The 143,426-nt window shown below is 46.1% G+C and overlaps 6 protein-coding genes across 15 annotated transcripts in view; 4 read left to right on the forward strand and 2 right to left on the reverse strand.

Moving 5' to 3' along the window:
- Nucleotides 1-6,723: 6,723 nt before the first annotated feature.
- On the reverse strand, nt 6,724-15,934 carry LOC140071222 (serine protease inhibitor Kazal-type 1-like). Of its 3 annotated transcripts, XM_072118658.1 has the most exons (5): nt 15,670-15,759; nt 11,896-11,995; nt 11,264-11,304; nt 9,452-9,561; nt 6,724-6,892 (listed from the first exon to the last, which is right to left on the reverse strand). In XM_072118658.1, the coding sequence occupies exons 2-5, from the start codon at nt 11,939-11,941 to the stop codon at nt 6,742-6,744; spliced, it is 348 nt and encodes a 115-aa protein (XP_071974759.1). In that variant the 5' UTR covers nt 11,942-11,995; nt 15,670-15,759; the 3' UTR covers nt 6,724-6,741. The 3 variants fall into 3 exon arrangements, 2 of the variants coding, with proteins under 2 accessions (XP_071974759.1, XP_071974758.1); XM_072118657.1 differs by lacking the exon at nt 11,896-11,995 and having other exon boundaries at nt 15,670-15,934; XR_011849096.1 differs by lacking the exons at nt 6,724-6,892; nt 9,452-9,561; nt 11,264-11,304; nt 11,896-11,995 and adding an exon at nt 15,347-15,590 and having other exon boundaries at nt 15,670-15,761.
- Nucleotides 15,935-23,771: 7,837 nt separating this feature from the next.
- LOC140070266 (uncharacterized) lies at nt 23,772-64,773 on the forward strand. Its single transcript, XM_072116618.1, has 13 exons — nt 23,772-24,008; nt 25,064-25,263; nt 28,057-28,194; nt 31,095-31,233; nt 33,297-33,636; nt 47,251-47,392; nt 53,055-53,210; nt 55,917-55,969; nt 56,669-56,844; nt 59,486-59,880; nt 61,899-61,995; nt 64,104-64,290; nt 64,530-64,773. The coding sequence occupies exons 1-13, from the start codon at nt 23,772-23,774 to the stop codon at nt 64,679-64,681; spliced, it is 2,412 nt and encodes an 803-aa protein (XP_071972719.1). The 3' UTR covers nt 64,682-64,773.
- A 1,001-nt stretch (nt 64,774-65,774) lies between these two features.
- Nucleotides 65,775-91,099, forward strand: LOC140069051 (ZP domain-containing protein-like). Its single transcript, XM_072114383.1, has 13 exons — nt 65,775-65,829; nt 73,907-74,106; nt 77,093-77,230; nt 77,931-78,060; nt 81,784-82,372; nt 83,570-83,711; nt 83,978-84,133; nt 84,410-84,462; nt 84,802-84,977; nt 87,044-87,438; nt 88,374-88,470; nt 89,587-89,773; nt 90,737-91,099. The coding sequence occupies exons 5-13, from the start codon at nt 81,835-81,837 to the stop codon at nt 90,886-90,888; spliced, it is 1,896 nt and encodes a 631-aa protein (XP_071970484.1). The 5' UTR covers nt 65,775-65,829; nt 73,907-74,106; nt 77,093-77,230; nt 77,931-78,060; nt 81,784-81,834; the 3' UTR covers nt 90,889-91,099.
- An 8,356-nt stretch (nt 91,100-99,455) lies between these two features.
- Nucleotides 99,456-121,774, forward strand: NUP160 (nucleoporin 160). Of its 2 annotated transcripts, none has more exons than XM_072118659.1 (36): nt 99,456-99,649; nt 101,934-102,042; nt 102,147-102,357; nt 102,903-103,125; nt 103,209-103,284; nt 104,350-104,464; nt 104,551-104,709; nt 105,614-105,691; nt 105,813-105,916; nt 106,360-106,444; nt 106,622-106,690; nt 108,482-108,565; nt 108,902-109,072; nt 109,601-109,700; nt 110,165-110,330; nt 111,119-111,246; nt 111,335-111,495; nt 111,732-111,865; nt 112,487-112,560; nt 112,639-112,795; nt 113,482-113,551; nt 114,311-114,409; nt 114,982-115,101; nt 115,389-115,484; nt 115,564-115,658; nt 116,047-116,143; nt 116,285-116,390; nt 116,662-116,822; nt 117,904-117,964; nt 118,051-118,161; nt 118,273-118,396; nt 118,482-118,583; nt 119,459-119,600; nt 120,224-120,349; nt 120,556-120,660; nt 121,608-121,774. In XM_072118659.1, exons 1-36 carry the CDS (start codon nt 99,553-99,555, stop codon nt 121,695-121,697), a joined length of 4,206 nt encoding a protein of 1,401 aa, XP_071974760.1. In that variant the 5' UTR covers nt 99,456-99,552; the 3' UTR covers nt 121,698-121,774. The 2 variants fall into 2 exon arrangements, with proteins under 2 accessions (XP_071974760.1, XP_071974762.1); XM_072118661.1 differs by having other exon boundaries at nt 99,586-99,668.
- A 6,894-nt stretch (nt 121,775-128,668) lies between these two features.
- Nucleotides 128,669-141,133, forward strand: FNBP4 (formin binding protein 4). 2 transcript variants are annotated; one of them, XM_072118662.1, is made up of 17 exons: nt 128,669-128,870; nt 130,732-130,818; nt 130,989-131,119; nt 131,354-131,531; nt 132,236-132,383; nt 132,460-132,595; nt 132,984-133,307; nt 134,211-134,433; nt 134,716-134,831; nt 135,244-135,348; nt 135,631-135,764; nt 136,677-136,858; nt 136,950-137,245; nt 137,343-137,460; nt 137,547-137,803; nt 138,640-138,797; nt 139,434-141,133. In XM_072118662.1, the coding sequence occupies exons 1-17, from the start codon at nt 128,762-128,764 to the stop codon at nt 139,528-139,530; spliced, it is 2,799 nt and encodes a 932-aa protein (XP_071974763.1). In that variant the 5' UTR covers nt 128,669-128,761; the 3' UTR covers nt 139,531-141,133. The 2 variants fall into 2 exon arrangements, with proteins under 2 accessions (XP_071974763.1, XP_071974764.1); XM_072118663.1 differs by having other exon boundaries at nt 128,670-128,870; nt 134,244-134,433.
- Nucleotides 141,134-143,326: 2,193 nt separating this feature from the next.
- AGBL2 (AGBL carboxypeptidase 2) overlaps nt 143,327-143,426 on the reverse strand; it is a 23,647-nt gene continuing 23,547 nt past the window's right edge. For all 6 annotated transcript variants that reach the window (XM_072118669.1, XM_072118667.1, XM_072118668.1 and 3 more), the window contains exon 22: nt 143,327-143,426. This exon is cut by the window's right edge. The gene's annotated coding sequence lies outside the window, so the exon portion shown is untranslated.

The following is a 143,426-nucleotide window of genomic DNA, read 5'->3' on the forward strand; positions in this document are numbered from 1 at the left end:
GTATAGGTGTATATACTGTATTTATACATGCATATATTTATATAAGCATATATGTGTGTACATTTAAATATATATATATATATATATATATATATATATATATATATATTACTGGGAATATGGTATGTATATGCTCTATATACTTTATGTGTGTGTATATGTTGTATGTGTGTGTATATACTTTATGAGTTTATATATACTCTGTGTATTAGTGTATAAATGTATATGAGTGCATAAATGTGTGCATAAGTGTATACTTGTGTGTATATATGGGTGCAAGTATACGAGTGTAGAACTTTATTTGTGTGTATATAAGTATATAAAGATGTGTATATATCAGTGTGTAATTGTATAAACATGTCTGTATAAGGGAACATGTATGGGGGACGTATATCTGGCCGCAAATTTGCTACCTGATATACTTCCCTCATAGGCATCTATAGTGCTTTGGTATGGTGAGCACAACGAGCACTCACTGTTTCGTGCTGTGGCCGCAAGAGAGATAGAGCGTGCTGTATCTATGGCCATAAGAACGACCACATAGCTCTATTCTCTATGGAGACGGGAGGGGTGAGCTGCGATCTTCTCTCCAGAACGCCCGACGTGTGCCTGCCAGGCTATAGTCAGCGGTGTTACTGAGGGCGAGGCGGCTGTATGTAGCTGTGTTACTGGGGACGAGGCGGCTGTATGTAGCTGTGTTACTGGGGACGAGGCGGCTGTATGTAGCTGTGTTACTGGGGACGAGGCGGCTGTATGTAGCTGTGTTACTGGGGACGAGGCGGCTGTATGTAGCGGTGTTACTGGGGGTGAGGCGGCTGTGTATAGCTGTGTTACTGGGGGCGAGGCGGCTGTATGTAGCTGTATTACTGGGGACGAGGCGGCTGTATGTAGCTGTGTTACTGGGGACGAGGCGGCTGTATGTAGCGGTGTTACTGAGGGCGAGGCGGCTGTATGTAGCTGTGTTACTGAGGATGAGGCGGCTGTATGTAGCTGTGTTACTGGGGATGAGGCGGCTGTATGTAGCGGTGTTACTGGGGATGAGGCTGCTGTATGTAGCGGTGTTACTGGGGATGAGACGGCTGTATGTAGCTGTGTTACTGAGGATGAGGCGCCTGTATGTAGCTGTGTTACTGGGGATGAGGCTGCTGTATGTAGCGGTGTTACTGGGGATGAGACGGCTGTATGTAGCTGTGTTACTGGGGATGAGGCGGCTGTATGTAGCTGTGTTACTGGGGGTGAGGCGGCTGTATGTAGCTGTGTTACTGAGGATGAGGCGGCTGTATGTAGCTGTGTTACTGGGGATGAGGCTGCTGTATGTAGCGGTGTTACTGGGGGTGATGCGGCTGTATGTAGCTCTGTTACTGTGGATGAGGCGGCTGTATGTAGCTGTGTTCCTGGGGATGAGGCGGCTGTATGTAGCGGTGTTACTGTGGATGAGGCGGCTGTATGTAGCTGTGTTCCTGGGGATGAGGCGGCTGTATGTAGCGGTGTTACTGGGGATGAGGCGGCTGTATGTAGCGGTGTTACTGGGGATGAGACGGCTATATGTAGCTGTGTTACTGGGGATGAGACGGCTGTATGGAGCTGTGTTACTGGGAGTGAGGCGGCTGTATGTAGCTGTGTTACTGGGGGCGAGGCAGCTGTATGTTGCGGTGTTACTGGGGGCGAGGCAGCTGTATGTAGCTGTGTTACTGGGGATGAGGCGGCTGTATGTAGCTGTGTTACTGGGGATGAGACGGCTGTATGTAGCTGTGTTACTGGGGATGAGGCGGCTGTATGTAGCTGTGTTACTGGGGGGGAGGCGGCTGTATGTAGCTGTGTTACTGGGGATGAGGCGGCTGTATGTAGCTGTGTTACTGGGGATGAGGTGGCTGTATGTAGCTGTGTTACTGGGGATGAGACGGCTGTATGTAGCTGTGTTACTGGGGGTGAGGCGGCTGTATGTAGCTGTGTTACTGGGGGTGAGGCGGCTGTATGTAGCTGTGTTACTGGGGGTGAGGCGGCTGTATGTAGCTGTGTTACTGGGGGTGAGGCGGCTGTATGTAGCTGTGTTACTGGGGGTGAGGCGGCTGTATGTAGCTGTGTTACTGGGGGCGAGGCGGCTGTATGTAGCTGTGTTACTGGGGATGAGACGGCTGTATGTAGCTGTGTTACTGGGGGTGAGGCGGCTGTATGTAGCTGTGTTACTGGGGGTGAGGCGGCTGTATGTAGCTGTGTTACTGGGGGTGAGGCGGCTGTATGTAGCTGTGTTACTGGGGATGAGACGGCTGTATGTAGCTGTGTTACTGGGGGTGAGGCGGCTGTATGTAGCTGTGTTACTGGGGGTGAGGCGGCTGTATGTAGCTGTGTTACTGGGGGTGAGGCGGCTGTATGTAGCTGTGTTACTGGGGGTGAGGCGGCTGTATGTAGCTGTGTTACTGGGGGTGAGGCGGCTGTATGTAGCTGTGTTACTGGGGGTGAGGCGGCTGTATGTAGCTGTGTTACTGGGGATGAGGCGGCTGTATGTAGCTGTGTTACTGGGGATGAGGCGGCTGTATGTAGCGGTGTTACTGGGGATGAGGCGGCTGTATGTTGCGGTGTTACTGGCGGCGAGGCAGCTGTATGTAGCGGTGTTAATGGGGATGAGGCAGCTGTATGTAGCTGTGTTACTGGGGATGAGGCGGCTGTATGTAGCGGTGTTACTGGGGATGAGGCGGCTGTATGTAGCGGTGTTACTGGGGATGAGGCGGCTGTATGTAGCTGTGTTACTGGGGATGAGGCGGCTGTATGTAGCGGTGTTACTGGGGATGAGGCGGCTGTATGTAGTGGTGTTACTGGGGATGAGGCGGCTGTATGTAGCGGTGTTACTGGGGATGAGACGGCTGTATGTAGCTGTGTTACTGGGGATGAGGCGGCTGTATGTAGCGGTGTTACTGGGGATGAGGCGGCTGTATGTAGCGGTGTTACTGGGGATGAGACGGCTGTATGTAGCTGTGTAACTGGGGTGAGGCGTCTGTATGTAGCGGTGTTACTGGGGTGAGGCGTCTGTATGTAGCGGTGTTACTGGGGATGAGGCGGCTGTATGTAGCGGTGTTACTGGGGATGAGGCGGCTGTATGTAGCGGTGTTACTGGGGATGAGACGGCTGTATGTAGCTGTGTTATTGGGGTGAGGCGGCTGTATGTAGCGGTGTTACTGGGGATGAGGCGGCTGTATGTAGCGGTGTTACTGGGGATGAGGCGGCTGTATGTAGCTGTGTTACTGCTAGGATAGTGGAAAGGAAGCAGGAAGACATGTGTGTACGCTACACTCAGTGGGGGCCTCCACAAGATTTTGCGCCCAGGGGCCCCCACCAACCTTAATCCGGCCCTGCCTGCTGCTACTAACAACACACACAAAGTATATGATTACACATCTCTACAGGGACAATACCTGACACTGAATGTAGCTTTATGCTACTTCTCTATTTGTTCAGATTGACCGATGTGTACATTATTGAAGACAGGGGTCCCCTACACAGACTATGACCAGCAGCGATGTACAGGGAAGACCATATGTGGCCCCTTTATTTGGATCTGTTGGGGTCCTGGAGGTCCGACCCTCACTGATCACTAACTAATGTACTGTATATCCTGGTGATTATGTCATTACCTCATATGATGGTGACACCTTTCACCCATCTATAAGTCACTGACCATGCACATACTTCATATTAGTAAGCGCAGTGCTCCACCTACTGGAGGATAAAGGGAGAGCGGGAGATTGAGACATGTGGTGATTATGTCAGTGCACGGTGAATGGTGATGGTTATTTTAGTTGCACTTTATAGTATTACACAACGGGGCTTATTTACTAAGGGTCCGCGGATCGCATTTCTGTCGGACTTACCAACGTCTTCGGGATTTGCACCACTTTGACAGGTATTTAGAAGGGGTTTGTGACACACGGCTGTGCTGGCTTTCATGCGACAGAAATCGGGGGCGGGCCTTCGGACAATCTGACTGATTTGGACTAAGCGCGGGATTTAAGATTCAATTTGTGTCCCACCCAATGCAACAGGAAGAAGAAGGTGAACTCCAGTGGACCTGAGTGGGGAAACGACACATGCAGGATATCGGGTGCACAATCTTAGCGAATCGCAGCAGAGTGTATTCCGGTCGGACCATGCACATCGGGGAACGCACCAATGGGGCAGATTTACTTACCCGGTCCATTTGCGACCCAGCGGCGCGTTCTGTGTGGAGGATTCGGGTCTTCCGGCGATTCGCTAAGGTAGTTCCACCGACGTCCACCAGGTGTCGCTGCTGCGCTGAATTACATCGGAATGCACTGAACTTCACCAAGCCAGGCCGAGTGCAGGTAAGCGCGTGTCCAGTGACACTTTTTTTTTTTTTTAAATGCGGTGGTTTTTCCGAATCCGTCGGGTTTTCATACTGCCATGCCCCCCCGATTTCCGTTGCGTGCATGCCGGCGCCGATGCGCCACAATCCGATCGTGTGCGCCAAAATCCCGGGGCAATACAGGGAAAATCGGCGCAAAACAGGAAAATTTGCGTAATCCGCCGGAAAAACGCGATTCGGGCCCTTAGTAAATGACCCCAATATATCAGTAATACATAACCTTTATCTGCCATATTGGTGGTACAAGTAAATCTAGTTCATGTACACCTTATAGTTCAGATTTGAGGCCTGAGTGCTGAGGTCCAGGGTCTGATGAGTCTAAGATTTTGAGGTCTGGGCTCATATGCGTCTTGGATTTTGTGCTCAAGTGAATCTTGGGAGTTAAGGTCTGGGGTTTGAGAAGTTTTTTGTGTTGAGGTTTGGGGTCTGAAGAGCAGGGACGTAACTACAGCGGTAGCAGCCATAGCAGCCGCTATGGGGCCCGCAGTGTCAGGGGGCTCCATCATCCGACTTGACACAATACAGAATGGAGGGTGTGCACAATGGGGTCTGATGAGTCTAAGATTTTGAGGCCTGGGTTCTTATGTGTCTTGGAGCTTGAGATCTGTTTTCTGGCAAGTCATGGGTTCAGTTGGGTCTGACAAGTTTTCGGTGTAGAGGCTTGGGGTCTGATGAGTCTTGGGCTCTGAGGTCCTGTTTGTGCTGAGGTTTGGGAGCTGGAGTCTGATGAGTGTTCGGTCTTGTTTAATCTTGGTATTTGAGGACTGTTTTTGGTGTGGAGTTTTGGAGGCTGATGAGTCTTGGGTTTGGGGGCTGATGAGTGTGGGATCTGTGGTCTGTGGTCTTAAGTGCCTTGGTTAAGGGTCTACTGGGTCTCTAGGGTGTCAACATCTGAAGATCTGAAAGTCTTGAGTTTTGGGGTCTGTACAAGTTTGGGATTAGAGGTCTGGGTTGTGAGAAACTTGAGCTCTGAGTTCTGCTGACTCCTGAGTGTTGAGGTCTATGGTGTAATGAATCCTTGGGGTTGGGGTTGTTGAGGTCTGATGGACAGGGTTGGCTCCAGGTTTCAATAGGCCCCCGAGCGACAGAGCCTCAATGGGCCCCTTTGAGGTGAAATCACGTGGCAGCATTGAAAATTAAATTATCATCCCAAAAAGCCCCCTCATGGATAAATTATATAAGCCCCCTCACACCCTATGGATTTATTAGATATAGACCCTCTCACCTCCATGGATTCCTTACGTACAGCCTTATGTGGGCCCCACCAGCAGCTCTGGACCCCTGACACTTGCGCGGATACGCCAAGTGCTGGCGCCAGCCCTGCTGAGTTAGGGATCTGCGGTTTGGGTTGTGATAAGCCTTGTGTGTTGGGGTCTGATGAGTCTTACAAGGTGAGCTCTTGGGTCTCATGATTCTTATGTCTTGAGTGTTGGGGTCATCTGGTGAGACTATAGTTTTGAGGTCTTAGATTAATGAGTCATGGAAGTTAACGCTTGGGATCTAGAGTCATGGGTGCTGAGGTTTGGGTTCTGATAAGTCTGGTGTTCAGGTTCTTATTAGTCTTCGTTCCCAGGTCATAGTTGCGAGGTCTGATGAATCTTGGGTTGCAGGGCCTGATAAGTCCCTTTATTATTTGATTATTGTTGTATCCTGCTCTGCATATGAAAATCTACCATCAAAATCCATCATGATAAACCAGGGACACTTACTCATAGATCCAGGCACCGGGACTGTGATATCTTCTTATATTTCTTATCCATGGCCTCATTCCTTCTACAATCAACTTTTATAATTATGCTAATTAGTTAGGAGACTCTGAGGGGTGTTAACAGAGCCCCTAAACCTTCACAGGTTGTTACACTGCTCCCTCAGAACTTCCCCCTTCCTCTGCCAGATGCACAGGTTTCAGCAGTGGGAAAGAGGAAATGATCCTGCACAGGGTAACAGTCTGTGAATCTTCAGCATGGAGGGGTTATAGTAACGCTTCACGCACTTTCTTATCTCATTAGCATAATTGAACAAGTGGATTTTCGAAGGAAGGTGGCCATGGATAACAAATAAAAGATTACCGCAGTCCTGGTGCCTGGATCTATGAGTAAGTGTCCCTGGTTTATGGATATGGTGGATTTTGATGGTAGATTTCCATATAAACATATCAGTTTATAAGAGATACACTGGAGGACTCATAACTAATACCTTTATTTTACAGATTTAAACCAAGGAACATTTGTCATTATGATTTGTATTTTTGGATATTTGGATTTTGCTTTCAAAAGTAATAATCAATGATTTTCTATTTTATTTTTAATAAAGTTTATTGAAATGGACTTTGGATTTTGGATTTGGTTGATAGCTCCATGTGGTCAATGCCCTTCCGGTACTGGTTGCCCTTGGTGTCCCGCCTTCAACTCATGTGGTGGCATCATGTGCTGCTGCTTCCCCATCATCCTCCTGTGCTGAGCAGATAGGGGGCAGTGTCCTTCGTCCTTAATCAGGACCTTATTTGTCCTCTCTCTGAAATATACACAAGAATTACATATATACATACATTATGATTAGAGATGAGCGAGTATACTCGTCCGAGCTTGATGCTCGTTCGAGTATTAAGGTACTCGAAACGGCTCGTTGCTCGGACGAGTATTTCCCCTGCTCGAGATCGAGCATTTAATTAAAAAAACACAGTGAAGAACAATGAAGAATAGAATAAAAACAGTGAACACAGTGAACACAGGATCATTTAAGTGAAAAACACAGTAAAGAACACAGTGAAGAATAGATTACAGATGTTCGGCACATCTGCTTACTTGTCGGAAGATACGCGCGGAACGGTGCGAACAAAATAGCATGTGAAGAACAATATATATGTGTGAAGAACACATTGAAGAACACGGTGAGCAGGACAGAGACACCGGGGAGCAGCACAGAGACACCGGGGAGCAGCACAGAGACATCGGGCAGCGACACGGAGCGGCACGGAGACATCGGGGCACGGAGACATCGGGGCACGGAGACATCGGGGCACGGAGACATCGGGGCACGGAGACATCGGGGCACGGAGACATGGGGGCACGGAGACATGGGGGCACGGAGACATGGGGGCACGGAGACATGGGGGCACGGAGACATGGGGGCACGGAGACATGGGGGCACGGAGACATGGGGGCACGGAGACATGGGGGCACGGAGACATGGGGGCACGGAGACATGGGGGCACGGAGACATGGGGGCACGGAGACATGGGGGCACGGAGACATCGGGGCACGGAGACATCGGGGCACGGAGACATCGGGGCACGGAGACATCGGGGCACGGTGACATCGGGGCACGGAGACATCGGGGCACGGAGACATAGGGGCACGGTGACATCGGGGCACGGAGACATCGGGCAGCGGCACGGAGACATCGGGCAGCGGCACGGAGACATCGGGGAGACTTCAGTGGAAGAAGAGCAGCGGATCCCGGGACAGCGTATCTCCCGACAAGTAAGCAGATGTGCTGAACATCTGCAATCTATTCTTCACTGTGTTTTTCACTTAAATGATCCTGTGTTCACTGTTTTTATTCTATTCTTCACTGTTCTTCACATCTGATAACTTGTCGGGAGATAATATACGCGCGGAACAGTGAAGAATAGATTGCACATGTTTGCATACATCTGCTAACTTATCAGAAGACATTCTTTTTCAATTAATTAACACATTTTATTCCCGAACCATGGTCCCTTTGAAAAATGCTCGAGTCTCCCATTGACTTCAATGGGGCTCGTTATTCGAGACGAGCACTCGAGCATCAGGAAAAGTTCGTCTCGAATAACGAGCACCCGAGCATTTTAGTGCTCGCTCATCTCTAATTATGATACATCGGGGCTTATTTACTAAGGGTCCCCGGATGCACTTTCATCGTACTTTCCGACTTTTTGGGGTTTTGCACGGCTGTGACAGGTATTTAACAGGGGTTTGCGCTGGGATTGTGTCGCACGTGATCGGATCTTGGCAAAGCTGCGCGGCTTTCATGCGCCAGAAATCGTGGGGCGGGCCGTCGGACGATCCAACTGATTCGGACTGAGCGCGGGATTTAACTTTCAAATAGTAACGCAACCAATGCACTTACATGCACCAGGAAGAAAAGGTGAACTCCGGCGGACCTGAGCGGGGAAGCGACACATGCAGGATATCGGGCGCACGATCTTAGTGAATCGCGGCACAGTGCATTATATTCGGACAATGCACTTTCTGTGAACTCTTCCAGACAGGTAAGTAAATATGCCACATCATGGGGCACATTTACTTACCCGTCGGGAGGAGTTCCCCGAAAATGTATTGTCCGTATATAATACACTTTGCCGCGATTCACTAAGATTGTGCGCCCGATATCCGTCATGTGTCGCTTCCCCGCTCAGGTCCGCCGGAGTTCACCTTCTTCTTCCTGGTGCATGTAAGTGCATTGTCTTGCGACTCAATTTTAATCTTAAATTCCGTGCTCAGTCCGAAACGGTCCGCCCCCCGATTTCTGTCTCATGAAAGCCGACGCTGCTGCGCCGAAATCCAATCGCGTACGACACAATCCCCTTCTAAATACCTGTCACAGTGCCGCAAATCCCGAAAATTTCCAAAATCCGACGAAAGTGCGTTCCACACCCCTGATTAAATAAGCCCTCATGTCTTGACAATAGAGCATAGTGTGGAAGTGCCCCACTTGGCCAGCAGGTGGCAGCGCAGTAATACTCTCTGTATAATTTTATAATAGAGCAGCGTTATAAATGGATTAAACCTAATAATCATCTCCAGGTATTGCTAGAAGATATACTAGTGTCTTATATGTGGAATTTTTATACAACTATATTAATATTAAAATTATTTTATTATTAGTTATATACCACCATATAAAACACGAGATTAATTTATGCAATTTCTATAACAATCATGTGAAACATAACCTAAAATTGTTCAATTATTGTGTTTATTCAGCTGCTTTCTTCGGGGGATCAGAGTGAGCCTGTGCGCACACTATCTTACCAGCCAAGGCTTCCTATAAGTAAGCTGCCCATGTAGTGATGGATTCAGTATCATTTACCTATTCTCCACGCAGAGCTGACACTCGTTTCCATAGGTGTATCCATCCGTGCCGCAGACCGGCTTATTCTCATACGGACATGGAGCGTCCTCATACCTGGAACACAAAGGCTTTGGGGGTGTTTTATAGGGAACTTTATGTCTAATATACCTTTATACTGGACATATAACATACAACCAGTGCCGGACCTTAAAGGGAACCTGTCACAAGGATTTACCACACTATGCTATTAGTCCCCTCAGGTTGGGTATGAACCGACATTTCTAGAATTCCATTTTTTGTGTGAAATCTCACCCATTTACCTATGAAGAAAATCTCCCCCAAAGTCATGCAAATATGACTCTTCTCACCTAATTTTTACATGAGATGAGTCAAGTTTAGTGGTTGCAGGGGCAATTTTCCTTCACAAGCCTGTCTTCTGTTGTATACTACATAGAAACATGCAGCGGGTTCCATAATAAAGATAAGGATCTCTCCTTCCAGATCAGATCAGGCTTGTGGTTTTGCGAGTTACAGAACCAGAGATACAGGCCGCTAAATATATAGTTGGAAATGCGTCTTGCAGATAAAGATCCAGTTCCTGACTATTTTTTACCTGCCTGTATGTCCAGTTCTGTAGCTCACGGAATCATAAGCTTAATGAGATCTGAAAGATGAGATTTTTATCTTTAATATGACATAAAAAGTACGTTTCTAGGTACTAAAGAACCAAATATAGAGGAGTCTGAAGTGACACTTCCCCTGAAATGACTAAACTTGACTCATCTCATGTGTAAATGGGATGAGAAGAGTCATGTTTGCCTGACTTTGGGGGAGATTTTTTTATAGGTAAACGGGGGAGATTTGACATAAAAGAGGGAATTCTAGAAAGGATATTTCATCTCCTACCTGAGGGGGCAATTAATGGGGTAAAATCTGGTAAAATTGAAGTTCCCTTCAAAGAGGCTCTTTCACCACCTTTACCAACCCCACAGGTTTTGTTTTACTTATTCCGGCATAGTTGGAACCTTTCCCTAGTAATCAATGTCATTATTTTCAGAACTCTATTGTCATATGGGCGGAGCCAGGCTGCCCGCTCCAGCTGAGGACCACCCATCTGACAATAGAGAGTCAAATTAGAATACTGTTAGTACCCAATATGCTAATTAGGGCATTAGTCACCATTTTTCGTATTTCTACTGTCAGATGGGTGGAGCTGGGCTAAAGGAGATAGTCTAGCTCCACCCAACTGACAGTAGAGATCCGAAAATGATGACTTAGGTCACTTGAGGCCTAGAGAGAAAGGTCCACCTTCAGGGTATTCAGCGGGTGACACCTATTAAATGAAGCGTTTGAGTTGACGGATGTCATGAAAGGTCTTTTTTTTTTAGGAAATCCACTTCTAAGTCTATCACATTCTGTCACTTTTCAAATCATATAACAGGATATTATACTTAAAGGTTATGTCCAACTTTGAATCTAAATGTTCTATCCCATCAAGAATTAAAAAGCAGAGAACTTTGTGCATGCTCTGCAGCACTACAACACAATTCAGACCTATGTGTTTCCATAGTAACAGACTACAAACCACCGCTGTGTAGTCAGATCTTACAGTTACTTGTTACTTTTATGCATCGGTCCCCAATTATTTTTTTTTATAACTTGTATATTTGGTAGGTTACAAATGGAATGGAGTAATAGATGACTGAAAAGATTAGGCTACTAGGACTCAGGGTTACTGTGGCTATAGAGACACACAGGTCTTCATCGGAGCTGTATACATAAAAGGTGTTAGCTTTTTAATCGGGGATCGCTCAAAGGGGTTTAACTTACCTCTCTTGGCTTCTTCACATTTGCTTCTGCTAAGACTATGCCTGCGAGAGAGGAGACTTGCCTTCAGATATGGTACACACATTTAAAGGGGAACTCCATACAACATTTAATACTCTCATGATGCTTTATTTTGGAAGAGTATACACTATTCAATCAAAGGGATTACCACGATGCATCATCTATCACAATTTACTCCTTCTGGTATTAGCCTCAAAACTGGTCCTCTGTATCCCCCTATATCTACTCCCTTGGTTATGAGTAGTACTACAGGCGGTCCCCGGGTTACATACAAGATATGGTCCATAGGTTTGTTCTCAAGTTGAATTTGTATGTAAGTCGAAAGTGTACATTTTATAATTGTAGATCAAGATAAAAAAAAAAAAATTTTTGCCCCAGTGACAATTGGAGTTTCAAAATTTTTTGCTGTAATTGGACCAATGATTATCAATAAAGCTTCATTACAGACACCTTACAGCTGATCATTGCAGTCTGGGACTATAGTAACATCCAGAGAGCTTCACCAGAGGTCAGAGGGGTCTGTCTGTAACTAGGGGTTGTCTGTAAGTCGGGTGTCCTTAAGTAGGGGACTGCCTGTAGTTAACTATATAATCATATCAGAATATACTTCTTACCTGAGACCAGGCTGAAGATCAGAGCATTGAGCAGGAGGGAGTACATTATGCTTCAGTGCTAGGGCCGGCACTACGTGTCTTGTATATGTACGGCTCTTATCTATAGCAGAAGTCCACACACACGTCACCTCTGAGATTTATTACTGTCGTCACATTAAGGTGAGGTTGTAAATTATACTGTATGATGCCTGGCATAAGTCATAAGGAAAGCAAATCCATAGTGTTATTACAGGGCAGACACAAGATCACAGGTCTGCTATATGTTATCATCATATCTTAAAGGGATTGTCCAGTCACTACAAATTAGCCACAGGATAGGAGCTAACTTTTGGATTGGTGGGGTCTTGCTGATGTTCATTAAAAAAAAAACAAAAGTAAGGACCCACATGCGCGCTGCTGCTTCATTCACGGTCTATGGGAGGGACAGGGATAGTCGGGTACAGCGCACGACTATATCCATCAGCACCATATGCAACTGGCTGCTTGGTTCATCTGGGATATAACGGGGGTGCAATGGTCCCCTGCTCTCGTGATCCATGGGTGTCGCATCACTGAAACCCCCACCAATGAGCAACCTGTGAATAGGGGCTAACTTTTTGTAACTGGACAACACCTTTAAGGTTGCAGTCCAATGTGTGTAGATGTGGAGTAACACCATGTCCCAGGCCATTATGTGATTTGTAATCTTAATTTTCCATCAGTTCTTAAGATGTCACTCAGATTCTCAGTTCTTTCTGAGCTTCTGGATGGAGACCTAGCTGCTGTGACTCACTGCTCCCCCTTCCCCTCTCCATAAACCACTATGGTAGATGGAGTCCTAGCTGCTGTGATTCACTGATCCCCCTTCCCTCTCCATAGAATGCAATGGAAGATGGAGACCTACCTGCTGTGAGTCATTGCTCCTCCTCCTCCCTCCATAGACTGCTATGGTAGATGGAGTCCCAGCTGCTGTGACTAACTGCTCCCCTCTCCATAGACTGCTATGGTAGATGGAGTCCCAGCTGCTGTGACTAACTGCTCCCCTCTCCATAGACTGCTATGGTAGATGGAGTCCTAGCTGCTGTGACTACCTGCTCCTCCTCCTCTCTCCATAGACTGCTGTGGTAGACAGAGTCCTAGCTGCTGTGAATCACTGCTCCCCTCCCCATAGACTGCTATGGTAGATGGAGTCCTAGCTGCTGTGACTCACTGCCCTCCTCCCCTCTCCATAGACTGCTGTGGTAGACGGAGTCCAAGCTGCTGTGACTCACTGCTCCCTTCCCCTCTCCATAGACTGCTGTGGTAAACGGAGTCCTAGCTGCTGTGACTACCTGCTCCCCCTCCCCTCTCCATAAAGCTTATATATAATCTGACACTTACGTAATCTTCTGTCCGTCTTTCTAGGAAAACAGAATTCAGGAGAAGTTTTTGAATTTTGAAGTGAAATTCAGATAAGGAAGGAATGAGGATGATAAGAGTCAAAGTAAGTGGAGAAGGAAGCACTTTCCTTTGATAACTTATGCTACAAAGTTTCTTGTGTTCACGTGTCCTAAAAAAGTAGGCGACCATACAGGGTTAAAGCTGAAATAAAGTGCAAAATATTTCATTAACACCTGCCATTGAGGGTGGGGGGTGTTTGGTTTCTATGATCTCTCTCACATACTTCTGTTACTAGAGAAGAAGTTAGAGGTCAATCATCATTGGGCTGCCACTGTCATTGCAATCACATTGGTGGGGGATACCAGTATTAAAACTTAAATCCCCATGCCAAATAATGGGCTCCACCAGGTGTCACTGTGGAAAATGAAATGCAGTGCCAGTTATATATATAAGAGATCTTTCTTTAGATACCATGCTAACCTATAACTTGTATCCTACTGGCTCATTGTCATTCACACTGGGTGGGGTGGATGTAATAAACCATTGCCAGTTTTGGGTACTATATAGAAGGAGAAATGGCCTTGCAGCCATGAATCAGAGTTGTGGTCTTGCAGCCATGAAGAAGAGTTGTTGTTTTGCAGCCACGGAGCAGAACTGTGGTTTTGCATCGATTAAGCAGAGCTGTTGTCTTGCAGCTATGAAGCAGAGTTGTGGTCTTGCAGTCATAAAGCAGAGTTGTGGTCCTGCAGCTACAGTATAAAGCAAATTTGTAATCGTGCAGCGATGAAGTAGAGTTGTGGCCATGCAGCGATAAAGCAGAGTTGAGGATTTTTAAGAAAAAAGTAGTTCTGTGGGTGTAATGAAGCAGAGGTGAGGTATGACCGTGGACTTGTTGTAAAGCAAAGTAAAGTAAGTTGGGCCATTGGTATAGCATTCTGATAATGCTGTGGATCTCAAAGACCCATCAGAAAATACCCCTATTGGAGGCAATCACTTGTTTAATGGGTTTTATTGTCATGTGTGTTAGCAGTGATGGCAACAGAGGTGACCATGTGATTACTAGTTGTGTGGAAAGTTATTGTATTGCCGGATGGTGGGCTGAAGGATCATTTTCAATAGTAGGTCCAAAGAGCCCCCTTCAATACTCACTGCCCAATACACACAACAATCTATGTATATGGGGAAAACCAGACGGTGTTTTTTTTCCTCCTGGTTTCCAGTTAAGTTCATGGACTTTGCCTGTAAAGTGCTTTGTGTTATTTCTATACCATCCGTCTTAATAAAAGGGATAATGGAACCTTCACAATTAGAATTTTGCTTCCTCATTTTTGAGTTTATGCTACATGGTCTAAAAATAAAAATGCTGTCGATATACGTTTAACTGACATCACAGGAAATGAATCAGGAATTTTTTTATATACCAGTATTTTTTTTAGTATTATTTAGTATTAATAATAATTCTTTAGTTATATAACGCACACAGATTATGCAGAAATCCTGTTAAATTGGTCCCTATCCCCCATGGGGCTCACAATCTAAACAACCTAACAGTATGTTTTTGGAGTGTGGGAGGAAACCGGAGGACCCGGAGGAAACCCACGCAAACACAGAAAGAACATACAAACTCTTTGCAGATGTTGACCTGGGTGGGATTCGAACCCAGGACCCCAGCGCTGCAAGGCAGAAGTGCTACTCACTCAGCCACCGTGCTAAATGTATTCATTTAGTCCTATTCAAGTAAATGGGGCTGAGATGCAGTACCAGTCACCGCCACTAGAGAATGAATGGAGCTGTACATGGTGAGCAGTGAAGAGACTGCAGAACCTATTCTAGCATTGGGGTCTCTCCAAATATCCGATCGGTATGCATGTGCCAGGTGTTGGGACAAAGTACAATGTCATACCTGGTTCTACTGCTTTGTTATTAAGAAATTAGATTTTTTGGTAAAAATGACATCATAGTTTTATTCTACGACAATGAATCGATTTTTATATTTAATTTGTGCATTATACTAGAAAAAAAATTTCAATTCTTTACACTACCAAATTCTAATCTCTGTAACTTTTGTAAAAGAACAAGTAAGAAATGACAATTTGTTTGAGCCTCCTTTATTTTACGACGCTGCCTCCTTATGGGGGTCTGATTGGGCCTTCAGAAGTTCAATAAAAGATGGCCGCCATTGTCCTCTTCTATAGCTGTCGTTATGTCGGTAACTGAGAACCTCCATTAGTCTTTGGTTGGATGCGTCTGCATGAGTTGTAGTGCCCTGAGGTCACTTGTTATGGCATCAATACAATCAGACAAGGCCACGTTCACCACTGGTGGCGCTCTCGTAGCTGTATCAAGATATATATTACTTAGTTATATGGAAAGTCACAAGTCACGAGTCTGTTGCGTGGTAACATGGATACTGACCTCCTCTTGGACGATGCCTTCTTCTACAATGTCTACACAGTCTACGTGACTTCTTCTTCCGCTTGTGTCTTCTTCTCCTTCGATGTTTTTTGGTTTGCCATGTCATGATGTTTTCAGGCCACCAAGTTCTTTAGCTGTCATACATTACGGACCAGAAGTGGTCACTGATGTGGTCTTATAAACTGGGCTAAATAAGAAGTTTCAATGGGTGCCTATTGTCTTCTTAGGTTGGAGACCATCATCTCAGGGTGCAGAGCCTACGGTGGTCCAAACTGTACTTGACTGGCAGTTGTTGAGACATCATTGTCACCTGCCACTTCAACAGTTGTATATCTCTTCTTTCTAACAAGAAGCCTGGGACCCCCAATGAACATGAGAATGGGGTCTACAACCAATGGAGCACTTTCCATGCCTAATTCTCACTTTTGGTGGACTCTTTGGACAGCTATTTCCCGCACATAAGGTACAAGAAGTACTAGGCTGGAGACAGGGCCGCATCTGCCATGAGGCGAGATGAAAATCTCGCTTCAGGCGTCAGAATGCGGGTCCCTGTAAAGGGCGGCGAAATTCGCCGCTCTAAAGTGGGCGATTCGGGCGTCCATTAACGCCCGAATCGCCCACCAGCTAAATAAATCGTGCCTGTCTCTTAAAGACACAGGCGCGATTTATATGCGGAGCGACGCAGCGCCTTTCCGCCAGCTGCGTCGCTCCGTTCTAAGCAGTGACACAGGCGTCACGACCTCACGCCGCCTGTGTCGCTGTGCGGAGCCGGGGCTCACAGGAGAGCCGCGTGAACACCGGAGCCGCGCCGAGGGAGCAGCTGCCTGCAGGTGAGTATGATTTTTATTATTTTTCATGTATTTAATTAATTGTGGCTAATAATTAATACTGCGGGGGGGGGGGGGGGGCGCTATATATATCATATGGGGCCAGAATTATTTTAAACTGGGGGGGGGGGGGAACGATCATGGAATGCTATGTATTTTATTTGGGGCTATAATTATTTTATACTGGGGGGGATGCAATATATATTTATATTATTTGGGGCTATACCGTAATTATTTTATACTGGGGGGAATGCTATATATATATTATTTGGGGCTATGATTGTTTTATACTGGGGGGATGCTATAGATATTATATGGGGCCAGAATTATTTTATACTAGGGGGGGGGGGGGGTTCTGTATATTTTATTTGGGGATTTGGGGCTATAATTATTTTATACTGGGGGGGGGGGACGCTATATATATTATTTGGGGCTATGCTTATTTTATACTGGGGGGGATGCTATAGATATTATTTGGGGCTATATTTATTTTATACTGGGGGGGATGCTATAGATATTATTTGGGGCTATAATTATTTTATACTGGGGGGATGCTATAGATATTATTTGGGGCTATAATTATTTTATACTGGGGGGGGGGATGCTATAGATATTATTTGGGGCTATAATTATTTTATACTGGGGGGGGGATGCTATAGATATTATTTGGGGCTATAATTATTTTATACTGGGGGGATGCTATAGATATTATTTGGGGCTATAATTATTTTATACTGGGGGGGATGCTATAGATATTATTTGGGGCTATAACTATTTTATACTGGGGGGGGGGGGTGCTATAGATATTATTTGGGGCTATAATTATTTTATACTGGGGGGGATTCAGTATATATTATATGGGGCCAGAATCATTTTATACTGGGGGGTGCTGTATATATTATATATACAGTATATTACTAAGTATATTACTAAGCTGGGGGGGGGGGGCTGTATATCGGGTACAGTATATTACTAAGCTGCGGGGGCTGTATATGGGATACAGTATATTACTAAGCTGTGGGGCTGTATATGGGATACAGTATATTACTAAGCTGGGGCTGTATATGGGGTACAGTATATTACTAAGCTGGAGGCTGTATATGGGATACAGTATATTACTAAGCTGGGGGATGTATATGGGATACAGTATATTACTAAGCTGGGGCTGTATATCGGGTACAGTATATTACTTAGCTGTGGGGCTGTATATGGGATACAGTATATTACTAAGCTGTGGGGCTGTATATGGGATACAGTATATTACTAAGCTGCAGGGGCTGTATATGGGATACAGTATATTACTAAGCTGCAGGGGCTGTATATGGGATACAGTATATTACTAAGCTGCAGGGGCTGTATATGGGATACAGTATATTACTAAGCTGGGGGGATGTATATGGGATACAGTATATTACTAAGCTGGGGGGCTGTATATGGGATACAGTATATTACTAAGCTGGGGGGATATATATGGGATACAGTATATTACTAAGCTGGGAGGAGGCTGTATATGGGATACAGTATATTACTAAGCTGGGGAGCTGTATATGGGATACAGTATATTACTAAGCTGGGGGATGTATATGGGATACAGTATATTACTAAGCTGGGGCTGTATATGGGATACAGTATATTACTAAGCTGGGGGATGTATATGGGATACAGTATATTACTAAGCTGGGGGATGTATATGGGATACAGTATATTACTAAGCTGGGGCTGTATATGGGATACAGTATATTACTAAGCTGGGGGATGTATATGGGATACAGTATATTACTAAGCTGGGGCTGTATATGGGATACAGTATATTACTAAGCTGGGGGGATGTATATGGGATACAGTATATTACTAAGCTGCAGGGGCTGTATATGGGATACAGTATATTACTAAGCTGGGGGGCTGTATATGGGATACAGTATATTACTAAGCTGGGGGGCTGTATATGGGATACAGTATATTACTAAGCTGGGGGATGTATATGGGGAACAGTATATTACTAAGCTGCAGGGGCTGTATATGGGATACAGTATATTACTAAGCTGCAGGGGCTGTATATGGGATACAGTATATTACTAAGCTGGGGGGCTGTATATGGGATACAGTATATTACTAAGCTGCAGGGGCTGTATATGGGATACAGTATATTACTAAGCTGCAGGGGCTGTATATGGGATACAGTATATTACTAAGCTGGGGGGCTGTATATGGGATTCAGTATATTACTAAGCTGGGGGGCTGTATATGGGATACAGTATATTACTAATCTGGGGGGCTGTATATGGGATACAGTATATTACTAAGCTGGGGGGCTGTATATGGGGTACAGTATATTACTAAGCTGGGGGGCTGTATATGGGATACAGTATATTACTAAGCTGGGGGGATGTATATGGGATACAGTATATTACTAAGCTGGGGGGCTGTATATGGGATACAGTATATTACTAAGCTGGGGGGGCTGTATATCGGGTACAGTATATTACTAAGCTGGGGGGCTGTATATGGGGTACAGTATATTACTAAGCTGGGGGGATGTATATGGGATACAGTATATTACTAAGCTGGGGGGCTGTATATGGGATACAGTATATTACTAAGCTGGGGAGCTGTATATGGGATACAGTATATTACTAAGCTGGGGAGCTGTATATGGGATACAGTATATTACTAAGCTGGGGGCTGTATATGGGATACAGTATATTACTAAGCTGGGGAGCTGTATATGGGGTACAGTATATTACTAAGCTGGGGAGCTGTATATGGGATACAGTATATTACTAAGCTGGGGAGCTGTATATGGGATACAGTATATTACTAAGCTGGGGGGCTGTATATGGGATACAGTATATTACTAAGCTGGGGGCTGTATATGGGATACAGTATATTACTAAGCTGGGGGGCTGTATATGGGATACAGTATATTACTAAGCTGGGGAGCTGTATATGGGATACAGTATATTACTAAGCTGGGGGGCTGTATATGGGATACAGTATATTACTGAGCTGGGGGGATGTATATGGGATACAGTATATTACTAAGCTGGGGGGCTGTATATGGGATACAGTATATTACTAAGCTGCAGGGGCTGTATATGGGATACAGTATATTACTAAGCTGGGGGGATGTATATGGGATACAGTATATTACTAAGCTGCAGGGGCTGTATATGGGATACAGTATATTACTAAGCTGGGGGGCTGTATATGGGATACAGTATATTACTAAGCTGGGGGCTGTATATGGGATACAGTATATTACTAAGCTGGGGGATGTATATGGGATACAGTATATTACTAAGCTGGGGGGCTGTATATGGGGTACAGTATATTACTAAGCTGGGGGGATGTATATGGGATACAGTATATTACTAAGCTGGGGGATGTATATGGGATACAGTATATTACTAAGCTGGGGGCTGTATATGGGGTACAGTATATTACTAAGCTGGGGGGATGTATATGGGATACAGTATATTACTAAGCTGGGGGGCTGTATATGGGATACAGTATATTACTAAGCTGGGGGGCTGTATATGGGATACAGTATATTACTTAGCTGGGGGGCTGTATATGGGGTACAGTATATTACTAAGCTGGGAGGGTGTATATGGGATACAGTATATTACTAAGCTGCAGGGGCTGTATATGGGATACAGTATATTACTAAGCTGCAGGGGCTGTATATGGGATACAGTATATTACTAAGCTGGGAGGGCTGTATATGGGATACAGTATATTACTAAGCTGGGGGATGTATATGGGATACAGTATATTACTAAGCTGGGGGATGTATATGGGATACAGTATATTACTAAGCTGGGAGGGTGTATATGGGATACAGTATATTACTAAGCTGGGGGGCTGTATATGGGGTACAGTATATTACTAAGCTGGGGGATGTATATGGGATACAGTATATTACTAAGCTGGGGGGCTGTATATGGGATACAGTATATTACTAAGCTGGGGGGCTGTATATGGGATACAGTATATTACTAAGCTGGGGGGCTGTATATGGGATACAGTATATTACTAAGCTGCAGGGGCTGTATATGGGGTACAGTATATTACTAAGCTGGGGGGCTGTATATGGGGTACAGTATATTACTAAGCTGCAGGGGCTGTATATGGGATACAGTATATTACTAAGCTGGGGGGCTGTATATGGGATACAGTATATTACTAAGCTGCAGGGGCTGTATATGGGATACAGTATATTACTAAGCTGCAGGGGCTGTATATGGGATACAGTATATTACTAAGCTGCAGGGGCTGTATATGGGATACAGTATATTACTAAGCTGGGGGATGTATATGGGATACAGTATATTACTAAGCTGGGAGGATGTATATGGGATACAGTATATTACTAAGCTGGGGGGCTGTATATGGGATACAGTATATTACTAAGCTGCAGGGGCTGTATATGGGATACAGTATATTACTAAGCTGGGGGGCTGTATATGGGATACAGTATATTACTAAGCTGGGAGGCTGTATATGGGATTCAGTATATTACTAAGCTGCAGGGGCTGTATATGGGATACAGTATATTACTAAGCTGGGGGATGTATATGGGATACAGTATATTACTAAGCTGCAGGGGCTGTATATGGGATACAGTATATTACTTAGCTGCAGGGGCTGTATATGGGATACAGTATATTACTGAGCTGGGGGGATGTATATGGGATACAGTATATTACTAAGCTGGGGGGCTGTATATGGGATACAGTATATTACTAAGCTGGGAGGCTGTATATGGGATTCAGTATATTACTAAGCTGGGGGCTGTATATGGGATACAGTTTATTACTAAGCTGGGGGGCTGTATATGGGATACAGTATATTACTAAGCTGGGAGGCTGTATATGGGATTCAGTATATTACTAAGCTGGGGGCTGTATATGGGATACAGTATATTACTAAGCTGCAGGGGCTGTATATGGGATACAGTATATTACTAAGCTGGGGGCTGTATATGGGATACAGTATATTACTAAGCTGGGGGGCTGTATATGGGATACAGTATATTACTAAGCTGGGGGGCTGTATATGGGATACAGTATATTACTAAGCTGGGGGGCTGTATATGGGATACAGTATATTACTAAGCTGGGGGGCTGTATATGGGATACAGTATATTACTAAGCTGGGGGGCTGTATATGGGATACAGTATATTACTAAGCTGGGGGGCTGTATATGGGATACAGTATATTACTAAGCTGGGGGGCTGTATATGGGATACAGTATATTACTAAGCTGGGGGGCTGTATATGGGATACAGTATATTACTAAGCTGGGGGGCTGTATATGGGATACAGTATATTACTAAGCTGGGGGGTGTATATGGGATACAGTATATTACTAAGCTGGGGGGCTGTATATCGGGTACAGTATATTACTTAGCTGCAGGGGCTGTATATGGGATACAGTATATTACTAAGCTGGGAGGCTGTATATGGGATACAGTATATTACTAAGCTGGGAGGGGACTGTATATGTGGGGCAAGATTTTATCCCTATATAATGAAGGGATGTGTTATATGTGGGGTAGCGTGCGGTCAGTTGTGTTATGAGGGGTATATATTATTTAGGAGCGCAGTGTTGTTTTCCAGGTGACTTTATACTGTAAGTGACTGTGGTATTTTTAGGGACGCCGGGTGGAGATGCTGCACGGAGCTGAAGATATCCGGCTGTGAATTCACCTGTGATACGTCATGGATTGGAGAACCCGGAATAAAGTCCTCCTGATGGAAGAGATTGTCATCTATAAGGTACTAGATGCCACTAATGACTCTCAGATCCTGTAGTCAGTCACACAGGGGGTCATTTACTAAGGGCCCGATTCGCGTTTTCCCGACGTGTTACCCGAATATTTCCGATTTGCGCCGCTTGTACATGAATTGCCCCGGGTTTTTGGCGCACGCGATCAGATTGTGGCGCATCGGGGCCGGCATGCGCGCGACAGAAATCGGGGGGGCGTGGCCGAACGAAAACCCGACGTATTCGGAAAAACCGCCGCATTTAAAAACCGAAAATGTGTCGCTTGGGGAGCGCTCACCTTCACCTTCTATGGGATGGTGCATTCCGGGGCGTTAAGATTATTTTCGGCGCTGCAGCGCCACCTGGTGGACGGCGGAGGAACTACCTTCTTAAATCCCAGCCGGACCCGAATCCTGTGCAGAGAACGCGCCGCTGGATCGCGAATGGGCCGGGTAAGTAAATGTGCCCCACAGTGTCAGGGAGCTGTCTGTAGGGTTGTTACTTGTTAGTAAAGTTTAAGGATTTACTTAACAGGGAGTGGGGGGGGGGGGCAGCATTTTAATATTCGCCTCAGGCAGCAAATATGCTAGAATCGGCCCTGGCTGGAGACATCTCAGATGGGTTCAGTGCAGCTCAGTGGACTCTTCTCTAGATAAGAATAGGTGTTTAGGACATAGACGATCTAGGACGATTTGGGACACTAAACCATCTTAGCATAAGAACAAATGGGTTTTTAGTGACCCAAATGGCCATGACAGGTTTACTTTAACCATGGTGGTCCTGTGCAGGTGCTTAGGAGGTTCTAGTATCTACAGGAAGTCGGGAGATTCACCCATTACCTATGGATCAAAGCCACTTAAAAAGAACTCGCAACAACAACCCTACTGGTACATATAGGGGCAGATTTACTTACCCGGTTCCGTCGCGATCCCGCGGCGCGTTGTCCGACGAGGATTCGGGTTCCGCGCAATCCACTAACATCGTGTGTCCGAGTTCCTTCCTGTGTCGCTTCGGCGCTGAGGTCCGCCGGAGTTCACCTGCTTCTCCCCTGTGCATCTTGCGACACAAATCCTTTTTTAAATTCCGCGGTTTGTCCGAATCCGTCGGGTCGTCCGACGGCCACGCCCCCGATTTCTGTCGTGTGCAAGCCGGCGCCGATGCGCCAAAATCCCTGGGCAATTTGGCTCAAAATATCCGGGAAACCCGACGAAAGTGCGGCGTTCGGACCCTTAGTAAATGAGCCCCATAGTCTCACTATCCTCTCAGTCTATACATTACATGTACAGACCTTTCACGTCCATTACTTTCTGAGGACAAGATGTAATACTACATTTCCCCTATATAGATATAGGACGGAGTATCCTCAGGGATCACAGCTCATTAGAACATAGTGGCTATTACCCTTTAAGTAGATTTGGGTGGCTTGTATGGCTATGATAACAAATTGGTCCTAACGACTTCCTCATTTATTGACATAAATACGGGACACATTCATCTTCGAGATAATGTCCTGCCATCTCATGCTGGAGATTTCCCGTTTTTTACACTTTATCTTGGACATGATCAAAATATATAAAGTCAGCGACTATGACGCCTCATACAGATGTAAGAAGAGCGCTACGATGGCCGGACTCCAGATCTTCATTGTGTGGGCGTCTATCCTCACCCTCGTGTCCGGGTCCCACATGCAGGGTGGGACCGTGTCTTTCAGGGCAACTAAGCATAATGGAGGCGGATGGATGGTAGGACATGGTTTTTACCAAAAAAAAATATTTTTTACAGAATTTTAAAGGGCTAGTCAATGATTTTTTATTAATTGGTGGGAATCTGACAATCACAAGACCCAATCATTGAAGAGGTCTGAGGTCTGTGACCTCTTCTTGGCCAATGAGTGTTAATCCTAAAATGTTGTGGGTATAACAGGCATCAGACAGGTATGGGAATATAGGGGCAGATTTACTTACCCGGTCCATTCGCGATCCATCGGCGCGTTCTCTGCGGTGGATTCGAGTCTTCCGGCGATTCACTAAGGCAGTTCCGCTGACATCCACCAGGTGTCGCTGCTGCGCTGAAGTCTAACGAGGTCCACCGGAGTTCAGGATCCGTTGCTGGGTGCAGGTAAGCGCGTGTCCAGCGACACTTTTTTTAAAAAATGCAGCGGTTTTTCCGAATCCGTCGGGTTTTTGTTCGGCCACGCCCCCCCGATTTCCGTCATGCGCACGCCGGCGCCGATGCGCCACAATCCGATCACGTGCGCCAAAAACCCGGGGCAATACAGGGAAAATTGGTACCCTGTATTAGTTCTGGTTCAAGAGGAAGTTTATCGATAGGAGTTTGGGGAGTGTCGTACCCTCGCTAATCTGGTATTAATGACCTAGAAGGCATCAATATCTCTGATTGTTAAAGTAAAATGTAATGATGTTTCTAAACTGGACCATTTTTGTGGTGTGCATACCTACATATGGACATAGCCCACACATGGATGCTCCGTAGTAACTGCATCATTTTCACCCCGAACTTTCTAATTTACTGAAATTTGTATTGTCTCCAATAGTTTGATTGATTATAAAGGGGATTCCCAAGTTACTGATATAGATGATGTATTAATAAAATGAGTCATAAATATTAGATTGGTGGGGGCGCAGCAGAGGTGTAACTTGAAACTGTATGATCCTAGTGCCCCAAGCGATAATGTAGTATGTGTAGAACTGGGAGCACAACTGCAGTACCCGTGGCGGCCACTACAGGCTCTGTCCTTTCTAATCTATGGATAAGTCACCCCTTTAATATTTTCCAGGTTGATTTCAAATATAAATCTGCTTACATCAATGGATACAGTTATCTTTTTTACTGGGACTGTTTATTTGGGGACTGCGGTTATGAGGTGAATCATTGGATCGGACCTGTGGAAAATAGGACCATGTACCCGAGTCGCTGGTACCAGTATGAAGGTCATGTCACCAGACGTGTGCACAATGATAAACCCTTCCAACTCTGGTAAGATAGCAATCATTCAATAACAACGTAACGCTAGATAGGCAGGATAACAGCAAGTACAGTAGCATTCACAGCAAGCAGTTATATTCTGTTTCTATAAATGTGGAAGTTACATTGAATGGATCATAACTCAACTGCGCTGCTGGAGACTAGAAAGGCAGGAATACAATTACATTGGCAGACACAGTGGGGGAGATATCTGTCAGGGGGAGAGGGAGCCCCTGCTTCTGCGGCCTACATTAACGGGGGGAGCTGCTGCTGAGGGGTAGAATAACAGGCGGAGCTGCTGCTGAGGGGTAGAATAACAGGCGGAGCTGCTGCTGAGGGGTAGAATAACAGGCGGAGCTGCTGCTGAGGGGTAGAATAACAGGCGGAGCTGCTGCTGAGGGGTAGAATAACAGGCGGAGCTGCTGCTGAGGGGTAGAATAACAGGCGGAGCTGCTGCTGAGGGGTAGAATAACAGGCGGAGCTGCTGCTGAGGGGTAGAATAACAGGCGGAGCTGCTGCTGAGGGGTAGAATAACAGGCGGAGCTGCTGCTGAGGGGTAGAATAACAGGCGGAGCTGCTGCTGAGGGGTAGAATAACAGGCGGAGCTGCTGCTGAGGGGTAGAATAACAGGGGGATCTGCTGCTGAGGGGTAGAATAACAGGGGGATCTGCTGCTGAGGGGTAGAATAACAGGGGGAGCTGCTGCTGAGGGGTAGAATAACAGGGGGAGCTGCTGCTGAGGGGTAGAATAACAGGGGGAGCTGCTGCTGAGGGGTAGAATAACAGGGGAAGCTGCTGCTGAGGGGTAGAATAACAGGGGAAGCTGCTGCTGAGGGGTAGAATAACAGGGGAAGCTGCTGCTGAGGGGTAGAATAACAGGCGGAGCTGCTGCTGAGGGGTAGAATAACAGGCGGAGCTGCTGCTGAGGGGTAGAATAACAGGGGGAGCTGCTGCTGAGGGGTAGAATAACAGGGGGAGCTGCTGCTGAGGGGTAGAATAACAGGCGGAGCTGCTGCTGAGGGGTAGAATAACAGGCGGAGCTGCTGCTGAGGGGTAGAATAACAGGCGGAACTGCTGCTGAGGGGTAGAGTAATAGGCGGAGCTGCTGCTGAGGGGTAGAATAACAGGCGGAGCTGCTGCTGAGGGGTAGAATAACAGGCGGAGCTGCTGCTGAGGGGTAGAATAACAGGCGGAGCTGCTGCTGAGGGGTAGAATAATAGGCGGAGCTGCTGCTGAGGGGTAGAATAACAGGCGGAGCTGCTGCTGAGGGGTAGAATAACAGGCGGAGCTGCTGCTAAGGGGTAAAATAACAGGGGGAGCTGCTGCTGAGGGGTAGAATAACAGGGGGAGCTGCTGCTGAGGGGTAGAATAACGGGGAGCTGCTGCTGAGGGGTAGAATAACAGGGGAAGCTGCTGCTGAGGGGTAGAATAACAGGGGGAGCTGCTGCTGAGGGGTAGAATAACAGGCGGAGCTGCTGCTGAGGGGTAAAATAACAGGCGGAGCTGCTGCTAAGGGGTAGAATAACAGGGGGAGCTGCTGCTGAGGGGTAGAATAACGGGGAGCTGCTGCTGAGGGGTAGAATAACAGGGGAAGCTGCTGCTGAGGGGTAGAATAACAGGGGGAGCTGCTGCTGAGGGGTAGAATAACAGGCGGAGCTGCTGCTGAGGGGTAGAATAACAGGCGGAGCTGCTGCTAAGGGGTAGAATAACAGGGGGAGCTGCTGCTGAGGGGTAGAATAACGGGGAGCTGCTGCTGAGGGGTAGAATAACAGGGGAAGCTGCTGCTGAGGGGTAGAATAACAGGGGGAGCTGCTGCTGAGGGGTAGAATAACAGGCGGAGCTGCTGCTGAGGGGTAGAATAACAGGCGGAGCTGCTGCTAAGGGGTAGAATAACAGGCGGAGCTGCTGCTGAGGGGTAGAATAACAGGGGGAGATGCTCCTGAGGGGTAGAATAACAGGGGGAGCTGCTGCTGAGGGGTAGAATAACAGGGGAAGCTGCTGCTGAGGGGTAGAATAACAGGGGGAGCTTCTGGTGAGGGGTAGAATAACAGGGGAAGCTAGGGGGGGTACAATAATAGGGGGAGCTGCTACAGAGGGCAGAAAAACAGGGGGAGCTGCTGGGGTTCGGCACAGTAAAGGGGCAACAATGTGAGAGGGTGTGGGAGCTGCTGGTGGGACACAATGTGAGGGGGTTCTGCTGAAGGGCACAATAAGAGGGGCTACAGTGTGAGAGGAAGCTGGGGGGACACAATGTGAGGGTGTTCTGCTGAAGGGCACAATAAGAGGGGCTTCAGTATGAGAGGAAGCTGGGGGGACACAGTGGGAGGGGAATCTGGTGAAGGGCACAATAAGAGGGGCTACAGTGTGAGAGGAAGCTGGGGGACACAATGTGAGGGGGTTCTGCTGGGGAGCACAATAAGAGGGGCTACAGTGTGAGAGGAAGCTGAGGGGACACAATGTGAGGGGGTTCTGCTGGGGAGCACAATAAGAGGGGCTACAGTGTGAGAGGGACCTTAGGGGGGCACAATTTGAGGGGGAGATGGAGGGCAATAAGGGGGAAATAATACTGTGTACTGCAGGCGATGCATGGTGACATCATACGTGCGCCTGTGCCAGGTCATCTTCACGTCACCAGGCGTCGCCTACGTCACATCTGAGATCACACAGACTGCGCGCTAGCGGTTTGTGTCATAGATTAAGAGCAAAAGCTGTGATTTGTGAGAATGTGGATGAACACGCTTATAGATCTGACTTTCCTTTGAATACGTTTCCACCATATGCTCATTTATACTTTTTGTCTCAACAGGGAAGACAGTTGTTGTTGGGTCAACAATTATCATTACGAATCCGGGTGGATACTGACGGCCGCTGTGGATTTAGGAATCAGATCCGATACTCATCTGCCCAACAGCTCCCCTGTGACCACCATCATTCCAGTTCTAAGGTAAAGGTGCCCTCTCTCCGGATAACTTGAGTCTGTGACATCAGACTTCATATTTGTTTACTCTATTTGCATATAGCGATTCAGTTTATGTTTTAGATGTTTTGTTTTACCTGTTGAGCTGGGACATCCAGCTCCTCCTGATCTTTGTTAAAAAATTGTAAAAAAAAATGTTTCCCTGTGGAAACCAATAAAAAACCAAAAAAAAAAAACCTAAGTTAATTTACTCTTTTTAGGATGGGTTCACGTAAATTTTTCTATACATTGTAATGTTACATTCACACAACGTTGTACCGTGATATATGGCGCACGGTGCCGTATTCCGGGGAAAGATTGGACATGCTCTCTATCCTCTCTATCTCTATATATGGACGCAGCACTGTACTAATACTCTCATCCAGTATATTTATGAGAACATCACTGCATTACTACTAGTACGCTGCATTTATATGGGCACAGCACTGTACTACTACTCCAATTTTGTAAATATAAAGGCACAGCATTGCATTACTACTACTATCCTGCATTTCTATGGGCACAACACTGTACTCCTCCCATCCTGTATATATGGACACATCATTGCATTACTACTGGTACCCTTCATTTATATGGGCACAGCAATGCACTACTACTCCCATCCTCTCCCTATATATATATTTATATAATTATAGGCAAAGCATTGCACTACTACTCCCATGCTCTATATATATATGGGCACATCACGGTACTACTTCTCCCATCCTCTCTCTATATATATGGGCATAGCACTGCACTACTACTCCTATTTTCTATATATATCACTGAGAAGCTCAGTACTACTACTCCTATCCTGTATACATGGGCACAGCACAGTACTACTACTCCTATCCTGTATATATGAGCACAGCACAGTATTACTACTCCTATCCTGTATATATGGGCACAGCACAGTACTACTACTCCTATCCTGTATATATGAGCACAGCTCAGTACTACTACTCCTAACCTGTATATATGAGCACAGCTCAGTACTACTACTCCTATCCTGTATATATGGGCACAGCACAGTACTACTACTCCTATTTTGTATATATGGGCACAGCACAGTACTACTACTCCTATCCTGTATATATGGGCACAGCACAGTACTACTACTACTATCCAGTATATATGGGCACAGCACAGTACTACTACTCCTATACTGTATAAATGAGCATAGATAAGTACTATTACTCCTATCCTGTATATATGGGCACAGATCAGTACTACTACTCCTATCCTGTATATATGGGCACTGCACAGTACTACTACTCCTATCCTGTATATATGGGCACAGCACTGTACTATTACTCCTATCCTGTATATATGGGCACTGCACAGTACTACTACTCCTATCCTGTATATATGGGCACAGCACAGTACTACTACTCCTATTTTGTATATATGGGCACAGCACAGTACTACTACTCCTATCCTGTATATATGGGCACAGCACAGTACTACTACTACTATCCAGTATATATGGGCACAGCACAGTACTACTACTCCTATACTGTATAAATGAGCATAGATAAGTACTATTACTCCTATCCTGTATATATGGGCACAGCACTGTACTATTACTCCTATCCTGTATATATGGGCACAGCACAGTACTACTACTACTATCCAGTATATATGGGCACAGCACAGTACTACTACTCCTATACTGTATAAATGAGCATAGATAAGTACTATTACTCCTATCCTGTATATATGGGCACAGATCAGTACTACTACTCCTATCCTGTATATATGGGCACTGCACAGTACTACTACTCCTATCCTGTATATATGGGCACAGCACAGTACTACTACTCCTATCCTGTATATATGAGCACAGGACAGTACTACTACTCCTATCCTGTATATATGAGCACAGCTCAGTACTACTCCTCCTAACCTGTATATATGAGCACAGCTCAGTACTACTACTCCTATCCTGTATATATGGACACAGCTCAGTACTACTAATCCTATCCTGTATATATGAGCATAGCACAGTAATACTACTCCGATTCTGTATATTTCTGGGGACAGCACAGTACTACTACTATCATCCTGTATATATGGGCTGTAGGTACACAGCATGCACTATGAAGCTGGAGTAGTACATACTGGCTTCACTACACAGGCGCTGTAGGTACACAGCATGTACTATGAAGCTGGAGTAGTACACCCTGGTATCACTGCACAAGTGCTGAAGGTACGCACTATGTACTATGAAGCCGGAGTAGTACAGCCTGGTATCACTACACAAGCCCTGTAGGTACACAGCATGTACTAGTCCATGGCCTAGACTCGGATAGAGGCCTGCCTCTCTATTGCATGTGAAGAATAGAGTTTGTGGGGCATATTGCTAGCTTTTGCGATTATTTTCCCCAATCCGCCACCTTCACGCCAGTGGGGCGTGAAGGGGGGGGGCGCGGCCGGACGGGAGTGGGCCGGCGCGGGGCGTTACTGTCCCCGCGCCTGCGCACTCACTGCTGCCAGCGACTTTTCATACATGAAAAGTCGCCGGCTGCGGCTTTTTCTACGCCAGGCCCTGCCTGGCGTAGGTTAAACGCTGTGCTGCTGGCAGCCCGATACATCAAGAGGCAGATGCCTCTTGATGTATCGGGCTGCGAATTTGCAGCGGCGGGGTGATCATACGCTGGCGCCAGCGTATGATAAATATCCCCCTGTGAGCACCAGTATCTACCACTATATGGTCACTGGAAGGTGGAATACTTGTACTGTACACCTGGGTTGACCCAATGAGTCAGCTATGCTCCCCCTATGCTGAACCCCTAGCTATGCCTCTGCGCTGAGCGTATACCAGAAGCGTGATGTGAACACAGCCTTATACTAGTTTCTACATAAACTATTTTTGTAATGTTTTTCAGGATTCCTCAGAATTGTGAAACCACCATAAATTTATTAGGCTACGATCCTGACGGAGACCACGTGTCCTGCAGATTTGGATATTATGGATATCATTACGGCGAATGCGCAATGTGTAACTGGACCTTCCACTTGGATCATGTAAGATGAAACATTTGGTGAAGAACTTTCTAGCGGGAATCAAAGTAGTGTAAAAGTCTTGCGTTTTGTAGAAAACCCAAAACTAAGGATAAGGATTCCTGTTAATTAGCCAAGGGGGCGGTAACCTTTTATTCTAATCCAGAATGCATGAAGATAAAACAAAAAGAAAAAAAAGTTACCACCCCTTTGGCTAGTATCAATGAATTTACATATAAGCGTCTGGATGGTTTTAAAAAATAAATAATGGGGCAGATTGATTGTGTGTGGCCAGGAATTGGGGGGTTTTTTCCCTCCTGTCCCACGCCTGCTCCTGAACTCGTCTACAATTGCCTGACAGCGCAGCCACCCGCCGGATTTATAAATCCTGCATGCCGGCGATGGGGGGATGCTTACTTGCTCTACCGTATGATTATGGTCCCCCAAGGTACATTACAAAGCATTGTATCACTAAGGTGTATCATTTACCATTGTAGGTTATGACTGGTCCCAAGAAATCCTGGAAAACCCTGTGGGGTCCAAAACAGAGTCGGCAAAGATAAAACAAAGCACACTTACCCTGCTCTGTGTCAGGCTCAGTGGTAGTGGATCCTCTGTACCACTGCAGACGATGACGTAAGCCAACAACTAGGACCGGAGTCTAAGTGGCACTCGGTTATCACCAGAGCCCGCCGCAAATTGGGTTGGACTTGCTGCGACGTGGTACCACCAGGTCGTTCCACAGGCACAACTTTGTCCGCAGTGGCGGCCAAGGCGAAGTGCAGAATCATCAGGCAAACTCGTGGTCAGGGACAGGCAGGAGGTTGAGACAGGCAGTATGGAATCAGGGTCAGGGACGTAGTGGAAGGTCAGGACAGGGAGCACGGGATCGGAGTCAGGAACGGAATCAAGGTCACAACGGGAAATCACTATAAACGCAGTGGACATAAGAACAAGCTTTCTCAATGTCAACATTGCACAAAGATCCGGCAGGGAAGACAGGAAGGGGCTGAGAATTTATCAGAATTGGCAGCCGGCCAGTGCCAATTTTCGGCTCGCTGGCCCTTTAAATCTCTGGAAGCCGCCATGCGCACCCTAGGAGGCGTGGACGCGTGTGCCGGACTGCTGGAGCCAGCATTGGAACGAGGAGAGGTAAACACCGTGGCGGGGTGTCCAGTGACACATCTAGGTGCAAGGATGCGCCTGCGACCCGGGTCGTGGATGAGGTTACATGTCCCCCGTAGGTCCAACTTGTTGAAAAACTTGCCACCACGTAGACGATCAAACAGTTCCCTGATCAGAGGTAGTGGGAAGCGTTTTTTCACCGTGGCCTTATTGAGTAATCAATGCACGGACGGAGAGAAACATCCTTCTTGGCCACAAAGAAGAATCCCACACCGGCAGGGGACGAAGACTCCTGTTTGTCCCTGACTATGATTCTGCCTAATGTATGTGTACCTCGCCTTGGCTGCCACCGCAGACCAGCCGTATCCAACCTGCTTTGCGGTGGGCTCTGGTTAAAACCGGGTGCCACTTAGATTCCGGTCCCAGGTGTCGGCTTACGCCATCGTCCGCTGTGTTCCAGTGGGTGAGTTAACCAATCGTGACCGGTCCATTAAAGGGGCTGGCCACTTTACCGCATGTTTTTTGTAATGTTTGTAAGTGGGGGGGGGGGGGGGGGGCAGGATATTAGGTAATTTACCAATATGCATCTTTTAATAGTTTTGCTCTGCTTTCTTGTTATATAAAGTGAGGTCTCCTGTCTTTTACCTCATCACTTACTTCATAGCGCCAGAATTTTTCCATGTGATTGCTTACTGATCGCATGTGTTTCATTGGGCCGATGCCTTCCCAGTACACAAGTCTTGCGTTTCTAAACACTGCGCTAGTGGTCTGCGTGTCCGCAAAAATGAATGTGATTACCTTTGTAAAATTCAGTTTTTAAGGAAAGCAATCATTGTAAATCACATAAAGGAGGTGTGGCCAAGGGCGTGGTTAATTTCCCTCTTTTTAGTTTTGAAAAGTTGGGAGGTATGCTAATCTGATGCTCATACTAGTATAAGACTTGTATGTAATCTTCATTCTAGAGACAATGCTCCGTACGCTATCCTGGACGGTACAACATTGGATCCTATGTGATGGAACTGATCCTTGAAGACTTTCCAAGGGACTACATGTACCTCTCATACAATGATGGCACAAAAACGTACAAAACCCCTCGCAAGAGTAGTGAACTGCCAAAGGATTCCCAAAATGTTTTCTGGTACGGCACCACAGTATCAGAAAAGGGTGAGAGATCTGAAGGATCAGGTTCAGAATTCATCACAAGTATTGCCACAGAAGAGTATACCCCGGAAGGCTCTGGAGATGCCTCTCCGTACCCTCAGGATTCCCTGAGCCGAATTTCTCTACAGTTTATAGTAGAAGGTAAGAATAATGGATGGGTTCTGTGTAGAGATGAGCGAACATACTCGTCCGAGCTTGATGCTCGTTCGAGCATTAGCGTACTCGAAACTGCTCGTTACTCGGACGAATACTTCGCCCGCTCGAGAAAATGGCATCTCCCGCCGTTTTGCTTTTTGGCGGCCAGAAACAGAGCCAATCACAAGCCAGGAGACTCTGCACTCCACCCAGCATGACGTGGTACCCTTACACGTCGATAGCAGTGGTTGGCTGGCCAGATCAGGTGACCCTGGGATAGACTAGCCGCTGCCCGCGCTGCTCGGATCATTCTGTGTCTGGATGCCGCTAGGGAGAGAGCTGCTGCTGGTCAGGGAAAGCGTTAGGCTGTTCTATTAGAATAGTGTTAGGCAGGAGTGATTCTACAAGAACCCAACAGCCCTTCTTAGGGCTACAATAACGTTATACATTTTTTTTATTTGCAGCTAGTACCATATTGTGAGGAATTTGCAGGGGGACTTGGGACCGTTGTGTTTAGCTCTTAGTGACACACATATCCACCTCAAACACCAAAGTGGGACAATTTATTAGGGGTTTGAGTAGAATTAGGCAGAGTCTGCTGATTTATTTTTTTTTTTTAGCTGTATTTCATTTTATAGCTCAAACTCATCTTGCAAAGCAGTGTGGACTGCCCAAATAAAATTAAAACCATAAACCACCGGGAGCACGGGCCCCTTTAACCTTAAACCAATATCCGCCGATAAATAAACACACAGAGACTTGTATTAAAGTTAAACATATGTGGGTTGACATGAGGGTCGGCCACAGCTTTATATATTAATGTAATAAACATCTCGATTTTTTTTATATTATTTTTTTGTATTATTTAAAACATAAATTGAACAGGTAACAAATTTAAATAACAAACAAAGAGCAACAAAACCCCTCCCACCTGTATGCCTGCCAGCCAATGGGCATGTAGGCCAAATAACCCAACTAACCGCCAGCTGTGACAAAAGCAACGCCGAAAGTACCTGAAACAAAGGGAGGGCGGGTGGGAAACGCAATCCGGAAAGAGGGTGAGTGACGTCTGCAGCCCCTATTTAAGCTATGCTCACTTCCTGTACCACCCATGACACAAGCCCGCCCCTAGTCACGTAGCCCCCACCTCCCTGGCATACGCAGGGAGACAGAAAGGAAAGGGAAAAACCACTTCAGTTAAAGAGGGCCTATTCCTGTACATAGAACCCCGCTAACTAAGACCCCTTTGTGCAGTCATTAGCCCAACGGCTATATGCCTCCGGGCTTGCAACTATTGTAGGCCTACAATAGCGTTATATTTTCCTTTTTTTTATTTGCTTGTGGCTGGGCTTGCTGGCACTAGTAGTGCAGCTAGTACCATATTGTGAGGAATTTGCAGGGGGACTTGCTACCGTTGTGTTTAGCTCTTAGTGACACACATATCCACCTCAAACACCAAAGTGGGAAAATTTATTAGGGGTTTGAGTAGAATTAGGCAGAGTCTGCTGATTTATTTTTAGCTGTATTTCATTTTATAGCTCAAACTCATCTTGCAAAGCAGTGTGCTCTCATTGTAGGCTACAAAATAGCCATAGGAGAACCCCAACGGCTTACTTAGGCCTACAATAGCGTTATATTTTCCTTTTTTTTGTTTGCTTGTGGCTGGGCTTGCTGGCACTAGAAGTGCAGCTAGAACCATACTGTGAGGAATTTGCTGGGAGACCTGCGTCCGTTGTGTGTTAGCTCTTAGTGACACGCATATCCACCTCCAACACCGAAGTGGGACAATTTATTAGGGGTTTGATTTCAATTAGGCACAGTCTGCCATTTACTTTTTATTTTACGTTTATTTTTTCATAACTCAGCGTCATCTCATCAGTGTGCTTTCATAGTTGGCTAGAAAATAGCCAAAGGAGAATCCAAACGGCTTACTTACGCCTACAATAGCGTTATATATATTTTATTTCTGGTTGATCTGCTGGTGGCTGTCCTTGCTGCAGTGCATCTACTAGCCAATTGTGAGGAATTTGCAGTGAGACTTGCGACCGTTGTGTTTAGCGCTTAGTGACGCACATATCCATCGCAAAGACCGAAGTGGGACAATTTATTAGGGGTTGGATTGAAATTAGGCACAGTCTGCCATTTCCTTTTTATTTTACGTTTATTTTTTCATAACTCAGCGTCATCTCATCTGGCATAGCAGTGTGCTTTCATAGTTGGCTAGAAAATAGCCATAGCAATAGGATAGCATCGTTTGGTTTTAAAAACTAAAAAACACAAAAAAACACAAAAAAACACAAAAAAAAAGTAAAAAAAAAATTAAAGTTATAACTTTCATTTTCAAAATGTTTAACCCGAGGGCTAGGGGTAGAGGAAGAGGGCGGGGACGTGGGCGTCCAACTACTGCAGGGGTCAGAGGCCGTGGTCCTGGGCGGGGTGAGACACGGTCCTGGGCAGGGGAACGCCGCAGAGCTACACTCCCTAGGTTCATGTCTGAAGTTACTGGGACTCGTGGTAGAGCACTGTTGAGGCCAGAACAGTGCGAACAGGTGATGTCGTGGATTGCCGACAATGCTTCGAGCAATTTGTCCACCAGTCAGTCTTCCACGCAGTCCACCCATGTCACCGAAATCGGCACTCCTCCAGCTCCTGCACCTCAGCCTCCTCCCCCCCAGTCTGCCCCCTCCCAGGAAAATTTGGCATTTGAACCGGCATACTCTGAGGAACTGTTTTCTGGACCCTTCCCACAGTCACAAACCACTTGTCCGGTTGCTGCTGAGCTCTTTTCGGATGCCCAGGTTTTACACCGGTCGCAGTCTGTGGGTGATGATGACCTTCTTGACGTAGTGGAAGAAGTGTGTAAAGAGGTGTCCGACGATTGTCAGAGACACGGTTGTCAGACAGTGGTGAAGTTGTTGTCAGGGCAGGAAGTCCGAGGGGGGAGCAGACTGAGGGATCGGAGGATGATGAGGTGACAGACCCAAGCTGGGTTGAGAGGCCGGGTGAACACAGTGCTTCTGAGACGGAGGAGAGTCCTCGACCAGAACAGGTTGGAAGAGGCAGTGGTGGGGCCAGACGGAGAGGCAGGGCCAGAGCTGGTGCATCAGCGCCAAATGTTGCCCGTAGTCAAGCTCCCGTGGCGAGGGCTAGATTTTCAGAAGTCTGGAGGTTCTTTAAGGAAACACCGGATGACCGACGGACTGTGGTGTGCAACCTTTGCCAAACCAGGATCAGCAGGGGTTCCACCACTACTAGCTTAACTACCACCAGTATGCGCAGGCATATGAATGCTAAACACCCCACTCAGTGGCACCAAGCCCGTTCACCTCCGGCCGTGCACACCACTGCTCCTTCCCCTGTGTCAGCTGATAGTCAGCCCCCTGCCCAGGACCCTGGCCCAAAAACCCCATCGTCGCCTCCACGATCCTCCACAGCATCCACCAGCGTTCAGCTCTCCATACCCCCGACACTGGAGCGGAAAAGGAAATATAGTGCAACCCACCCGCACGCCCAAGCCCTCAATGTCCACATCTCCAGATTGCTTAGCCTGGAGATGCTGCCCTATAGGCTAGTAGAGACCGAGGCCTTTCGCAACCTCATGGCGGCGGCCGCCCCTCGGTATTTGGTCCCCAGCCGCCACTACTTTTCCCGATGTGCCGTCCCAGCCCTGCACCAGCACGTGTCAGAGAACATCATCCGTGCCCTGACCAACGCCGTTTCTGACAAGGTCCACCTGACCACGGACACGTGGACGAGTGCTGCCGGGCAGGGCCACTATATATCGCTGACGGCACATTGGGTTAACTTGGTGGAGGCTGGGACCGAGTCTGACCCTGGGGCTGGTCATATACTGCCGACGCCAAGGATTGCGGGGCCTACCTCGGTCCAGGTCTTTCAGGCCTACTATGCCTCCTCCCACCCCTCCTCCACCTCCTCCTCCTCCTCCGAATTACCATCCGTGGGCATGGCGCCATCAGTCGGTAGCTCTAGGCACAGCAGCAGTGCCATCGCTAAGCGACAGCAGGCGGTGCTCAAACTGCTGAGCCTAGGCGATAAAAGGCACACCGCCCAAGAGCTATTACAGGGCATTCCACATCAAACTTGTTAACTTTGTCGCCACCCTGCTGTGTAATCCACAAAATTTACTGGCAAACTTTTATCATTTACCAATATTATTTCAGCGCTTCTTGCGCATCTGTTTACATTCCCCTCACCCGGCATATCCCAAACTTATAAGAACGCTACTACACTTGATCTTATACAAAAGGTTCTTAGAAGTGCTGTTTGGGGAGTAGCCTAGAGACAGGGGCTTGGATTGGCGAAAGCTCGCCTGGCTGCGGAGCACCAGCTCCATCTCAAGATCCAACTAACATAGTTTTAACTGCAGCACCTTTAATTTACTACTAGTTCACTGCCTCCATACATGGTCCCCTTATCAAACGAGCTGTGTCAGGCAGAATTTTCAGGTGTTTCACCAGATACATAGTGGAACGCGGCCCATCTGTCGCCGCCATGCTGGAGACCTGAAGTTGCAATCATAGCAGCGCAATATGGATGCCCCATACTGTCGCTCTTAATCATGGAACCATTTCCGTAAAAACAATTAAAAATAGAACCACTATGCTATTCCATTATTCCTAGGTGAAATATTCAAACGACCCCGCCTGCTTTGAAAATTATAATTTTTTCAAAGTAAACGCTTCTGGCCCCCAGGCCCATTTTGGGTGGGGAGGAGCCCAGAGACAGGGGCTTGGACAGGCGAAAGCTCGCCTGGCAGCGGACCGCCAGCTCCATCCCAAGATTAGGCAGCCTCAGAGGCATCCATGCATGCTGCCCCTGCTGTTTCCCGTCCATTTCGCCTCCACAGCGTCCACCAATGTCTCCATGCGCAACTTTCAACTGTCTATACCCCAGACGCTGGAGCACGAGAGGATATGCAGCACATCATCCCCTTATCAAACGAGCTGTGTCAGGCAGAATTTTCAGGTGTTTCACCAGATACATAGTGGAACTCGGCGCGTCTGTCGCCGCCATGCTGGAGACCTGCAGTTGCAATCATAGAAGCGCAATATGGATGACCCATACTGTCGCTCTTAATCATGGAAGTCGTCTCCATGGCTGCCTCCAAATGTCGTCCCCTTATCAAACGAGCTGTGTCAGGCTCATTTTTCGGGTGTTTCACCAGATACGTTATGGAACTTGGTCACTATGTCGCCACCATGCTGTGTTATCGACTAAATATACCGTCAACCTTTTGTTCACAGAGGAAATAATTTCAGCGCTTCTTGCTCACCTCTTTTGGTTCCTCTATGCCACCCATTGGTTTGAAGCCTGAGTCCATTTAGGGTATGTCGCCATGACACTCTCTAGCCTGCTGCCGCTGCCTCTGCATGCCGTCCCCTATAGTGTCAGGGTCAATTATTGGATGTTTTACATGCTATCTAGCTTCATTCTGTCACTCTGTCATGGCCATGCTGTTGCCCATAATTTTGGCATAATGGTGCGATTAAGCAGCCTCAGAGGCATTCATGCATGCTGCCCCTGCTGTTTCCTGTCCATTTCCGTGGTGTTTCCATCCTTTTCTGAGGTTTCCAGGTGTTTGGCCAAGCTTCCCTGTGCAGAGCCTTGGTCCCCTTGAAAAATGCTCGAGTCTCCCATTGACTTCAATGGGGCTCGTTATTCGAGACGAGCACTCGAGCATCGGGAAAAGTTCGTCTCGAATAACGAGTACCCGAGCATTTTAGCGCTCGCTCATCTCTAGTTCTGTGTTATGGGGTTATTATACACCCTAATAAATTTCTATGGGACTACACATTGATGCAACACCCCTGCCAACGTATAGCCAAGGGAGTAGTTGCGAATAATGCCCTCAACCTGTCAGGATCCATCTAGTGAGTCTTATCGATTCACCCAAGGGATAATGCAGGGAGATCCCAGGTCATTTGCAGCTGTAGTCTCTGCCTGGACAGGCAATAGTTAAGTGGGTGTAAGATGTTATCGAATTATGTGGCTGTATTGTAAACTGGAGTGTGATTGGAGAAGTGCTACCACCTGACCAGGGGGAGTATAAAACCCATGTGCAGGGGGAGCACAGGCCTCTTTGCCACCAGTTCTGCTCTCATGCTCTTAGCACATGGTCTTCAGTGCTACCACAAAAACCAACCCCAGGACCAGAGTCAGGAGACTCTAATCCAGAGCTGCAGCTTCCACAGTTTGGACACAGCTCCATCTCCATCATCCCACCCTGCATCTACTACCAGGCTGGTGCACTATTCCTGAGGACCACTCTCCATGACCACTCCAGTACCAAAAACAGAATCTGCTGTTAGACCGTTTAGGCCCGTTGCCTGCTACCCGTGAGTTGATTTGCACAACGTTGCCTCTGTCTGATCCCTGGATACGGCTGTTACCCCCACGGGCTTCCCCATCCATCACCCAGGGACTCCTACTGCAGACATTAAGGGGTTTCCCCAGGGAGATTCAGTACATCAGCCTCTCTCTCCTTATTTCTTGCACACACCACCTGCTGGGGACAGGCTGTAGGCCCGTCCTCCGGTCTCCATACCAAGCACTGTGACACTAGCGTGCCTAGGCTGCAACCGCCAGCAACTCCGGTATTCTGGGCCCTGGGCCCCAAGAAAAGGCTAGGCCCCGATGGGGGGGTGTTGCATTGGCATCTTAGGGGTGTTCTCTACTAGAAGCGTTTCTTTTAGGGGAAAGTACTATTGGGAGCACCTTATAGTGGAATATAACTGTCTTAGGCTACATTTACACGAACGTATGCCCACCATGATCCCTCCCTCCTCTATAGAAATGCATGGCGTACGGGCCGCACACATGGGAAAAGATAGGACATGTCCTTTTTCCCCTGTACGGAGCGACATGGTGCCGCACATGAGTGGCACTGTATCGCTCCATGCGGCCATTGCCGCCTATGGTGGACGTATGTATGGCCGCAAGATTGCGGCCATACGTACATCCCCCATACGGTTGTGTGTATGCAACCTTAGGAGGATCCCTAAAATAGATCTTTAGGGACTTTCGTTCCAAAGGGAGAGTTTTAAAGAAGACCTGTCACCAGAATTTTATCAGACTGGTTAACAATGCCTGCTGATAAATGGTTACAAGTCCTCCCCAAATCAGCTACAATTAGCTGCCAGTGAGGCTCTGTACCTTAACCCCTAGGGGACTCAGCCTATTTTGGCCTAAAGGACGCGGCCCCATTTTTCAAATCTGGCCTGTGTCACTATAAGTGGTTATAGCGTGGGAACGCTATGAGATATCCAGGGGATTTTGAGATTGTTTTCTCGTGACACATTGTACTTCAAATTAGTTTAAAAATTTGGATGAAATCTTTTGCGTTTAGTTATGAAAAAAATCAAAATTTGGCAAAAATTTTGAAAAATTCTTTATTTTCAACGTTCTAAATTCTCTACTTTTGATGCAGATAGTCATAGCACCCAAATAAATTCATAACTTACATTTCCCAAATGTCTGCTTTATGTTGGCATGGTTTTTTAAGATTACACATATTTTACTAGAATGTTCTGAGGCTCAGAATTTAGGTATCATTTTTCACATTTTTTGTAAAATCGCCAAAACCCATACTTAGATGGACCTGCTCAACTTCTAATTGACACTGAGAGGCCTAAATAATAGCGAGACTCATAAATTACCCCATTGTGGAAACTACACCCCTCAACGTATGAAAAACTACTTTTAAGAAGTTTGTTAACCCTTTACGTGTTTTATAGGGGTTAAAACAAAACGGAGGTGGAGTCTGCAAATTGTAATATTTTTTCACAATACACTCATTTTGGGTGAAAAATTAAACATTTAAAATGGATTAAATGAAAAAAGGCTCCACAAAGTTTGATACCCAATTTCTCCCGAGTACACGGATACCCCATATGTGCTGGTAACCTGCTGTATGGGCGCACGGCCGGGCATAGAAGGGAAGATGGCGCCATCCAGATCAGATTTGCTATGTCACATTGTACAGGCTATAATTTTTTTCTTTTTTTTATTGAGGATCTATAGGGGCTTATTTCTTTTGCCACATGAGATGCACTTTTCTAATACATAATTTTGGGGCATCTATAGCTAATTGGTGAGATTTAATTAACTCTTTGTTGGTGGAGGAAATGAAAATCATCAATTTTTAGGAAAATTTTTATGTGTTTTTTTTTTTGGCCGTTAACCATACCATAAAAATAGTATATTATTTTTATTCTATGGGTCGCCACGATTATGAAAATACTTCATTTATATATATTTTTAATTTTTTACCATTTTTACTGAATAAAAAGTAATTTGGCAAAATTGTTGTTAATTTTAGCATCACCGTCTTTCATATGTATAACTTTTTTATTTTTCACCTCACAAATCTGTTTAAGGGCTTATTTTATGCGAGAATGATTGCTCTTTTTAGTGGTCTTATTTTAGATTGCGTAACTTTTTAAAATCACTTTTTTTAGAGCATTTTTAAAGGGCATTAATAAAAAATCATCTTTTTCAGAGAGAGTTTTTTAGGTTGTTTTTTACGGGGTTCACTTTGCGGATCTAATAACGATTCTGTTTTATTATGCAGATTGTTACGGACGCAGGGATACCAAATATGTGGGGGTTTTGTGTATTTTATTCAATTGTACTGAATAAAAACTAATTTGGAGAAAATCTTATTCATTTTAGCATCACCATCTTTTTATATGCATAACTTTTTTCTTTTTTGGCTGACAAATCTTGTTAGGGGCTTATTTTTTGCGAGAACAGTTGTTCTTTTTAGTGGGCTTATTTTAGAGTGCATAAAATTTTTTAAATCACTTTTTAGAGCATTTTTTATAGGGTGTTAATTAAAAATTATCTTTTTTCGGAACGTTTTTTGCGTTTTTTTCCTCCGGCGTTTACCGTGCGGGTCCAGTAACAATTCTGTTTTATTATGCAGATTGTTACGGATGCGGCAATACCAAATATGCAGGGTTTTTTTGTGCTCAGACAGTTTGCAGTCAGACCCGGAAGGGGTCTGGCTGCCATGGAGACCGGGCAGCTCCGGGGCACATGCCAGTCCTCGGAGCTGCCCGGAAGAGGATCGGATCCCCCGGTAAGCGGCACGGGGGATCCGATCCACAGCAGGAACACCCTTACACGCCGCGGTCAAGCATGACCGCGGCGTGTAAGGGGTTAACACCCGCGATCGGAGTCGGCTCCGATCGCGGGTGTTACAGCGCGGTGTCAGCTGTGATAGACAGCTGACAGCCGCTGCTTCTGGTACCGGCTCCGTTCGTGAGCCGGTCCCAGAAGCTGGACGTTATACTACGTCCCGGTGCGCTAAGCATCTAGCCCCGGGGGCGTAGTATAACGTCGTGGTGCGCCTAGGGGTTAAAGGACACCTGTCATCAGGTCTGTGTCACTATTTCTGTCACTACTATCTGTTGGAGCAGCTCACAAGGATCCCATCCCAGCCTTTATCTAGTTATTTCATACATTAATCATTATAAAATCATCTTTTCTTTATTATGTAAATGAGGCTGGTCACATGGTCAGAGGCAGTGATGTCACCGCTGTTACCCCTCCCCTCTCCTCCCCCTGCTCATGTCTGTGTGTAACGTATAGTAAAGCATGGCTAGTGTGTGTGCTGCATCTGCTGACATGCTGCATCCTCCTAATACACAGAGACACAGACATCAACTACACAAGTACCTGACATGTTCTGCTGTAACATGGCTGCCTGGAGCTGCTGTATCTCTCCTATACACACACACAGGCTGCAGGGGGCGTGGCCACCAGCACCAGGAAGCACATCATTATACAGCCTCACATCATTATACAGGCTGTCAGTCAAGCACTGGGGGTGTGGCTGTGCCTACCACTCATGAATAAGGTGGACAGCTTGAATATGCTAATGACTCATTGGACATTTCACAGGTCATTTGCATACAGCTTTAGGACCTCATTGCTTAGGTTTACAGGCATGTAGAGGGACAATGAAGGGATAGAGGCAATGCTCTCTAATGGCAGTTTATGAAAATATATTTAGTTATAGGGGGGTTATTTTGCATGACGGGTTCTCTTTAATTATAGCTGTTTTTCTAATATGAAAATTTGTTTTTATGACTCATGTCTGCTGGCTTTGACTCTTCTCTCTCCTGGGCTGCCAGTGAACCACGCCCCCTTATTTTGACTGAGCTTTGCCTTGTGTTACATTCATGTCATGTGACCAGAGTGACATCATCTCAGGTCCTTTAGCCTCCAAATATTAGCAAACTCTACCCGTACTGTATGTATTTGATGACATGAAATCACAGCAGCCTCCATGGAGGATGGAGAGCAGTATAAGCCCATGAAGGCTGCTGTGATTTCATTTCATCAGATACATACATGGTGTACATTTTGCAAATGTAAAGGGTACAGGACCTTTGATGACATCACTCTGGTCACATGACATGAACTGCTGAATAGTAAGGAGGTATAAGGCACGGGGGGGGGGGGGGATTAGATAGTAGAGGCCCCGTCTGATAAGAGGTGTCAGTAAACCTGATTTTTGGGGATGTAAAGGAAACAATTTGTAGCTAAGAGAAGGGTGTCAGTTAGTTATTAGGGCTCTATGGGAACCTGTCACTAGCTGTATATGTGCAAATGTGGTGACAGGTTCCCTTTAAATGTGATGTGTCACAAAATGACACCTATTGACCTAACAATGAATAGATGATAAGTGGCAGATCACTGGGAGCCCAGTACGGACTCACATTTTAGTGGAGTGCCCCATATGTATTTTAGACCTGCACTCAGGGCCGGCTCCAGGTTTTAGTGGGCCCCTGGGCGGCAGAGCCTTAGTGGGCCCCTCCGTGGGCCGCCCTCCAGTGGCCATACTTCCCCCCCCTCCCCACACACTGACCACCCCCCCTCCCCTGCGGACACACTGACCACCCCCCCTCCCCTGCGGACACACTGACCACCCCCCCCCCTCCCCTGCGGACACACTGACTCCCCCAACCTCCCCCTGCGGACAAACTGACCCCCTCACCCCCCCCCCCCCCTGCGGACACACTGAACCCCCCCTCCCCCCGCAGACACACTGATCCCCCCGCTGACACACTGACCCCCCTTCTCCCCCTGTATACACAGTGACCCCATCCCTCCCCCCGCGGACACACTGACCCCCCCTCTCCCCCTGTATACACACTAACCCCATCCCTCCCCCCGCGGACACACTGACCCCCCCTCCCCCTCTATACACACTGACCCCCCCTCTCCCCCTGTATACACACTGACCCCATCCCTCCCCCATCCCCCTGCGGACACACTGAAACCCCCCCTCCGGGAAAGAAGTATTTTACCTTTCCTGGTTCCCCCGGCGCAGCACCTGCAGCTGTCTTCGGCCTGGGCCTCCCGTACGCGCCGGCTCTGAAGCCGGCACACGTGATCCGATGACGTCATCATGTGCGCCGGCTTCAGAGCAGTCGCATACCCTGCGGAGCGCTGCATCGTGGGAACCGGGACAGGTGAGTTTTAGATTCTGCCTCTATGCTGCGCTCCCGACCTGCGCAGCATAGAGGCAGAAAAATGATCGATCCGGATGGTGATCAATTGTACCAGTGTCTCATAGAGACACTGGTACAATTGATCCGGGGGCCCGAGTGGGCCCCTCCAGTACCCCGGGGCCCCGGCACTTGCCGGGTTGGCCGGGTGCTGGCGCCGGGCCTGCCTGCACTATATTCAATTCTTAGGACTTCCAGTAAGTACCATAGAAGTAAATGGATTTAGGTTTACTTTAGTCGCCTATTATGACAGCTGGGGGTCTTGGGTGTCAAGACCTATAGGGGCACATTTACTAAGGGTCCTATGATATATGTGGAGGTACAGTGTGGTCAGTTGTGGTGTGAGGGGTATATATGATATATGTGGGAGCACAGTGTGGTCAGTTGTGGTGTGAGGGATATATATAATATATGTGGGGGCACAGTGTGGACAGTTGTGGTGTGAGGGATATATATGATATATATGGGGGTACAGTGTGGTCTGTTGTGGTGTGAGGGGTATATATGATATATGTGGGGGCACAGTGTGAACAGTTGTGTGAGGGGTATATATGATATTTGTGGGGGCACAATGTGGACAGTTGTGGGAAGGGTATATATGATATATGTGGGGGCACAGTGTGGTCAGTTGTGGTGTGAGGGTATATATGATATATGTGGGGGCACAGTGTGGACAGTTGTGGTGCGAGGGGTATATATGATATATGTGGGGGGCACAGTGTGGTCAGTTGTGGTCAAAGGTATATATGATATATGTGGGGGCACAGTGTGAACAGTTGTGTGAGGGGTATATATGATATTTGTGGGGGCACAATGTGGACAGTTGTGGTGGGAGGGGTATATATGATATATGTGGGGGCACAGTGTGGTCAGTTGTGGTGAAAGGTATATATGATATATGTGGGGGCACAGTGTGGTCAGTTGTGGTGTGAGGGATATATATGATATATGTGGGGGCGCAGTGTGGTCAGTTGTGGTGTGAGGAGTATATATGATATATGTGGGGGCGCAGTGTGGTCAGTTGTGGTGTCTTTTCTTCATTTTCAGTATTGTGATATTTTCTTTATGCTGTGGTAATGCTGTAGTTCACGGTGTGGAGGGGATCATTTGGGCATTATGGTCATATTATATGGTAACACTATGGTGGTATCATTATTATTTAGTTGGTCATGTGCCAAAATTGGAATTGGTGTGCTAAGACCATGAATTTATAAACCTATCCAAAACTAAAGATACCATCTCTAGCGCTGGGGCTGATGTTTTGAACAGTATAAGATGTGGTATCTTTTTACATATATTGTTGTGGGAGGGCTGCTGAGTTGGGGGGGGGGGGGGGGCAATCCTAAGTAAGGTGCTCCGTACCGCTGGGACCATTAATCTGGCCCTGCTTGAAGTAATTAATAAACCAGCCAAACAACATAGTAGAACATTAGTTTACATAGACACATAATAAATACATCTATGATCTATGTCTAGTGTAGCTGGTTCAGAAACCTTAAAGGAAATCTACCATCAGATTTATTTGTGGTACGTGATTAGTACTCACCTCCCCTTCCCACCCCCTGTGCTGGAATATTATTTTCTTCTTACCTGGAACTACTGCATTTGTAAGAAATTCTCTTTTGTATGATATTCAAATTAGGCAGATGGGCTCTGCAGAGCCCCTCTCGGCACTGCCAGGATTTCATTAGTTCTTGCACCGGGCCTGTAGAGTTTGTCACTGGCTTTCTTGCAAGCTCTGTAGTCGGGACAACATATGACCCGGACCATGAATAAATTAAATCCTGGCGAAACCGAGATGGGCTCTCCAGAGCCCATCTGCCTAATTTGAATATCATACAAAAGAGACTTTCTCAAACATGCTGTCATTCCATGTAAGAAGAAAATAAAATTCCAGCACAGGGGGATGGGAAGGGGAGGTGAGTAATAATCATCTACCATGAGTAAATCTGATGGTAGATGTCCTTTAAAAACAAACATGTTCCCTTTAAAAAGAAACTCCCCCCCCCCCCCCCATCATTAAATGTCAATTCCTGTTATTTATTCACTTTTTGGCCACAAAATTTATTTTTATCGCTTCTAGTTACCAGTCCTGCTCCCTCCTGTACTTTCGGAGATTACAGACCGAAATTTGTTTCGCCTACTCCACGTCACGGGGAGAAACTTCTGACCAATGTGGGAAGTGTATTCCAGCTCCATCTGTCAGCGCAGTCAACCTATGAAACGTAAGACCAGGGGTGTAACTTGAGGTGGTGCAGAGGGTGCGGTCGCAACCGGGCCCAAGAGGCTTAGGGAGCCCTTATGGTGTCACTTTCCCATTTGGGAAGACTAGTGCTATATACCATACATTATAGGCGGGGGCCTGGCACAGACTTCGCACCAGGGCCCATCAGCTTTAATTTATGCCACATAGTAATATGGGTTGTTTTTGCTTAGGAAAACATGGCTACTTTTTTTACTTTAAACGGCGTCACACCTATCCATTTGTTGAGACTGGTACTGTAGCTATATATATATATATATATATATATACATATACATATACACACACACAGTATACCGGTAATATATATATATATATATATATATATATATATAGTGGGGATTTGGCCCAGTAGAGACCGTGGTAGCGGGGTGCTGGGATGCAGTTCAAGACAGCGACACCAAGGTTTAGTCCAAAACAGGTCTCGCCTGCGTTTATTGCAGCAGCAAAACAAAACAGCCTTTACACCCAGGCATTAAATAAACAAAAATCCTACCCGTCAGGGTGCTAACTATACACGTATTCCACTAACTCACCACTATACAAAATCACTTGGCTGCTCCAGGCACAGAGGTCAGGGCTGTGTGCTCTCCAGCCTCCTTTCAGAGAGAGACAACATTCTGAGCTCTGCTGAGCGGCTTTATGCAGGCTGATTGGGCTGTTCCCACCACCTGTGTCCAAGGTGCTGGACAACACAACCTCAGCACTAAGGCCTTGCATAATAGCAAAACCTAGGGGAAACATACCGCCCATCCACAGTTAACCCCTTCAGTGTCTCACATACCCTCCCCCTCTGTTTGACCCTGTGGGGGCGAACACTTTTGGCCATCAGACAGTGGGTACGAGACAGGGCATCGGCATTCCCATGCAGCTTTCCTGCTCGATGTTCCACCGTGAATTTGAAATTCTGCAGCATTAGGAACCACCTTGTGACCACCTTGTGACCCTGGCGTTCCTCTCTTTAGCCTGACTCATCCAGGTGAGGGGAGAGTGATCGGTCACTAGTGTAAACTGTCGCCCTATCAAGTAATACCTCAGAGCCCATTTGATCGCCAAGCACTCCCTCTCAACTATGCTATAGTTCTTCTCAGGGGGTGTGAGCTTTCGGCTCAGGAATGTCACGGGATGTTCCTCACCCTCCACTACTTGGGACAGGACAGCCCCTAAGCCCACGTCAGAAGCGTCAGTCTGCACAATAAAGGTCTTGGTGAAGTTAGGGGTGATCAGTACCGGTCCCTCGCACAAAACCGTCTTAAGTCGCTGAAACGCCCCCTCAGCCTCTTCACTCCACTTTACCATCACCGCCCTGCTACCCTTGGTCAGGTCAGTCAGGGGTGCCGCTATGGTAGCAAAATCGGGAATAAACCGGCGATAATAGCCCACTATGCCTAGGAAAGCCCTCACTTGCTTCTTGCTCATAGGTCGTGGCCACTGCTGTATCGCCTCCACTTTATTTACTTGGGGTTTGATGACACCTCGCCCAATACGGTACCCCAGGTAACGGGCCTCTTCCAGACCCAGCACACATTTTTGGGGGTTCGCTGTCAACCCTGCTGCCCTCAGGGAGTCTGCCACTGCTTGCACCTTGGCCAGGTGACTCTCCCAATTGTTACTATAGACTATGATGTCATCCAGGTAGGCCGAGGCATATCTCCGGTGAGGTTTTAGCACGAGATCCATTAACCTCTGGAATGTGGCGGGAGCCCCATGTAGCCCAAAGGGGAGTACCACGTACTGAAAAAGCCCATCAGGAGTAACAAAAGCGGTCTTCTCTTTGGCCCTGTCAGTAAGGGGTACCTGCCAATACCCTTTCGTCAGGTCAAGGGTGGAGAAGAATCTAGCCTGTCCAAGTCGTTCTATCAACTCGTCAACTCTAGGCATAGGATAAGAATCAAATTTGGACATCTCGTTCAACTTCCTAAAGTCATTGCAGAACCGTAGGGAACCATCAGGTTTGGGAATCAACACAATAGGACTCGACCAGTCACTTTTAGACTCCTCGATAACCCCCAGGTCTAACATCTGCCTGACTTCTTCGGATATGGCAAGCCGGCGCGCTTCAGGGACCCGGAAGGGTTTTTGGTGTACCCGGATGTGGGGTTCGGTTATGATGTCATGCTTGATGACTGAAGTACGTCCCGGTAACTTAGAGAACACATCCACATTTCGGAGCACAAACTCCTTCGCTTCCTGAATCTGGGCCCTGGAGAGGGACTCCGAGATCCGTACTTCAGGCACCTTGGCATCGGGTACACCTACCTCCGGTGTCACCTTCTTGGGGACAGGCGCTTTTTCTACTCCCACGGCCATCAGGGACTCTCTTTCCCTCCATGGCTTTAGGAGGTTCACGTGGTATATCTGTTCGGGTTTCCTCCTCCCCGGCTGAGATACCTTGTAGGTTACCTCCCCCACTTTCTCCATGACCTCATATGGTCCTTGCCATTTTGCCAAGAACTTGCTCTCCACGGTGGGCACCAGAACTAGCACTCTGTCGCCTGGGTTAAAGGTCCTGAGTCTGGCTGACCTATTGTAGACCCTAGACTGGGCCTCTTGTGCCCTTGTTATGTGCTCCTTTACAAGGGGCATTACCGCCGCTATGCGGTCCTGCATAAGGGAGACATGTTCTATCACAGTACGGTGGGGGGTCCTTTCCTGTTCCCAGGTCTCCTTGGCTACATCCAAAAGCCCACGTGGGGAACGGCCATATAACAGCTCAAAGGGTGAGAAACCCGTGGAGGACTGGGGAACTTCACGTATGGCAAACATCAAATAGGGCAACAAACAATCCCAGTCCTTCCCATCCTTGCTGACCACCCTCTTTAGCATCCCCTTCAAGGTTTTGTTAAACCTCTCGACCAGGCCATCTGTCTGAGGATGATACACAGAGGTGCGGAGCTGTTTGACCTGCAGTAACTTACACATCTCCTTCATTACCCTAGACATGAATGGGGTACCCTGGTCAGTCAAGATTTCCTTGGGGAGGCCTGTGCGTGAGAATACCTGGAACAGCTCCCTAGCAATATTTTTGGAGGAGGTGTTCCTTAATGGAATCGCCTCGGGATACCGCGTAGCGTAGTCCAGGATAACCAGGATGTATTGGTGCCCCCTTGAGGATTTGACTATGGGGCCAACCAGATCCATTGCAATCCGTTCAAATGGCACCTCTATGATTGGTAGCAGGACCAAAGGACTCCTGAAGTGGGACACCGGGGCAGTAAGTTGACACTCAGGGCAAGAGCTACAATACCGGTTTACCTCCTCCCACACCCCGGGCCAGAAAAATCTCTGCAGGATCCTCTCTCGGGTCTTCTCAGCACCTAAGTGCCCTCCCAGCACATGTTTGTGTGCCAACTCTAGCACCAGCCTACGGTGAGATTGGGGTACTACAAGTTGCTCAACCTCCTCACCCCGTATCTGGTCGACCCTGTACAACAGTTCCCCAACAATCACCATTCGGGGGTATATTTTGTCAGCCCCTGGTATTTGGAGTACCCCATTTATCACCTTAACATTCTCCCGTGCTTTAAACAAGGTAGGGTCCTGTAGCTGTGCAGCCCCAAAATTTTCCCAGGAAATCTCAAGGTCCGGCATGTCGACCACCTCCTCGTGGCCCTCAACCTCACCAGCTAGGACCTCTAGGGGAGAGAACTCATCACATGGGGTCACCCCTACTGCTGGTGTGGGTACATTGGCCTCAAAGGGTTCAGGGGCCAAGGCCGGACATACCTGATGTCCACTATCTGCAACAGCACCTGAGGTGGGTCTTCGTCTCCAGAGGTCCCAAAACACCGGTAAGTCTCTGCCGATAATAGCCTCATGAAACAGGGTCCCCACCACCCCCACTTCATGGGTAATAGTACCACAAGGGGTATGTAGGTTTATGACAGCAGTGGGATATTCGCGAGTGTCCCCATGTATACACAACACTCCCACTTTCCGCCCGCTGTACAGTCCAGGATCAACCAAAGTTCCCCGCACCAGGGTGACCAGACTCCCTGAGTCTAGCAAGGCTTCCACCCTGTGACCACCGATTGTGACCATACACACTTGGGGTTCTGCATCCATGACCGACTCGGCTGCCAGAACCGGCCGGGCAAACAGTGACATTCGCCGGGTCTGGTTGCAGTCCATTGGCTCCACGGACAGGGGACAGTTGGCAGCAATATGGCCTATTTCATGGCATCGCCAGCACTGGATACGGCTATGACCTCTGTCGCGAGCCTCACTGGGTTTCTGTGTATCCAAGCCCCCCAGTGGACCCCCTCCCAACCTGACCTGTTTCCCTTTTCCTGCAGTAGCAGTCTTACCAGATGGTTTAGTGGTCTTGTCACTGGCACTGCTTCGTGCGGGAGCAGTAAGTAGAAGATCCTCCGTAGCCCGATATCTCTCTACTAGGGACACGAGTTCCTCAGCATTTGTGGGACCGGCCTGTCCAACCCATCGCTGGAGCCGAGAGGGCAGAGAATGGGTGAACTTGTCAAGAACCACTCTCTCTACCATCTGTGCTGGGGTGCAGTCCTCTGGTTGTAGCCACTTCCGGACAAGATGGATCAGGTCATGCATTTGGGAGCATGGGGGTAGTTTTTCTGAGTATGCCCACTGGTGGACCCGGCTGGAACGAACTTGAATGGTGACCCCAAGACGAGCCAGAATCTCCGCCTTTAGCTGGGGGTACTCACGGGCCTCCGTTTCACTCAGGTCGTAGTAGGCCTTCTGTGATTCACCTGTGCGGAATGCTGGACAACCGGGTACCCTTGCAAACCAGTATGGGACCCCTCAGTAGTCGTTGCTTGCGGTGCCGCCATAACGCCAGAAAACTTTTCCATCATCAGCTGGAACATGGCTCGGGACTCTTCCTGCTGCTGGCGGGACCTCTCCTCCTGCTGCTGGAGCATGGCTTGCTGCAGCTGCCGATTAGCCTGGGACTCTTCCTGCTGCTGCTGCCGATTAGCTCTGGACTCCTCTTGCAGGTATTTAATAAAGTCCTCCATCTTGGCTTTATCCTGCAATTTGCCTGCTGCTTTCACCCAGGCCATGCAATGTTGCAGGAGGTAGCGAGCCTTTCAGGTGTGTGTCTTTTGAACTGCCCGCATCCTCCACCATATGTGGGGATTTGGCCCAGTAGAGACCGTGGTAGCGGGGTGCTGGGATGCAGTTCAAGACAGCGACACCAAGGTTTAGTCCAAAACAGGTCTCGCCTGCGTTTATTGCAGCAGCAAAACAAAACAGCCTTTACACTCAGGCATTAAATAAACAAAAAATCCTACCCGTCAGGGTGCTAACTATACACGTATTCCACTAACTCACCACTATACAAAATCACTTGGCTGCTCCAGGCACAGAGGTCAGGGCTGTGTGCTCTCCAGCCTCCTTTCAGAGAGAGACAACACTCTGAGCTCTGCTGAGCGGCTTTATTGGCCTGATTGGGCTATTCCCACCACCTGTGTCCAAGGTGCTGGACAACACAACCTCAGCACTAAGGCCTTGCATAATAGCAAAACCTAGGGGAAACATACCTCCCATCCACAGTTAACCCCTTCAGTGTCTCACAATATATATATATATATATATATATATTTATATAGCATCAATTATGACAATTATATGTACTTTTTTTTTTGTAGTATTTCAGATTTCAAAGTCAGCGGCCCACCTGGCATCGCCAAATCCTTACCCAGATCTCGTTCCACTACAAGGAGCACGGTGGCAGAATGGAGACCATCCGAAAGTAATGTAGGAGAGCACGTACCCTTCTGTTTTATAGCAGACACTTCCAATGGGTCAGTACAGTGTGTCACATCACTTTATTGTAGGATCTGCTTATACATTGTATATCTGTACAGAATATGACAGTATATTTTTTTAGGTTGCATTCACATTCACATGTAAAACTCTATGGGGCAAATTTACTTACCCGGCCCATTTGCGATCCAGTGGCGCGTTCTCTGCACTGGATTCGGGTCCGGCCAGGATTTATTAAGGTAGTTCCTCTGCCGTCCACCAGGTGGCGCTGCTGCGCTGAAGAGCATCGGAACGCACTGGAATACACCGAGCCGGGCTGAGTGAAGGTAAGTGCAAGCTCCGCAACAGATTTTTTTTTTTTTAAATGAGGCGGTTTTTCCGAATCCGTCGGGTTTTCGTTCGGCCACGCCCCCCGATTTCCGTCGCGTGCATGCCAGCGCCAATGCGCCACAATCCGATCGCGTGCGCCAAAATCCCGGGGCAATTCAGGGGAAATCAGTGCAAATCGTAAATATTCGGGTAACACGTCGGGAAAACGCGAATCGGGCCCTTAGTAAATTACCCCCTATGTTTTGCCGCATGTGTGACACCATAACGCCACCGGTTCGCCATAGCTGTCTGTGGTAGATGTCCCCATGACGGTCATGTGAATGCGGCCTTACCATTTAGTTCATGTACAGAAGTGGTCAGAGGCAAAAATACTAGTTGTAAATATTGTTTATCCATGTGTAATGTCATATTATCAGTGTTAGCATAGAATTATCTGCCATGATGTTCTGTGATAAAAGGGTTTGGGTTATTTTTACTCAGTTCCTAGGAGTTCCCTTGGTTCTCTCCAGCCCCTTAGGGCTCATGCACACGACCGTCAGGGGGACATATGTACAAGCTTGCGGCCGTACATACGTCCCCTCATAGAAGGCTATGGCGCATGGGCTCGGTACGGTGAGCGCAACCGTTCTAGCCTGCTCTATCTTTGGCCATATCGATGGCCGTGTGGCTAGTATTTCCTATGGAGAGGGGCGGCGGCGAGCCGTGCCTCCTCCTCTGCCGCGTGTACCCGCCGGGGTGACAAAGTAACTACATAAAATACAAAACAAAATATATAGAGAACACAACTACACACTAACCTCCTTTCCTGCCCCCTCCTGGACCCCCAGTAATGTGTGTGTATATACAATATATTCTTACACTACAGCAGCTCCTGGATATATCCTGAAGCAGGAGTCACATCCAGTACCTGACCATATACATGTACATATAGAGACATCTATATATCTACTCCTCCAATACACGTGCAGGGTCTGCTATATTATAATAAGTACTATATTATAATTACTCTTATGTACATTCACAGAAAGTGCACACAATGGGGGTCATTTACTAAGGGCCCAAATCGCATTTTTCCGGCGGGTTACCCGAATTTTTCCATTTTGCGCCGATTTTCCCTGAATTGCCCTGGGTTTTTGGCGCACGCGTACGAAAACCCGACGGATTCGGAAAAACCGCCGCATTTAAGAAAAAAAAAGTGTCGCTTGACAAGCACTTACCTGCACCTGGCCTGGCTTGGTGAAGTTCAGTGCACTCCGACGGAATTCAGCACAGCAGCGACACCTGGTGGACATCGGGGGAACTACCTTAGTGAGTCGCCAGAAGACCCGAATCCTCCATACAGAACACACCGCTGGATCCCGAATGGACCGGGTAAGTAAATCTGCCCCAATATAACCTGGTTTCTTCGGTGCCTATCCAGGAGGAGTCAGGAAACAGAGCAAGATTCTTGGTTTCACCATCCCAAATATCCCTCCATTACTCAGCCCTAACACCAGTCCGGATAGACCCCAATGTGTGCAGATAGAGAATCTTACCCCTGGTTCATGGTGGCTTCTTCCTGTTGAAGGCCTTTGTGATACTAATGACCAAATGGCCTCAGTACACACTGACATCTCAGCACAGAATATCAGGACTGTAGGGACCTGTAGACCAGCACCATAAAAACCGAGGCTCTTGACTCGGGGATTTGCCATGCCCCAAAATAAATCTTTATTGAACGACAGGGACCATTAAATTGTTGTGGGTATGTGGGTAGGCCACAGCATTTATTTTTTGGAAAAAACCTTAGTTAACAAATAACAAAACATTTAAAGTGCAAAACAGTTGAAAACAAGAAAAAATAATTCTTCATAGAAAAAACCTTCGCCCGAAATGTCGGCTGCTGGACGGCAGACGTCATGTGGGGGCCTTCCTTCTGCCTACGGGCATGTGAAACTCCGCCAATGCTGTGACATCTGAAAAGACAGAGAAAACAGCCAGAAACCGGAATGCTGAGAAAGCCTGAAAAGAAATATATCCTGAGGGCAGGGTGGGTGGGTGACTTCTCGCCGCTTGGTCCAGGCAGAAGGAAAGAGGACCCCCCCCCCCCCCACACACATGCCCCCAATGCTTTTAAAACCATGGGGCGGGCTCTGCAAGCCGGCCCCCCACCTCCTTTAGTTACTGCCCAAAAAAGAGAGACCAATCGCCTCCTTCTGCATCCATTAAAATTAAATAAAATCCCACTACAGTCCCCCGCCCCTTCTCTATTTGATTTGGGGCTAGTGATGACTGCTGTCAGTGTATACTGTATCCATTTACCCTGTATGTAATATATATATATAATTATAGAGCAGAGGGTCCAGTTAGGAGCAATGTTCCCCTGTAACATTCTGATCACAACTTATTTGTATCTGTTTACCTTATTATTATAGGTACCAGTCTGAAATGCGTTGTATCATCGTAGTGGTGGGGCCCAAAAGTTTAGGTACGTTCCACTACATATTTAGATCTCACTTTAGATATCACCAAGTACATTCAGTTTTGTTCTCCCTCTAAGCCCCTTCTCTAATATACTCAGTTTTGTGCTCAGAAATCTTCTTCATTTTCATGGACAGTGAATGAGAGTCCCGCAGATACCGGAGCGCTGTGCTCAGCAGTTTCCAGCACTCTCATGGCACTCCCACACATAGTTGACTTGCCTCATAAGTGAGAATGAGATACTCATTATCCAGGTCACTAGAGGGTCCCAGGAGTCAGACTCTCCCTGATCAGATTGTTATCCCCTATACCAGTGGTGGCGAACTTATGGCACTGATGCCAGAGATGGCACTCAGAGACCTCTCTGAGTGCACACGGGCTGTCTCACAGGCACAGAGTTTGCCAGACATGGCATCTTCCTGCAGTTTCCAAGTCCAAGTAGTGCCCTGCTATTGTAAAGTGACCCATCCTGTGTTTCTTGGTCCTGTCCGAAGAGTGAAAAGGTGTGGACAGGGTTGGATTGGAGCTCCAAATTTCTGGTAGCAATAAGTTTGTTACAGCCTAAATTGCTGTGTTGGCACTTTGGGAAAAGCTAGTGGTTTCTAAAAGTTTCGCCATCACTGCCCTATACCATGGATAGGGAATAACACGCAATCTTGGTACAACCCCTTTAAGACTACTTATATTTTGGACCTTGTGTTTCTAGATAACACTGAGTTGATATGCCACGAGAACACCATGACATTAATCGCCGCCAAGTCAGCGGATCACGAACTTTACGACAACCAGTTCCGCCTCAATGACCCCAAATGTCTGGTCAGTTCCAACAGCACCCACCTCATCGCCAGCGTGGCCTACAACACCTGTGGGACAGAGATTGAGGTAACATCCAAAATAGTTTTATAACTGACAGGAAAATATTTGAAGGAGATGTCCATATCCTGTCTGTTTTAGGTCCAAATTTGGTTCTGATAAATTTTTCAGGATACCGTATATACTCGAGTATAAGCCGACCCGAGTATAAGCCGAGACCCCTAATTTTACCACCAAAAACCGGGAAAACCTATTGACTCGAGTATAAGCCGAGGGTGTAGTATACAGCCAGCTAGCCCCCTGTAGTGTACAACCCTGTAGTATACAGCCTGTCCCAAGTAGTATACAATCAGCCTGCCCCCATGAAGTATACAGCCTGCCCCCATGTATTATACAGCCTGCCCCAAGAAGTATACAGCCTGCCCCAAGAAGTATACAGCCTGCCCTCATGTATTATACAGCCTGCCCTCATGTATTATACAGCCTGCCCCATGTATTATACAGCCTGCCCCCATGTATTATACAGCCTGCCCCCATGTATTATACAGCCTGCCCCCATGTATTATACAGCCTGCCCCAAGAAGTATACAGCCTGCCCCAAGAAGTATACAGCCTGCCCTCATGTATTATACAGCCTGCCCCATGTATTATACAGCCTGCCCCATGTATTATACAACCTGCCCCCATGTATTATACAACCTGCCCCCATGTATTATACAGCCTGCCCCCATGTATTATACAGCCTGCCCCCATGTATTATACAGCCTGCCCCAAGAAGTATACAGCCTGCCCCAAGAAGTATACAGCCTGCCCCAAAAAGTATACAGCCTGCCCCATGTATTATACAGCCTGCCCTCAGTATGCCTAGCGAATAATAAAAAAATAAACTTAATACTCACCCTCCGACGATACTCACCTTTGATCCTTAGTGGCGGCTCCCGGTCCTCGGCGGCGGCGGCTCCCGGTCCTCGGCGGCGCCTTCTCTTTTCTTTCTTCACTAGCCGGCAGTCGCGTCCATGCGACCTGCCGGCGGGCGCACAGTGCGATGCGACGGTGTCGCCACTGATGACGTCATCAGCGGCGACACCGCTGCATCATATTGTGCGCCCGCCGGCAGATCGCATGGACGCGACTGCCGGCAAGTAAAGATAGAAGAGAGAAGTGGGACCGCCGCAGAGGATCGGGAGCTGCCGCCGAGGACCAGGAGCCACCGCCAAGGACCAGGAGCCCGCGCCGAGGTTCCGAGAGTCGGAGGGTGAGTATTAATTTTTTTTTTTTATTATTGACTCGTGTATAAGCCGAGATGAGGTTTTTCAGCACATTTTTTGTGGTGAAAAACTCGGCTTATACACGAGTATATACAGTAAATATTTTTTGTATGTTTAGGAACATTTTTATGACAGTCAGAGATATGTTTTTATATGTTTTATATATTTTATATGTTTTATAGGTTTCCCAAATTTCCTGCTTAAACCTAGAAATCAAAAATACCTAGTCACCACCAGAGGCAGTTTTTGATCTTACTGCATACTGGTTGTACATTGAACTGAAAGGAATTGTGTAATTTAGGATATTTAGCCACTAGTAGGATAGGAGATGGCTGGGGGTCTATCTTTTTTAGACCTAAGTGATCAGCAGAATAAGGGACATCAAGTTCCTCCAAACTTTCCCTTTATAGATAGGATTTCTGGATTGGTTTATCCCGACTAATCAGACTCTTATCCCCTTATATAAAATTGGTGAGCATAGTAAAACTCTAATTCTACTAACCCTAACCCATAACCACAAACCCTAATAATCCTAAACTGTAAACCCTAACCCTACTAATCCTAACCCTAGTAACCCTAACCCTACTAATCCTAACCCATAAACCTTAATCCTGCTTACCCATAAACCCTAACCCTATAAAGCCTAACCCTACTAATCCTAACCCATAAGCCTTAATCCTGCTAACCCATAAACCCTAACCCTATAAAGCCTAACCTTACTAATCCTAACCCATAAACCTTAACCCTACTAATCCTAACCCTACTAACCCTAACCCATAAACCCTAATCCTACTTATCCTAACCCTTAAACCCTAACCCTACTAATCCTAACCCATAAACCGTAATCCTACTATTCCTAACCCATAAACCTTAACCCTACTAATCCTAACCCATAAACCGTAACCCTACTAATCCTAACCCTACAAACCCTAACTTTACTAAACCTAACCCATAAACCCTAATCCTACTAACTCTAACCCATAAACTTAACCCTACTAATCCTAACCCTACTAACCCTAACCCATAAACCCTAATCCTACTATTCCTAACCCATAAACCTCAACCCTACTAATCCTAACCCTACTAAACCCTAACTTTACTAAACCTAACACTTAAACCCTAACCCTACTAATCCTAACCCATAAACCCTAACCCTACTAACCCTAACCCATAAACCCTAATCCTACTAACTGTAACCCATAAACCCTAACCCTACTAATCCTAACCCATAAACCTCAACCCTACTAATCCTAACCCATAAACCCTAACCCTGCTAACCCTAACCCATAAACCCTAACCCTGCTAACCCTAACCCATAAACCCTAATCCTACTAACTCTAACCCATAAACCGTAACCCTTTAACTTTGATTATAATTAGATATGGATTAGAACATTCCATCCTGGAGGAGACATTTCATATAACCCTTCATTTGTCTTCCAGGAAACAGAAGACGAAATCGTCTTTAAAAACCAAGCTTCATCCTTCCACAACGAATTAACTGTCATTACCCGGAAACATGGGGTGTCCATCCCCTTTAACTGCTCCTTTCCCAAAAAGAGCCGAGTATCCGCTTCATTTCGCGCCCACAAGTCGGATTACGTGTTCACAGAGGCCGGATTCGGTAACTTCACCTACACTTTCCAGTTCTACACAGACGATCGCTTTGTAGAGGTGGAGACCCAGTATCCTCTGCAGGTGGAGCTGCGGGAGTTAATCTATATGGAGATCCAGGTTTCGTCTTCCATCCCTAACGTCCAGCTATTCGTGGAGTCTTGTAAAGCTACGCCGCATGACAACCCTGATGATCCCATATTTTATGACATCAAAAGAAACGGGTAAATTGACTTTTTTTGCCGTTATTGATGCAGTACCAGACAACGCCACAAGGAGCGCTGTTTAAATTCTGCACTGAAGGAACTCAATGACAGGGTCAATCAAACATTGAAGACCCCATTACGACAACCCTTGTGTAGAGACTCTATTGGGGCATCTGGACGGGACAGGGAAGGGTCTTCATTTCAGGAACCTCAAACATCAATTGCATATAGTGAATATCACTTTAACAGCCAATTGCCTCTATTTTAGAGGTAATAAGTCCCACTGTACTAGGTCAGAGACACAGGGCACTGGTATAGGGGCACTGTAGTAGGATGACTGTGTCATAGGGGGCGCTGTTGTACTCTTGCTCACTATATCAGGTCACATACACAGGGGTTACCTCTATTATAGGGGCACTGTAGTAGGATGACTGTGTCATAGGGGGCGCTGTTGTAATCTGGATCACTATATCAGGTCACATACACAGGGTTGCCTCTATTATGGGGGCACTGTAGTAGGATGACTGTGTTATAGGGGGCGCTGTTGTAATCTGGCTCACTATATCAGGTCACATACACAGGGGTTGCCTCTATTATAGGGGCACTGTAGTAGGATGACTGTGTCATAGGGGGCGCTGTTGTAATCTGGCTCACTATATCAGGTCACATACACAGGGGTTGCCTCTATTATAGGGGCACTGTAGTAGGATGACTGTGTCATAGGGGGCGCTGTTGTAATCTGGCTCACTATATCAGGTCACATACACAGGGGTTGCCTCTATTATAGGGGCACTGTAGTAGGATGACTGTGTCATAGGGGGCGCTGTTGTACTCTTGCTCAATGTATCAGGTCACATACACAGGGGTTACCTCTATTATAGGGGCACTGTAGTAGGATGACTGTGTTATAGGGGGCGCTGTTGTAATCTGGCTCACTATATCAGGTCACATACACAGGGGTTGCCTCTATTATAGGAGCACTGTAGTAGGATGACTGTGTCATAGGGGGCGCTGTTGTAATCTGGCTCACTATATCAGGTCACATACACAGGGGTTGCCTCTATTATAGGGGCACTGTAGTAGGATGACTGTGTTATAGGGGGCGCTGTTGTAATCTGGCTCACTATATCAGGTCACATACACAGGGGTTGCCTCTATTATAGGAGCACTGTAGTAGGATGACTGTGTCATAGGGGGCGCTGTTGTAATCTGGCTCACTATATCAGGTCACATACACAGGGGTTGCCTCTATTATAGGGGCACTGTAGTAGGATGACTGTGTCATAGGGGGCGCTGTTGTAATCTGGCTCACTATATCAGGTCACATACACAGGGGTTGCCTCTATTATAGGGGCACTGTAGTAGGGTGACTGTGTCATAGGGGGCGCTGTTGTAATCTGGCTCACTATATCAGGTCACATACACAGGGTTGCCTCTATTATGGGGGCACTGTAGTAGGATGACTGTGTTATAGGGGGCGCTGTTGTAATCTGGCTCACTATATCAGGTCACATACACAGGGGTTGCCTCTATTATAGGGGCACTGTAGTGGGATGACTGTGTCATAGGGGGCGCTGTTGTAATCTGGCTCACTATATCAGGTCACATACACAGGGGTTGCCTCTATTATAGGGGCACTGTAGTAGGATGACTGTGTCATAGGGGGCGCTGTTGTAATCTGGCTCACTATATCAGGTCACATACACAGGGGTTGCCTCTATTATAGGGGCACTGTAGTGGGATGACTGTGTCATAGGGGGCGCTGTTGCTCAATGTATCAGGTCACATACACAGGGGTTGCCTCTATTATAGGGGCACTGTAGTAGGATGACTGTGTCATAGGGGGCGCTGTTGTAATCTGGCTCACTATATCAGGTCACATACACAGGGGTTGCCTCTATTATAGGGGCACTGTAGTAGGATGACTGTGTCATAGGGGGCGCTGTTGTACTCTTGCTCAATGTATCAGGTCACACAGTGCTTTGTTCTATAATGGAGGAAATGTGATGAAGGTTCTAATATTTGTCATATTTCAGATGTATAATAGATGAAACCTTTGTGGAATATTCTCTGACAAGGACACGATACAGATTTGCAATGGAGGCTTTCGCATTTATCGGAGACTATAGTGAAGTAAGTGAATTATGAATATTGGGTTAGTTCCTAGCTGTAAACTATAACATTTTTCTCAGTGTTTCACATCTTTACTTCTTGATATCATTTGTTCAGCGAAGCTTAAAGGAAAATACCATCAAAATCCATCAAAATCCATCCAGATACACCAGTGACACAACATAGATCCAGGCACCGGGACTGTAGTAATCGTCTTATACTTGTTATCCATCGCCTCCTTGCTTCTTAAATCAACTTTTAAAATTATGCTAAGAGTTTTTTGGCGCAGCTGCGCTGGTCTCCATGAGACGGAAATCGGGGGGGGGGGCGTCGGACGATCCGACAGATTCGGACTGAGCGCGGGATTTAACTTTCAAATTGTGCCGCAAGCCCATGCACTTACATGCACCAGGAAGAAGAAGGTGAACTCCGGCAGACCTGAGCGGAGAAGCCACACATGCAGGATATCAGGCGCACGATCTTAGTGAATCGCGGCACAGGGCATTATCGCCAGACAATGCACTTTCGGTGAACTCCGGCAACAGGGTTAATAAATTTGCCCCTATGAGTTAGATAAGAATAAGATAAAGAATAATGAATTAATGGGGTTGTCTGTGAGTTAGAAAACATAACGAGGGGGCCAGGGGAGGGGGTTGCATGAAAAAATAAATACGTACTTACCTCTGTCGGTGCACGGACACGGAAGCTCCGCTCTGACTATATCCAGCCAGCCGGACACGCGCACCGGTCACCTTATCCCAGTGCCTGGTACAGCGCTTGTACGAGATAGGGAACAGGGGGCGCCATTTTATAGTCAGCAGAGAGTTAAAGGGGTTTTCCCACGAAGGCAAGTTAGGCCTTATCCCTAAATTGCTCAGCAATTTTCGTCAGCTCCATAGAGATTAATGGAGCAGAACGGTCATGGGTGGCCGTCGTGGAGTGACGAGGGGTTGGTCGGACCCCTCGTTTTCTACATCTGCACCTAGACTTTCACTGATCAGCAAGTTAGACCCTATCCCGTGGATAGGGCCTAACTTGTTTTCGTGGGAAAACCCCTTTAAGGTTCGTCCCTAAGTATAACTTAATTCTCCATGACATCCAGATTATAAAACAGTGTAAAATGGTTATTAAAGGGCTATTCTCAGCTGACGTGGGTATACACATGTGAACAGGAGTGATACTATCGCTATACTATTTCTGTAATTCCTATATATGTGTCAGGATCAGTGGATCCTCTGGACCACCGCGGGAGATGTAACTAGCCAACACCCGGAACCAGAGCCTAGCGGCACCTGGTTTTCACCAGAGCCCGCCGCAAAGCGGGTTGGACTTGCTGCGGCAGGATACCACTAGGTCGTTCCCAGGTGTGACTAGCCCACGGTGGCAGCAGAGGTCGAGGTACCTTAGCGGATGACAAACTCATAGTCGGGTCCAGGCACAGGGTCAGGGCAGGCGGCAGAGATGCAACGTCAGGTTCAAGTCCGGGGTCAGCAACAGGAGGTCCAGGCAGGTGGGAACGGGAACACAGGCACACAGCAACAGGGAGGAACACAGGTAACACGGCAACACAGACTCAGGAACGGGAACACACAGGAATACACTGGAACGCAGGAATACGCAGGAACACAGGAATACTCGCTAGGAAGCTTTCTCTAAGGCTAAGAGGCACAAAGATCCGGCAGGGAATGATGGGAAACAAAGGGTTATATACAAAACAGGAAATGAGCAATACTAATCACCTGTGCGCTGGCCCTTTAAATCTTGAGAGAGTGCCCCGCTTCCTAGGGCGCGCGCGCGAGACCTAGTCCGGACGGGAGCGGGAGCCAGGAGAGGTGAGAGCACAGGAGCGGGACCGGGGCAGCGGAGAGAGGCACGGGTGCACCCGCGATCCGCGATATGGATCGCGGGGGTGCCCGTGACAATATGTGGTCGGGTGTTACAGAAACGGCTTAGCTCCGCCCCCTAGGTTGTTTCCATAACTCCCAGCATAGCCAGGACACACCTCCATGGATTGTAGACAATATAGTCTAACATAGGAATAGCCCTTTAAGGTGCATGTTGTGTCATATTTCATGAGAACAAATGACTATAAAATAAATCCCTTATGACTCCTGTTATTGAATCCTTAGGTGTATATGAGCTGCACCGTCATCTTATGTAAGTCTGGAGATCCAAGTACTCGCTGCAACCAGGGCTGCCTCCCAAAATCTATGGCAGACCCCAAAAGACGCAGGAGATCCCTCACCTCTGAGTCTCAGCAGCACTTCATCTCCCAGGGTCCTCTCAGGATGAAAAGACAATCTCCTAGTGATACAGGTGAGGTCCATCAGGCTCTATCTATATCGGATGAGATCTAGTTTGACTGGGGGAGCGAAAGTAAAGAAGTGCAGAGCGGCACTGGGTAGCCCAAGGGGTGGAGTTTAGTATTAAACTCCACCCCTTTGTGTTATAACTTTTTTTGGGCGAGGAGCTATCTTGAGTTACGTTTTACTGAATGGATTCCATGTGATATTACATACTGTATGTGTGAATTTTGAAAATGTTTAATTTTTCAGGTGAGGTAGAATCGCCCTCCCTGAATGTGAACACCCTGCTGATGTCCCTATCAGGAGCGGCCATCGTTGTATTACTCGGATTATCTGTACATCTGTATACAAAGAGACGCCGCCTCTCCGGTTATCAGCGTCTACAGACTCAGGAACTGTGACATTTTAAGAAAATCAAAATCTTTGTTTCTTTTTTAACCATTTTCAGATGTACATTATTCAGTTTAATATAGATGATGGAAAAATCAATAAAATTATCCTGTTGGTGTTCTACTATTGTCGTATATTACTATTTGATATATTGATATATTGTTTTTCTATAAAGGTTGCGTTTTCATTAAAATGAATTAAATTTACCAATTTCAGGTGGTGCTGGGAGTGTTATTTCTTGTTAGGAACATCACATTTAGGTATAATAATAATAATAATAATAATAATAATAATTCTTTATTTATATAGTGCACACAGATTATGCAGCGCTGCACAGAGCATGGCAAACTGGTCTCTGTCCCCATGGGGCTCACAATCTAATCAACCTACCAGTATGTTTTGGAGTGTGGGAGGAAACCAGAGGACCTGGAGGAAACCCACACAAACATGGAGAGAACTCTTTGCAGATGTTGACCCTGGGACTTGAACCCAGGTCCCCAGGGATGCAAGGCTGTAATGTTAACCACTAAGCCACTGTGCTGCCCCAATTTGATACAACACAATGCCATCACGAGTTGAGCCTCTTGTCTCAGGCAGCACTACCTGCCGAAAGATGAGAGGGGGGGGGGGCAACAGTAGGGTCACAGTCACCTGCTCCAAAGTAGGACCTGACTGTTAAAAACAGTCTCTGTCGACATGGGTGTGAGACACTGCATGGAGATCCCATGTACCAAAACAAAAACTGGTATATAATTATTGGGGTGGAGGGTTCGTAGATGCCAGTATAGATTGCTGTTGTGCGCCATATAAGTGTGGTGGTTGAAAGAGTCTGCATCACTTAAATGGCAGCAGCACATGGGTGCCTCCATCTAGCCTGTGGTTGTTACCCCAAAGAGGTTGCCCTGGCAGTTGGAATCCTCTGAGAGGCACCTATGGCTGTCAAACACTAACCACTCTAACAAGCAGGTAAAGGCATAGCACCTACAATACCGGATTCAGTGGGACAGTCCAGGTTTTTCACCATCCCAGGCAGTTGGGAGAATGTCCAGGCTATTCCTGCAGTGTCCCGCACTCACCGTGGTTGTTTCGCCTCCATGTTCTGGCCGCTGGTCAGGACAGTGTGGCTCACGCTGGCTGCTACAGTGAAGCCTGGAGACGGGTAAGCTGCATCATCACCAACATCTGAACTGCAATGTCTTAAGCATAGCCCAGCACCTCCCCCAGCCCATATTTGGCCCCAAGCAAAGTGCCAGAAAAGTGTGGGGCCACGGTATGGAGGACAGAGGCTACAATACAAGGGAAAATGGAGGCAGGAGGCCACAAAGCAAGCTGGATTGAGGACAGGGGTCACAATGGGGCAGATTTATCAAGTGTCTGAAAGTCAGAATATTTCTATTTGTCCATGGCAACCAATCAACGTCAGACAACGCGCCGCAGGATCGTGGTAAGTAAATGAGCCCCATTCTATTCTAAATGCACAGGTAGTGCTTTACATCTTTAAATTTGGATACTTAGGGCCCTTTTGCAAACCTAGGCGCCTTTTACACATGTATGCATGCGGCCAACTGGAGAAGGGGAGGGGTGAGCGCTCCTCACCCATCCCCTCACCAAAGGGTGCTGCGCAGCCATGCAGTACATACAGCAAGAGATAGAGCATCTTCTATCCTTTTTCCAGCTGTGACATGGTATGGTGACACGTGCGCATGCTCACCATACCGTGCTGCGCAGAATGCACTCCTGCGGCAACCATTCGTACAGCTAGCTTACAGCCACCATAAGCATTCATGTAAAAGGGGCCGGCTGTCTTGTGCTTGTGCTGGACTCTGACCTCTCCTTTTCACCATATATTCAATCTCTTGCTCACTCTTGCCGGATGCATCTCAGAAACATCTCCAGAATCTGACCAAATGTGACAATTAAAACTTCTAAAATAGTAATTGTTGCGCTTAGTCACTCTCGACTAGACTACTGTAACTCCCTACTAATCACTCTTCCACTCACTAAACTCTCTCCTCTACAATGTATTCTAAATGCCTCCAGTTTGTGCCAATCACTGCACTGGCTGCCTGTCTCCTTCCGTATTCACTTTAAAATAATAACCCTCATCCTCAAAGCTCTGATTAATGCTGCACCTCCCTATCTCTCTTCTGTCGTCTCAGTCTATCGCCCTTCCCGTGCTCTTCGATCTGCCAGTGATATTAGATTAATCTCTACCTTAATTAGAACCTCTGATGCACGTCTGCAGGACTTCTCCTGAGCTCCACCAATTCTCTGGAATGCCCTTCATAGACTGTAAGCTCTTGTGTCCCCCTCATCCTCATAGACTGTTAGCTCTTGTGTCCCCCTCTCCTCATAGACTGTAAGCTCTTGTGTCACCCCTCATCCTCATAGACTGTAAGCTCTTGTGTCACCCCTCATCCTCATAGACTGTAAGCTCTTGTGTCACCCCTCATCCTCATAGACTGTTAGCTCTTGTGTCCCCCTCTCCTCATAGACTGTAAGCTCTTGTGTCCCCCTCATCCTCATAGACTGTTAGCTCTTGTGTCACCCCCTCATCCTCATAGAGTGTAAGCTCTTGTGTCCCCCTCTCCTAATAGACTGTAAGCTCTTGTGTCACCTCCTCATCCTCATAGACTGTAAGCTCTTGTGTCACCCCTCATAATCATAGACTGTAAGCTCTTGTGTCACCTCCTCATCCTCATAGACTGTTAGCTCTTGTGTCCCCCTCTCCTCATAGACTGTAAGCTCTTGTGTCACCTCCTCATCCTCATAGACTGTAAGCTCTTGTGTCACCCCTCATAATCATAGACTGTAAGCTCTTGTGTCACCTCCTCATCCTCATAGACTGTAAGCACTTGTGTCACCCCCTCATTCTCATAGACTGTAAGCTCTTGTGTCACCTCTTCATCCTCATAGACTGTAAGTTCTTTTGTCCCCCCTCATCCTCATAGACTGTAAGCTCTTGTGTCACCCCCTCATCCTCATAGACTGGAAGCTCTTGTGTCCCCCTAATCCTCATAGACTGGAAGCTCTTGTGTCACCCCCTCATCCTCATAGACTGTAAGCTCTTGTGTCAACCCCTCATCCTCATAGACTGTAAGCTCTTGTGTCACCCCCCCCCCCCATCCTCATAGACTGTAAGCTCTTGTGTCACCCCCTCATCATCATAGACTGTAAGCTCTTGTGTCACCTCCTCATCCTCATAGACTGTAAGCTCTTGTGTCACCCCCTCATCCTCATAGACTGTAAGCTCTTGTGTCACCCCCTCATCCTCATAGACTGTAAGCTCTTGTGTCACCCCCTCATCCTCATAGACTGTAAGCTCTTGTGTCACCCCCTCATCCTCATAGACTGTAAGCTCTTGTGTCACCCCCTCATCCTCATAGACTGTAAGCTCTTGTGTCACCTCCTCGTCCTCATAGACTGTAAGCTCTTGTGTCACCCCCTCATCCTCATAGACTGTAAGCTCTTGTGTCACCCCCTCATCCTCATAGACTGTAAGCTCTTGTGTCACCCTCATCCTCATAGACTGTAAGATCTTGTGTCACCCCCTCATCCTCATAGACTGTAAGCTCTTGTGTCACCCTCATCCTCATAGACTGTAAGCTCTTGTGTCACCCCCTCATCCTCATAGACTGTAAGATCTTGTGTCACCTCCTCATCCTCATAGACTGTAAGCTCTTGTGTCACCCTCAACCTCATAGACTGTAAGCTCTTGTGTCACCCCCTCATCCTCATAGACTGTAAGCTCTTGTGTCAACCCCTCATCCTCATAGACTGTAAGCTCTTGTGTCACCCCTCATCCTCATAGACTGTAAGCTCTTGTGTCACCCCCTCATCCTCATAGACTGTAAGCTCTTGTGTCACCTCCTCATCCTCATAGACTGTAAGCTCTTGTGTCACCCTCATCCTCATAGACTGTAAGCTCTTGTGTCACCCCCTCATCCTCATAGACTGTAAGCTCTTGTGTCACCCTCATCCTCATAGACTGTAAGCTCTTGTGTCACCCCCTCATCCTCATAGACTGTAAGCTCTTGTGTCACCCCCTCATCCTCATAGACTGTAAGCTCTTGTGTCACCTCCTCATCCTCATAGACTGTAAGCTCTTGTGTCACCCTCATCCTCATAGACTGTAAGCTCTTGTGTCACCCCCTCATCCTCATAGACTGTAAGCTCTTGTGTCACCTCCTCATCCTCATAGACTGTAAGCTCTTGTGTCACCCTCATCCTCATAGACTGTAAGCTCTTGAGTCACCCCCTCATCCTCATAGACTGTAAGCTCTTGTGTCACCTCCTCATCCTCATAGACTGTAAGCTCTTGTGTCACCTCCTCATCCTCATAGACTGTAAGCTCTTGTGTCACCCCCTCATCCTCATAGACTGTAAGCTCTTGTGTCACCTCCTCATCCTCATAGACTGTAAGCTCTTGTGTCAACCCCTCATCCTCATAGACTGTAAGCTCTTGTGTCACCCCCTCATCCTCATAGACTGTAAGCTCTTGTGTCACCCCCTCATCCTCATAGACTGTAAGCTCTTGTGTCACCTCCTCATCCTCATAGACTGTAAGCTCTTGTGTCAACCCCTCATCCTCATAGACTGTAAGCTCTTGTGTCACCCCCTCATCCTCATAGACTGTAAGCTCTTGTGTCACCCCTCATCCTCATAGACTGTAAGCTCTTGTGTCACCCCCTCATCCTCATAGACTGTAAGCTCTTGTGTCACCCTCATCCTCATAGACTGTAAGATCTTGTGTCACCCCCTCATCCTCATAGACTGTAAGCTCTTGTGTCAACCTCATCCTCATAGACTGTAAGCTCTTGTGTCACCCCCTCATCCTCATAGACTGTAAGCTCTTGTGTCACCTCCTCATCCTCATAGACTGTAAGCTCTTGTGTCACCCCCTCATCCTCATAGACTGTAAGCTCTTGTGTCACCCTCATCCTCATAGACTGTAAGCTCTTGTGTCACCTCCTCATCCTCATAGACTGTAAGCTCTTGTGTCACCTCCTCATCCTCATAGACTGTAAGCTCTTGTGTCACCCTCATCCTCATAGACTGTAAGCTCTTGTGTCACCCCCTCATCCTCATAGACTGTAAGCTCTTGTGTCACCTCCTCATCCTCATAGACTGTAAGCTCTTGTGTCACCTCCTCATCCTCATAGACTGTAAGCTCTTGTGTCACCCCCTCATCCTCATAGACTGTAAGCTCTTGTGTCACCCCTCATCCTCATAGACTGTAAGCTCTTGTGTCACCCCCTCATCCTCATAGACTGTAAGCTCTTGTGTCACCCTCATCCTCATAGACTGTAAGATCTTGTGTCACCCCCTCATCCTCATAGACTGTAAGATCTTGTGTCACCCCCTCATCCTCATAGACTGTAAGCTCTTGTGTCACCCCCTCATCCTCATAGACTGTAAGCTCTTGTGTCACCTCCTCATCCTCATAGACTGTAAGCTCTTGTGTCAACCCCTCATCCTCATAGACTGTAAGCTCTTGTGTCACCCCCTCATCCTCATAGACTGTAAGCTCTTGTGTCACCCTCATCCTCATAGACTGTAAGCTCTTGTGTCACCCCCTCATCCTCATAGACTGTAAGCTCTTGTGTCACCCCCTCATCCTCATAGACTGTAAGCTCTTGTGTCACCCCCTCATCCTCATAGACTGTAAGCTCTTGTGTCACCTCCTCATCCTCATAGACTGTAAGCTCTTGTGTCACCCCCTCATCCTCATAGACTGTAAGCTCTTGTGTCACCTCCTCGTCCTCATAGACTGTAAGCTCTTGTGTCACCCCCTCATCCTCATAGACTGTAAGCTCTTGTGTCACCCCCTCATCCTCATAGACTGTAAGCTCTTGTGTCACATCCTCATAGACTGTAAGCTCTTGTGTCACCTCCTCGTCCTCATAGACTGTAAGCTCTTGTGTCACCCCCTCATCCTCATAGACTGTAAGCTCTTGTGTCACCCCCTCATCCTCATAGACTGTAAGCTCTTGTGTCACCCCCTCATCCTCATAGACTGTAAGCTCTTGTGTCACCTCCTCATCCTCATAGACTGTAAGCTCTTGTGTCACCCCTCATCCTCATAGACTGTAAGCTCTTGTGTCACCCCCTCATCCTCATAGACTGTAAGCTCTTGTGTCACCTCCTCATCCTCATAGACTGTAAGCTCTTGTGTCCCCCCCCCCTCATCCTCATAGACTGTAAGCTCTTGTGTCACCCCCTCATCCTCATAGACTGTAAGCTCTTGTGTCACCCCCTCATCCTCATAGACTGTAAGCTCTTGTGTCACCCCTCATCCTCATAGACTGTAAGCTCTTGTGTCACCCCCTCATCCTCATAGACTGTAAGCTCTTGTGTCACCCCCTCATCCTCATAGACTGTAAGCTCTTGTGTCACCCCTCATCCTCATAGACTGTAAGCTCTTGTGTCACCCCCTCATCCTCATAGACTGTAAGCTCTTGTGTCACCCCCTCATCCTCATAGACTGTAAGCTCTTGTGTCCTCCCTCATCCTCATAGACTGTAAGCTCTTGTGTCACCCCCTCATCCTCATAGACTGTAAGCTATTGTGTCACCTCCTCATCCTCATACACTGTAAGCTCTTGTGTCACCCCCTCATCCTCATACACTGTAAGCTCTTGTGTCATCCCCCCCCCATCCTCATAGACTGTAAGCTCTTGTGTCATCCCCCCCCCCCTCCCATCCTCATAGACTGTAGACCTCAGACCTCAGACCTGATATTTGATGGACAACATTTTATGTCCAGTACTTTCAACGGCCAATATGTAATACTACATTTCCCCTACAGGGGGCGCCATACAGGAAATTTATGTCTGGGCAAGAGTTTCTGAGATCACAGATGATGTCTTTATGGGAAAATCCCTTTAAATGTCATGGCTTTAAATTGACTTGGATTAATTGTTTCCTTAATAAATGGTTTACCTGACTATATGGATCCTAACAACTTCCTCATTGACTGTGATATAAGTGACGTATATATGGCGACGTCCTGCCATCTCATTTCACTAATTTTAGACCCGATTGAGATATATAAAGTCAGCGACCAAGACGCCTCATACAGATGTAAGAAGAGCGATGGCCGGACTCCAGATCTTCATTGTGTGGGCGTCTATCCTCAGCGTCGTGTCCGGGTCCCACATGCAGGGTGGGACCGTGTCTTTCAGGGCAACTAAGCATAATGGAGGCGGATGGATGGTAGGACTTGATTATTACCCAAACATTGAATTATTATTTACTGAATTTTAATGAGGGGGGGGGGTCCATGATTTTTATATTGATGGGTGGGAATCTGACGATCACATGACCCAATGATTGAAGAGGTCTGAGGTCTGTGGCCTTGTCTTACTGGTTCCTCAATCACTCAATGTTATGTGTATAACAGGTATCACCCATACGATCTTGTGGCTACTTACCCAACGTTGGGTGGCCTAGGTTTGGAGCTACTGAAATTTTTAAGTTACTCCACTATACGACCCACCATCATCATTGTATTCTCAGATCAGCCGTTTCAAGGCAGCCATGTTTGGTCCGTATAACACGGAGTGGGTGACCTCTCAGGTTTTTGGGGGCAAGTCATGAATAATGTTGAGCGGACCTGAACTTTTGTCAATACCCATGAGTTAGCTCATCAATAGTCATGAATACTTTAAAGGAAACCTACTACCATGGATCTACCTATTATGGTAGATCGGGTGGTAGGTGCCTCTTTAAGCCCCTTTAAGAGCTAATCCTCACATTCCCACAATCTTTTTCTAACTTTTAATTCCCTAATATGCAGATTGTCTACAGTTGCTACTGGGGCATGGAGTAGTCGGAGCTGTGGCGGCATGGCGCGGCTACTCCACGCCCCAGTAGCCTCTTTGATCCTCCTACCGGCATATCTTTGGTGCGCAGCTCCTCGTAGCTCTCGTTCGCAAAGCCGGAGTTCTGCGTGGCTTCGCGGACGAGGGCGTGCAGCTCCTCGTAGCTGTGCGCCGAAGATTTGCCGGTAGGAGGATCAAAGAGGCTACTGGGATGTGGAGTAACCACGCCGTGCCGCCTCAGCTCCGGCTACTCGATGCCCCAGTAGCTTCTTTGATCCTCCTACTGGCATATCTTCGGCGCGCAGATCCTCGCAGCCCTCGTCCGCAAAGCCAGAATACTGCACATGCGCAGAACACCGGCTTCGCGGACAAGGACGTGCAGCTCCTCGTAGCTGCGCGCCAAAGATATGCCGGTATGAGGATCAAAGAGGCTATTGGACCCCTAAAAGGGCTATCCTTACATACAATAGAGGTACCTACCACCCGATCTACCTTAATAGGTAGATCCATGGTGATAGGTTTCCTTTAATTCCAGCAAATACCAAGACTGGTCACTGTACAAGGACCTGGACACCCAGTTTAATAGTAGGAGTCCTACTTTTCTGTACACAACACATAGGGGTTCATTTACTAAGGGTCCGCGGACCGCATTTTCTTCGGGTTTCCAGACGATTTCCGTGTTGCGGCGCATTTAACAGGAGTTTTTGGCGCACGTGATGGGATTTTGGTGCAATCTTTCATTTCGACTTTCATGCGACGCAAATCGGGGGGCGTGGCCGGCGGACAACCCGACGGATTTGGACAATGCACGGGATTTAAAATTCAAATTGTGTCGCAAGAAATGCACCCACATGCACCAAGAAGAAGGTGAACTCCGGCGGACCTGAGCGGGGAAGCGACACATGCAGGATATCGGACGTGAATCGCGGCAGCTCCGAATCCTTGCGGACAACGCACCTCGGGGATCGCTTCGGGACGGGTAAGTAAATGTGCCCCATAATTTCAGCAGTGGAAATTGGTCCACTTACAAGCCAGGAACTGTTTGCTTAGCAATTGACTATACACGGGGCATAGTAATCCTTTTGGACCTCTAGACAGAGAACAGCGCTGTGTTGTATCATGGCCACTATGTACCTGTCCACCCTAATTTGATGAAATTTTACATTGTTTTTACTAATCTGTTTCCTTATAAAGGGGTTTCCCACTGATATGGATGATCTATTAATGAGATGGGTCGAAAATATGAGATTTGTGGGGGTCTAACAAAGGCGTAGGCTGAAGCTGCTGGGTCCTAGTGCCTCCAGCTATAATGTATAGTACAGGGAAGTCAACTGCAGTTCGCTAGATGGCCACTATAGGCGCTGTACTAATATGGATATGCTATTAAAACCCATTTAACAATAATATCTTCCAGGTTGATTTCAAATATAAATCTGCTTTCGAGAGTGCATATGCAAGTCCTTTCTACTGGAGCTGTTTCTATGGGGACTGCGGTTACGAGATAAATCATTGGATCGAACCTGTAGAAAATAGGACCAAGTACCCGAGTCGCTGGTACCAGTATGAAGGTCATGTCACCAGACGAGTGTACAATGATAAACCCTTCCAACTCTGGTAAGAAAATGATCCTTACTGCCTATTATTCCCAAATAAAAGTTGGAATGTAATAATGGAGACTTGAAAATTAGGATAACAGCAAGTGCAGTAGCTTTCAGAGCAAGATGATATTTTCTGCTTCTAAAAAGCTTGAGATTTCATTGAATGGATCAGAACTGTTCTGCTGATGACTAGGATGGCAGGATTAAGCAAAGCTAATTTTCTACAGGGTGAGGGTACAGGGAGTAGATCGTAGACTGAATGTGCTGCTTGAGACTAGATAGGCAGGTTTATAGGAATCACAGCAGAAGACACATTGGGGCTCATTTACTAAGGGTGGCGGATCGCACTTTCGTCGGACTGTTCACCTTTTTCGGGGATTGCACGGCTTGGACAGGTATTTAACAGGTGGCTGCACTGGAAATTTGGCGCACGCAATCGATTTTTTCACACAGCTCCGTTAGCCTCCATGTGGCTCAAACTGGGGGGGAAGTGCCGTCGGACGATCTGACAGATTCGGACTGAGCGTGGGATTTAACTTTCAAATTGTGTCGCAAGATCAAGAACTTACATCCACCAGGAAGAAGAAGGTGAACTCTGTTGGACCTGAGCGGGGAAGGGACACATGCAGGATATCGGGCGCACGATCTTAGTGAATCGCGGCACAGTGCATTATTGTCGGACAATACACTTTCTGTGAACTCCAGCGGATGGGTAAGTAAATGAGCCCCAATAAACTGATTCTTTCTGCCACTCTATAGGCTGACATAATGGGGCATTACATCACGTAAACTTAGGGTACATTCAGACACCCGTCTATGTGGACGTATATGCGAAAGCCCTGAGGGAGCAGCATGTTCCCATGTTTGTGGGTGATTCGGGTGTCCACAGCAGCCCAAATAACCTAACTAAAAGTTAATTGCGCTTGTGCCTTTAAGGTCTGTTGCACGCCCTGTGTTAAAGGGGTTTTCCCACGAAGACAAGTTAGGCCCTATCCACGGGATAGGGCTTAACTTGCTGATCAATGGGTGTCTCAGGCCCCTTTCACAATTGCGTTTTTCTCGCGCATTTTCTGCGCGTGCTTTTGACGCGCAGAACTTGCATTGCACTGTGACCCATTGTAATCAATGGGTCTTTTCAGACTTGCATTTTTTTCACGCACACACGCGCATTTTTTTTAACGCGCGTTTAAATCTCGACATGCTCTACTTTTGCAAGTCATGCGCCTGAAAAACGCACCATACAAGTCTATGGAGATGCATCAAAAACGCATTGCACTCTGAGACACTTGCAAGTGAAATGCAAGTGCAATGCGTTTTTCACGCATCAATTGCCATAGAAAAGATAGCGCTCAGTCCTGAGTCCATTTCACGTGCATTATGTGTGCGGGAAAAACGCATTGAAATTGCAATGAAAACGTGCGTGAAAAACTGAGACACTGAACAAACTCTGACTGAAAACTGATTGCACTCTGATGCAAAATGTGCGTTTTTCACTGACCAAACCCTGATCGCTCCCTGATCAAACTCTGACGTGATCTGCAACGCAAGTGTGGAAGGGGCCTCAGTGCTGAGACCTCCACAGATCGCCAAACCCCTCGTCGCTCCGTCAGACTAATGGAGCAGACGGCAGCGCATGCTCCATTAATCTCTATGGAGCTGAAATTGGCGATCTCCGTCAGCTCCATAGAGATTAATAATAATAATCTTTATTTATATAGCGCCATCATATTCCGTAGCGCTTTACAAATCAAATGGAGCAGAGCGGTCATGCGCCCTCGTTTTTGCCATCTGTGGGGGTCTCAGCACTGAAACCCCCACTGATCAGCAAGTTAGGCCCTATCCCTATCTTCGTGGGAAAACCCCTTTAAAGGTGCACTACAAAAAAGTCGGTGAACTGTTGGGCCAGTGCAGAGAAGTGCCAGATTCATTATTTCTGCCACACGATCTTAGTGAATCGGTCGCATCCAGCAATATACACGGGAATAGCAATAGCAATTAGTGCAATTTCCCGACTTCCTTAGTAAATTGGACATACACAATGGGGCAGATTTACTTACCCGGTCCATTCGCGATCCAGCGGCGCGTTCTCTGCGGTGGATTCGGGTCCGGCCGCACTAAGGTAGTTCCTCCGACGTCCACCAGGTGGCGCTGCTGTGCTGGACCAAGCTGGACCAAGTGAAGGTAAGCACGAGTCCCGCAACACTTTTTTTTTTTTTTTCAGTTTTTCCGAATCCGTCGGGTTTTCGTTCGGCCACGCCCCCCCCCCCCCCAACAATTTCCATTGCGTGCATGCCAGCGCTGATGCGCCACAATCCCGGGGCAATTCATGCAAGATCGGCGCAAATCGGAAATATTCGGGTAACACGTCAGGAAAACACGAATCAGGCCCTTAGTAAATGACCCCCATTGGGGCTGATGTTCTTTACCTCTCTAATGACCGAATTGTATCTCTACAGTACTGCTGAGACTAGACAGTAGAAGACAAAGAGTAGCAGACAGAATAAACAGAAAAATCTTGCATGTCTGGTTCTACTGCACTGTTAGAGACTAGATAGGCAAGGATACATAAAGAACAGTAGTAGATTGCAGCGCGGTGGCTGAGTGGTTAGCATTACAGCCTTGCAGCGCTGGGGTCCTGGGTTCATGTCTCCAGGGTCAACATCTGCAAAGAGTTTGTATGTTCTCTTCGTGTTTGCGTGATTTTCCTCCGGCTCCTCCGGTTTCCTCCCACACTCCAAAACATACTGATAGGTTGATTAGATTGTGAGCCCCATTGGGGATAGGGACTGATTTGGCAAACTCTGTGCAGCGCTGTGTAATATGTGTGCGCTATATGAATAAAGGAATTATTATTATTAGATTGTACACACAGATGTACATAGGCTTTGCTTTGTGAGATTGTGGATGAGTGCAGCTCCCACTTTCAGGTTGTCTCGTCAAGACTATATCAGGCCTTGCTACACCCTCCCACCATATATTCATGAAAATTTTTGTCTCGACAGGGAAGACAGTTGTTGTTGGGTCAACAATTATTATTACTATTCTGGGTGGACACTGACGGCCGCTGTGGATTTAGGAATCAGATCCGATACTCATCTGCCCAACAGCTCCCCTGTGACCACCATCATTCCAGTTATAAGGTATAGCACTGTGTAGAGGCTCCTCATAATCCAGTCAGTCCCTGACTTAAAGGGGTTTTTCGAGTGTTAAAAAATCTCAGAGCCGGGCAGGGGAGGGCTTTTTAAAAAAAATAAGTCAACTTACCTCGTCTGGCGCTCTTGGTGTCCTGCGCCGCGGTCCATCCGAGCTGTGTGCGCTGGTACTTGGTGACGGGTGGATGTCCCCCAGAAGTAGTCGGAGCGGAGCTTCCGGAGCCCCTTGCAGGACACTAGGAGCACCTGACAAGTGCTCCTAGTGTACACTTTTATTATTTTTAAAAAGTCCTCCCCAGCCCATTTTCGCGTTTGTTTTAACACTTGGACAACCCCTTTAAGGACTCCGACTTACAGAAGACCCCTAGTTACAAACGGACCTCTCTGCCCACTGTGATCTCTGGTGAAGTCTCTGGATGTTACTATAGTCCCAGATTGCAATGATCAGCTGTAAGGTGTCTGTAATGAAGCTTTACTGATAATCCTTGGTCCCATGACCAGATTTTGCAAATCCAATTGTCACTGGGACATAAAAATGTTGTCTGTTTTACCTGTTCCGACTTGCATACAAATTCAACTTAAGTACAAACCGAAAGACTGCCCGTGTATTGACTCTTCAAAGCTTATATTCCTGTTATATTACTTTATCACTTTCTACATTAACTACGTTTATCTCTTTTTTTTTAAGAATTCCCCAGAACTGTGGAACCACCATAAATTTATTAGGATACGACCCTGATGGAGATCATGTGTCATGCAGATACGGATATTATTATCCTGAATGCTCATCGTGTTGGTGGATATTTTCCCTGGATAATGTAAGATGCTAAATTCATTAGGATCAAAGTGGTCTAAAAATGTTGAATTTTATAGAGAACCCAATCTAACTTATTTTTGGAAAATTGGTATTGAAAGCATATGCCCCCTCCCTAAAAGTTTCTACGTATTTACATAGAGCTCATGGTAGTAAAGGGGACGGTAACCCTTTATTCGTATCCAGAACACAACCCAAGAGGGGGAAAAAACTGGCTAGTACGAGCTAATTCACATATAAACTTCTGGGTGGATATAAAGGAAATCTATCACCCGGATGAAAGATTGTAAACTAAATACACTTACATACTCCGGCATCTTAAAACCCCCAGGAGAAGAGGAGCAGTACTGGGGGGAACGAGGGAAAGGTAAGTAGCAAGGTTTTTTTTTTTTTTGTTTAATACCCAGGAACAGAGGAGGATAGGGGGCCACAATATTGCAGGGGAGGGGGCCACAATATGATAGGGGGGGCCACAAAATGAGAGAGGGGAGGGGGCCACAATGTGAGGAGATGAAGGATAGGGGGCACAATTTGAAGGCAATTGAGGGAAGGAGGCAACAATACGAGGAGGAGAGGGGAGGGGGGTAGTATAGGAAACTAGGGAATATATTTGGAGGAATAAATAAAAGTAGGAGACCAAATATAAAGGTAGGATAGAATTAAAGATGGACCATTATATGGTGCTGAGTTGCATTTTGGCCGTATCATATGAGTCCATAGGGACATAGAAAGGGGACATTACACTATGTGGGAGCCATTAGGCCCATTCTCACACCTGCACGAACTATTATAACATAGCTGACACCCGCCTGTAACTGCCACGGTCGGTGTGCTGGCACGTTTACCGCCCCCCCCCCCCCCCCCCGCCCATACACACACACACACACTCACATCCAGTGATGTCATCGGAGGGCGGCGATCGGGTGCCATGATAGCCTACGGTCTCATAGAAACTCGTAGGCCTTCCATGTCTAATAATCTCCAATAGCCTGGAAATGTCCGGGTATTAGAGATCACCAGTAATATTGCTATATACTGAATACAGTAGTATTGCAGTATATAGTATGAGCAATCAGACTCTGCAGGGTTAAAGTACCCTAGAGCAGTGGTGGCGAACCTATGGCACGGGTGCCAGAGATGGCACTCGGAGCCCTCTCTGTGGGCACCCAGGCCATCACCCAGGCCATCACCCAGCCATTCAGGACTCATCCTCCTGCAGTCACAGAAAGTGCCGTGTTCAGCACTATTTTATAGAGACTTGAAGTAGAGGAGGAACAAGGTGTGGACAGAGCTGGATTATCATTGAAACAACTCCACAGTTCCTGTGATTCATCCTGTTAAGGGGATCTTAGATGGAATTTCTCCATCTTTCTACTGTATTGGTGTCTTCAGGACGCCAATACGTTCAAATCTGTGACACAGCAGGGAGCAATAAGTTACTTTAAATTGGCATTTGGCACTTTGGCAAAAATCTGTGGCTTTTGGTCATGGTTTGGGCACTCAGTCTCTAAAAGGTTCACCATCACTGCCCTAGAGGGTCTGAAATAATAGTAAAAAAATTTTCTAAAATATTTTCAAAAATGTAAAAAAGGAAAAAATCATAAACATGTTAGGTATTGCCACGTCCCAAAACGCTGTTCCATCAAAATTTTTAAAAGATTATTTCCGGCCTTGAACACCTTAATGGAAAATAGCGCCCAAATGTCTGAATCACCACTTTTTTCACAATTTTAAGATACCATTAAACAAATCATATAATTTAAAATGTATCATTAACAAGATGTAATAATATACTGTATAATATTGGAATCATCCTATATGAAATATATAATAATATGAAATTATTATTATTCCACTCATTTCCAAATGAAGATCTTTGGGGCCCATTATAAAGTGTTAGAACCTGGGGCCCACCGGAGGATTCTCCGATGCTCTGGTGGGCCAGTCCGACACTGGCAGTATATAGTATGAGCAATCAGACCCTGCAGGGTTAAAATACCCTAGAGGGACTGAAATAATAGTAAATGTAAAAATATTTAAAAAATGTAAAAATCATAGAAATGTCCCAAAATGCTGTTCCATCAAAATTTTAAAAAGAATATTCCTGGCCTTGAACACCTTAACGGAAAATAGCGCCCAAATGTATGAATCACCACTTTTTCACCATTTTTCCATCCATGAATATTTGAATAAAAATGAACAGTCATATAGGTCCCAAATTTGTTTAAATTAATATTAAATATTAAATTAAAACACTAGCATGTACTGCAAACAATTACACCTTGTGTAGGTTGGTACATCAAAGTGTGAAGATATTATTAGCCTCAGAATTAGGCAAAAAAATTTTAGTAAATAGATGTTATTTTTTTTAAATCTACTAAAACTTATATAAATTTTGGTATCCCTGTGATCGTACCAAGCTAAAGAATAGAGGGGAAGTGACATTTTGAGCACAGAATGAAAGACGCCCACGAGAAAACGCAGCAAATGTCTTTTTTGTCAATTTCACTGCACTTGGAATTTTTTTCCATCTTTCCAGTACATTGCATGAAATATTAAATGGCGCCACTAAAAAGTACAATTTGTCCCACAGATAACAAGCCCACACAAATCTCTGTAAACGTAAAAATTAAAAAGTTATTTGGAGTAAAAAACAGAAACACAAAAACGAAAACGAAAAAGAACAGAGTCCTGTAAGAGTTAAGGAGGATATTATACTATGTTTGGGGGTGGAGCAAGGGGCAGAACTATGGGCGTGGTCTATGAAAAAAGGGCTTTTTGTCCCTCTTTCTCTAGCCCAAAATTTGGGAGATATGCATAAACTATAGTCTGTGGGTAAACCGTTAAAAACTGTTCTGACTAGGACAAGCTCTAATGGCAGGTGCCCAAGTCCAGGCACCATCAGTTTTTTTAATGGAGGACACACCCCTGCCCTAAATGCTAAACTTTTTAAATGAATCAGTGCCCATGGAAAATCAAACATGATAAACCACTTACGCAAAAATCCAGGACCCGTGACTGTGGTAATCTTCTTATACTTGTCATCCATGGCCATCCTTCCTTCTAAAATCAACTTTGAAAATGATGCTAATGAGCCACAAAGGCTCTGGGTGGTGTTACATGATGTTACATACCTCACCTTCCCTCTGCCTGCTGTCATATCACACAGTGATATATTTTACTGCACATTGTAACAACTTGTGAAGCTGGAGAACGGAGGAGCTCTGTTAATGCCCCCCCCATTAGCACTTTGGGCTTCTTAGCATAATTGTAATAGTTGATTTTAGCAAAAGTATGTGTGCAAGTAGCTTTAGGGTATACGATGCCATTCTTCACAATACCAAATCTGCTTGTAGGCTTCAGATTATAACAGAAGACACAACACTTCGGGAGAGATTTACCATAAGTGTCTGAGAGCAGAACCAATCAGAGCTCAGCTTTCATTTTCCCACAGCTGTTTATAAAATTAAAGCTGATTTCTGATTGGTTTCCATGGGCAATTAGAACAGTTTCTGATAAATCTGCTCCACTTTTTGTGTTTTTTTTTATGTTTACACTCAAAACTTATGGAACTGCCAATTGAAGTTCTGAGCAGTGTGAATAGAGTCTTAGTGACAGCCTTGATCCAGCAAAATTATAGTGTAACGCAACCTAAGATCACGTCACCTATCACGCTGGGGCCTAGTCTGATGCTCAGTATAAGACTTGTATGTAATCTTCATTCTAGAGACAATGCTCCTTACACTATACTGGATGGTACAGCATTGGATCCTATGTGATGGAACTGATCCTTGAAGACTCTCCAAGGGACTACATTTACCTCTCATACAATGATGGCACACGGGCTTACAAATACCCTCCCTATAATCGTAAAAGTCGTGAACTGCCAAAGGATTCCCAAAAATATTTCTGGTACGGCACCACATTATCAGAAACGAGTGAAACATTTTATGACTCAACGACTTGGACGACAGAATCCATCACAAGCGTGGAAAGTTCTGTAGAAACTGAAAGATTTACAGACTCGTCTACAACTTATTACGCTACAGATGAAACTACTGGAGTCACTAGTAGACCGATAGCCTCGGAAAAAGTCACTATGGAAGGGAGTGGTGGTCCTGAGGTCACCACCAGAGACCTCCACACCACTGAAGACCTTGTTGGAGACCTTGTGACTAGCGATTCTACCACTATAGAGGCAGAGACAGAGGCCGTAACCTTTCCATATAGAACAACTGAATGGGATTACCTGACGTCTGATGGACAACACTCTTGGGATTCCCTGAGCAAAATTTCTCTACAGTTTATAGTGGAAGGTAAGAATAATGGAAGGAACGTGTAATGAATCATACACCTTAAAGGGAACCTGTCACCAGGGACCTCATTTTCACTACAGACAGGTTGTAAAAGCCCATGACACCTGCAGTGAACGTCTGCCTCTCTGCCATTAATAAGCATTTGCATTACAATATTATTGTGTGTTATAACTTACCTTGCATCCTGAAAAAATCCTGGGGTAGTCACAGGGGTTGGGCTTTGGTTTGGATGCATTTCAAAAAACAACATGTGAGTTGTCTGAGCTGCAGGCTGCCTCTGTCTTTGTGCTCCTGTACAGCTTGTCCCTCCCACACTGATGTCAGGCTGACCAGGCTGTGACCTCTGAGAAGGAGCAGGAGGCGGAGCTAGACAGGAGCACAAAGGTGGGGGCTGAGAGCTGAGGAGTGAGTAATGTTTTTTGAAATGCATCCATACTAAAGCCCAGCCCCTGTGACTACCCCAGGATTTTGTCAGGGTGCACGGTAAGTTATAACACACAATTATATTGTAATGTAGATGCTTAGAGAAAGCAGAAAGACATATTTGCACTGCAGCTGTAATGGGCTCCTGCAACCTGTCTGTAGGGAAAATGAGGTCCCTGGTGATAGGTTCTCTTTAATAGGATTCTATGGAACTAGACATTGATGCCTTAAAGGACATCTACCACCAGTGTGGAAGACAGGAATGCTTGTTACCTTAGGGGTTAGGTGGTAGCCCTTCTGTCACGTTCCGACACACCGAATAAAATATTTTATACGAATATGCAAATGATCCCAACATATTTTATCTTTGGACGGAGCCAGGGGGTGCTCGGCTCATTTGCATATTCTTATAAAGTATTTTATTCGGTGTAGCAGATGTGCCGGAACGTGACAGAAGGGCTCCCACTTAACCCCTAAGGTAACAAGCTTTACTTTGGTGAAAGTCTATCACCCCTAAATGTGGGTGTAGATGTCCTTTAAGGGTATTCTCTACTAGGGGGAGAGAACCCCAGGGCTCATTTACATAATTTTTAAATCCTTTTTTTACAAAAACAAGATAAAAAAAGAGCCATCCTGCCAGAGGGGGCTCAAACCAACATGTAAGTGTGCTTAGTTTACTATCCTTCATCCTGGGGGTAGATGTCCTTCGAGAAGAGGTCCACCTCTTGTTTGCTCTCTTTTTCATTACCGACACTTATTTTTAACTCCATCTAGTTACCAGTCCTGCTCCCTCCTGTACTTTCGGAGACTACAGACCAAAATTTGTTTCGCCTACTCCGCGTCATGGGGAGAAGCTTCTGACCAATGTGGGAAGTGTATTCCAGCTCCATCTGTCAGCTCAGGCAACCTATGAAACGTAAGAAATATTTACCGTACATGCTGCTGCTTTTTTCTATAAATAGCGCCACCCCTATCCATTGGTTGTGACTGGTATTGCAGCTCTGATCCATTAAAGTAAATGAGTGTAAAATGTTATACCACACAGAACCTGTGGACTAATGTGGCGCTGTTTATGGAAGAAGAGGACAGTTGCATATTTTGTTGTATTATTAGGCATATAAATACTGTATATATAATGAAAAAAACTTTGATTATGACAATGATATGTACTTTTTTTTGCAGTATTTCAGATTTCAAAGTCAGCGGGCCACCTGGCATCGCCAAATCTTTACCCAGATCTCGTTCCACTACAAGGAGCACGGTAGCAGAATGGAGACCATCCGAAAGTAATGTGGGAGAGCACGTACCCTTCTGTTTTGTAGCAGAAACTTCCAATGGGTCAGTAGAGTGTGTCACATCACTTCATTGTAGGATCTGCTTATACATTGTATAGGATATGATAGTGTATTCCATACAATGTAGTACTAAGCGTTTTCTAGCAAAAACCCGGGTGACCATTATTTAGGTCTATTGTACATGTACAGAAGGGGTCAAAATATAATAATTCTTACTCCTGTATATTGTATATCCATTTATAATCCCCTGTTATCACTGTTAGCGCAGAATTAACTACCATGATGTTCTGATCACCACCTGTTCACCTTATTTTTATAGCTACCAGTCTGAAATGCGTTGTATCATCGTAGTGGTGGGACCCAAAAGTTTAGGTACGTTCCACTATATATTTAGGTCTCCAAGTACATTCACTATTGTTCTTCCTGTTCTAATATATCCAGTTTTGCTTTCAGAAATTTCCTGCACTTTCATGGACAGTGAATTGGAGTGCTGGAGATACCGGAGCACTGTGCTCAGCAATTTCCGGCACTCCCATGGCACTCCCACACATGCCTGCCTCTTCACTCGTTAAGTGAGAACAGGATACCTGTTCTCCAGGTCATTGGTGGTCTTTTGCTAATTGTTATCCCATTTTTTATGTGTAGGGAATACCATACAATCTTGGTACAATCCCTTTAAGACTACTTATATTTTGGACCTTGTGTTTCTAGATAACATTGACTTGATATGCCACGAAAACACCATGACCTTAATCGCCGCCAAGTCAGCTGATCACGAACTTTACGAAAACCAGTTTCGCCTCAATGACCCCAAATGTCTGGTCAGTTCCAACAGCACCCACCTCATCGCCAGCGTGGCCTACAACACCTGTGGGACAGAGATTGAGGTAACATCAAAAACTAAAATGTATTCAAATAATCTTATTATATGGGCAGCACGGTGGCTGAGTGGGTAGCACTTCTGCCTTGCAGCGCTGGAGTCCTGGGCTCTAGTCCCACCCAGGTCAACATCTGCAAAGAGTTTGTATGCTCTCTCCATGTTTGTGTGGGTTTCCTCCATACTGGTAGGTTGATTAGATTGTGAGCCCCATTGGGGACAGGGACCAATTTGCCATGCTTTGTGCAGCGCTGCGTCATCTGTGTGTGTGCTATATAAATAAATAATTATTATTATTATAAAGTGAGATACTCCAGGAGATGTCCATATCATCCTGTGTGTTGTAGGTGCAAATTTGCAACGCGATTCGGCACAGTAATTGGGCCGTCATCCGACTTACATGCCACAGAGAGAGTCTCACAACAGAACATTAGTCTATATGGATGATAAACATATACATCAATGTCTAGTGTTATATTTTGTACAGTTTTCAGATATATGCTTTGTTGTCAGAGATATGCTTTTCAATAAGTTTCCCAAATTTGCTGCTTAAACCTAGAATTAAAAGAAGCCTGAAGTCACCACTAGAGGGAGCTCATGAGTTACTGGTTATACATTGAAATTAAATCAATTGTATCAATTATGATATTTATCTACTAGTAGGATAAATGTCTGATGACTGGACCCCAATGATCAGCAGAATGGGGGACATCAATTTTCTCCAAACTTTCCATTACTAAAAAATATTTCCAGAATAGTTTGTTCTGACTCACAGCAATCAGACCCTTATCCCCCAATAGGAGATCTGTGAATACAGGCAGTCCCCGACTTACGACAATCCTAGTTACGAACGACCCATAGATACGAACGGGGTCCTCACCCGCACATGCGCGGCCGAGGACCCCGTTTGTATCTGCGGTTGACCCGTTCCTTGGATCGCAGTAGCTCTGTAGAAATGCCAGATTCCATGCCAGACTTCTGCTGCTCTTCTGTGTGCCGCTGGTACGCGGCAACCACCGCCTCCTTAGTGATAAAAGCGGAAGGGGAGGTAACTATGGACGCTGTCATGCAATAGCGTCTTGTAAAGCGCTTCCGTGCGCATAAAGTACAAGCCGCTGGTATCGAGCAACAGCGTCCTTAGTTACCTACCCCTCCGCTTGTATCACTAAGATCGCGGTCGCGTTATACTAGCGGCTTGTAAAGTGTTCAGTGCGCATAAAGAACAAGCCACTGGTATAACGCGACCGCGATCTTAGTGATACAAGCGGAGGGGTAGGTAACTAAGGACGCTGTCGTGCGATACCAGCAGCTTGTACGTTATGCGCACGGAAGCGCTTTACATGCCGCTGATGTAACGGGACCGCAGTGAAATTAGGGTGGCTATAGAACAGTGATGGCAAACCTTTTAGAGGCCGAGTGCCCAAACTACAACAAAGACCCGCTTATTTATCGCAAAGTGCCAACATAGAAATGTAATTTGTGATTTATACTCTCTTCTCTGTCACAGCTTTCATTGATACCAGCACCTGAGCACACCAATAAAGCAGAAAATAGTCCCAGGTAGAGCTGTCACTTTAAAAAAAACTTCTGTGCACAGCAAGTCCTGGGCTGTCTGGGACTGCAGGAAGATACCTGGAGTCATCTCTGGTGATGGCCTGAGTGCCCACAGATAGGGCTCTGAGTGCCACCTCTGGCACCAGTGCCATAGGTTAGCCATCACTGCTATAGACCATCAAAGAAGACGGGGTAACTAAGGATGCAAACTCACCAGCTAATGCATCCTTAGTTACCCGTGAATACCCGGCTGTGGGAAAAGCTGCATTCTGTCACTGGGATACAGCCGGTATACAGACTGGAGTTTCTGGAGTTACAGTACATTTAAAAAACGTACCAGATCCGACTTACATACAAATTCGACTTAAGTACAAACCTACAGTCCCTATCTTGTACGTAACCCGGGGACTGCCTGTATAGTAAAACCCTAATCCTAAGAACCCATTAACTTTGGTTATGATTATATATGGATGAGACCATTCTATAGGTAACATTTCATATAACCCTCCGTTTGTCTTCCAGGAAACAGAAGACGAAATCGTCTTTAAAAACCAAGCTTCGTCCTTCCACAACGAATCAAGTGTCATTACCCGGAAACATGGGGTGTCCATTCCCTTTAACTGCTCATTTCCCAAAAAGAGCCGAGTATCCGCTTCATTTCGCGCCCACAAGTCGGATTACGTGTTCACAGAGGCCGGATTCGGTAACTTCACCTACACGTTCCAGTTCTACACAGACGATCGCTTTGTAGAGGTGGAGACCCAGTATCCTCTGCAGGTGGAGCTGCGGGAGTTAATCTATATGGAGATCCAGGTTTCTTCCTCCATCCCTAACGTCCAGCTATTCGTGGAGTCCTGTAAAGCTACGCCGCATGACAACCCTGATGATCCCATATTTTATGACATCAAAAGAAACGGGTAAATTCACTTTTTTACCGTCTTAGCTGTCGTCAAAGTCTTACCGACTTCATCATGATTGGTAGACGCAGTACCGGAAAACGCCACAAGGAGCGCTGTTCAAATTCTGCACTGAAGGAACTCATGATTCTTCAATGACCTGGTCAATCAAGCAATGATGACCCCCATACAACAACCCTTGTAGACTCTATTGGGGCGTATGGACGGGACAGAGAAGGGTCCTCAATCCAGGAACCTCAACCATCAATTGCGTATAGTGAATATGACTTTAACAGCCAATTGCCTCTACTTTAGGGGTAATAAGTCCCACTCTACTAGGTCAGAGACACAGGGCACTGGTATAGGGGCACTGTAGTAGGATGACTGTGTCATAGGGGGCGCTGTTGTAATCTGGCTCACTATATCAGGTCACATACACAGGGGTTACCTCTATTATAGGGGCACTGTAGTAGGATGACTGTGTCATAGGGGGCGCTGTTGTAATCTGGCTCACTATATCAGGTCACATACACAGGGGTTGCCTCTATTATAGGGGCACTGTAGTAGGATGACTGTGTCATAGGGGGCGCTGTTGTAATCTGGCTCACTATATCAGGTCACATACACAGGGGTTGCCTCTGTTATAGGGGCACTGTAGTAGGATGACTGTGTCATAGGGGGCGCTGTTGTAATCTGGCTCACTATATCAGGTCACATACACAGGGGTTACCTCTATTATAGGGGCACTGTAGTAGGATGACTGTGTCATAGGGGGCGCTGTTGTAATCTGGCTCACTATATCAGGTCACTTACACAGGGTTGCCTCTATTATAGGGGCACTGTAGTGGGATGACTGTGTCATAGGGGGCGCTGTTGCTCAATGTATCAGGTCTCACAGTGCTTTGTTGTATAATGGAGGAAATGTGATGAAGGTTCTAATATTTGTAATATTTCAGATGTATAATAGATGAAACCTTTGTGGAATATTCTTCGACAAGGACACGATACAGATTTGCAATGGAGGCTTTCGCATTTATCGGAGACTATAGTGAAGTAAGTGAATTAGGAATATTCATTATATATTAGATATTTCATTAGATATTCTTTTCTAAATGCACAGTTAGTGATTGACATCCTTACTTTTGGATATCATTTATTCAGCGGAGCTTAAAGGGCATCTTCCACCAGGATGAAGGGCTGTATGCGAATAAGCCTGACGGGCTGCGGCCTCCATTAATACCTATGGAACATGGAACTCCTCTAGCTCATTTGCATACAGCCCTTCATCCTGGTGGTAGATGCCCTTTAAAGGAAAATACCATCAAAATCCATCATGATAAACCAGGGACATTACTCATAGCTCCAGGCACCGGGACTGTAGTCATCTTCTTATATTTGTTATCCATGGCCTCCTTCCTTCTTAAAATCAACTTTTACAATTATGCTAATGATCCAGCAGAAATACCGTAGCTCCTCCATGCTGTAGCTGCACAAGCTGTTTGTATGAATGAGCACCTACCCCACTCCTACTGATCACTGATGCCGAGATTTCAGGAAGTGCAGGAGGGAGGATGAGACTGAGACGTGCTGCAAAGCCAGAGCATAGAGGGGCTAGGGAAGCCCTTCTGTCTCATTAGCATAATTTTAAAAGTTGCTTTTAAGGAAGGAAGGAGGTCATGGATAACAAATATAAGAAGATTACCATGGTGTCTGGATTTATGAGTAAGGGATCATGCAAAGAAAAGTAATGCCGATGGTGCTTAGTCACGGTACGGTGAGCATACATTGCTTCGGCAGCAGCCGCCCGCTTCTCTATAGAGAGAGGAGGGGTGAGCAGCGCCCCTTTAGTGCCCAATTTTCTTCCTTTTTTTGTTCCTTTTGATGCCATGGATGGGACATAACCAGGTGTGCATCCACCATGTGGTGAGCTGAGTCTCTTGCCTCAGGTAGCACCACCTGCAGGAAGATGGAAGGCAGCATCAGGGGAAGTTATCTGCTTCAAAGTAGGACCTGACACTAGGTTGTTTCCATAACTCCCAGCATAGCCAGGACACACCCCCATGGATTGTATATATTGTCTAACATAGGAATAGCCCTTTAAGGTGCATGTTGTGTCATATTTCATGAGAACGAATGACTCACTTATGACTCCTGTTATTGAATCCTTAGGTGTACATGAGCTGCACCGTCATCTTATGTAAGTCTGGAGATCCAAGTACTCGCTGCAACCAGGGCTGCCTCCCAAAATCTATGGCAGACCCCAAAAGACGCAGGAGATCCCTCACCTCCGAGTCTCAGCAGCACTTCATCTCCCAGGGTCCTCTCAGGATGAAAAGACAATCTCCTAGTGATACAGGTGAGGTCCATCAGGCTCTATCTCAGAGTCGGCTCCAAGTTTCCATAGGCCCCTGTGCGGCATTGCCTCAGTGGGCCCCTTTGCAGTGAACTCATGTAGCGGCATTAAAGATTCAGAAACTAAAATAGTCTCATCTTCCCTAATTTATCATCCCAAACAGTTCATGGTTATTTTATATACAGCCGCCCTTACCCACTATTAATTTATTAGATACAGCCCCCCTCATTCATGGAGTCCTTATGTAAGGCCTTATGTGGGCCCCCCCAGCAGCACTGGGCCCTGGCACTTGCCCGGGTATGCCCAGTGCTGACGCCGGCCCTGCTCTATCAATATCGGATGTCGGAGGGGACAAAAGTAGACTAAGAGGTGGAAAGTGGTGTGGGGAAGTACTTCTTCCTACCATTGGCGGAAGTATAGAAATTGCCCCCCCCCCCCCCCTGCACATGGTACATCAGGCCTATGGGGTCCATATTGTATATTTGTGATCATTTTAGCCATCAATTAGGGTCGGTTAGGGTCTCACACCTGAAAACCCCTACAGGTGTTTTTTTGGGGGGTCCTACACCCACTTTTTTAAAAAAAGTCTCACTGCTTCCTGAGACTTAAAAATTTATCGGTCACTTGTCCCGTTTACAGCTCTGTCCTGGTCAAGTAAAAAGAGTTTGAGCTGCAGTACCAAACACAGCCACTATATAATGTACGGCGCTGTTCTTGGATAAGCAGCAATGACTTCAAACTGCGTCGGGCACAGCAAGAATGATCGGATAATGGTGACCAGCCCTACATATTGGTCATGGGAACCTCTTTTAAAGGGGATGTCTCGTAAATACCAGCTTTGTACATACATCCCCTTTAGGATAAGAAGTAGAAATGGGCTCCTCTCTAGTGAATCTATCCTGTCCATGTGTGAATGACTTTCATGTGATATTATAAATTTATAACTTTTAGATTTTTTGTTTTCAGGTGACGTAGAATCGCCCTCCCTGAATGTGAACACCTTGGTGATGTCCCTATCAGGAGTGGCCATCGTTGTATTACTCGGATTATCTGTACATCTGTATACAAAGAGACGCCGCCTCTCCGGTTATCAGCGCCTGCAGACTCAGGAACTGTGAAAATCGAAATTTTTGTCTCTTTTTTTAATTATTTGCAGATGTAAATTTTTCTCTGTAATATAAATGACCGAAAAATCATGAAAACTGTCTGAGCTTTGATGTTTTTTCTTTGGGAATTATTAAGATGTATCCATACATTTATATTGTCGTCATCCTTCTGTAGCCATATACTACATGATAAACACTATTTGATATATAGTTTTTTCTATAACAGGTGCATTTTCATTAAAATGAATTAAATTTATCAATGTCATGTGGTGTTAGGAGTGTTATTTCTTGTAAGGAAGGACACATGAAGGTATAAGGAGTGATAGGAGGACACACTGCCTCCTGCTGGTGTGATGATGTGGGGAGCCATGGTATAGGGCAGTCAGTCACCCCTAGTAGTGATAGGAGGACACACTGCCCCCTCCTGTTGGGATGGTGTAAGGGGCCATGGTATAGGACAGTCTCCTCTATTAGTAATAGGAGGACACACTGCCCCCTGCTGGTGTGATGAAGTGTGGAGCCGCGGCATAGGACAGTCACCCCTAGTAGTGATAGGAGGACACACTGCCCCCTGCTGGTGTTATGATATGTGGGCCATGGCATAGGACAATCACCACTAGCTGTGATAGGAGGACACACTGCCCCCTGCTTATGTACTGACATGGAAAACCATGGCATAGGATAGTCAGTCACCCCTAGTAGCTATATGAGATCACCACATTATCTGAACGAGATGTGCCCTTTGTAAAAAAAAAATGGCCTAAAGCTCACCCATTTTTGGACCAATTTCTGGCATAAAATTTCAGAAAACTGATAGTGGTGCAGACTAGAAAGACCTATACTATGCCAGAGAGAAAGACTGTCTAGTCTAACTATGCCTATGTCCAGGGCCAGATTAAGGTTGGTGGGGGCCCCTGGGCACAAAATTTGGTAGAGACCCCCACTGAATGTAACACATGCACGTCCTTCTGCTTACTATCTAATACATCTATATACAGCCGCCTCACCCCCCCAGTAATACATCTACATACAGCCGCTTCACCCCCGGTAATACATCTATATATAGCCTCCACCCCCTCTAGTGATACATCAATACACAGGTGCAAACCCCCCAGTAATACATCTATATACAGCCACCTCAACCCCCCAGTAATACATCTATATAGAGCCAGCTCAACCCCAGTAATACATCTATATACAGCCGCCTCAACCCCCAGTATTACATCTATTTACAGCTGACGCTAAACCCCCAGTAATACATCTTTATACAGCCGCCTCTACCCCCAATAATACATCTATATACAGCCACCTCACCCCCAGTAATACATCTACATAGCCTCAACCCCCAGTAATACATCTATATACAGCCACCTCACCCCCAGTAATACATCTACATAGCCTCAACCCCCAGTAATACATCTATATACAGCCACCTCACCCCCAGTAATACATCTACATAGCCTCAACCCCCAGTAATACATCTATATACAGCCACCTCACCCCCAGTAATACATCTATATACAGCCACCTCAACCCCCCGTAATACATCTATATACAGCCGCCTCAACCCCCAGTATTACATCTATTTACAGCTGACGCTAAACCCCCAGTAATACATCTATATACAGCCGCCTCAACCCCCAATAATACATTTATATACAGCCACCTCACCCCCAGTAATACATCTACATACAGCCGCCTCACCCCCAGTAATACATCTATATACAGCCGCCTCAACCCCCAGTAATACATCTATATACAGCCACCTCACCCCCAGTAATACATCTACATACAGCCGCCTCACCCCCAGTAATACATCTACATACAGCCACCTCCCCCCCCAGTAATACATCTATATACAACCACCTCACCCCCCAGTAATAAATCTATATACAGCCGCCTCAACCCCCAGTAATACATCTACATACAGCCGCCAAGCCCCCAGTAATACATGTGCATACAGCCACCTCACCCCCAAGTAATACATCTGCATACAGCCACCCCTACCCCAGTAATACATACACATACAGCCGCCAAGCCCCCAGTAATACATCTATTTACAGCCTTAAAGGACATGTACCACGGAATACACTTACAGACTGGTGTATTCAGGATCTGCTCTTCTTTTAGTTTCGTATGTCTTTGTTTTAAAAAACGGTTTAAAAAATTATGCGAATTAGCCTAAGGAGCTCCAGAGGTGTTAATCGAACCTAGAGCTGCCATAATTTTAAAACCCTTAAATCAAGGGCATAAGAGACTAAAAGAAGAGCGGATCCTGCCAGAGGCGACACCAGCATATGAGTGTACTTGGTTTACAATCCTTCATCCTGGTGGTAGATTTCTTTTAAGTTGGTGGTTGTAGTGCCCTAAGGTCACGTGTTATAACATCAATACACTCAGCAAAAGTGACGTTCACCACTGGTGGTGCACTTGAAGCTGTATAAAGAAAAATATAACTTGGCTATAAGAAAAGTTATCGAAAAATTTACAAGTCTGTTTAGTTCAACAGGGGGTCAAGATACTGACCCCTTGGAACATGCTTTCTTCTACACCTTCACATGGAGGACTCCAGAGAGGTTATTGGCTACCAAATTCTTGGCCTAAATTTATGTCACAGACCATGACTGTTATCTAGTAGTCATATATGTACAGATCGGAAGTGGTAACTGATGCTGTCATGTGGTCTCTGACTGTCTACTAGCCTTAGTTGGCAATCATCAACTCATAGTCGCAGAGCCTCTTGTGGTGCATCATGCTTGATGTCCCGGGAGCTCCTGCAAATCACGTCCCGGATCATGGGCGCACCCGTGCCCCTCACCGCTGACCTGGACCCCCCGCCATCTTCCTTGTCTGTCCGCGTTCCTGTCTGTGCTCTGAGGCGCTCGTGTCCCCCATCTCCTAGAACGCACACTCCCCGGCTTCCGAAAATTTAAAGGGCCAGCGCACCCTTGATTGTCGCTGGCCGTTCCCAGAATACTTCATAAGCCAGCCTCACCCTGCACACCCCGTCGGATTTTTGTGCCTCACAGCCCTAGAGAAAGCTTATCTGATGCCCTTTGCTTGTTTTCTGAATTCCCGTTGCGACCCAATTCTGATATTGACTCTGATCCTGTGCTGTCTGTCCTGACCTACCGCTACGTCCCTGACTCTGATCCTTTGCTGCCTGTCCTGACCTGCTGCTACGTCCCTGACTCTGATCCTGTGCGGCCTGTCTCGACCTCCTACCTGTCCCCGACCACGAGTTTGCATCACAATTCTGTACTTTGCATCCACGGACAAAGTCGTGCCTGTGGAACAACCTGGTGGTACCACGCTGCAATAAGTCCAACCTGCTTTGCGAAGGGCTCTGGTGAAAACCGGGTGCCACTTAGACTCCGGTCCCAGGAGTCAGCTTAAGTCAGCTTAAGTCATCAGCTTAAGTCATTGTCCGCGGTGGTACAGAGGGTCCACTACTCCTGGTGCATGACACTTGACTGCACTTGATGAGACAACAAAGTCCTCCTCCAGTTTAAGAGACTATTGCTAAGCAATAGTCTTTTATTTTTGCTTTCTACCAAGTACTGAGGATCCAACAGCTGGAACCCGAATGACCATGGGTGTTAGGGCACATGGTTGCCGCCATATTGGTAGCAAAAGCCGATCATCCATTACAATTTGTTGTCTCTCAGCGACCCCTAGGCCTCTTCTTTTGTAGGTATTGTTATGGTGTCAATGAAAACAACAGCTCATCCTTCAAAAACATAACCCTTATTAAAAGGCGTCATTGAGGCGTTAAGGACGCTGGGGAAAATTTTGTGTATAAGCATGCCCCAAATGACAATGATACCAATATTGGGCCAACCTAAACAGGAGATGTAGGACAACCATAAAATAAACGAAATAGAAGAAACAGACAGGAGAGGGGCTTTGTTCTCCAAATTGTGGCCTCTTCAAACAGTTGATCAGTGGGGGTGCCAGGTAACCTACATGATCTATGTCCGGGGCTGAGTTTTTAATAAATCACAAACTTACCTTGGTCCGCAGCTTCTGACATCTGGCCATCATTCAGTGAAGCTGGGATGGTACATTGGCTTCATTGAGTCCACTGAGGCTCATTAGACCCATTTCTAGATACGTTAGTGTTTGGGTCTTACAGCACTGGACAGAGATGACATGAAATGATTAAAGACACTGAACTTATGGTCCATAAGAACCTGTGCGTGGTTTAGTGTCCCACATCGACCAGAACTGGTCCTATGCAGGTGCAAGGAAGGTCCTAGTATCTACTGGAAGCTTCACCTTTTACCTATGGATCAAAAGCACCTAAATATGGGGGGTGTATATTGTATAGTTTTTTGTTCTTTTTGGTTTGTCTTTGTGTCTTGTCTATATGTTTAGAAAACGGAAAGCAGAGACTGTTTAAGTCTTTGATACAACTATATTTGATCAGGAAAGAGGCACCAAAAATGGACTCACAACCTATAAGTGAATATAGAAATCATAGAGGGGGATTCTTCTCTATCCATACATTACAGAGCAAACTTTTTATGTCCAGTACTTTCAAAGGCCATAATGTAATACTACATGTGCCCTGCAGTGGCCGCAGTAGAGGATATTTATGTCTAAGCTTTGGGGTAAAGGGGTTGTCCAATTTTGACCATTTTTGAAAAATACTTTGCAGGCAGGCTCAGGGGTAGAGAGGGGGTAAATACTTACCTCCTCCGTCGCTCCCAGTCTCCTGTGCTTCCGTCCGTCGGTGCCATGCCCTTGTTTGTTTACAGGAGCACGGCACGTCCGCTTCGGCTGCCTGGCACACCCACCGATCCGATATTACAACGCTGTGTCCGGTGCCGGGACAGGAGACGGCTGTGCGGGAGACTTGGAGCACCGGAGGAGGTGTTTGTTTTTTAACAGCCCCACCCTTTCCCAATCTCCCTTCAGACAACCCCTTTAAGTTCTCTCAGGTATCAAACTTTTAAGAACAGAGTCGCCTTTGCCCTTTAAGTGATGTAACTTTAAATGGATTTGGGTAAAGTTTATAATCTGTGAAGTGGTTTATATAACTATAATAACAAATTGGTTCTAATAACTTCCTCATGACCTGTGATAGAAGTGACATAAATACGGGACACATTTATCTTCAAGATAACGTCCTGCCATCTAATGTTGGAGATTTCCTCTTTTGCACAAATCTTGGATTCAAATATATAAAATGAGCGAATACAACATATTGTACAAACACAAGAAGAGCGCGGCCATGGACGGAATCCGAATCTTCATTGTGTGGGCGTCAGGGTGGGACCGTATCTTTCAGGGCAACTAAGCATAATGGAGGCGGATGGATGGTAGAACATGAATATTAAAAAAATATTTAATTATTGGTTACTGGATTTGAATGGGAGGTCCATGATTTTTATATTGATGGTTATTAATATCAGATTGGTGGGACTCGGACACTCACAAGACCCAAAGATTGAAGAGGTCTAAGGTCTGTGGCTTCTTACAGGTGACATTGATGTAAAGTAAATCACTCAATGTTGAGGTATAGCCACTGGCCAAACGCTACTGCTCTATGTGTTCTCGGATCTGAAGACCAGCATAAGGCAGACGGCACACGTGGCGGTTTGAACCCCTTTTTTGGGCCGTTGCTAAGCAGTCCATTAAAAAACGCATGCGTTTTTTAAAACGCATCCGTTTTTGACGGGTTTTTTTCAATTATCTTAATGAGGATACGTCGGCTGCATTTTCCTGACTGGTCACTGTGTAAGGAAACAACTACCTGTCTCTATTCTCCTTCCGGGAAACATAATTTTAGCATACCTCCCACCCAGGGCAGGTGCCAGCACTGAGCATACCTGGGCAAATGTCAGGGCCCAGAGCTGCTGGGGGGGCCCACATAAGGTTGTACATAAGGAATCCATAGGGATGAGGAGGCTGTATTCAATCAATTCATAAGGGGGTGCTTTATATAAAATAACCACGAGGGGGCTTGGGATGATAAACTAGGGAATATTTTAGGGAGCAGGAGACTGTATTAGTTTTTTAATGCCGCCGCATGAGTTCACTGAAAAGGGGCCACCGAGGCTCTGTCGCCCAGGGGCCTACTGAATCCTAGAGCCAACCCTGCTCTCACCTCTGGGTTGAAGAAAGAGGGACTAAAAGAGTGCTTTTTTGCATAAAAAACCTAGCCCCAACCCTTATCTCACACCCCCCTAGTATGCCCACAAAGTATAATACCTAGAACAATGGGGCAAATTTACTTACCCGGTCCAGTCGTGATCCAGCGGCGTGTTCTCCGACGCTGATTCGGGTTCTGCCGGGATTCACTACGATCGTGCACCCAATGTCCACTAAGTGTCGCTGCTGCGCTAAAGTCCGGCGGTATTCACCTCCTCCGTCTCGCGTTTTTCTTCTGGTTTTCCCCGAATGTTTCTGATTTGCGGCGAATTGCCCGGGATCTTGGCGCACGCGATCGGATTGTGGCGCATCGGCACCGGCTTTCAAGCGACAGAAATCGGGGGCGTGTCCGTCAGAAAACCCAACGGATTCGGAAAAACCACAGAATCGAAAAAAAAATTATGTCGCAAAAATAGCACTCACATACACCGAGACGGAGGAAGTGAATTCCGGCGGACTTCAGCGCAGCAGCGACACCTAGTGGACATCGGGCGTACGACCTTAGTGAAACCCGGCAGAACCCGAATCAGCGTCGGAGAACGCGCAGCTGGATCGCGACTGGAACGGGTAAGTAAATCTGCCCCAATGTGTTTATGATTTTTATTGTTTATTTATATTTATATTAGTTCTTGCTCGCCTTATACTTGAGTATATACGGTATCTTTCTTTCTATACCTCACATTTATCTATAATCCATCCATCATCTATTTTTCCAACTATATATATTAACTTTTTCCGTCTATCCATATCTGTCAATTTCTTCATCGACAAAAAAATGTAAAAACGGACCCTTACTATCCGTCCCCATTGACTTCAATGTAAAAGTTAAAGGGGTATTCTCGTCCGGGCATTCACATTCAGTTTGATTAATCTGCCATTAATAAACATTTCTTCAATTAGATGTTATTAAAAAAAATGTTCCTGTGTGAAGATAATTTTCCATAGATGTAGTGGTATGGTCCCTTAGAAACGAGATGGCTTCCTCGGATACGGACACCTCTGCTGAAGGGATTGCAAAAATAAACAAAGTTTTTGTATATGAAATATCTGAGAATTACTACATGTCCCACTGCCGTCCTGTAGTAATGATCGCTGAAGCCAGGTGGTCAGGCAGGACTCTATAGCGCATGTCTGGCCACTGCTGCCTAAATGTGACGTGGTCGTAACCAAGGAAGCTATCTCGTTTCTAAGAGACAACATGGCTATGTTTATGGGAAATTATATTCACACAGAAACATTTTTTTTAATAACATCCAATTGAAGAAATGTTTATATATGGAAGATTAGTGAAACTGAATGTGAATGCAGAGACGAGAATACCCCTTTAAGGCTCATTTTTCACTACCATTCCTTCCCTCCGTTAAAAAAGTAAAGAATGGAGGTTTAAAGAGAACCTACCACCACGAATCTACCTATAAAGGTAGATCGGGTGGTAGGTGGATGTAAGGGACGTGAGGAGAGCTCTTTTTAGAGCTAATCCTCACGTCCCGGTAACTTTTGAGAAACTTTATTAACCAAATATGTAAATTTAGTTATGCGGCTACTGGGGCGTGTAGCCGGCACGAGGCTACACAGCGCGGCTACTCCACGCCCCAGTAGCCACATTACTCCTCCTACCCTGTTGTGTCCGGCGCGCAGCTCCTCGTAGCTGCGCGCCCTCGTCCGATATGATGGCGTTCTGCGCATGCGCAGAACCCCGGCTGAGCAGTCCCAGCTCCGAGGCCGGAGCTACTGCGCATGCGCAGTAGCCGGCTTTTCAGACGAGGGCGCGCAGCTACGAGGAGCTGCGCGCCGAACACAACAGGGTAGGAGGAGTAATGTGGCTACTGGGGCGTGGAGTAGCCGCGCTGTGTAGCCTCGTGCCGGCTACTCCACGCCCCAGTAGCCGCATAACTAAATTTACATATTAGGTTAATAAAGTTTCTCAAAAGTCAGCGGGGACGTGAGGATTAGCTCTAAAAAGAGCTCTCCTCACGTCCCTTACATCCACCTACCACCCGATCTACCTTTATAGGTAGATTCGTGGTGGTAGGTTCCCTTTAAAGGAGGATTACTGTTTCACTTAAAAATCCCATTGACCTCAATGTAAATTTTATGTCATCCGTTTAGGAAGCGATCTGTATGGGGTTTTTTTGACGTCAAAATGATGGAGGCTGCATGACTTTACCTCCGTTGGATAACGGATCCCTGCCTAAACTGATCATAACGGATGACGATTTGGAACTGATACGTTACGTTAACAGCTGACCACGAATGACATTAAAAAATTCCGTTCAGTTTTTTTTTGTAAGCGGAAGCTAGAAACGGAAATCTTGACCGTAGTGTGAACTGAACCTAAAGTAGTAAATATTGGTGTGCCAGTACTAAAAATGGCCGCCGCCTCTAAGCTTCCCTCACTACCCAGCCTGCTTTGCGCGCCAGTGTCATTTTCAAGTGGAACGTTTGAGCGGCAGGTCCCGCCCCCTGTTCGTGCGGCGTGCGGCTCCCGCTCTCTGTGCTGGGAGGGGGGAGGAGGAGAACATGGCGGCCTCGGTGGTTCTAGAACGGAGCTTCACCGAACTGAGCGCGGCGGAACGGCAGCTGAAGAGGAACTTCCGGGACCTGAGCCTGCGCCCCGGTAATGAGCCTGCGCCCCGGTAATGAGCCGTCACGTGTATAGCAGCGGCGGTGCCGGCACAGTGTGTCAGTACAGCCATAGGCCCGCAGTGTCACATGGTGCGCGCCCCACTATAGGGGCCACATGTGGTGTTACATAGTATCTACCTGGGTCTACAGGTGTGTGTTGGGCTGGACTTGGTGTTAGGTATTGTCCAGTTTTTAGGTGGATGATTGATAAAATTGTAAGTCCTTGTTCACACACACGATTGTATGTATAACCACAGCCGCAGGAAACAGAAATCCAAGACCAGGGGCTTCATGGTGACTTTTGATGTCTGATTTTACTCCGAAATATAACTTATAACATAGTAACAGACTAGGGAGATGGAATCTGATTGGTCAGACTGCGACCACTGCCGACTCTCCCATAGGGCGCTCTCTTCTACTGTCCCTCAATCTGGCCCCCCTCCTTTTCCAGATTCCATGAACACCCCTTTAAAATGGATTGCTGAGCACAGTGATCTGGTATCTCCTGCACTTCTAGGGAGTTCTGGATATACCCCCAGTGCTGTGCTCAGCAATTTCTGCTCTTTACCTTTTAAGATAGATCATTAATGGCGCTTTCATGGGATCCATGGCCACCAGCTTCTGCATGTTACATAGAGCTAGAAGTGCACAGCTCTACACACTGTATAGTGGCCATGCCAGGGTACTGCTAATCAGCACTGGAAGTTTGATGCAAACCCTGTTTAAAGCAATGCAAGGCTCAACCTCGGATTGATGCTGAGAATTTGAGATTGATGCATTGCAAAAGGGGCCCTACTAATCCAAACAGTGACTGCACGAGCAGAATAGTGAGTGCAGCTCTGGAGTATAATACATGATGTAACTCAGGATCAGTACAGGATAAGTAATGTCATGTATGTACACAGTGACTGCACCAGCAGCAGAATAGTGAGTGCAGCTCTGGAGTATAATACAGGATGTAACTCAGGATCAGTACAGGATAAGTAATGTCATGTATGTACACAGTGACTGCACCAGCAGCAGAATAGTGAGTGCAGCTCTGGAGTATAATACAGGATGTAACTCAGGATCAGTACAGGATAAGTAATGTCATGTATGTACACAGTGACTGCACTAGCAGCAGAATAGTGAGTGCTGCTCTGGGGTATAATACAGGATGTAACTCAGGATCAGTACAGGATAAGTAATGTCATGTATGTACAGTGACTGCACCCGCAGCAGAATAGTGAGTGCAGCTCTGGAGTATAATACAGGATGTAACTCAGGATCAGTACAGGATAAGTAATGTCATGTATGTACACAGTGACTGCACCAGCAGCAGAATAGTGAGTGCAGCTCTGGGGTATAATACAGGATGTAACTCAGGATCAGTACAGGATAAGTAATGTCATGTATGTACACAGTGACTGCACCAGCAGCAGAATAGTGAGTGCAGCTCTGGGGTATAATACAGGATGTAACTCAGGATCAGTACAGGATAAGTAATGTCATGTATGTACACAGTGACTGCACTAGCAGCAGAATAGTGAGTGCAGCTCTGGAGTATAATACAGGATGTAACTCAGGATCAGTACAGGATAAGTAATGTCATGTATGTACACAGTGACTGCACCAGCAGCAGAATAGTGAGTGCAGCTCTGGAGCATAATACAGGATATAACTCAGGATCAGTACAGGATAAGTAATGTTATGTATGTACACAGTGACTGCACCAGCAGCAGAATAGTGAGTGCAGCTCTGGAGTATAATACAGGATGTAACTCAGGATCAGTACAGGATAAGTAATGTCATGTATGTACACAGTGACTGCACCAGCAGCAGAATAGTGAGTGCAGCTCTGGGGTATAATACAGGATGTAACTCAGGATCAGTACAGGATAAGTAATGTCATGTATGTATACAGTGACTGCACCAGCAGCAGAATAGTGAGTGCAGCTCTGGGGTATAATACAGGGTGTAACTCAGGATCAGTACAGGATAAGTAATGTTATGTATGTACACAGTGACTGCACCAGCAGAATAATGAGTGCAGCTCTGGGGTATAATACAGGATGTAACTCAGGATCAGTACAGGATAAGTAATGTCATGTATGTACGCAATGACTGCACCAGCAGCAGAATAGTGAGTGCAGTTCTGGGATATAATACAGGATGTAACTCAGGATCAGTACAGGATAAGTAATGTTATGTATGTACACAGTGACTGCACCAGCAGAATAATGAGTGCAGCTCTGGATCTTGCATCATGCCATATATAATAATTCTCTTTATTATAGATGTCACGCCTGTGATTGGTGGTCCTAAATACAGTGAGAGCGCCGGGGGATATTACTACAAGGAGAGCAGTAATCTTCTGGCCGCCACAAGGAATCGGTTCTTGTACTGGTGAGTTAACCCTTTTGTTTTATAGGATGAGTCAGTGTGTGATCAGTAGGATGAAGCACCCGCGGCCAGTGTAACGTGTGGACACTTTCCTTCTAACACTCCAGGACGTCTATCGGGGACACATTACAACTGGTGGAGGAGTCGTTGGACGTTAACCTCTTGAATAATGCCATCCGCCTCAAAATCTTCAACTGCGCCATCCTGCCTGGCGGCGTCCACGTGTGCGAGACACAGAGTAACGTGATCATCCTCATCCTCACCAACCTGACCGTGCACCGGCTCGTCCTGCCTCACCCCTCGCGCCTGTACAGGAGTGTAAGTGGTCACGTGATGCCGGCAGACATGACAGTGGGGATGTCCTGAGTCAGTTCACATCTCTCATAGGTCGTCAGTTATTTGCATCAGTTAATGTGAGTCCAAACCCGGAGCGATGGAACAGACGCAAGTCTTTCCATCATACCTTATACTTTATGTATAGTCACTGGAAAAACCAGCGCTTCTGGTTTGGGCTCATATTAACGGAGATTTAAACTGGACCTTAATTGGTTTCTGGGATTTGTCACCTTTTATTAGTGAAATGTTCATTCTGTTATCAGTAGGATCCCATGCATTGCTCCCCCTACTTATTTATTACTGTGGTGCTCACAGAGCACTGTATCCCATAGAGGTTAAAGGGGATTTCCATGAATAAGAGGGGCAGGGGTGGGATATAACTTCCACGTTGCTCTGGTACTTGCAGTATTCAGACTTGTGTCCAAGCGGAAGTCTTGATAGGATTATGTTCAGCCGGCAAAAATCTATAACCTCTCATAAATTTGAGTTTAGTCCTCCGCTTAGGTTGCCTTCTCCTTGTATTTCAGGAGGTTATTACAGAGAGTCAGATGCACTCCATATTAACAGACGTCGGGAAGATGAACTATAACGACCCCGCAAACAGTTATGTGATCCCCCCGCTGCCGGGACGGTCACTGAGCTCCACGGCCACCGCAGCCTGGCTGAGCAGCGAGGGGGAGACCCTCTTTGCTTTCCCCTCTAGTTCTGGTGGGATCCTTGTTGTGAAGATGCCCCCTTGTGGTGTATCAGGTATGTTATGTGAGCACTTTGCTACTTTATAACATGTGTTTATATTTTGTTTTATATGTTTCAGTAAATGGTTGTTTCTTTAGGAGCAGTGACCGTGGTGGAGCTGAAGCAAATGTCGGTGAGAAGACTTCTATCGGGTTTCATACCAACGGCGATAAGGTTAGTGGCATCCGCACCCCCATGCACAATGTTATACCATGAATATCACTGGGCAATCACTGCTCATACACACATCAGTATATGGGGCCAAACGCCAGATGCACAAATTGGAGCAAACTCGCAGCCACCATAGAGGTCTATTGTGCACGGTCCAGGTACGGTGAGCAAACATGACCAAGCCATTCAGCTCCTATGGAGATGGGAGGGGTCAGCTTGCCGTATCATGTCGCAAATTTTTGCCTTTTTGCAGGCCGTGTCTGCACATGGTTGTGTGTATAAGGCGAAAGCCACAGCTGAATGGCACCTGTAATAGTTAATGCATTTCCGGTGTGGCTGTTCGGCCGGCAGAGGGAACTTCCTTGCAACCCACTAGGCTCAGACATTTGTGTGAATAAGCCCTTGGGTTGTAAATATGACTGCTTTTATCCCCACTGGCCATGAAATCTTTGTCAATGGTGCTATAGAGCTCATGCATAAACTCTGCACCATTCATGTCTGCAGGACTCTGAATACTGTCCCATAGGGGTGAATCAAGTGAAGTTTACATGCAAATAACCACCTCATTCACACTAGTGACTAGTAGACGCCCAGTCATGTAGCTAGTGGGTATCCCAGTTATCCTACATGTGTTACCTGTTCTGCAGATTGGTGCCAAGGACAAACCTGTGTTCCATTGTAAGGGTATATCCACCCAATGGCGCTGCGGAGAGGAGCCCCTCTCCATAGGAGTATACAGCGCACAGAGCTGTATTACGTATAAAGATAGGACAAGTCCCATCTTTTTTACTGGCTATGGAGCGGTACGGTGCTGCACCGTACCTCTCCCGTACCGGGTCGTGAGGCTATAGAAGTGTATGGGGATCGTATATATGCCGTATATACATCCCCCATATGTTCGTGTGAATGCAGCCTAAGTCTGAGCTCTTCAAGGCAGCGTTTTGTATTATGCTGATGTCTGTGTATTACAAATGCATGACTTGGGCTATGATAATAAGGTTTTATCATGAAACACCTTCCTGTTCTCAATTGATTTCTAAGAGACTTTTCCTATTTTCACAATTGTAGAGGAGACCAGGACCCCACTCACCTTCCCGTGAGCCTCGCTGTTCACTGCCTCGAGAATGACGCTTTTATATTCGCATTGTGTCTCGATCATAAACTCCGCATGTGGTCCTACAAGGTAAATGACTTGTCCCTACATCATAAAAAATGTACATTATGTCAAATCAAAAAAGGCTACAATTTCACCCATTTTATCAATTCCAGGACCAGACGTGCCTAATGGAGTGCGATATGCTGGAGTTTGTGCCAGTCAGTAAAGAAATGCGCCAGATCACGGGAATCGGGCACAAATTAAGACTTGCACACTCAGCATCTATAGGAGTGTATCTTGGGGTGTACTTGCACTCTCCCAGACAAGGACAGGTATGTGCTGGATGGGGGATTTAATTGTTAGTAGTTACATGTGCAGAGTATTTTTTTTTTTTTTTATTATCTTAATACCTGCAAGTGCATTTTATCTGAAATGATAAAGTTTTACCTGTATTTTACCTGTGGTGATTCCCTGATAGAATCACTGCTGGTTACTATTAGGTTGGGATCGCATCACGTTTTGTCCCATACATTGTATGGGACATTCAGGCATTTTACGCCGTGTCCTTATAACATATGGTGCAGATGCATCCCACTGTATGATAACACAGTGGGATACGTCTCCCGGGACCTCCCCAAAGCCCCCCCCCCCCCCCCCAAAAAAATACGGAGGGAATAGTGCACAACTGCTGACAATGTACAGGGTGATTCCCCAGTGATGTCGTTGTCCTTATGGACAGTGACATCACCGGTGTCCTCCCTCTTGCTAAGCAAAGTATCCGCTGACCCGCTGTGGCTCTGGGATTCAACATGCTGCAACCGCTCCCCATAGGCCTAATGTATACGTTGCTCAGCAGGAGGGAAAGGGATGGAAAGACGTAGCTTGCTAGCTTTTTTCATCCTTCATCAGCGGAGCGTTGTATACTGGTGAGGCGGAGGCCACCACTATGCCTCCATCTGCCAGTATATATGTCAATGTTTACACTCTGCGTATACGTTGGGAGCTTTCCCATTGTATAGGCTAATCGTACACAAAAGAGATGAGAACCTAGGCTTATGGCAGCGCAGCATAACTGATCAAAGGATCATGATCCTATATAACCCTTCTCTCCATACATCTGTGATGATTGCTATTTTATCTTTGCCTGTCTCAGAGGAAAGCAGCACCCATGTATGACTACCCCCCCATTCACACAGAGGGACTCTGTATCTGATCTTCTGTGTTGTTGTCTTGCAGTTCTGTGTCTTCCAGTTGGTAACTGCAGATAGTAACCGCTACAGCTTAGATCATGTCTCTTCCCTATTCTCTAATCAGGTAAGTGAGCCGTGCTCATCCTCCTTTTTTTTTTTTTTTTTTTTTTTTTTTAATGTTTTCATCATTCACATATTTATCTGGTGCTTCTTACATATTTTGCATGTATTTTTTCACTCTTTAGGAAACCTTGATTGACTTCATGTTTACTTTGACAACCACAGATATCTGGGCTTTGTGGCTCGATGAGGAAAACCAAACCATTGTCAAACACATCAATTTTGAAAAGTGAGTACATTGGAAAGTTATAAGATATTCCCACCATCCATATCCTCTACATAGGACCCATCCTTCAGCAGGGCAGGCACCCACTGTAGAGTGTGCTGTTCCCACTCATATGGGACCAGGAGGGACTAGAAGATGGTCAATACATGACTGTACTATCACAGGACCTTATATTGGATCAACTCTGTCATGCTTGGGGGCCTTCATCAGATCTTTAAATGCTATGACAGACCATTGGTACCCTTTAATCATGTTGGGGGTGGGGGTTACCGTTCACGTTCAAGACACTTTAGATTCTGTGGTCAGTACTGATCCCAGCATCTGAAGGGTTAAGCAACCGTGATTGGTGTTAAAACAAGAACCACTAAATTTATGTAATGTGTTTCAATATCTTATATGTAGACTTGTGTGTTTCTTAGTTATTCAGTCTTTCTTTCTGTCTTTAGTAATCAAGCCGGACAATGGAACCAAGTATTCATCAATCCGCTACCAGAAGAGGAACTTACCATTGGGGATGAACAAGATCCAAGGGTTAGTTTATGATTCTGTTGTTTTTTTGCAGGTTCTTTGTACTTTTATTGCAGATATTCAAATTCTTGTGAGTGATCTAGTCCTGATAATACTGTCCCTTTGTGTTTGTTGATCTCCTTCTGTCTAGAATTTAGGCTGCGATTTAATGTTCATATGTTTTTTTTTTTTCTTTATTAGGAGACCTATCTGGAGTATTTGTTCCTCCCGGGAAGATTCACCATCCCTGCTCTACTTAAAGCACTACAGGTATGTAGAAAAATTTAATTTGTTTACAACTATGGGACATTCGTTGTCTTGACTGCAAAGGAAGTCTGTCAGAAGTAACTTTATTGAAAGGGTTGTTGTCATTACACAATTGAAACAATTTGCTGAATGTGAAGTTATGTAATTTTCCAACATTCTTTATCAATTCCTCACTGTTTTCTAGATCTCTGCTCGCTGTCATTCCATAGATAGCTTCTATTTTTACTTAACTGGATCCTGATGTTGAATGCTGCGGGTCCAGAGTGTGCAGCACACCTTTTTTTTATTTATTGACACAGCAAGAGACCCTGGGGAGAAGGTAGAAGCAGTTTATTACCGCTTCTGCCTTCTCCTGTCTTCACCCCATAGTAGCGAAGAAGCTGAACTGGCCCTGTAGTCACATGATCTCTGGATCTGGAAGGTTTAAGCAGAGCTACTGGGTGTAATCAGACCCAGTACAACTCTACACCAGACATGCTATCCTACGGGAGTGCAATTTTTTTCCCTGTTTGGGAATTTTTAACTAGCCCTATGAGTCCCAAAGAGTGCAAAAAAATTAAGGTAGCACACAGAAAAAAAAGTTAGTCCCTTAAATCAATAGGTATGATTGGTCATTAAAGTCTTTACAAGCCTGGTCACTAAAGGGTTAAGGTAGAAATCTTTACCCGGTCACGTGATATCACACAGGAGCACGGCTCGTTATAAAACACAACTTATTACTCTCTGTGATATAACTGAGCCTTGCACCTGTGTGACATCACATGACCAGGAATATCTAACGAACCCTGCACCTGTATGACATCACATGACCAGGGATATAACGAGCCGTGCACCTGTGTGACATCACATGAGCAGAGATATAACGAGCCGTGCACCTGTGTGACATCACATGACCAGGGGCTTCCTGTTGAGAATCTTTTTATAGAATAACAGCAAGCAGAGATCTAGAAAACGGGGAATTGATTCCTCACTATTCCATATTGGAAAGTTGTAGAGATTTTCATTACACAAACTCTATCCAATTATTTGATTTAATGCTCGTGTCTTTCAAATAAACATAATTAAAGCGATTGTCCCACAAACCAGATAAGACTGATGTCTGGTTTACCACTTGGACATTCAAGAGAACAGGGGAGTTTCTAATATACAGGTCAGCTCTCAGGTCTTTGGCTTCTCTATTAGACTAATAAAGATGGCTGGGTAAAATCCTCAGCTCATGGGGGACATGTACACCCCTATCCTCAATACAGTGGTCAGTCCAGGAATCGGGACACAATCGAGGACCAACCACGACCTAGTGCAGTGATGGCGAACCTTTTAGAGACTGAGTGCCCAAACTACAACCGAAAGCCACATATTTTTCTCAAAGTGCTAAATGCCAGTTTAATGTAACTTATTGCTCCATGCTGTGTCACAGATTTGAACGTATTGGCGTCCAGTAGAAAGATGGAGAAATTTGGATTATTATTGTAGCTTCCCTCTAAGGTCCCCTTAACAGGATGACTCACAGGGACTTCAATGATAATCCAGCTCTGTCCACTCCTCCTTGCTCCTCCCTTACTATACAAGTCACTTTAAAATAGTGCTGAACATGGCACATTCTGGGCTGCCTGTGATTGCAGAAGGAGGAGTCCTGAATGGTGACTTTTGTGCTGGGTGATGGCCTGGGTGCCCACAGAGAGAGCTCCGAGTGCCACCTCTGGCACCCGTGCCATAGGTTCGCCACCACTGACCTAGTGAATCAGTGGTTTAAAATCTGTTATATTTGAATTCTCTTATGATGTTTTGTTCTAGATTTACCATAGAGGTGCTGGGAAATTGCAAGACTTGTCCTGGGAAGAATTGAAGAAGGAGGTCACAGTTATAGTAGAAAATGATGTAAGATTCTACTTTTTTATGCAATATATTTTTGGAAAACCTTTAGTGGGACTTCCCATAGAATTGTAGTTCTACTGCTTACTATGTTTGCACTTTTATTTTTCTGCTCTGTCACATGAGCTGAACGGTGCCGCTGACGTACCAAATCCTTACCAGCATGGGTCCAAATCCATAACATGACAGAACTATTACAATATCATAGGTTTTTTTTAAATGTTCTGTAATGTTCTGCGGATATTCCATCTAGAAATCATACACACGGGAGCGCAAAGTGACGTTTGCTACACACATGGTATACGATTAGGTTAACATCTGCCATAACTTTCTGCCTTGTAGCTGCACAGTCATGTGATTGATTATGAGATGGACCAGGACGAGTTTCGCCAGTTACAGGTCGAGTCGTGGTTGAAGTTCTACACGTGCTGCCTGCAATACCAGGAGGAACTATCCCGGCCGCTTGCACTCGTGCTGCACCCTTACTCCAGCATGGTCTGTCTGCTCCGAAAAGTAAGTACTGACTACTTGTAGTATAGTCAGGTTTTGCTTTGGGCTCTGTATACATGCAGTGGGGGGTGGTATTTGTATTCCTTGATCATCGGTGCAGCCCCTGGCATTGGCAATCTTTTTTTATATATCATGCATTGGCTGAAGCAGTAACTTGTGTCACATTGGGGGACACTTTTTTTTTTTTTTTTGTGAGACTTGATGGCCTGATACAGATAAAAGGCAGAAACAAGGATAAGGCGCAGTACACATCCACATCTGACGCGTTTCAGACCATCAGGTCCTTAGTCATCTATAAATACAACTTCTTTGCATCCTTTTCCCTTAAAAGGCAACTTGTCACATGTATCACAAAGGGGAAAAAAACGTAAGATACATTGCAATGATTAAGTAGCCAACTTCAGGAAACTTGGAAAAAGTGGCAGCCGATAAACTATGATACATTTGCCCCAATGTTCTATATTAGAGAGTGACCTGACAATTTATTACATTGCAATAACAACTTTTTTCCTTCTACTATTTCTCCTGCAGGGGTTTGTCTCGTTTTTGGCCCCCTGCCCACTAGTGGATCACCTTTACCTTCTTCCAACGGAAAATTTGCTTACGGAGGATGAAAGTGTTATCTCGGATGGTGAGTATAAAGGAGCTAGTAATGTATATTTGGTTCCACTACTTTCAAAAATTGTTCTTTATTCTCACACGTGGGTCCTGTGGAACCCTATCGTTTTTTTTTTTCGGTAACAATGTTGCCAGCGTATGGTTCGTGCTTTTTCACTGGGCAGCTCGGTGGCTCAGTGGTTAGCACTACAGCCTTTCAGAGCTGGGGTCCTGGGTTTAAGTCCCACCCAGGTCAACATCTGCAAAGAGTTTGTATGTTCTCTCCGTGTTTGCGTGGGTTTCCTCCAGGTCCTCCGGTTTCCTCCCACACTCTAAAACATACTGGTAAGTTGATTCGATTGTGAACCCCATTGGGGACAGGGACAGATTTGGGGAGCTCTGTGCAGCGCTGCGTAATCTGTGTGCGCTATATAAATAAAGGAGTTATTATTATTTCTTGTGTTTTTTTTTTAATTTGCGTTTTGCCTTCTTTGACAGACGTGGACCTCGCTAGTGACACCATCTTCTTAATGCAGTGTTTACGTATGATCGGAGATAGCATCACGGTGGATATGGAGTATATGATGGAGTGGGCTTGCTGCCATCAAGAACCCCCAGAAAGAGTAGCAGATCAAATGTTGGAGGAATTGATAGCAAATGATGTGTAGGTTCCTCCATTTTTACTAAAATAATTTTTTTCCGTGTTTTTTTTTTTTTTTTTTTTTTTTTTTCTTTATCTTTATTTTGTATTTTCTTTCAACAATGGCTGCTGTCCTATCTAAGCAGAAACTAATGATCTGGTAAAATTAAAAACACACAAACTGTTCCTCCTCTGTGCAGCATTGTTTGATCAGATTATTGTGTAAATGTTGAGGTCAGTGCAGGAAGAGCAGATCTCTATTACAGCCGAGAATAAATTATTGTACAGAAAAAGCAACAAAAATTGATCTGGTCTATGCAGATGGGGTTGAGCCATGGTTATGGCACCCTAAAATTCAATAGCTGTCAGCCAAGTGCTTGTTTGACTGAGGGCTATTCCTCCCATTTATTCTGTACCCTCTGTCTCTTTAAAGGTGGTGTGCAAAATGTTATCCCCTATCCACAGGAGTTGGGGATAACTAGCTGCTTGGTAAGGGTCTAACTTCTGGGACCTTCACCAGTTTAACATCCTCAGCTCTCTAGACAGTGGGGATCACCTTCTGTAATGGGTGGAGGGGAGCAAAAAGCATGTGCACAAATCCCATGCAACCGAATGGAACAACAGGGCGCATGCTTATCCTCAAACTCCACCCATTACTGAGAATGGGAACCACGTCCTAGGATTTCTGTCTGATCCTCACTGAACATATAGTTATCCTGTGTATAGGGGACAACTGGAAGCATTGAGACAGGGCTACTTTGAAGTCCATCTCTCTGATCTTGAGTAAAACCTATTTTTTATAATATTTGCAGGGAAAATGTGATGGAGGACATCAACAATAAACTACAAGACATTAGAAATCCTTTCCTGGCCATTGGGAACCTGCTTCGAGAGATGGATTATGAGACCTCTTTGGATATAGACCAGACAATGGATGTTGGTAAGAGTTCACTTAAGTTTAGCTTACTTCCTAAAAAGTTTTTTGTAAAAATGATAATAGATTTTTTATTTTTTTTTGTTTACTATAGGTCAGCCTCTAAACGTGCGGATGAACCTCTCCAGTCTCTATGGAAGTACGACCGCTGCTGGTATCGTGTGCCAGGCCATCTGTAAAATCTCTGTTACCCGTTTCTTGATTTGTCGTGACTTGCTCATCCTGGAGCAGCTCCTTTTACGGATGGGGGATATGGTGAGTATGGCAGTCGTACCTATATGCTACGCTTCTCGGGGGTTCTTATATTAGACATTTATGGCATGTTTGCATGACATACCATAAATTTCTTGTGCTGTAGATGTGTCTCCTGCATCAAGCTTAAGCTGCTTCTTTACATTGACCTCCATCCCCCATGCTTTACAGTGCTTTTACATTGCTAATAGTTCACATGGGATTTCTATAGATCTGACTCTGGTTTTTATCCTAACCAGGTCTTTGCCGGAGAAGGTCAGCTGCTCCAGACCCAGCAAGAGCATATCCCTCGCACCGCCAACATGCTGCTGTCATACTACGTTATCCGCTGGAGTAGTCAGTGCGTGGCATCTGCCATCCCATTGGATACGCTGTGAGTTTTCGGCCTGTGCAATTTTTGCAGTTTTGGTCAAACTAAATGTTTTCTGATTTACAGTGTAGGTCGATAATGGACGGTTAAATAGGGTCGCTCTGTGAACAGAAACTCTCTGCTCTACCTAGTATACTTCTAACATTGAGGCCGTGTTTAGAAACCCAATTAAATCACGGCGGCAAAGGAGCTACCTCCGATTATAGATGTGTTTATGGGGATGTTTATGATGAACCTTGGACCTCCTGATGTATCTGCTGGCAGTGCTGGTGGACTAAACTACACCAAGTCAGACATGGTGTAGTTTTGCATAAAAACCAGTGAACGTTTAGGCTTGAAGAGGCCTGGGTGATTTTTTCAGACTATCCGAAGTTCTCAGGGACGCCCCCTGCAGCCCACCCCACCGGCGGCTGCCGCCTCCATTATCACATGGCGAGGTGGTGGTGCAGTCACATGATTATTTGCAATTTCTTGCAGTGTGCAATTTATGATTGTTTCACTGCTTCTGGCGTGAAAGCACTGATCAATCTCCCCCTTATCCTCTTTGTTGTGTGTTTGAAAGTTAACTGAGTGAGATGTAAATACACCATATAATTCAAAAACTTTGCTCTTTCTGCTTTCCAGTGATTCCAATCTGCAGCATCTGTCAGTCCTGGAGCTGTCTGACTCCAAAAGCTACACACCAGTGAATAAGTACTGTAAGTGTTCCTGCAGACACTCTTGTCATATGGAGCGTTTTATTTCTGGGTCTTATTTCAATCCTTTCTTATCTGCAGCTTCGGGGCCTCAGACCATTTTGGAGGTTTTCTTCCAGGATGTGGCAAGAAAACGTTTGTCCCAAATCTTTGCTCGCTATGGAGCTGCCCAGACACACACTCCACTGAGCTGGGCCCAGCTGATAACGGACATCACCACTTACCTGCTCCAGCATCTGTATCCTTACTTAAAAATGGCAAGTCTTTGATTATGGCTAGTGATGAGCGGACCCTTTAGGTTCGGCATCCTCTGTTCTGCAGTGCCGCCTTAGCCGGACGTTTTTCTAGTTGGGTTGTGATCGGCTGGGTGTGTCTGCCCGCTCAGTCCCAGCCATGCCTTGTTGCTAGGAACATAAAGCTGCCTTATTTGCTTCTCTACAGCCCATCAAGCAACACATCTGGGTTTGGCAGAGCTGCCGAACTGAGGACACCAAACCTAAAGCTGCTCATCAATAGTTTGGCTATTGTAATGTTGTATTCAGGACCACAGAGAACTTACAGGCACTGTCCAAATATCTGTTATCCCATATCCATGTGGGTTGGGGTCAAACAGCTGGGACACTACCTCCACCTATTATGAGAACCAGATTCCCAGGAAACTTAGGGGTGGAGCAGTGTGTGTCCTGCTGCTCCATTAATTCTTTCACGATGGTGTTTATTTTATTTCACCGAAGCCGCTCCACCCAATAATCTCTGGAGAGCATATATCCACAGTTTGTGATTGGTGGAGGTCTTAGCAGTTGGACCCTCACCGATTACGCCACCCTCATCCTTTGGATATATGTTTGGGAACCCCCTTTAAAGGGTGTGATATGTTGAACCATCAAGTAATATATTTGTTCCTTAACCATATTAAACCTCTAGCTGGCCCGGTAATCCTGGCTTCCTTTTCCCCGAGTGTTTGATGAGAAGCTGCCAGTATACCCAGCTGCAGGTAGGTTCTTCCTGTACCTGGTTATATACAACTAGTACATGACTCGAGATGCAGACTAGAAGGGGCTAAATACAACTCTTTCAACAATTAAATTAGACTTGGCTGGATACACACATTGTGAACACAATTCAGATTTTCCTGAAAAACATAAAAGGACCGAGATGAGTTGCGTTCCCGAGTATGTTGCAGGAATGAACACTACTACTACCACTTATTTCCTTCTTTAACCCTTTAAAGATCAGATTTATTTAGGGTTTCACTCTGCAGTTTTTCACTCTGCAAGCTGTATGTACCTGTATATGAGGGCTTGTAAGACATAACATGCTTCCTGTAGTGCAACATACTGTGTGGCTGGAAAAAAAAAATCAAAATATAGTGGAATTGGTTTAAAAAAATTTCTCTTAGGCTTTATTTTTTTATTTTTCTGGACCGTCCAATGGACACATCCCCTCTTTTTTTTTTTCTTTTGGTCAGTACAATCATGGAGATACCGAATGTATATAGATTTGTTATGTCTTAAAGGGGTTGTCCAGACATGTTGTATATTCACAATATTCCACTATCTCTGCTGTAGTAAGGTGAACTACAGCAGTTTGTGGCAGGTTTCAGTTGTAAAATACAGCAGACACCTGTCCTGTATGGACATGGCTCAGTCAGTGATCCCTCTCCATACATCTGTGGAAGACCGTTCAGCATAATTTTACGTTGACCGCTTGCGAATGGGCATTGTAAGTACACATTGTGTTTTTGTATCCATAGGAGTACGTGCGGCTCCTGCAGCCATGGTGTCAGGTCAATGCTGGCTCTTGTCTCTTCATGATGGGACAGTGTTACTTGGTCACAGGTGAAGGTCATAAGGTAAGGAGATTAGTTGAACATGGTTGTGTAGATGTCAGGGGGTGGCATTGGCAACACTGGGGTGCTGCTAGTTAAAGGGGGGTGTGTGGGAGATGTCAAGGATATAACATGCTGTTATAGGACCCCCGCGTATCACGATTATTGAGGTCCGTTTTGCCCAAATTTACCGGAGCAGCCAGTCGCAAATGTGCTGGCTACTCAGTTAATCTCTGGAGATGACGGAGGTGGATTAGTACGGCACTAGTCTATCTCGATCATTGCTATACAGATGAATGGAGCAGCCGTTACATGTGCAGCTGCCTGCTCCAGTCATTTGGATTACAACGGGGATACAACAGACCCACGTTCTTGTGATCCATGAGACTTCCGTCACTGAGACCCCCAATAATCAGCATGTTAAGCCTTATCCTGTGGATAAACGGGATGCAATGTGAGGCTTATGCACTGGGTTTCATACTGTCTTACTGCGGATACCAGCAACTAGGACACTCACAACAAAATCGGATAAGATGTGATAGAGACACATGCCCTGGTCCGTACAGGATTGATTTCTTGCATTACAATTATTCCAGGCTCTAGAATGCTTCTGCAGAGCTGCATCCGAGGTGGAGCGAGAGGATTTCCTGGAGAAATTGATTCATGTGGAGGAAGAAGATCCCCCTTCTTCTGCCCGTCTTCAGTATTACAACAGAGTAAGATTATCCTATGCAATGTATAGATTGTAGTTAGATGCTGGTGGACATGCATACTCAGTCACACTCCTTATAGCTGCAATGAGCATTAGCCAATAGTGACAGCTCTCTGCCCTGCTCGTCAGGAAAGGAGCAAAGCTTCTCGGCTACAATGACATTGCTATGTTGGGTACCTAGGTAAATGGGAGTTGTGCATAATTTTGAGCTATATCTTCCAAATGTTGGGGCTCGCCAGGTTCCACGTTGTCACGACCCCTCAGCTCCAGTTGTTCTTGTATCTTTGGCAGGTATTGCGTCTTCTGGAAGCGGTGGGTCTGAAGGAGCAGGTCATACAGTTGGCCACGTTGGCCATTACCGAGACTGCCGACGACCTGAAAAGTCAGGTAATAAGACTAGATCTTTTACGGTTGGTTATTATTTTACCTTGATGTCTTTTTCTTGATGAGATGGTTTCGTCTTTAGGCGACTTTGAGGACTCTTATCTTCAAGTATCATCTGGATTTGGGACACAACAGCCAGGCTTATGACGCGCTCACACTTATCCCTGATCATAGCAGGTAAGGACTGGGTCTGCACTAGGATCTCATATGACACAGGGGCTTTATCTTGTAGGCCTGGGTTGTGTTGTGTATCATGTAAAACTTGTGCATCCTTGTGTAACAATAACGCCTTACTGAAAGCCACGTTAAATGTACGGGATAGTTAATTAGTAAATATCACCTTCTAATTACTGTAAAGAGATATACTTTATAAAGGGGATATATATAAAGGGGTGGCCATTTCCAATGTTAAGCCAACACATGCTTGGGGCCACTGTGTATTACATTGTTACACATTGTTACCCAATGCCTGTAAGCATTTCCTGGGGGCTTGGACTTTTAGGAGGAGCTGTGGTTATCATTGTTACATTTCTTTATTTTATCTTGTTTTGCATCTTTCCTTCAGGCAATTGGACTGCTTGCGGCAGCTGGTTATAGTCTTGTGTGAACGTTCACAGCTCCAAGAACTTGTAGATTTCCCTTACGTGAACTTGCACAATGAGGTGAGTGTTGCACCTACTGTAGGAAGGGGGTGTCTTTTTTTTTTTTTTTTTTTTTTTTTTTTTTTTTTTTTTTTTTTTGTTTGTTATAGTGAATTGCTCTTTGTATATATAACTATATATATTATCCTTCTATTATTTCAGGTTGTGAGTATTATTGAAGCTCGAGCTCGCGCTGTGGATCTGATGACCCATAATTACTACGAGCTCCTCTATGCTTTCCATATTCATCGGCACAACTACAGGAAAGGTATCCTCTCTTAAATCTTAACATTTTTATTTCATTCTTTGCCTTTATGATGACCTTGACATGTGGTCTTATTTCTGACACCTAACCAGTTTACGGGGGTCGCCACAGCCCGGCACTACACACAGTCCTCCTAGTATTAGACTCTTGGACATATTGATGTTTCTCTTACCCTGTGCATAGTAGCGACACGAATGATCAAGCAACCATTTTTCCTTGTCTTTGCTTCCTTTTTGCTTTGTAATAACATGTCATTATGTCTCCACCTCCTCAGCCGGCACAGTGATGTTTGAATACGGCATGCGTCTTGGAAGAGAAGTCCGAACCCTTATTGGTCTTCAGAAGCAGGTCAACGCGTACCTGGCGTGTCTGAACTGTCTGAGGCTGATCCGCCCGGAATATGCCTGGATTGTGCAACCTGCTTCAGGAGCTGTGGTACGGAAATTTATCCTAAAGTACTAATCTAAATGAGTTTCCTGGAAACTGCCCTCTGGGCCAGTTCAGGCTTGACTCCTAAAAGAGGGTTTTTGTTATGCCCTGGCTCCAGCATCACAAAATTCCATAGCCCTGATTGCTCGGCCAGGGTAATGGGAACCGATCGGACCCTGATATTTCACTGGTAATGTTACCCCCGGTAATTCCAGGTTGAGTCGTTAGAGCTAAATGCACATAGACTGCAGCAATGTTGGAACATGAAGCTGAGTAAGTACAAATCAAAAGGACCACACATTACAGGAAGGTAGCGTTCCCTTTCTCCGGTCTAGTGTAATATACATAGAGGACATCTGTGGGTGACACAGCTTGTGTCTGAAGCCCTGTGTATGTTGTACTGCACCTAAAGAAGGGAAATCTACCTTCCCGCAACACGTGATCCTTTTTTATTTGCATAACCTTCCTACGCACTACGACTTGAGATTCTGACTCCTTTGGGCAGTGCCAATGTCCCAACCCAGTATACTCTTTTCTCCCACCATTTTTTTTTTCTTTGGTCATAGCGTGGAAAACCCATTTAGTACAGATTTATGGTAGATAACTGACCATAAAATACATTTCCAGCTGGATTTCCATCTAAAGGGTTAGTGGTCAGGTCCCCCACAAATGCCCTTTCCTGACAAATGCACATAGACATTGAGTTGGGGACCTGGGTTCAAGTCCCAGGGTCAACACCCGCAAACAGTTTGTATGTTGTTTCCGTGTTTGTGTGGGTTTCCTCCGGGTCCTCCGGTTTCCTCCCACACTCCAAAACATACTGGTAGGTTGATTAGATTGTGAGCCCAATTGGGGGACAGGGATTGATTTGGCAAACTCTGTGCAGCACTGCGTAATTTGTGTGCGCTATATACATAAAGAATTATTATTATTAGTAACGACGGATCATTTCTCCTGCCGCTTCATTCACTGCACCCAATTATGCATATGAGTGGGCTTACAATAGTCAGCGACCCCACAGATCTGACTTGTCTGTGTAAGATACACGTCTGACCCATTCTAAAACTGTTTTCCATTTGATTTGCAGTATGAGCGTCCAGGAGCGTCGCCAAAGCGTAACCACGAAGGGGAGTCTCCGCCTGTTCCCAGTAAGTGTTTCCCACTTCTTTTTTTTTTCCGTTTTTTTTTTTCGCCTTTAAGAGTTGAATGTTTCATAGCATTGTTCATTGCTTAGGTGGAAGTCAGGTTGAGATTCTGGAGTTGCAGGATTTGGAGAAGGAATACATCCTCGCCCGCACACGCCTGACCTTGGCTCAGCATGATAACAATGCTGCAGCAATCGCTGGTAAGGATCTCATTGATGCTGGGACATATCTGACATGTAATGTGTCTTCCCGTCTTGTATACTAGAGCAGTGACTGCAGGACTGTGGATAATTTCCTGTTGTTACTTGCAGGCAGTGCATCTGCTGAGGAGATGGTGTCTCTCCTGGTGCAGGCCGGTTTGTTTGATACAGCGATTTCCCTCTGCCAAACCTTCAAACTCTCCCTCATACCTGTATTTGAGGGTCTTTCCTACAAGTAAGTGACTAGTATTTCGGGCAGAGGGATGACGTGTTTCCGTGCAATGTTTTGGACTATCTAAATGATTGATTTTTACCATCAGATGCATCAAGTTACAGAACGGCGGAGAGGCTGCGCAGGGTGAAGCTTGGCACTGGCTGGCCGAAAACCAGCTGTCGTCTATTGTGACCACCAAAGAATCAAGGTAGGTCCCTCTTCTTAACTTGTTTTGAGATGAAGAGCTACAGAGGAAACCGTGAATATGCATAACTTCTATCTTCTGAAATTTCTCCGCGCTTGCACACAGCTTGTGTGTGGTTTTGCATCTTAAAGGGACACCACATTTCACCCCATTACACTATCAACCCCCTCAGGTAGGGTATAAAATTTTGTCTCCTAGAATTCCCTCTTATGTGAAGTCTCCTCTGTTTACCTACCAAAAAAATCTACAGTCATATGAAAATGTGCTGAGAAGAGTCATATTTTTCCTGAGACGAGTCGAGTTTAATAAAAAAAACTTGTTTTAAAAAAAAAAAAGCTAGAGGGGAAGAAAAACTTCAGCTGTCCCTATCTTCAGTTCTGTAATACCTAGAAACATGGTTGTGGCGTCTTAAAAAAGATAACAAGCTCATCTTTCAGATTAATTCAAGATTTAGGTTCACAGAATGAGCCACAGAATCGGAGATGCAGGCAGTTATACCTTCCTGTATCATTGGTTCTGTAGATCACAGAACCACAGACCTGACGCGCAAAAATGTGATAGTCTTCGATATGACACCAAAAGTTTCTGGGTTTAAGATAAGAACATCTGAAGTGATTCTGCAGCTTCTAAATCTAACTGCTTTCAGACAAAATATGACTCTTCTGCTCATTTTCACATAACTTTTATAGGTAAATTAGTGAGGAATTCTAGAACAGACATTTCAGTCCAACATAAGGGAAGGGGCTGGTGGTTTAATGGGGTCAAAATCTGTTGATCGTGTCTCTTTAATGTTCACTTGAATGATACACATCTGCATTGCCAAATGCAGGACATCCCTTTTACTGTGCTAAATTTTAAGATTTTTATTTTTGTTCTAGTGCCACAGATGAAGCGTGGAGGTTATTGATTTCCTATTTAGAGAAATACCATTCACAGAACCGCAGGTACCATCGATGTGTCATCGACAAGCTGCTGTCCCACGGGATCCCTCTGCCCAGTTGGTTAACAATCAGTTATAAGGTTGGTGCCATAGGATCTGTGTAATGATTGGCAATATATCATTCAGTCTCACTCTACATATTCAGACCCTTTCACATCTTCATTCTTTCAGTCTCTACATACATTATTAGCCGTAAACTTCGTATTAGTGTATGAGATAAGACCATCTACAGATGGATGGCTTGGCATGCATGCATACAAATCTACCACCAGGATGAAGGGTTGTAAACCAAGTGCATTGGTATACTGGTGTTTATCCCCTCCAGCAGGATCTGCTCTTTTAGCTTCGTAACCCCTTGTTTTTGTGGGGGAAATAAAAGTTTTAAAAATTGTGCAAATGAGCCTGAGGGGCTCCAGGCTCCATTGATATCGGTGCAGCCTGGAGCTCCTCGGGCTCATTTGCATAATTTTAATTTTTTAAGACCTAAGAGGCTAAAAGAGGAGCAGATCCTGACAGAGGGGGTACACACCAGTATGTAAGTGTGCTTGGCTTACAATCCTTCATCCTGGTGCTAATTTCCTTTAAATGGAGGTTCTATTCAAACAGTTTCGAGGCTACATAATATGGAGACCTCCTCACCGTGTCTTTGGGTCTAGAAGAAGTGACACCACTATTAGATATTTGCACTGTTTTATATCTGCAGGAGGTGGACGCGGCTGAACTGCTACGACTTTATCTGAAGTACGACCTCTTGGAAGAGGCGGCGGAGCTGGTGCTGGAGTATGTGGACGCCATACTGGGGAAGGGTCACAAGGATTTTGGAATAGAGGTGAGTTTAAAAAAAAAAATCACTTAATGTCAAAAAACATGTTACTTTATAACAATAAAAAATATTTTTAAAAAAAATGTATTATAAAGAACGTTAAAGTTTGTTTATGGTCTGAGCAATCCTCCAGTTACATTAGGTTTTCTGCACGACCTTAGATTTTATTATCCTAAATACGGCCATATATGACATGTTGTTTCTCTCTGTAGTTGCCTCTTTCTGCGCTCTCTCCATTGGTTTGGCTTCCCTACACATCCATTGATCACCTCCTGCAAGCGCTGGAAGAAAACAATAACAGTCGGTTAAACAGAGATGTAAGTCACTGGATTACCCTGTTGTATATAGAGAAATATGTATGGAGTGTTGAGCATTCAGTATCAAAATCAACATGTAGCTCATTACGTCCTTAAAGGGACTCTGTCACCAGGTAGAGGGTAAAATATCCTTTCTAAAATTCCCTCTTTTATGTGAAATCTCACCCGTTAAAAAAAATCCTTCGGTGTTAAATGTAAATGTGTGGAGAAGAGTCGCTTTTTATCAGAGATGAGTCACGTTTAGAGGCTGTACTTCAGATGCCCCTATCTTTGGTTCTTTAGTACCAAGAAACATGTAGAAGGTGTCATATTACAGATAAGAATCTCATCTTTCATTGCATTTCATTGTGGTTCTGTGATCTACAGGACTAGTTACAGGCAATTTATGACATGGCTAAAAATGTAATCTGCAGATAATCGTTTCCCCTTCTATTTCTTTAGCTGCTTCCTTCTCCGGGTCTGTAGATCACAAAAGGACAGGCCTGATGAGGTCTAAAAGATGAGCTTTTATCATTAATATGAGGCCATATGTTTCTAGATGCTAAAAAAACAGAATGGGCGTCTGAAGTCATGCTCCCAAGCAAACTCTAAACTTGACTAATTTCATGCAAAATATGACTCTTCTCTGCTCGTTTTTCACTTGTTTTTATATATGCAAATGGGTGAGATTTCACATAAGAGGAGATTGCAAAAAAGGACCTTTCATAAGCGACTTGAGGGGTCTTCAAGTTTCATGGAGTAAAATCTGGTGATGCAACCGGTCTCCATGACTTTTCCCCACTAAATACAGCTAAGAGACTGAACACAGCTCTATTCTCTGTGTAGTGGCTGAGCTGGGGTATTGCACTTTACTTCCCGTGGCGCAGGCTGTTATAATAACCTGGACATCCTCTATGGCTCCAGGCCTGAGACATTGATCATTGACGCTTCCTCCTTTTTCTCCTTAGCTCCTCGAGAAGCTGAACACCAAGCTCAGTGATTACTTTGATAAACTGGGGGCCTCCACCACACATCTACTCGGCCTCCGGAGAAGCTAGCTCCGGGGATTCTTCTCATTTTTAAATCTGCATTCAGTTTTTTTTTTTTTTTGTAAAATAAATAAAATATTTTCTATGTTCTCAATTACTTGGGGTGTCTTCAGTTTTATGTTAAATGTGGTACTTTACTATTCGGGCGTTTACACTATTCATATAGAAGGGTCACCACTGTGGCGCAATCATCTTGTTGCCCAATGTGGATTCATAACCATAATGTATCTACACGACATGTGATGTACACAGCATGTATTTTCTTCTTCCTCCTCCTCTTTGGACTCCTCCTCAGAAGTCTTGTCTTCCTTTGCACCTTCTTCCTGCACTTCTGCCCCCCCATAGGCTCATCTTCCATGTTGATGTCCTCCTTCTCAGCTTGGTACAGCTGCAGAGGCATCATTGGAGTAGGTTACTGTTCCTTCTCATCTAATGGAAAGGGCAGGATCTGTAGGTCCTTCTACTTGTTGAAGGATAAGCTAAAGTGAAGGACTTATCCTAGTCAATAGCCTCTCACATAGCCAAATCAGTTCCCTACACTGTACTGAGGAGACCCAACCAGGTCGAAACAGTGCTGTCTACAGTTGGGAGTCTGTTCCTTATGGAATAGATATACTGGTTTGGCTTAATCCCACATCATGTTTTTAGACTTCTTGTAGGTCATACTTGATGTTAAGGGGGCTGCCTTTCAAGGTAGCAACAGGAGGTATTGTTTTCCATTTAACACCTTGGAAAACTTATTTGCATTTTTCCCAGAATTCCCTGGTGGAGCATCTATGGCTTTAAGTCTCCACATGCCTTTAAGGTGGCCTTAATTGGCATTGTCTCCTTAAGGAGAACACCTACTGTCTGATCCTAGTCAATAGCCTCTCACATAGCCAAATCAGTTCCCTACACTGTACTGAGGAGACCCAACCAGGTCGAAACAGTGCTGTCTACAGTTGGGAGTCTGTTCCTTATGGAATAGATATACTGGTTTGGCTTAATCCCACATCATGTTTTTAGACTTCTTGTAGGTCATACTTGATGTTAAGGGGGCTGCCTTTCAAGGTAGCAACAGGAAGTATTGTTTTCCATTTAACACCTTGGAAAACTTATTTGCATTTTTCCCAGAATTCCCTGGTGGAGCATCTATGGCTTTAAGTCTCCACATGCCTTTAAGGTGGCCTTAATTGGCATTGTCTCCTTAAGGAGAACACCTACTGTCTGATCCTAGTCAATAGCCTCTCACATAGCCAAATCAGTTCCCTACACTGTACTGAGGAGACCCAACCAGGTCGAAACAGTGCTGTCTACAGTTGGGAGTCTGTTCCTTATGGAATAGATATACTGGTTTGGCTTAATCCCACATCATGTTTTTAGACTTCTTGTAGGTCATACTTGATGTTAAGGGGGCTGCCTTTCAAGGTAGCAACAGGAGGTATTGTTTTCCATTTAACACCTTGGAAAACTTATTTGCATTTTTCCCAGAATTCCCTGGTGGAGCATCTATGGCTTTAAGTCTCCACATGCCTTTAAGGTGGCCTTAATTGGCATTGTCTCCTTAAGGAGAACACCTACTGTCTGATCCTAGTCAATAGCCTCTCACATAGCCAAATCAGTTCCCTACACTGTACTGAGGAGACCCAACCAGGTCGAAACAGTGCTGTCTACAGTTGGGAGTCTGTTCCTTATGGAATAGATATACTGGTTTGGCTTAATCCCACATCATGTTTTTAGACTTCTTGTAGGTCATACTTGATGTTAAGGGGGCTGCCTTTCAAGGTAGCAACAGGAAGTATTGTTTTCCATTTAACACCTTGGAAAACTTATTTGCATTTTTCCCAGAATTCCCTGGTGGAGCATCTATGGCTTTAAGTCTCCACATGCCTTTAAGGTGGCCTTAATTGGCATTGTCTCCTTAAGGAGAACACCTACTGTCTGATCCTAGTCAATAGCCTCTCACATAGCCAAATCAGTTCCCTACACTGTACTGAGGAGACCCAACCAGGTCGAAACAGTGCTGTCTACAGTTGGGAGTCTGTTCCTTATGGAATAGATATACTGGTTTGGCTTAATCCCACATCATGTTTTTAGACTTCTTGTAGGTCATACTTGATGTTAAGGGGGCTGCCTTTCAAGGTAGCAACAGGAGGTATTGTTTTCCATTTAACACCTGGAAAACTTATTTGCATTTTTCCCAGAATTCCCTGGTGGAGCATCTATGGCTTTAAGTCTCCACATGCCTTTAAGGTGGCCTTAATTGGCATTGTCTCCTTAAGGAGAACACCTACTGTCTGATCCTAGTCAATAGCCTCTCACATAGCCAAATCAGTTCCCTACACTGTACTGAGGAGACCCAACCAGGTCGAAACAGTGCTGTCTACAGTTGGGAGTCTGTTCCTTATGGAATAGATATACTGGTTTGGCTTAATCCCACATCATGTTTTTAGACTTCTTGTAGGTCATACTTGATGTTAAGGGGGCTGCCTTTCAAGGTAGCAACAGGAGGTATTGTTTTCCATTTAACACCTTGGAAAACTTATTTGCTTTTTTCCAAGCTAAAGTGAAAAAATAGAGGAGATGAGGGGCCGCACTATGGGGGAGGAAGGAGATGAGATGAGGGGCCGCACTATGGGGGAGGAAGGAGATGAGATGAGGGGCCGCACTATGGGGGAGGAAGGAGATGAGGGGCCGCACTATGGGGGAGGAAGGAGATGAGGGGCCGCACTATGGGGGAGGAAGGAGATGAGGGGCCGCACTATGGGGGAGGAAGGAGATGAGGGGCCGTGCTATGGGAGAGGAAGGAGATGAGGGGCCGTGCTATGGGGAGGAGGAAGGAGATGAGGGGCCGTGCTATGGGGAGGAGGAAGGAGATGGGGGGCCGCACTATGGGGGGGGGGAAGGAGATGAGGGGCCGCACTATGGGGGGGGGGGAAGGAGATGAGGGGCCGCACTATGGGGGGGGGGGGGGGAAGGAGATGAGGGGCCGCACTATGGGGGGGGGGGAAGGAGATGAGGGGCCGCACTATGGGGGGGGGGAAGGAGATGAGGGGCCGCACTATGGGGGAGGAAGGAGATGAGGGGCCGTGCTATGGGGGAGGAAGGAGATGAGGGGCCGTGCTATGGGGAGGAGGAAGGAGATGAGGGGCCGTGCTATGGGGAGGAGGAAGGAGATGGGGGGCCGCACTATGGGGGGGGGGGGGAAGGAGATGAGGGGCCGCACTATGGGGGGGGGGGAAGGAGATGAGGGGCCGCACTATGGGGGGGGGGGAAGGAGATGAGGGGCCGCACTATGGGGGGGGGGGGAAGGAGATGAGGGGCCGCACTATGGGGGGGGGGAAGGAGATGAGGGGCCGCACTATGGGGGGGGGGGGAGGAGATGAGGGGCCGCACTATGGGGGGGGGGAAGGAGATGAGGGGCCGCACTATGGGGGAGGAAGGAGATGAGGGGCCGCACTATGGGGGAGGAAGGAGATGAGGGTCCGCACTATGGGGGAGGAAGGAGATGAGGGGCCGCACTATGGGGGAGGAAGGAGATGAGGGGCCGCACTATGGGGGGGAGGAAGGAGATGAGGGGCCGCGCTATGGGGGGGAGGAAGGAGATGGGGGGCCGCGCTATGGGGGGGAGGAAGGAGATGGGGGGCCGCGCTATGGGGGGGAGGAAGGAGATGAGGGGCCGCGCTATGGGGAGGAGGAAGGAGATGAGGGGCCGTGCTATGGGGAGGAGGAAGGAGATGAGGGGCCGTGCTATGGGGAGGAGGAAGGAGATGGGGGGCCGCACTATGGGGAGGAGGAAGGAGATGAGGGGCCGCACTATGGGGAGGAGGAAGGAGATGAGGGGCCGCACTATGGGGGGGGGGGGGGGAGGAAGGAGATGAGGGGCCGCACTATGGGGGGGGGGGGGGGGGGGGAGGAGGAAGGAGATGAGGGGCCGCGCTATGGGGAGGAGGAAGGAGATGAGGGGCCGCGCTATGGGGAGGAGGAAGGAGATGAGGGGCCGCGCTATGGGGAGGAGGAAGGAGATGAGGGGCCGCGCTATGGGGAGGAGGAAGGAGATGAGGGGCCGCACTATGGGGAGGAGGAAGGAGATGAGGGGCCGCACTATGGGGGGGGGGAGGAAGGAGATGAGGGGCCGCACTATGGGGGGGGGGGGGGGGGAGGAGGAAGGAGATGAGGGGCCGCGCTATGGGGAGGAGGAAGGAGATGAGGGGCCGCGCTATGGGGAGGAGGAAGGAGATGAGGGGCCGCGCTATGGGGAGGAGGAAGGAGATGGGGGGGCCGCACTATGGGGGAGGAAGGAGATGAGGGGCCGCACTATGGGGAGGAGGAAGGAGATGAGGGGCCGCACTATGGGGGGGGGAGGAGGAAGGAGATGAGGGGCCGCACTATGGGGGGGGGGGAGGAGGAAGGAGATGAGGGGCCGCACTATGGGGAGGAGGAAGGAGATGAGGGGCCGTGCTATGGGGAGGAGGAAGGAGATGGGGGCCCGCACTATGGGGGGGAGGAAGGAGATGAGGGGCCGCACTATGGGGGGGGGGGAGGAAGGAGATGAGGGGCCGCACTATGGGGGGGGGGGAGGAAGGAGATGAGGGGCCGCACTATGGGGGGGGGGGAAGGAGATGAGGGGCCGCACTATGGGGGGGGGGAAGGAGATGAGGGGCCGCACTATGGGGGGGGGGGGGGAAGGAGATGAGGGGCCGCACTATGGGGGGGGGGGAAGGAGATGAGGGGCCGCACTATGGGGGGGGGGGAAGGAGATGAGGGGCCGCACTATGGGGGGGGGGAAGGAGATGAGGGGCCGCACTATGGGGGGGGGGAAGGAGATGAGGGGCCGCACTATATGGGGGGGGAGGAAGGAGATGAGGGGCCGCACTATATGGGGGGGGGGGAAGGAGGGAGATGAGGGGCCGCACTATATGGGGGGGGGGGAAGGAGGGAGATGAGGGGCCGCACTATATGGGGGGGGGGGGAGGAAGGAGATGAGGGGCCGCACTATATGAGGGGGGAGGGAAGGAAGGAGATGAGGGGCTGCACTATATGGGGGGGGGGGAAGGAGGGAGATGAGGGGCCGCACTATATGGGGGGGGGGGAAGGAGGGAGATGAGGGGCCGCACTATATGGGGGGGGGGGGAGGAAGGAGATGAGGGGCCGCACTATATGAGGGGGGAGGGAAGGAAGGAGATGAGGGGCCGCACTATATGAGGGGGGAGGGAAGGAAGGAGATGAGGGGCCGCACTATATGAGGGGGGAGGGAAGGAGATGAGGGGCCGCACTATATGAGGGGGGAGGGAAGGAGATGAGGGGCCGCACTATATGAGGGGGGAGGGAAGGAGATGAGGGGCCACACTATATGGGGGGGAGGAAGGAGATGAGGGGCCGCATTATTGGGGGGGGGGGAGGAAGGAGATGAGGGGCCGCATTATTGGGGGGGGAGGGGGAGGCAGGAAATGAGGGGCCGCAATAGACTTTAATAAGAGGTCCCGCTCTTCCGCCAATCCGTCCTATGCATTGTGTCTGAGCATTGCATCTAATGCTGTATCAAGAGAGCAGAAGTAGTCGGATAAGAGCAGCTACCTATGGAAACAAACCGGGGCCGCTTCCGCCATGCTTCTGTTTACTTACAAAGGCAAGTAACAACACCTGTGTGACCATGGTCCGATTTCTGTCCAGTAGTAGTAAACATAGCTTTCCATATAATGACAGCAAGCAGAGATCTAGAAAACCGTGAGGAATTGATACAAAAAGTATATTGGAAAATTGTTTAACTCTTTATCATAAAAACAATAAGAATAATTTGCTGAAATGGGAATACCCCTTTAATGCTGAGTCCGGTGAGTGACAGTGGCGGGTGGGGGTGTCCTGCCTCTGTATACAAACATAAGCGCAGCACTGACTGGAGATGGCGCAGGACTGCGGGAGCATCGGAAAAAGTATGTTCTTTTTTTTTTGTTGTTTTTGTATCCCGCCTGGTTAATGTAAATTTCAAATCGCCCCCCTTTCCCTAGATCTGATATAAATATAAACAGTAAAAATCATACACATTATCGCAGCATCCGTACACCGAAGTTATTAGCGCCAAAGGATGGCAACATTTTTTTTTCAGGAGGTTTTAATTTTTGTAATCGTATGAAAACATTATAAAACCTATGCAAATTTGTTATCCCCATGATTGTACTGACCCACAGAATAAAGTAGACATATCATTTGGGGCGCAGAGTGAAATCGGTAAAATCCAAGCCTACAAGAAACTGGAGCAAATGCGTTTATTTTTTCCCCAATTTCACTATATTTGGAACTTTTTTTCCCCGCTTCCCCGTACACGGCATGGAATAATAAATACTGTCACTAGGAAGTGCTATTTGTTACACAGAAAACAAGCCAGCATGCCAGATTTTTGGAGGTGGGGAGTGAAAAATGAAAACGTAAAAAAAAAAGAAAAAGGGGTTAAAGGGCATCTACCACTAGGATAAATGACTATGCAAATGAGCCTGAGGGGCTCCAGTTTCTATTAACACCTATGGAGCCTGGAGCCCCTCAGGCCCATTTGCATGCAGTCTCTCATCCTGGTAGTAGATGCCCTTTAAGGTCGATATTATGCTGTTGGATGGGGGTGGGGGGTTGAACAATGGGTAAAGTTTAGGAAGGAGGGAATATCTTTTTGTCCCACTGTTGGCCTGGAACATTTATCATTAGTTTCTGAGGTAAAACTGTGCTAGTTGCCCATGGAAACCAATCAGAGCTCAGCTTTAATTTTTTAAACAGCTGGGGGAAAATGAAAGCTGAGCTCTGATTGGTAATCATGAGTAACTAGAACAGTTCTGCTCTCAGACACTTCTGATAAATCCCCCGCTATGCGTGTTATATACACGATACATTCTGTGTCAGACAAGGCTGCTCATCACTATGCAGTCACCATTACAGGGCGTATAGAAAGGGAGGGGGCGTGGCTGCAGCGGACATCACGTGACCCCAGTGAGGCCGCGGTCACGTGGTGCCGCCTCTCACGTCGTTCCCTTTGTGACTGGCGGCAGGATGTGACGTCATCTTTCCGCGCTCGGCGGAAGGGAAGAGACGAGACGTCTGGGGCTCTCATGGGGAAGAAGACGCGGGCGGCCTCAGGCCGGAGACCCATCCTACAGCTGTCACCCCCGGGACCGCGAGCCGCCGCTGTGCGGGAAGAGGCCGGCTCGGGATCAGACGGTGAGGCGCGGGGCCTTCCTGTAGTACTGGGTGTGCCGCTCGGATGTGGGGGCGCTAGTTATATCCTCGCCATGGGCAGGGTGGTCTTACATTACCCCTTCTCCATGGATATGGGGGGTCTAAAGCTTATAGTAATAATGGGGGGGGGGGACTATCGTACAGCCACTATCACATACATGGACTGTGAGGCCCATCAGTCACATCTCACTGTGCCCCTCTATTATACGAGGAGATGTCCCCCATATCTACCCCCATTATTTGGGGTTCCCTTCCCATTGTGCCCCTCAATACATAAACATGATGTAACTAAACTATACGTATATGGCGCCTCTCAGTCTCCATAGGACCAGTGCACACGAGGGGGGAAATACCTGTGTCATATAGTAGTTCATACGAAATCTAAAGCAGCACAGCAGAAAACATGTGCAAAGCCATAAATAAATCCAGACAATAAAAGGATCCTTTAACTAATTTGATGAAAAGGCAGCACAAACAAGTAAAGTTGAAAAACTTTGTTTTTTAATTCCAAGGAGGAGACGTTTCAGCTCTTATATATACTGATTCTTTCTCAACAATGTGTCATATAGTGATTAGAAGAATCCTGACTTGTGCGATAATTTGTGATAATTAATATACAAGGCATAACGTGTTGTGTTGTCTGAACTTGGGTTGCACTGCTGGTTAATACAATGTTAATGTTAAGATTGCCCACTGCCTGAAGAGCACGCGCTCTTACACTTTATTCGATATTAGGGGAGTGTCAGATGCCAGAGTTCTCTGACCGCTCCCATCGTGTTGAATAAATCTATATTACCTCTGCACAGAATTCTTGTGCAAGAAGATCACAATCTCTTTATTGAAACATCATAAGGCAATCCATGTCCATTTATTGTTTCGGTCTGGCGACCTTCCGCAGAAACGGATTGCTGGAGGGTAAAAAGGAATAAAGAAGAGAGCGCCCCATGGTGTATAGTGTCATATGGAATTGCGGTACAATGTCCGCCATAGAAAACAAAGGAAGCTGTTGCACCACCTGTTTGCAAGAACGGGGATCCCTTTCCCGGTAACACTGGTGATCATGCGTCCACAAGCATGAGGTCCCAGCAGTCAGACCATCACCGTTCAGCTTGTCACCCGTTATCCTATGGATAACTTCCTATAATGGCACGTCCCCTTTAAAGGGCATCTACCACCAGGATGCTAGATTGTATGCAAATTGGCCTGAGGGACTCCAGACTTGACACCTATGGAGGCTGGAGCCCCTCAGGCTCATTTGCATACATTGCTTCATCCTGGTGGTAGTTGTCCTTTAAAGAACCTGAATCTCACCCATTCTCCATGGGACTGCTGCAAAGGGATTTGGCACAACACTTGGTTCACACAGTCTCTGTGATGGGCTCCTCCCTTCATGGGAGCAGAAGTTTGTCGTCTGACCTAAAAAAAATAGGGGATATATCTGAGGCAAGACCTATAATAATAATAATAATATAACAATATAAATTTAGCTTTTTATCACAATAAATTTTGCTTACAGTTTAGAATTTGTTTTGTTCTATTACTGAAAGGTGGATGCTGCCAGCGTGTCATTGTACTATATTTTGCAAACTTTTAAGGTTTAATTTCTTATTGCACAAAATTGTGTTGAAGTTATACAATTTTGATATTATTATCCCATTATTTACTATATTGTATGCATTTCAAAGTCATAAGGCTAATATTTTTGAAAATGAGTAATATGAAAATGCTATATGTATGTAACTTTGCAATTATGACTCAATAAAAAATATTTAAAGAGAAAAAATCTTTTTTTTTTTTTTTTTTTTTTTTTTTAAATGCATATTTTGGATCTTTTCCACCGCAGATGATGCAGACTCTCAGAAAGGACTAGCTCCCCCTCCTGCTGCCGGGATGGTGACTGAACTGAAGGCTTCGGTAGTGAAACCTACAGGTAAGGCTGATCTTCACGCGTTGTCACATTCAGCAGGTTTTTGGTACAATTTTCTTCTGTATGAGACCTTAAAAAAAAAAAAAAATCCTTCCACATTCTATACAGACGTATCTACAAATCTTCAGCCTGTGAACACTAATAGTGTAATGTGTTTTTTATTCCTTCCTCAGGGGGATTATGTCTGCTCGGCGCATACACAGACAGTGATGATGAGGATGGAGACACAAATGACAAACCCATATCGAATGCTAAAGGAAACACATCTGCAGATATTGACAGCACCTTGGCCAATTTCCTTGCGGTAAGGAAGGCTATAAATGTTTTAGTAGAAGTTATTAGCAGCCATAACTTATAGATGTCATTTTTTCCAACTCTCCTAAAGAAACACATAGAGCAGGAACATTGATATTCAGCCCAATCCTCTGCTCTTGGGCGAGTTGCGAAAACCCTCTGATATTACAATAGGGTTTACCAACTATTTCAATTTGTTTATGAATTTGTATCTGATGCATTTTTTTTTTTTCAACCCCATCAGGAAATTGATGCTATAACCGCCCCACCTGATGGCAACTCTGTCTCAGCATCTACTGCCCCGCCACCGACTCCTCCTCGAAGGGATTCGCATGGTTCATCCTCTGCTGCGCACAATGGATCAGCTTCAAATGCATCTGGAGATGTGTGGCACTATGACACTCAGTGTTCCCTAGCTGGAGGTAATTGTGTGCTTAAACAGAGCATTTGTCTGAGGGTGAGGCCTAAGGGCACGTTCACATGTTCCGCTAGTGCCGCGTTCATAACCTGACACTAGCGCTCAGGGGGGCAGTCCTCTGGCCTTTCTCATATGTTTCCCGGGAAACGCATGCTATTGATAACTCAATCCCATGCGTTTCTCTGGAAACGCTTATGCGACTGGGCCGAGGCCCGCCCCCTGTGGGCTAGCGGAACGCGTGAACGCACCCTCAAGCTTCCCAGGAACTTGAAGAGAATTGTATCTTTGAGGCAAATGTGTAAACAAATATTTTACATTAGTTTACATTTCCACCACTCCAGTCCTATTTCTTCCTGGGTCCTGGCCTATCTGTTTATGAAGCGCCAGACCAGTGATGACATTTTACCCCTGCTGATAATCTCCAGCCTCAGTAGTGATAGACCTTCGATTAGCTGGTCACTTGGCTGTGCTGTAATCTCTGCACCACTGTAAGCAAACTCCAACTGGTTACTGTCAGAACAGATTTTTATTTAAGATGCATACCAAGCCAAACATGCATTTTTTTTCTATTGCGTACTCCATGATTTCCCGTCTATCCATAGGCCATATTCTTGATATTGGGAAGAACCACTTATGCTATACCCTTCAGCACCACCATCTCAGATGCATAAAATCAATGGTTATTGATTTATCTGTTTTATATTTCAGTTGGTGTTGAAATGGGAGATTGGCAAGAAGTTTGGGATGAGAATACCGGATGTTACTACTACTGGAACACTCAGAGCAATGAAGTCACCTGGGAGCTGCCTCAGTGCCTGGCCACACAGGTGCAGGGTGCACAGGGATACAGCAGCAGGTATGTATCATGTACAATATTATCTGTGTTTTGCCACAATACTGATGAGTAGTAATGGATTATAATTCACTTCCAGTGTGGAGGCTCCTGTACTATCTAGTGCAGTTGTAGCGGAACCTTTCCCAGAAGCCAAAGAGGAGCCGGCTGCTGCGGTGGCAACTGTCTCTAGTGTCAGCAGCCTGCCAGTGCTTGTGAAGAGAGAGCCAAAAAAGGTAAGTTAAACATTTTGCAACATCTGTTCCTTATGTGATGCCAAAATACCCCTTTGCAGGAGACTGTATTGGTCTGTAGACTTTGCGGAGAGGCCACATCACGTGTCCATTAGTAAATGTGGTGTTTTGGTTTGTGGTCCTTTGTTTTAAGAATTGACTTTCTTTAAGGATATTGAATAAGGGTCAGGACAAGCATGGTAATCATCTCCATAGCGGTATCGTATTGTTCACAAATGGCTAACAACTCGTATAGAGTAGCACTGGCTGTGTCACTCAGGTCGCCGGAATGAGTGTCTGTTAAGAAAAAAATATGTAGGTTTTTTTTTTTGTTTTTTTTTGTTTTGGAATTGTGTGTGTTGCTATGTTTTTACCCCCCTTCCTATTTTAGGAAGTCAATGAAGCTATTCAGGCTCTTTCCAACAAAGAAGAAGAAAAAGTCGGAGTGGCGGCATCGCTACTGGCACCTCTTCTGCCAGATGAGGTGAAGGAGGAAGAGGAACGCTGGCGGAAGAAGGTCATCTGCAAAGAAGATGTAGTGGAAGCTGCGTCTGAAGATGAGGAGGACATGGCCACCACCTGCCCTGATGGAGAACCTGCCGTAGAAGACCCGGGTCCGGATGACATATGCAGCACTGTCCAGTCTGGAGAGAGTGAAGAAGAGATGGAGGAGCAGGACACCCTGGAGTTGGAGCGGGTGCTGGAGAGAAAAAGGGTTTGAGATTTTTTTTTTTTTTTTTCTGACTTTATTATAAGATTTGCAGGTACTGCAATATGATTTTACCTTTTTTACTTTTTTTGATTTGCTGATACATCATGATCAACAGGGCAACAGGAAAGTAATTGGATATTCAATTTACAATAGGATAGGGGATCATTTGCTGGTCAATAGCCGGAAACCCCACATTGGTTATGACAACGTTGCCCCAACACCCTATAGGAAATAAGCGGCCAGACGGGAACTGTTGATGAGACCACTAAAGATATTAAATGAAATCTGCCATCAAAATCAAGCATGGATACACAGTAACTGTGGTAATCTATTTATATTTGTTATCCATGGCCTCTTTCCTTAAAATTATGCTAATGAAACTGAAGTTCTATTAGCGTGTCTTAGTCTCGCCCCTTCGCCCTGTCCTTGCTGTAGTCCTGGCAGAAGCACGCACACGCTGGAAGGAAGTGCTTCTGCACAGTGTAGCAGCCTGTGAATCCAGAGCTCGGAGGAGCTCTTATAATGACCCCAAAGCCTTTCTGGCTTATTAGCATAATTTTAAAAGTTGATTTTAGAAGAAAGGAGGCCATGGATAACAAAGATATAAGAAGATGACCACATTCCCGGTGCCTGGATCCATGAGCAAGTGTCCCTGGGTTATCATTATGGATTTTGATGGTAGATTTCATGTAAGCATCGCTTTCCATATTCCCCACATAATTTATCCCCTGTTCTCTAAATATAGATTAACTTTGCAGCTTTGGGCAACCACTTTTATTTATCATTGTGCATTGCAGTTACATTATTGTGTGGTTTCTTGTATATAGAATATTATGTATTATGATTTCCTTGCCTGTGGAAACAGCCCCTGTGACAATAGTTGATGTTGCCCTTTCATCCTTTCAGAGCTTCAGGATGACTCTTTTATTTCCATTAAAGGCTGAACTGAGAGCTCTGGAAGAGGGAGATGTGAGTGCGTCGGGATCCAGTCCGCGCTCAGATTTCAGTCAATCTGATGACGCTCACAAGCCCAAACCTCCCCCGAGCAAGTGGAAAGTTTTTGTGCCGATCGCCAGCCCTACCTCCAGCCACAGCTCCAGCAAAAACGGGCGAGAAACTCCTGAAACTGGTGAGTCCAATAAGAATTTAGCCTGCAAACGGTATATATGTCCTTACCAGGTGGAAAATAATAATCAATGGACGGGAGTCATCATGACAATGAATAATCACTAGTCATGTGAGCACGGTCACCCATTCTCAGGGACTAATGGAGCCCTGTACTCGATCCTATAGAAATGTAAGGAGTAGTGGTCCTGCAAATCCATTAGCACTCCTGTGCAAAAGTGACTTTCATCTGCGGGAAGTTTTAGACAGCCTTTAAGTCATGTGTTTTGTTTTTTGTTTTTTCTAGAAATGGGAGCTGAAGCGGCAGAGTGTCCAGTTCCTGCAAAGGAGCCAGAGAGTGAAAGTGTGAAGACGAATCTACCTCCAAAACCTCCACTCGAAGAGGAGGACGATGATCTGAAGGTAATAGCATCATCTCAGTATTTTGACCTTTTCTTTCAATGCTCCTCACGTGGCTGTGATAGAGGGGTGGTCTCTTCTAACCATCCACAAGTATAAGACGTTCATAGCTTATTTACTGTAGGTCCCTCTTTGGAAAACCTTGTGTATCAAGTGGGGAAAGAACATTCAGGAGACATTTACTTTTACCAGCTGTTACTAGGGTTACTGTAGTAATACATGAATTTAATGTTCTGTCCTTGTAATACAGACACAGGCAATGTCTGCCGCTCTTCACAATGGCTCAGGGGCTTCCCAAATACGTATACACGTTCTAATGTTGTGTAGTAAAGCTGTTATACAGCAGTAGCGAAAGGACCATGATGCTTATTTTTACTTTTAGTTAATGGATTATTTTTCTCCCCTTCCTTTGTAGTTCCAGATTGGAGAACTAGCGAACAGCCTCATCAGTAAATTGGAATTTTTGGGAATCAACAGGCAGAATGTGTCCAATTTCCACGTCTTGCTCTTTCAAACTGAGGTGAGTGTTTTTCAATTTTAATTGAAATTCTTGCATAGTTTTAAACCAAATAAACACATGAAATCATCCTAAGAGATGGGTAAATGCTTAAGTTTATAGATCTATAGTGATACACACAGGAGAGGAAGTGCTGATGGTGCTCGTAGTTGTTTGACTTCCACCATAGGATCCATTCTCTATAGTAAATCCATCTCTGGGTGTGTAGTGACAGCTGATATTTCTGTTTCCCAGGCGATGGATAAGTTTGCTGAACTTTTTTTTTCCCCCCATTGTTACTTTCAGACTCGGATCTCAGACTGGCGGGAAGGGGCCCTCAGCGGAAGTTATCTGAAACGCAAACTTCAAGACGCTTCAGAACAAATAAAACTTTATGAAATAAACGCCACTCCCAAAGGCTGGTCCTGCCACTGGGACAGGTACGAATCTTCCCCAATTTTCACCTTTCACATCTCAAACATGACTTGTGACATCACCACCTGACCTCGTGACCTCATCTGTCTGGAGACTGAACGCAGCCGAAATGTAGTTTCTGGGGCCCCGCAAATTGGAAAAACTTAAGTTTATATAAGTGTTATGCATAGTATTCATGTAAGGAGGTTCCCGATTGGACGGAATGTTGGTATTAGAACTTTATTGAAAGTGCCGAGTGCACTGCTCTGGGAGGGGAATTAGGGGGACGCGCATGCGAGAGCTCTGTGACCCTTACAGGATTTGCTGGAACCCTTCATTTCCCTGTGTAACCTCCGGTGGAGTTTCCACAAGCTTCATGGTGCCAAGTGTCAACGAAGAACAGGATTCTGTCTCTCCTGACGCAGGTCAGACCGAATTATTTTTTTACATTTTGTCTCTGTTTGTTTAATTTTGTTTTTCATTTTATTTAAAAAAAATTATATATTCTATGCCTATTGAAGATCTTTGCTCTTTATCTTTCAGCTCTAAGAAAATATACACAATTACCTAGTATGGCTCAATGAGCGGAGCTATTAGCGGATGTCACGTATATGAGTGTGACATTCCCAGAGTGATGCTTGCCTCTTCTGCAATGTTTAATTTCCCTCCTACACCCTCCCTGTACTCTTGAATTGGTTGCCAACTAAGTTGTGCCCCTCTCCCTTCTTTTTTTTTTTTTTTTATTTAATTTGCAAAGTTTGCTAATATTCCCTGCAAGCAGATGCCATCCTTGTGGTAGGATGGATTGTCCATTTGTTGGGTTCTTCCCCCTGTCCGCTGGAGGCAGCCACAGGGGAAGGGACCTTCTTTTATGAAGGTGGAAATGCACAGAAGGCAGAAACTTAAAATCTTTCTCTGTTTTTTATTTTCTGATTCAGGGATCATAGACGTTATTTCTATGTTAACGAAATCTCAGGAGAGTCTCAGTGGGAGTTCCCTGATGTGGAAGAGGAGGAGTCGGCACCCAAAAATAAGTCGGAAGCCGCCTCTAAAGGGGCTGAAAGGGACAAAATCCCGGGTGCCCCAGCTCTTCCTCCTGAACCACCAGCACCTTTACCAGGTAATTTCTTATGTCACGACTCAATGCAGGTTTTTGTTTATTTGGGCTAAGACAACTTGACATTTTTTTAACTTTATTCATTGTCTTCCAGAACCCGTCTCTACTAAACCTGCAGTTTCCTCTAGTGTGTCAGTATCACATTACTGGGAGTTGGTACAACCACCTCTGCCTTTAGAAGCGCCTCTTCCTCCACCACCACCTCCCCCCGAGTCGCCCCCTCCTCCTCCTCCCCCGCCTCCCCCTACCTCACCACCCCCTACACCCCCAATGGAGGACTGCGACATAGAAGAGGTCGAAATGGAAGAAGATGATGGGGAGGAACCTCCTGTCCCTGGAACAGAAGCTATGCTTGTGAAAAGTGTCAATTCTGAAGTCTCGACAGCTAAGGTGAGCGGGATGAGATTGATGGGAAGCCCCTTCCATTTCCTACTTTGTGTTGTATCTGATATTGGATCTCGGTCCTATTGAACTATGTGTATTCTAGGCAAAAGCAGAGCTGTCTACGTCCGGCAAACTTGGCAAACGGAAAGCCACCGATATCTTCGGAGAGCAGTCTGTAATTGGAAGTTGTCCGATCCTCTACACTCAGCAGTCCATTGCAGGTCTGGGATTCTGTGTATCCTCCTGTAGGGTAACGGGTCTTGTATTAAATGTTCCTATTTTAACATTTTTATCCTTTTCATTCCAGCTCCTGTTTTGGCTGCCATGAGCGTCCCTGCCAACTACATGGCACTTCCGTTACAGGTTCCTTCTCCTGTTGTGATGAGCAGCATAGACTATGCCATTCCAAGCACCAATATGGTTCCCTCTGTGCAGCATTCAGTACCCCGAAACCCCTTACCCACTCCTACTCCTCCAGTGCTGCCGGTACCATCCGCACAAATCCAAGCACCGCCAAGCAAGCCTCCTCCCATAGAGAAGCCTAAAAAGAGCAAAAAGCTAAAGGTAAGACAGACCATCCTTAAGAGCTTCTGTTTATTTGAGGTTAAAGCCAAACGGGTCCATACACTTAAGGTGCCCACCCTTATTTGTCAATTGACCGCTGCTTGAAGTGGCTGTCCCAACTTTAAGTTATGGTTAACAAGTTGATCGGTGAGGCTCTGACTGCCGGGGACCCCCTGCGATCAGGGGAACGGACATCTCTTCTCACTAATGGGTGAAGCTCCATTTAATAGTAGGAAGTTGTCGAGCACAGCTGGCGCTCCCATTCACTGTCTGAAAGTGCTGGAGATACCTCAGCGTTGTGCTCAGTAATTTCTGACATAGCCATAGGGCAGTGGTTCTCAACCTCTCTAATGCTGTGACCCCCGCAATACAGTTCCTCATGCTGTGGTGACCCCAAACCATGCAACTCGCAGTAAAAACACAGTAAAATTGCGGCTCCGATGGCGTTAGGCGACCCCCGGTTTTGATCGTTCGACCCCCGCTGGGGTCCCGACCCTCAGGTTGAGAACCACTGCCATAGGGTTAAATGGAGCTACAGGATGTGTACTTGTCCTTTCACTCCACCCATTAGAGCACTGGGGGTCCCATTCTCATGATCCAGGAGATCCCTGCAATCAAACCCTCACTGATCCCCTTGTTTTGCCCTGTCCTGTGGAAAGTAGGTAACAACCACTTGTCTATAATGATTTACAGCCGGCAGAGCGGCCTTGCTGCGCAGCTCTTTTAGGTTACATCATGGGGTAGTAAATGTTACTGTATCAGAAAGGGGCTGGACATCTAATGCTTCCCTTCAGTTCCCTTGCTATTTGTGTTGCTCATGCTCTTACCCTCCTCAGGTGAAGAAGAGTAAAGTAAAAATGCCCTCGCTGGTACAGAAGTGGCAGAATATTCAGAAGGAGTTGGAGGAGGAAGAAAACTCCAGCTCCAGCGATGAGGATCGCGGCGTCCAAAACCAGAAGCGCATAGAGGAATGGAAGATACACCAGATGTCCAGGTATGTGACCGAACCAGGAACAGTGTGGACATCAAAGAAATGTGTCGTCACGGCTGCTTTTAGTGTCATATTTCATATGTATTGTTGATCTACATTATAGGAAATCTATCATCAAAATCCATCATGATAAACCAGGGACACTTGCTCCTAGATCCAGGCACTGTGACTGTGGGAATCTTCTTATATTTTGTTATCAGTGGCCTCCTGCCTTCTAAAATCAACTCTGAGCCCCTCTGTGCTGTAGCTTCACATGTTGTTACCCTGTGCAGTTGCTACCCCCCCTGCTGAGTAATTAGAGCTGGCAGAAGGGAGGGGGGGAGACAGTGTAGCAGCATGTGAAGCTGCAGAAGCGGAGGGCTCCGGGAACCACCCAGTAGCTTTTCGGGCTTATTGGCATAACTTAAAAAATTGATGGTTGTTTTTCATAGAGCTGATCCAACACCCCATACCCCACCGCCCCCCACCACCCGGTCTGCCAATGTGGTATAGATGGTGGGAGGGGGGACGTTCAATTTTAATTTATGTCCTGAAAATCCTCTTTGGGTCTCCCTTCCTTACTTCAGTCTAGTGCAGTGTTATGCGTCATATTGTTAGAAAGCTGCCGCTCCTTATCTAATGGCGCTGTTCTCATTTTAGCGGCATGGCGGAGAAGAACGCCAACTTTGAAGTCCTCCCCGAAGACTGGCGAGAGAGATTAAAACGGAGGAAAATGGCTTCCGGGACGACCACCTGACACCACGTAGGATCTGGGACACTTCACACACAAATGATACTGTAAAAAAAATACTACTTTTCCTTCACCATGGTGTAATCGTATTCAGTTTTAGGAATGTTGTTTTAGTCATTTTTTCCCCCCATTTCTTGTCTCTTGTGACTTTCACGCTGCCTGTTAATTTGTCCGAGACCAGGACTTGTTTTTTTTTTTTTTTGTATTTTCTCCACTTTCCTCTGGTTACGTACATTCCTTCATTATCCCCAATCTGTGTCTTACAAAGAACCGCTGCAGCATCTCTTCGGCCTAAAGCAGTTGGAAAACTAAAAGTCCCAGCATGCTTTGCCTAGGTGAATACACAGGTTAAAGTGGATTTCTGATACTGAAGACCGAGCCACAGAGTAGTAGCTGATCAGGGTAGGTCACAGACCCCAGACCCACACCGGACTGTGGGATCTGTACAGTGTGTAGTGTCAGGGAACTGTAGTGCAGCTCCTATTCCGGTGAGTAGAAGCTGCGCTCTGGTTTTTCAGCCTCACTGCTACCCTCTGTATGGATCCATCATCATCACAGTGCGCTCAGGGTATAGATTTCCATAGCCAGAGGGCACTAGAACAGGTGATGTTGCACCACCCAAGATCAGATACTGATTACCGATCCTGCAGATGTAACTTCAATTGGGGGTCAGAAAATCCTTTTAAGGGAAATATACAGCTTTAAAAAAAAAACTATTGTAAACCAAGCACTGGTGCACCCTGATGCAGGCACTTCTCTTCTGAATTTCTGCAGAAATTGTCTTTTTAATTTATCCAAATGAGCACCGAGCGCTCAGTGCTGCTCTGCTAATTTATTTGTGCTCCTCTTCTATACCATCCCCCCCCCCCTCCTTCTGATTCAGCAGTTTTGCAGAGTAAGTGACACCCCCTTTGCCTCTTGGGAACGCTCGCTCAATGTGCAACTCCGAGATACAAACCCAAAAGCGGCTTGGCTTGGAGCCGCGCTCCGGAGCAAATGACTGCACATTGAGGGAGGGAGCTGAGAGCCAGGTGACGTCACTGCTGAATCTGATGGAATAGCAGCAGGAGCATGGATACATTATTAGAGGAGCGCCCTCTGTGATGTGCACAAGAGCACCCGGTGCTTATTGGCATAAATTTGGAGGAGGAGTGCCTGCCTCAGGGTGCACACAGCTAAATGTGAGAGCGCTTGCTGTACAATGAGCTTTTCCAAGTGGTAGATTTCCAGTCCTGTCGGTGGACTACGGCAGTAGGAAAGCACAAGAGTCAAGGTGAGGAGATGATCATGACTGATGCACTAAGAATCATCGCTGCAGCCCAGTCTCCTCCATAGAGTCAAAGTGAACTCTAGGGGGCGCTGGTCACAGTGGTCCCTCTGGGTGTGGAGGTGACCGGTCTCTGCTCGTAGGGAGCTATTTATTTGCGTTCAGTTTGTGTTGCGCCCGGCGTGTCGTATATCGGATGTAAATACATGTACATTACGCGGTGGGTGGATGAGGAGCTGGACGATACCATGATGAAGTAAACCGTATTTTAAATTCTTTAATTTTTTTTTTTCCACTGTTCTCTGTAAATGCTGTAAATATGAATAAAATGCATTTTTACCGACCAAGCAAAGTGTCCTTCTACGTTCTGGGAGATTCAGTACTTTGGACCCTGCATTCAAATCACCTAAGGAGACACATGGGTGGAGACTAGTCCACTCTGGCCTCACCAGTGTCCCAGAAGACCAGGAAACTGCTTGTGGGTCTAAATCTTCATGACGGGTTCAATTTAAGGAAAGGAGTAAGACTGGAAAATATGTTGAAATAAAATATAACTTTTATTTATGTTTAATGGAAATTTACCATCACAATCCATCCTGATAAACCAGGGACATTACTCATAGATCCAGGCATCGGGACTGTGGTATCTTCCTATATTTGTTATCCATGGTCTCCTTCCTGCTAAAAATCAACTTTTATTATTATGCTAATGAGCCTGAAGGGCTCCGGATGTTGGTACTAGAGCCCCTCTGTGCTAAAGCTTCACAGGCTGTTACATTGTCTTGCCATTTCCCTTCCTTCTGCAGGAGGGGCTCTGTTAACGGCATCCAACCCCTTCTGGCTCATTAGCATAATTTTTAAAAGTTGATGTTAGAAGGAAGGAGGCCATGGATAACAAATATAAGAAGATTACCAGAGTCCCGGTGCCTGGATCTATGAGTAATGTCCCTGGTTTATCATGATGGGTTTTGATGGTAGATTCATAATGGTCTAATAGGGTATAGTAGTCTAAATTTACACTTTCTATTTGGTTTAGTACACACTGGAAAAATGTCCCAAAATACTGATGTATTTGCATTGTTGGTCATGCTCCTTCTTACAAAGCCACACCCCTTTCATTAGGCCTCACCCCTTTTGCCATATTAGTTGTATCTGTCTAAAACCCCTACCAATGCATTGTAACCAGATGGTAGCCCAGTAGTCTATATGAAGTCTGTACCCATGAGCAGAGAGTGATCGCTTACTGCCACTGATGAAGGGGATTGGGTTTTTACTCAGTTCCTCTAGGTTTCAGTGGTTTTATCCAGCCCCTTAGTCTGTACTATTTACCATAAGCACCCACTCCAGTCCTTCATACATCACAAGAGTAACATACAACCCTAGCAAATAACCTCCTTTCCTGCCCCCTCCTGGACCCCAGTAATGTGTGTGTACATACAATATAATCTAACACTTCAGCAGCTCCTGGATATATCCTGAAGCAGGAGTCACATCCAGTACCTGACCATATACTTGTACATATAGAGACATCTATATATCTACTCCTCCACGTGTGAATGGGATATGGCTACAGGTTGTACATGTAGTTACACTAATATATACACACTCATAAAATATATAACACCTGAAATATCTATAGGCACACATGTAAAGTCTGCTATATTATAATAAGTACTATATTATAATCGCTCTTATAAAGTTATATACATACACAGAAAGCACACACCATATAACCTGGTTCCTTATGTTAATTGCCCTGTATGTAATATATATAATCATAGAGCAGAGGGTCCAGTTAGGAGCAATGTTCCCCTGCAACAGCCACATACACATTTTATAGAAATTTATTTTTCAAGAAAAGCACAATGCACAGTTATCGGTGCAAAGATTATAGGTGTATCCCATGAAAACAAGATTCTTATACTCAGGATAACAAAATAACACCAACCTGTCTCTATCTGTCCTTGTGTTCACAATTTTGGTTGTCTGTGGATATGACCGTAAATCTTCTGATTATGGTTGTATTCTTCTCATGAATAGCTTCTCTTGTCTGCTCACTGCAGTGTTCTCTGCCTCCTGCCCCTCCCCCCCCTGCATTACATGACCAGCTCAGACACAGGCACTTCCTTCCAACAACCAGCAGTGTGCAGAGACTTACTCTATAAGGTACAGAATGATAAGGTCTTTATCCGGGAGGGAGGCATATAGCAGAGCTGACTCTGTGTGTTATAGCTGAGATATAGCAGGGCTGAGAATGTAATTGTGTCCATCTCATGGATTTCATCATCTCTGATCTTTCTCCTCTCTCTGTGTCAGATAATAGTGAATGTTCAGGATCTAAATGAAAGTGTAGATAAACCTGTACCCTGACCATCTAAGCACATTGTCAGCACACAGCATCTCATAGCACAGAGAAATCATGGTGTCTGCTTAGAGAGGCCCCGCCCACACTCTGGAATATTACACTGACCGTCAATGAGTGATAGGAGCTAAAACAGCAATAAAACAGTAAAATTGTAAAATAAGTGGGTAAAAAATGATCTTTATTGTGTAAACATCACTAGAGGATTAAACCCCTTTAAGAACAAACTCCGTAATTTGGCACATGATTACAGCGAACGCAGCAGATTTATTC

Source organism: Engystomops pustulosus, chromosome 7 (genome assembly GCF_040894005.1).
Source record: "Engystomops pustulosus chromosome 7, aEngPut4.maternal, whole genome shotgun sequence".
NCBI lineage: Eukaryota > Metazoa > Chordata > Amphibia > Anura > Leptodactylidae > Engystomops > Engystomops pustulosus.

What these genes read in the sequence shown, in the direction of transcription:
- LOC140069051 (XM_072114383.1), top strand. Translation starts at nt 81,835, where the DNA reads ATGGAACTGATCCTTGAAGACTCTCCAAGGGACTACATTTACCTCTCA. An exon ending in CCTGTGGGACAGAGATTGAG is followed by an intron (nt 84,978 to 87,043) that starts GTAACATCAAAA and finishes TTTGTCTTCCAG; the next exon opens with GAAACAGAAGACGAAATCGT. An exon ending in TATGACATCAAAAGAAACGG is followed by an intron (nt 87,439 to 88,373) that starts GTAAATTCACTT and finishes GTAATATTTCAG; the next exon opens with ATGTATAATAGATGAAACCT.
- LOC140071222 (XM_072118657.1), bottom strand. Translation starts at nt 15,775, where the DNA reads ATGACATGGCAAACCAAAAAACATCGAAGGAGAAGAAGACACAAGCGG. An exon ending in AAGGCATCGTCCAAGAGGAG is followed by an intron (nt 11,305 to 15,669) that starts GTCAGTATCCAT and finishes CCTCTCTCGCAG; the next exon opens with GCATAGTCTTAGCAGAAGCA. An exon ending in ATGTGAAGAAGCCAAGAGAG is followed by an intron (nt 9,562 to 11,263) that starts GTAAGTTAAACC and finishes ACACCCCCAAAG; the next exon opens with CCTTTGTGTTCCAGGTATGA.
- NUP160 (XM_072118659.1), top strand. Translation starts at nt 99,553, where the DNA reads ATGGCGGCCTCGGTGGTTCTAGAACGGAGCTTCACCGAACTGAGCGCG. An exon ending in GCCATCCCATTGGATACGCT is followed by an intron (nt 111,866 to 112,486) that starts GTGAGTTTTCGG and finishes TCTGCTTTCCAG; the next exon opens with TGATTCCAATCTGCAGCATC. An exon ending in GCCAGTATACCCAGCTGCAG is followed by an intron (nt 113,552 to 114,310) that starts GTAGGTTCTTCC and finishes TTGTATCCATAG; the next exon opens with GAGTACGTGCGGCTCCTGCA.
- LOC140070266 (XM_072116618.1), top strand. Translation starts at nt 23,772, where the DNA reads ATGTCCTGCCATCTCATGCTGGAGATTTCCCGTTTTTTACACTTTATC. An exon ending in GCGCAGTCAACCTATGAAAC is followed by an intron (nt 47,393 to 53,054) that starts GTAAGACCAGGG and finishes TTTTTTTTGTAG; the next exon opens with TATTTCAGATTTCAAAGTCA. An exon ending in GGTGGGGCCCAAAAGTTTAG is followed by an intron (nt 55,970 to 56,668) that starts GTACGTTCCACT and finishes TTGTGTTTCTAG; the next exon opens with ATAACACTGAGTTGATATGC.
- FNBP4 (XM_072118662.1), top strand. Translation starts at nt 128,762, where the DNA reads ATGGGGAAGAAGACGCGGGCGGCCTCAGGCCGGAGACCCATCCTACAG. An exon ending in TTCGGTAGTGAAACCTACAG is followed by an intron (nt 130,819 to 130,988) that starts GTAAGGCTGATC and finishes TTCCTTCCTCAG; the next exon opens with GGGGATTATGTCTGCTCGGC. An exon ending in GCGAGAAACTCCTGAAACTG is followed by an intron (nt 134,434 to 134,715) that starts GTGAGTCCAATA and finishes TGTTTTTTCTAG; the next exon opens with AAATGGGAGCTGAAGCGGCA.